The 144,179-nt window shown below is 36.7% G+C and overlaps 4 protein-coding genes and 1 long non-coding RNA gene across 7 annotated transcripts in view; 4 read left to right on the top strand and 1 right to left on the bottom strand.

Moving 5' to 3' along the window:
• lama1 (laminin, alpha 1) overlaps positions 1–22,927 on the top strand; it is a 46,906-nt gene extending 23,979 nt beyond the window's left edge. Inside the window, 42 exon segments of the mRNA XM_048165477.1 lie at positions 271–414; positions 490–672; positions 2,054–2,239; positions 2,320–2,447; positions 2,628–2,748; positions 3,757–3,897; positions 3,990–4,108; positions 4,217–4,303; positions 4,378–4,571; positions 6,244–6,386; positions 6,469–6,567; positions 6,661–6,772; positions 6,876–7,032; positions 7,128–7,338; positions 7,623–7,739; positions 8,741–8,753; positions 8,756–8,903; positions 8,985–9,123; positions 9,429–9,531; positions 10,445–10,561; positions 10,989–11,171; positions 11,258–11,412; positions 11,485–11,628; positions 11,831–11,964; positions 12,045–12,192; positions 13,431–13,555; positions 13,699–13,849; positions 13,927–14,019; positions 14,021–14,072; positions 14,152–14,293; positions 14,381–14,495; positions 16,259–16,426; positions 16,503–16,654; positions 16,726–16,908; positions 17,063–17,246; positions 17,747–17,853; positions 19,289–19,478; positions 19,586–19,738; positions 19,818–19,971; positions 21,966–22,099; positions 22,169–22,385; positions 22,477–22,927. Coding sequence (XP_048021434.1) covers positions 271–414; positions 490–672; positions 2,054–2,239; positions 2,320–2,447; positions 2,628–2,748; positions 3,757–3,897; positions 3,990–4,108; positions 4,217–4,303; positions 4,378–4,571; positions 6,244–6,386; positions 6,469–6,567; positions 6,661–6,772; positions 6,876–7,032; positions 7,128–7,338; positions 7,623–7,739; positions 8,741–8,753; positions 8,756–8,903; positions 8,985–9,123; positions 9,429–9,531; positions 10,445–10,561; positions 10,989–11,171; positions 11,258–11,412; positions 11,485–11,628; positions 11,831–11,964; positions 12,045–12,192; positions 13,431–13,555; positions 13,699–13,849; positions 13,927–14,019; positions 14,021–14,072; positions 14,152–14,293; positions 14,381–14,495; positions 16,259–16,426; positions 16,503–16,654; positions 16,726–16,908; positions 17,063–17,246; positions 17,747–17,853; positions 19,289–19,478; positions 19,586–19,738; positions 19,818–19,971; positions 21,966–22,099; positions 22,169–22,385; positions 22,477–22,637 — 5,907 coding nt within the window. The 3' untranslated portion in view covers positions 22,638–22,927.
• A 2,177-nt stretch (positions 22,928–25,104) lies between these two features.
• Positions 25,105–54,428, bottom strand: arhgap28 (Rho GTPase activating protein 28). The gene is made up of 15 exons (XM_048165671.1): positions 54,171–54,428; positions 39,266–39,441; positions 37,205–37,425; positions 34,821–34,893; positions 34,456–34,628; positions 33,915–34,081; positions 33,751–33,838; positions 31,050–31,127; positions 30,684–30,843; positions 30,528–30,610; positions 27,835–28,032; positions 27,591–27,725; positions 25,771–25,898; positions 25,630–25,694; positions 25,105–25,554 (listed from the first exon to the last, which is right to left on the bottom strand). Exons 1-15 carry the CDS (start codon positions 54,260–54,262, stop codon positions 25,463–25,465), a joined length of 1,929 nt encoding a protein of 642 aa, XP_048021628.1. The 5' UTR covers positions 54,263–54,428; the 3' UTR covers positions 25,105–25,462.
• Positions 26,373–49,421, top strand: LOC125252407. Its single transcript, XR_007181218.1, has 3 exons — positions 26,373–26,578; positions 34,827–34,940; positions 49,301–49,421. It is a non-coding gene; the product is annotated as an uncharacterized LOC125252407 (long non-coding RNA).
• A 10,036-nt stretch (positions 54,429–64,464) lies between the features above and the next one.
• Positions 64,465–122,728, top strand: LOC125252387 (lethal(3)malignant brain tumor-like protein 4). The gene is given in 21 exon segments (XM_048165633.1): positions 64,465–64,556; positions 74,156–74,235; positions 79,031–79,120; positions 79,193–79,244; positions 79,613–79,698; positions 82,258–82,362; positions 85,368–85,409; positions 85,411–85,504; positions 85,656–85,747; positions 85,851–86,002; positions 89,511–89,587; positions 90,570–90,655; positions 90,728–90,838; positions 91,068–91,182; positions 91,513–91,624; positions 96,363–96,554; positions 98,062–98,205; positions 101,876–101,949; positions 115,692–115,861; positions 120,568–120,630; positions 121,212–122,728. Coding segments are annotated over 21 exon segments (2,148 nt in total). The 5' UTR covers positions 64,465–64,501; the 3' UTR covers positions 121,368–122,728.
• A 6,461-nt stretch (positions 122,729–129,189) lies between these two features.
• Positions 129,190–144,179, top strand: part of tmem200ca (transmembrane protein 200C, genome duplicate a) — a 17,652-nt gene continuing 2,662 nt past the window's right edge. Inside the window, exons 1-3 of one of the 3 annotated variants that reach the window (XM_048166218.1) lie at positions 129,191–129,868; positions 136,937–137,062; positions 138,085–144,179. The exon at positions 138,085–144,179 is cut by the window's right edge and continues 2,662 nt beyond it. In XM_048166218.1, coding sequence (XP_048022175.1) covers positions 138,106–139,674 — 1,569 coding nt within the window. In that variant the 5' untranslated portion in view covers positions 129,191–129,868; positions 136,937–137,062; positions 138,085–138,105 and the 3' untranslated portion in view covers positions 139,675–144,179. Of the gene's footprint in view, positions 129,869–136,936; positions 137,119–138,084 lie in introns of all 3 variants that reach the window. The other 2 variants (XM_048166217.1, XM_048166219.1) reach the window with 2 other exon arrangements.

The raw sequence follows: 144,179 nt of genomic DNA, 5'->3' as shown, positions 1-144,179 counted from the left end.
AGCGATATTACAGGCCCATATTACGCCCTCAAAGTCCTGATGTTGTTTTTGGGCTCTACTAGATATTCTCTCCTCATATTCTCCATTGTTGCAGCTCCTCTCTTCCCAGTCTGTCAGTAACGCTCTGTTTAGTTCCTGTCTCTTTGAAGCCCCTCCCTCTGAAAAGCACAATGTGCTCTGATTGGACAGCTGGAGCAGTGTGTTGTGATTGGTGTTTGGGAAATGGAGGTGTTTCAGGTACACTGACGCTGAAACCTCTTCTGTTTTCAGGAGAATGTTGGCGGCAGCGGCTGTGACGAGTGTAAGAGCGGGACGTTTGGTCTGACGGCTCAGAATCCGTCCGGCTGCAGTCCGTGCTTCTGTTTCGGTGTTTCCAGCGTGTGTGAGGAGCTGAGCGGCCTGATCCGAGTGCCGGTGAGCGGCGACACTGATGAACACATGTTGAATATTCATGAATCGCTCTATAACACGTCTCTCTGTGTGATTCAGATCACTCTGGGTTCTGCTCCGGCTCTGCTGCGTGTCGTGTCTCAGAGTGACCTGCAGGGGACGCTGGAGGGCGTTTATTACACCGATCAAGAGATGCTGTTGGACGCGGCTCACCTGCACAGTCTGTCTGTCCTCACCGCACCGTATTACTGGAGACTTCCTCAGAAATACCACGGTAACAAGGTACAAACGCCACGGTTCGTTGTTAGTTCAATAGGTTGTTTGCACATGACGTCACAGCAGCAGCGCGAATGAGTCTGGAGGGCAGGGAGTGATGTTTCTATATAGGAATCCTATCAAAAACTCAAAATTCGCATGTTTTGCGTCGTATATGGTTGCTCAAATCGATAAAATCGAGAACCCAGAAGGTGTTTATATCGTTTACATAACTTATACCGTTTTTTTATAACTTATTTCGTTTTTTAACTTTAAAAGTTGTCGCCTTTTATAGCGTTTTGCGTCTGCTGATACTTAAATGAATATGGATACTTGCTTACCTTTTTGACTTGGTTAAATATTCACATTCTTCATGCTATCGTTTGCAGGGAGGAGAAGATATTTTATCCTATTTAATTATAATTTTGTATTTTCACTTCAGTTTTGTAGTATTCTGTTCACAATGTTGATCTGGTTACCATGACAACAGTGTCATGCGCTGCTGCTTCAGGCATCGTATGGTAGAAAATGTCCAAATAAAATAAATGTGTTCAACAAGCTGACTTTAGTCGATCCATTTATTTGTTGGAAGCGTGTAAATGTAACTAGTTTTAATGTTGTTTTTGTAAATATTCACTTTCCCATATGACCACGGAGGAGAATCGGAGGGTCACGTTCAGAACACAGACACGCTGTATTTTTGTATTTATTTCAACAAATGACAACCAAAATCAAACCCATAGAAGCTCGTGAACAGTTTTGAAGTGGCTGTGTGCAAAATTAGACATAAAAACCAAATACAAAACTCAGCAAAGTATGTGATTATTTTGAGTGAAAGGCAGTGGCTTTATTTAGTGACATTATTACATTTGCTAGTCGTCTTCCCTCACCTTTTAAGGCGAAAATTGTATTATCGTCCTTTTTTTTTTTAAACGATATCGTGAGTTCCTATTACAATTCTCGATTCAGCATAAATGACCTACAATGGCGACATTTTTCACAATCACGACAGAAAATCAAAATACTGCTCTAACTTCACTAGTAGAAAGGCAGCGCGATATAAACAAACCTAGACTAGAACTGAACACGGCGTGACGGCAGCTTCACATCCTCTATATCTGCCTCCTTGATGGCAGGAAAGTATTTTAATTCAGCGGAAAAGTCGCTCCTCTTCATAACATAAGGATCGCGTCCAACATATGTTGTGATTTTCTGTTTATACCTTTCTAAACCAGCAAAGAAAGGACTTTTCCCCATCTCTTCCATTCTAATTTTCACTGCTTGCCCTCCACCGGAATTTCGCACGTCACCAAAACCACGTGATTGCAAACAACCTATTTTAATAATGCATTAGTAAGTATTTTTCATTGATGTGTTGTTTTGATGAATGTTTCCTCGTGTCTCGCAGCTGCTGTCGTACGGAGGAAGACTCTCCTACACGCTCGCGTTCTTCGCTCTCGATGGCGTCGGACTGGTCAATCACGAGCCGCAGGTTCTGATGAGGGGCGGACACCTCCGCAAGCTGGTCATCTACACCGACGCTCCCGCACCTGAAAACGGAGTGCGCACGGCACAGGAAGTTCCTCTGACCGAGGTGAGTGTGCTTACATCGGCTCTGGACCGTGTTTGTGTCATAAAGCCGGATCTCTGACCGTTCCTCTTGTCTGTTTGCAGCACGAGTGGAAGTATTTCAACTCCGTGTCTGATGAGGCCGTGAGTCACGCCGACTTCATGTCTGTGCTGAGTAACGTGGAGTACATCATCATCAAAGCCTCGTACGGCTCCGGACTGCAGCAGAGCCGGTCAGTGTGTGTCTGGATATATTCCTGAATCATTCATCACGTCACATGTTTCAGAGCTGATTTTATCCAACAGGATGAACTGTGATGTTATTGATTAATAGATGGAGCAACTACATCTAGATTCAAAGACAAACATGAATAACATCACAGATGAATGTGATTTTTGTCGTCTCTCTCCAGGATCTCTAATATCTCCATGGAAACGGCGCTGGAGGCGGACGAGGTTCCTGCGGGTGGAAAAGTGGCGCGGCTAGTGGAGATGTGCGAGTGTCCGCTGGGATACGCTGGACTCTCATGTCAGGTCAGATAAACTTTAATAGTCGAATCCTGTCAATTATCTTAATGTACAAACTCTGATAAATACCTTGTTAAACTATAAAAATAAAATAAAACGCATAAATAATATAAAATTAATCATTAATTATAGAGGATAAGACAATATATGTGTGTGTATATATATATATATATATATATATATATATATATATATATATATATATATATATATATATATATATAATAATACATTTAGTCTTATACTATATGATTTTATAAGATAATATACATTTAATATATCAATATAAAATGTATCATTAATAATATAATATAATATAATAGATATAAATTAAAATATATAAATGTATATCTAATAATTAAGTATATTATAATTATTATATTATTAATTTTATACTATTTATATTCTATTTATATTTTATATATTGTATTATATTAGACGACAATATAATATAAAAAAATAAAATTAATCATATTTTTAATGATTCATTTTATTACTGATTTTATTTCTTGTATATTATATTGTCCCCTAATATAATATAAGGCAATAAAATATTTAAAGAATATATAATTAGTAATTGAGATTATATTATTGATTTTATATTATTTGTATGCTTTTTATATTTTATATATTGTCATATATTTTATTATATTATATAATAAAGCAATATAATATAAAAAAATTAAATATACATAATATTAAGTTAATCAATAATAATATAATAATAAGATAATATAATATCTAAAATATAAATAAAGGCCGTTCAGCTACAACGATAACGATAAAGATATGTTAAAGTTCAGGATGTAGTTCTCGAGCATTTAAAGTGACAGACGACAAAACTGGAGCGCTTATAATAAACAGAACAATATTGTGTGGACGCTGATACAGTTATCGTTATAGTTATCATTATTGGTGTGATGTTTCCACATCACTTACAGTTCCGTTCTGTTGTTTTAAGAGGTGTTCTGATGAATGATTTGATGTTTTTACCCATCATGCTCTGTGTTGCAGGAGTGTGCTCCGGGTTATTACCGCCAGGCCGTGTCTGAGCTCAACATGAAGGGCAGAAACCGGCCGCTCATTCAGCCCTGCGTCCCGTGCCGGTGCAACAACCACAGTCTGTCATGTGACCTGGAGACGGGCGAGTGTCTGGTGAGAAAATCCAGATTGATGAACCTGCTTTATCCACATCAAACTGATGATGAAATCAGCTGCTTGAGATGCTTAAATAATTGTGTGTTCAGGGATGCCAGCACAACACCGCAGGAGAGCACTGCCACGTGTGCGCCGCAGGGCATTATGGGAAGGTGCAGGGCTCCATCAGTGACTGCTCGCTGTGTGCCTGTCCGCTGCGGGGTCAGAGGTGAGGTCACATGACACAGTACGGCTGTGTTTAGGTCCTTCTGGAAACGTTTATTTGATTAAATTGCAGGATTATTTTGGTCCTAGCTGATGTTTTGCGTGTCTTTAGTTTCAGCGCGACGTGTGTGCTAGAGGGCGCTGGAGATTTCCGCTGCGACCACTGTGAGGAGGGATACGAGGGCCGTTACTGTGAGAGGTGAGGTCATGTGACATTACGGGACACGCACAAACACACACTCGTACGCTAACGCTCTCTCCCGCATCTCTCAGGTGTTCGGTCGGTTACTATGGTAACCCGTCTGAGCCGGGTGGGCGGTGCCAGGCGTGCCAGTGCAGCGGGGCGGGGTCAGTGCACAGCATCTGTGACGGACGCACGGGGCGGTGCGAGTGCAAGGTTGGGGTCAGAGGTCACCTGTGTGACCAGTGTGAGGAGAGACACGTGCTGGTCAGCGAGCAGTGTGTGTGTAAGTCAACTTCATTTCTATAGATTGCTTCAAAGCAGCTTCACAGTGACAAAAATTAAATAATAACAGTGTCGATGTTGCAAAATTCATCAATTATCAGTTCATGAACAGTGTTGATTCAGTTCAGTGACGGTGTTGATTCAGTTCAGTGACAGTGTTGATTCAGTTCAGTGACGGTGTTGATTCAGTTCAGTGATGGTGTTGATTCAGGTCAGTGACTGTGTTGATTCAGTTTGGTTTAGTGTTGGTTTAGTTCAGTGTTGATTCAGTTCAGTGACGGTGTTGATTCAGTTCAGTGACGGTGTTGATTCAGTTCAGTGACGGTGTTGATTCAGTTCAGTGACAGTGTTGACTCAGTTCAGTGACGGTGTTGATTCAGTTCAGTGACAGTGTTGATTCAGTTCAGTGACGGTGTTGATTCAGTTCAGTGATGGTGTTGATTCAGGTCAGTGACTGTGTTGATTCAGTTTGGTTTAGTGTTGGTTTAGTTCAGTGTTGATTCAGTTCAGTGACGGTGTTGATTCAGTTCAGTGACGGTGTTGATTCAGTTCAGTGACGGTGTTGATTCAGTTCAGTGACAGTGTTGACTCAGTTCAGTGACGGTGTTGATTCAGTTCAGTGACAGTGTTGATTCAGTTCAGTGACGGTGTTGATTCAGTTCAGTGATGGTGTTGATTCAGGTCAGTGACTGTGTTGATTCAGTTTGGTTTAGTGTTGGTTTAGTTCAGTGTTGATTCAGTTCAGTGACGGTGTTGATTCAGTTCAGTGACGGTGTTGATTCAGTTCAGTGACTGTGTTGATTCAGTTCAGTGTTGATTCAGTTCAGTGACAGTGTTGATTCAGTTCAGTGATGGTGTTGATTCAGGTCAGTTCAGTGTTGATTCAGGTCAGTGACAGTGTTGATTCAGTTTGGTTTAGTGTTGGTTCAGTTCAGTGACGGTGTTGATTCAGTTCAGTGACAGTGTTGATTCAGTTCAGTGACTGTGTTGATTCAGGTCAGTTCAGTGTTGATTCAGGTCAGTTCAGTGTTGATTCAGGTCAGTGTCAGTGTTGATTCAGTTCAGTTTAGTGTTGGTTCAGTTCAGTGTTGATTCAGTTCAGTGACAGTGTTGATTCAGTTCAATTCAGTGACAGTTGATTCAGTTCAGTGACAGTGTTGATTCAGTTTAGTGACAGTGTTGACTCAGTTCAGTGACGGTGTTGATTCAGTTCAGTGACAGTGTTGATTCAGTTCAGTGATGGTGTTGATTCAGGTCAGTGACAGTGTTGATTCAGTTCAGTGACGGTGTTGATTCAGTTCAGTGACTGTGTTGATTCAGTTCAGTGTTGATTCAGTTCAGTTCAGTGTTGATTCGATTCAGTTCAGTGACAGTGTTGATTCAGTTCAGTGATGGTGTTGATTCAGGTCAGTGACAGTGTTGATTCAGTTTGGTTTAGTGTTGGTTTAGTTCAGTGTTGATTCAGTTCAGTGACGGTGTTGATTCAGTTCAGTGACGGTGTTGATTCAGTTCAGTGACTGTGTTGATTCAGTTCAGTGTTGATTCAGTTCAGTTCAGTGTTGATTCGATTCAGTTCAGTTCAGTGTTGATTCAGTTCAGTTCAGTGTTGATTCAGTTCAGTTCAGTGCTGATGCTGCGCGGTCAGTCTGATTCTCCAGCTCATGTTTCTGCAGCGTGTGATGACGGCTGCACCGGAGTGCTGTTGGACGATCTGGATGCTTTGGACGGGTCCGTCGCGTCTCTGAACCTGTCGGCTGTCGTTATCGCCCCCTACAGCCAACTGATGACCCTTGAGAACCAGACCCGAGAGGTCAAGGTCAGTCACATGACCTAGTCTGCAGGTAACTTTGTATGCATGAATACTTCATATGTAAATTTGCATGTGTTTCATCGTTCAGAGTTTGATGTCGTGGGAGCAGAGCCCAGATCATCAGCTGACCGCAGGAGAACGACGCTTGCGCAACCTGAACAATCACATCACTGACCTGCAGCATCAGGTACGGCTCACATCCCGCCTCATGGTATCCATGGCGACCAGCAGACTGATGCTGTGACTCAATGTGTGTGTGTGTGTGTTTCTTCATCTGCAGGTGCAGAGTGTGTTTGAAGGCAGTGAGGATGTGCTGCTGACCTCTGAGGAGAGATTCACACAGGGCAAACAGCTGCTGGACCTCATCACTAACATTCATTCTGCCATCCACGGTAACTCTGGCTTCGTCTCAGAGAGTAATCCACCATTGTTAATGTTATCAGTTAAAATAAGAACGTGATTTGATTGGCTGCTGTTGGTTTGTGATTGGTTCAGGCCTGATGGAGAAGGTGCGTTCTGTGAATGTGACGATGGACGACGCTCTGGATGAAGTGAACGGCACGTACCTGCTGGAGGAGACGAACACGGTGCTAAAGAAGATCAGGACCTTCAATCTGACGCACTGCAGCACGACTGCGCAGAACGAGCTCAGGCACGAAACACGACATCCAACACTCATCTGCACAAACACGTGTGTGTCCGGCCCAGTTTCTAATGTAGTCCGTGTGTGTGTGTGTGTGTGTTCAGTTCTGCAGTGTCTGTGCTGCTGAAGGTTCAGGATGAGATGTCACAGCCGCTTGGTCACAACCAGTTCAGACTGGAGAACATCTCCACAACAGTCAGCAGATACAAGCAGCAGCTCCTGCAGGTCCAGGAGGCCCTGAACACGGCCGAGAGCCACAACAACCACAGCAAACGTCTGCTCGAGGACATCCAGATCAACCTACGGCAGCTCGCAGTGAGTCTTCATCAGAGGCGATTGAGAAACGGCAAAATAACTGTAGATCTTCTGCTCACCAAAGCTGCATTTATTTGATCAAAAATGCAGGAAAAATGTGAAATATTTTTGTCATTTAGAATATCTGTTTTCTATGTGAATATATAGTAAAGTGTAATTTATTCCTGTGATCAAAGCTGAATTTTCAGCATCATTACTCCAGTCTTCAGTGTCACATGATCCTTCAGAAATCATTCAAATATGATGATTTGCTGCTCAAGAAACATTAAAATCTCTTTCTTCAGATCTCCAGAAACAATGTCAGCAGTTTGAACCAGGAAGTAGAAACACAAGTACAGGAAGCTCAAGACCTGCTGACTGATGCCCTCAATATAGCTGTAGACATGGACAACGGGACAGCTGTGAGTGACGTTTCTACATCATATAACTCTGTTTAGACGTATATGACACAGTGAATGTTAGGGCTGGGTATTGAAACAATTTTCACGATTCGATTTGATTCGATATCGATTATTCTGGATGTAGTATTTCAGTTTCAGCACATGGCAAATTTTCTAGAGGAAAAAAATCTCAGCTAATGCTGTAAACTACACATGAGAGTCAGCTGGTACTACTATAATAATACTGAAGGTTAAATTAACTTATTTATATACAAACACTTAAATTACACTCAATTGATGTTTTTATTATAAATAAAGTTTAGAATTACATAATCATATTTCTACTCCAATTCGTTTTTTTTTTTTAATATAATCATTTAAATTGTGTCTGATTTATTCAAACATGCATTAAATATTGAAGAACATATAAATTATAATGAATATGTAACGGTGCATAGCTATATTTATCTTTCTAGAGTCACTTTTCTAGCTGACTAATGAGTTTATGGTCACTGAATATGTTTTTCTGAGGTAAATGTGACGTCACGTGACATTAAGTTTTATTGACGTCTTTCCGAGGTTGAAACACTGAGCGATTACACGAGACATGATACGGATTTCAGTAAGTTGTACTGTATATTTTAAAGTAACTGGTATTAAAGCAGAGGAGAGGATGATCACATGCTTCTCTTTAACTGAGGCGCTAAAGCGATCTGTCACGCCACATTAAACAGCGCCAAAACGGCTATTTATTTTTTGAATCTCATAATAAGATGGACGTCATTTGAAATCTGAGACTTTGCTTCATATCAAAAGTAACAAAGATTATTGTGATTTATTGGATGGGAGGAGCTACATATTCTGCTCATTCATCAACTGAAAACAGACTAGACTAATCGATTCTTGGGATTTAAGAATCAATATCGGTTCGTAAAAATGAGAATCGATTAAAATCAAGAAATCAATATTTTTTTACCCAGCCCTAGTGAATGTAATTCCAGATGATGCGTTTGTCGTTCCAGACTCTGGATGAGATGAGAACGATCTGGAAGGGTGGAGTCCAAATCTCAGGACGCATGTGGACGATTTAGTGATGGATTTGACCAAAAGAGACGCCCTACAGATGGTGTACAGGGCCGAGGATCACGCGCAAGCCCTCAGCAAACAGGCACAAGCCCTTAACAGGTGCGTCACCCTATAAAAATCTCACAGAACGTGTCATAAATGTTGTTCGGATTGTAATGAGACTCGATGTCTTGCGTTCAGTTCTCTATCCGAGGTCAGATCTGCATCAGTAAATGCAACCAGCGCCACTCAGACCAACAGCAACATCACAGGAAACATACAGCTGGCGGAAGATCTGGCTCACGCCGCCAATCAGAATGCAAGCTCCGCCCTCAATCTGGTATGTCGACCAATCAGAGCTTGAGAATACTATACAATATGGTGTTTTTGGCCTATATGTATATACATTATTTTAAGCAGAATAAAATGCTTACTAAAAATGATTAGATATTTTATCTATTTAATTGCATGCCATCTAAGTGTATAATTTGTTGTTAAATTATTGAAATATTAACTTAATCTCATAAATATTTTACGTTGATTGAAGAAAAAACTGCTATACATCATCAAATGTTATTCAAAATGCAGGAAGATATTATAATAAAGTCACTAGTCATTAATGCTGATTTGTCCATTTCCTGTAAGACGTCAGATTCAGAGGACTCGCTGACTGAGCAGGGGACGAGAACGCTTCAGACGAGCGCAGAGATTCTGGACGCCAGCGGAACCCTGAAGAACCTCAATGAAGGTAAAACACGCACCACATGACAGATCAATATGATCATACAGATAATAATAATCCCCTGATACAGCACGTCTATGACCAAACATAAAAAACTAAAACCATAAAAAACTTGAAATTAAATAATTTTTAAATAAAAAGTCGAAGTACTAAAATAACTAACACTAAATAAATTAACTAAAATAATAAAAGCTATATAGACATATTTATAATAAAACAAAGACTAATAAAAATGACAAAAACATTATACAATTAACTCAGAAAATCTAAAAATAAAAACGTAAATGTAATAAAATAAAATAAAATAAAATGTAAAAGCCCTTTCACAACTTACTTATTTGAAAAAGTAACTTAGATATTTTTATTTGTGAATTTAAAAGTAATCTGTTATGTAATCAGATTACTTTTCCAAGTAACTAGTAAAGTAACTTGTGATGTCATTGATATACTATTATAGTTTTTATTAATATTTTGAATGTTTTTATTTTTGTATTTTCCGTTTTGATTTTAGTTACATTTTTAGTGTTTTTAGTCTTTTTTAAATATATATATATATATATATATATATATATATATATATATTAAATATATCTGTATAGTTTTTATTCATTTTATTTAAGTTTTAGTTATTTTACTACTTAAACTGAAAGAAAATTATGCCTTTGCAACTAGCTGAAATATTTTTTTTTCATATTTTATTTCATTTTAATTCAAGTAACAAAAATGTTTTTCATGGTTTTAGTTAACGATGTAGAACACTTTTTTTGGCTCACAGTCTTCCATAAACGACAGAACAAGACGACATGAAGAAAAGACAACAACATACACTAGTTTATCTTAACATGTACGTAACAGATGTCTGTAGAGCAAAGCTGTCGACTCTCACTGATATATTCGTGTTTCTGTCCGTGTGTTTCAGGGCTGGTGTTTAACGTCAGTGAAGTTACCAGCAGATTGAGTCTAGTTAGAGCGAATGTTCAGAACTTCACTCAGCTGCTCCCAGAAGCCCTCAGCATCCTGAGAAACCTTCCCAACGGTACGTTCAAAAGATCAATCAATGCATTCTTCTGTCTGTGATCCCAGCTAACAAAAAAATACTCAAAGAACGTTTTGCCAATGTTACTTTTTAAGAATGTTCTCAGAATGTTTTAAAAACGTTTTTTTTCTTGGTTATGTGAACGTTAAAGGAACATTCCATTTGATCATTCTTCAAATATTATTGAATGTTACTTTTAAATGTTCTCTGAACGTTCTGAAACAAGTAACATTTAAACATTTAAAAGTTATTTTTCTGAAACAAGTAGTAACATTTAAAGAACGTTCCATAAATGATGTATAAATAGTGTTTTTGTGCAAACATTTAGAGAACATTATTAAAGACCAGATAACTTTGAACAAACGTTCTATTAACGTTACTGGAAGAACTTTGAGAGAACGTTCCCTGTTTTCCGTCTCTCTCTCAGGCAGCAGAGATGCGATTCTCGAGGCGAAGCAGCAGGCGGAAGCGGCGAATGCGTCTTTACAGAAAGCGCTGGAACGTTTGCAGGATTATCGTATGAAGCTGGACGAGTCTTTGTCTGTCGTCGGCGCGGTTAACACCAGCAGCCGGAGCGCCAACCAGCTGGTCAGAGACTCCGAGGAGACCGGTGAGTGATTTCAGTCGACACTCTCTCTCTCTCTCTCATGTGCGTGTCACGAGCGTCTCACGAGCGTCTCCATCTCGCCCCCTCAGCCAACGCAGCCAAATCCACTCTGAACGAGGCTCATCTGAAGGCCGAGCGGCTGTTCGACCGCCTGAAGCCTCTGCAGATGCTGGGAGAGAACCTGAGCAGAAACCTGTCCGAAATCAGAGAGCTGATCAATCAGGCCCGCAAACAGGCAGCTTCGGTGAGTCTCGCGTCATGTGACCTCTCACAATAACACACGGCATTGCAAATGCTCACGCTCTGATCTCTGTAGATTAAAGTGGCCGTTTCGGCCGACCGGGATTGTGTCCGAGCGTACAGACCGGAGGTGACGTCCAGTAACTTCAACACCCTCACGCTGACCATGAAGACCACTGAACCCGACAACCTGCTCTTCTACTTGGGCAGCAGCGCCAGCGTACGTCACATGATCAACAGTGTCATTTTAGTATGGGAAAATGGCCACATATGAATCTCTGTGTATTTATTGCTTTTGCACGACATTAGGATGATTTTGTGTTACGTTACGCCAACATCGCAACTGATAAAAATGGCTGCAGAGTTGTTTTTCATTCCTGCCGTATGTTTCAGTGTTTAAAGTCTGTTTAAATTCACATCAGGAGGATTTTATGGCTTTGGAAATGCGTCATGGGAAGGTGTCTTTCCTATGGGATACTGGCTCTGGACACACCAAACTGGAGTATCCCAACGTTCAGATCAACAACGACAAGTGGCACAGGATCAATGCGACGCGGTGCGTGACTCTCTGTGCTGATGTCACGTTCACTTCTTCTCTTTGAATGATAAACACTGACGTCTGTCATGTTGACGCAGGTTTGGGAGACACGGCACCCTGACCGTTCAGCAGACGGACTCTGAGCCGCTGCCCGCCGTGAAGACCACAGCGTCCGGCTCCTCCACCGTCATGGACGTCAACAGATCCACCTGGGTGTTTGTCGGAGGACTCGGCGGTCAGGTGAAGGTGAGACCAACATCCTCAGAGTTCAGATCAAACCTGATCAGTGCAGACAGTCAGAATGAGGGATGAAAATAAGCTTTTAAGTTCATAACTTCATGAAAAATGCACAGATCATAGAAAATGCACATCATTATTTAAAGATTCTCACGATTAAAATGAATATAATATATTGCGTTTATCAGAAGATATTACTCACAGAATGATTTAACATACTTGGCTAAAAACATGCGAAAGATGCAGTGTGTATCAAATGATCCCGGACACATCCATGTTCGTTTTCCAATGTGGAATAACACAAAATAGGTATCATATCAAAGCTTAGTATGTCATCTTTTTAATGCATCTAAAAACTCTTAACGAGTGCTGAGAAGTGCCTCTAAACCGGAGTTTGCCGCCCGTGGGCGCCACCTGGCTGCGAAAAAATGAATAACAATTTATTCAACTATACTTTAGGCTATCACCACAAAATTTGAACCAGATGCAGCTCAAATGTAGAAGAGCATCACCAAAAAATCCGATCTTATTGCCTTCCTGAGTTATTCCATGTCAAAAAATAAATAAATAAATAATTATAAAAAAATTTTGTCTCTAATTTTTTGTCTTTTATCAGCAGTTTCTCAGCATTTTTCAAAATTTCTCAAAATTTAAAAAGTGTTTTATCAAATGATACCTATCTTTTGACAGTTTTGGAGTTATTACTTGTTGCTCAGAAAAAAAAACTCTAAAAAAGCCTTCAGGTCTTAAAGGGTTAACATTTGTTGCGTTTTTTAAAACAAATGTAATTTTACTTTGTTTATTAATGTTTTTGCTCCACATTTGTGCAGTTTTTGGAGGATTCTTCATATTTTTTAAATTTATATAAATAAATTAAAAAATATTTTTTTAAATAGGTTTTTATACAAAAACAGCTTTTTATGTCAAATTCATTTTATAAAGACCCACATTTCTAACTTTCATTCATGGGGATAACATGGATAATTTGACATGGTTTAGTGTGAGATTTTTGCCCATCTTTTGGAAAATGCAGTTTTAAAAGTAAAAAATGATCACTTTATCCAGTACATGCTGCAGAGCTCCACTATTTGATGTTTGACTGACTGTATTTTTCATATCTAAATATCATGAAATCACAATTATGACAATAAAAGCTACTTTTTGTCAAAGTTTAGTATTTTTTGCAATTAAAAAAATCAGTTTTTGTCATGTCATGACCCCTTTAACATTTGTTGTGTTTTTCCCAGAAATCCCCAGCGGTGAAAATGACTCATTTCAAGGGCTGCATGGGCGAAGCTTCGCTCAACGAGAACAACATCGGATTATGGAACTACGCGGAGCGGCAGGGCGAGTGTGGCGGCTGCTTCATGAGGTGAAACGCCCTTCATCTGTCTCAAAAACACATCAATGACATTCAGATCAGACGGTCGTTTGACTCCACACGTCATCTAGACCCCTCCTTCACTCGGGTCTTCAGGTGTGTTTTTGACGCTCTTCTTTCCTCTGTTTCATCAGTCTGCGCACAGAAGACACCTCGTTCCACTTCGACGGCAGCGGGTTCTCTGTGGTGGAGAAGTCTCTTCGCTCCATGTCCACCAGCGTCATCATGTTCTTCAAAACTCTGTCTCCGAACGGCCTGCTGCTGTATCTGGCCTCCAACGGCACGGTACGTTCCCGCTAGCGCTCGTGATCCTCACTGATCCATGTGTGCAGATCCCTCATGCTTGTCTTCTGTACTTATAGAGAGACTTCCTGTCCATCGAGCTGGTGGAAGGGAAGGTTCACCTGACCTTCGAACTGGGCTCCGGCGTGCTCACCCTGACCTCTAGCAAGAACGTACAACACGGGCACCTGGTACAGAATCGCCCTGCAGAGGAACAAGCGCAAAGGTGCGTCTTTATTCTCGATTCTTATTGGTTAGTTGTTGAAGGGTTTGTTAACATGAGACGACATCTGTTCTGTCCGCAGGCCATTTATCAGTGATGGCCGCTGATAACCCGTCCGAGAGAGAGGTCATGGAGGCGGAGTCACCGGGTTCAGCCTCTGACCTCAATCGCTCCGACCTCGACCCCATTTACATCGGTGGATTGCCAGCCTCTCGACCAATCAGGTGAGACCGGCGTCTCAAGGATTCATCGCATTGTTTAAATACTTCCTTTTTTGTCTTTAAATGCATGGTTCTTCTGGATCTTTGCAGGAGGCAGGTTGTCGCTCGCTCTTTTGTCGGCTGTATGAAGAACGTTGAAATCGCTCGCACAAACTTCGACCTGCTCAGAGAGGCGTATGGAGTGAAGAAAGGCTGCGTCCTCAAGGTACAGAATCACAGGGTTAAAAACAGGGTTATTATAGTTAACTAAACCATAAAAAAATCATTTTCATTACTTGAAATAACATAAACGTTAACTGAAAAAAAAAAAAAAAGTATTTAATTTTATTTCAGCTAGTGGCCAAAGCAACATTTCTCATTTTTATTCAGTTTAACTTGATGAACTAAAATAACTAAAACTGAAATAAATATTAACAAAAACTAGACAAAATAGACATATTTAAAAAAAAAATGCTGAAATTAAACTGAAAATAGAAAATGCAAAAATAAAAAAGTAATTCAAAATATTTTAAAAAGTACAGTATTTTTTCCATCCCACCCCATCCCACATTAAAATAATACATTAAATAAAATCACTTTAAAAATTATAAAATAATATTTAAGAAATGATTGAAATAATATTAATAACTACTACAATATTACTATAATAATTGCTATAGTAAGATAATATATTATATAAATATTTATATTAAATTATATTAATATTTATTTATATTTATTATTACCAAAGATCATTTTTAAAGAATCTTAATTATTATATTCTTTGACCACCACTATTATTTTCTTTTTTTTGTGTGTTTTACTTTAATAATTACTATAATGATATAATACATTATATTAATAATTATATTATATTATTATTTAATATTTATTATTACTAAAGATTATTTTTAAATTCCCTTAATTATTTTATTCTTTGACCACCCCTTTTATTTTTTTCTTTACAGATTACAGATTATATATATATAATAATATTATTATATTATTATTATTATAAATATTATAATCAATGGAAAATATTATTACTATAATAATTTTATATTCATATTTTGAATATGTTATATAAATATTTATAAAGATTATTTTAAACTAAATTATTTTATACTATGACCTTCTTTCATTTTCTGTATCTAAAACTCTGAATTATTAAAATATTATAATCAATAGAAAATATTATTACTATAATAGTTATATATTCATAATTAGAATTATTAGTTATTATATTAATATTTATGTATATTTATTACTAAAGATTTATTTAAACTCATATAATTATTTTCTTTATTTTCTAAAGATTATTTTAAACTCCATTAATTATTATAAGGGAGACTTTGACCTTCTATAAATTAAAAAAAACCTCTAAATTATTAAAATGTTGTAATTAATAGAAAATAATATTACTATAATAGTTATATATTCATAATTAGAATAAATTATATTAATATTTATGTATATTTATTATTACTAAATATTTATTTAAACTCACATAATGATTTTCTTTGACCCCCCCCCCAATTTTCCTTATCTGAAACTTTGAATTATTATAAATATTATAATCAATAGAACATATTATTTCTTTAATAATTGTATATTCATATTCAGAATGTATTAAATAAATATATATTATTACTGAAGATTATTTTAAACTCCCGTGATTATTATATTCTTTGACCTTTGTTCATTTTCTGTATCTAAAACTCTAAATATTATAATCCATAGAAAATATTATTACTATAATAATTTTTATAATTTATCATTATTATTTATTATTGCTAAAGATTATTTTAAACTCCCGTGATTATTATTCTTCTTTAACCCACGTTCATTTTCTTTATATTACACTCTTATAATACAAACACAAAACATAGAAATATAAAGTGATGATTATCCCCCAGAACGAATATTTCTTCTTTGGATTTGTAGTGTTTGTAAAGGCAGATGAATGTTCATGTTCCCGTGTGTTTCCAGCCCATCCGCAGCGTGTCCGTGTTCGGCAGCGGTTTTCTGGAGATGCCCGCCGTCCTCTTGGGTTCCCACACGGAGATCATGACCACCTTCTCCAGCAGACGGGACGGCGGCGTCATCCTGGCGGGATTCAGCGGGGCCGCGGGCCGCTCGCGCCGACAGACGTCACAGGTCAGGACGCGATCATCAGTGCGTCTGTACACGTGTCAGGTGGTGCGTGTGTGTTTACCTGTCGCTCTCCTCTCAGTCGTTCCTGCTCGTGATGCTCGTGTCCGGAGCGGTGGAGGTCCGTGTGGCCGTGGCAGAGGGCGGGGCCGTGCACAAAGCCGTCGTCAAATCACAAAACGGCTCCTTCAGTGACGGACAGGAGCATTCGCTCGTCCTGCAGAGGAACAAACGGTGTGTAGCAGAATGTTTCCAGTGAGAACACGCTTGAGTTTAGTTTCTTCATCTCCATGTTTGTGCTTCAGGTCCATCTCAGTGTTTGTGGACGAGCAGAACCAGGCGGCGGTGAAGCTGGGCTCGTCTGCTGATAGAGCTCTGGCGCTGGGCCGGCTCTTCATCGGCGGCGTTCCTCCAGGAGAGGGCGCTGCTGTGCCGGGATCTGCCGGCTCCTTCTACGGCTGCATCAGGAACACTGCAGTGGACGGCATGTGAGTGACACACATCCACAGATCACACATAAAATATAAAAAAACTGATTTCAACTTATTAGTATCTCAATGGTACTAATGTTTATATATAATATTTATATTATATAATGACATATAATCAGCTGCAGAGACTGAATGAGAAGGTCTAATGCAGGTTGTTGGATCTGTCCGGCGCGCTGCACTACGAGGACGTGGACATGGACAGCTGTTTACTGGAGGAGAGACCCAAACGTGTGCTTCTACCCGACGACGTGGAGGTGGAGCCGACCTCTGACCCCTCCGCACGACCCCTGTCGCCCGCGGCGGAGCTGAGCGCGCTCACACCGGGCAGCACCAGCGTGAGTCGCACACACGTTCACTCTGAGACACACCTGCAGATGCGTGAAGCGATCGGGAATGTGTAAATGTTTATAAATATTTAGTGCAGCATTTTTATAACAAATATATTTAGATTCAAACATCACCTGAAACAACATGAAGACACATTTTGGTTATGAAAGGCATGATAACTATATTAGATGATGTTTATTCCAAGCGCGCGATAAACTTCATAAAGGTCATTTGGAAGCTCAGTCTCAATCCTATGGATTTTATTTTATTTCATGTATTTTATTGTTTTAGAACTAAAATATTTTATAGCGACTCATTGTGACAGGTGTGTTTGACCCCTGTGTCACACATGTGACATTCTTCAGATAGTTTCTGTAAACACAGAACATGTTACTCACATCTGTAACATCATAAGAATGTCATACCTGTCTCTGTCTCACACCCTTATATATGGTCACATGATCACACTGAAACAAGCATTGTGAACAACTGAACTTCACTTCCTCAGTGTGCGGCCACGGACCAAACAGACAGCATCCCAGAATCCCACCAGTTCGGACTGTCCCGACACAGTCACATGATCATGGGCTTCAAGAATAAGACTGTCAGAACCAGGTAAACGAATCGATCACATTAACCATCAGTCTCCAGTCAGAGACCCTCATAGTGCCGTTACAGATATCAGTCCTTCATTTACTAAAAAATAAAAGCAAAAATCACATATTAATGTGCTTATGATGGAAGAGCATCACAATAAACATTAATATACACCGTGATTGGACACTTGTGTACCTGGCCACTCTTGAAAGCACAAAATACACTTTTATATTACAAATTCAACAATAAAATAACCTTTACAGACACATTATTATGAGCAAAAATATAAGAAAAAAGAAAAACAGTTTAATAAAAGAATAATTTTAAACATAAATAAATATTAAAACATATAAACATTTTATTTATATATATACTTATTATTTATTTTAATATTTTAATATTATTTTAAATTAAATATTTTAGATTTTTTATTATATTTGTTATTTATTTATTATATATATAAAAGTTTATTTATATATGTAATTATTTATTTAAAATATATAACTAATAAAATATATCAACATTATATATTTTATTAAATGTATATATATACTTATTTAAAAAATATGTAATTTTAAAAAAATATATAATTATTTATTTAAAATATATATAAATATTCAAATATATCAACAGTATATATTTTATTAAAATATGTAATGTTTATATATTTTAATATTTATAAATAATAAAAATAAATAATTTTATGTGTGTATTACACACACACACACACACACACACACATATATATATATATATATATATATATATATATATATATATATATATATACAAGATAAATAATATATAACATTATAAAACTAAATGGGATAAAATATATACAGTAAATATTATAAAATATATCAAATTAAATATTTCGTGCCCAGTACATGATGAACTTTCTACAGTTGTGTCCAAGAGTGATTTCTGGAGGGGTTATTTGTTTTTAATGACCCTACAGTTCAATTAAACCATCAAAATATATTCAAACAATATAAAATATTTTCCTCATGACAGAAGAACAAACACTAAACTTGGTGAAGGTGTTTATCTGACTGAATTATTTGGCAAAAAAGGCAAACTACAGCTACAGGTTTTATTTTACCATGCAAAAAAATGCACAGAAAAACATGAAGCTGACAGGAAAAAGAAACATTGACGACAACTTGTTCAGTTATTAATATTTCATTGGATCTCTCTTGTTTGTGCATGTTCATAATTTCTTTTATGTAGCACAATTTGTCATGTTTCATTGCATTATTATCACAAATAAAACAATCAAAATCTTCAATAATATTTGAATAAAGGGTGAAGATGTCAATTTTCATGACTTTTGCGCACTAATATATGGTGTATATTTGTGTATGTATTTTAACTAGTCACATGTGCATGACTTCACAGCTGACAGTGACGCAGACGCTCTGTAACGTGTGATTGTGTGTGTTTGTCGTCTCAGTTTCGCGGTGAAGCTGTCCGTGCGGACGTTCGCTCACAGCGGCCTTCTGTTCTACATGGCCAACGCCAACCAGCAGGATTACGCAGTTCTGCAGCTGCAGGCCGGCCGTCTGCTGCTGTCATGTGACCTGGGCAGAGGACCCGCCAGCGCCACGCTGCCCGCCGCCATCAGTGACGGCCTCTGGCACACCGTGAGTTCTGCTCCAGCCGCCTCAGATAACGGGCAGAAAGATCTACGTTTGGAAATTGATATAAATATATGAAATATTTTCTATAATAAAGTATAATCTGTGTGCAGGTGAAGGCCGAGTTCGGTAAGAAGTCTGTGATGGTCAGTGTGGACGGGAGCGAGTCCGACCGCATCGCCACTAAAGGACACACGCTAGACGTGGAGGGGAAGTTGTACCTCGGCGGACTTCCTGCCACATATACAGCCAAGAGAATCGGAAACGTAACGGATGTTTTTCAGTCTGAAATGATTTAATATGAACTCGTTTGCAGTGATAACAGGACTGTGTTTTGTTCCTCAGGTGACCCACAGTCTGGCGGCGTGTCTGCAGGACGTGACGCTCAACGGCGTCCCGATGAACCTCAACAGTCCGCTGGGGGCTCATGGGACGGGCTCCTGCTTCAGCAGCGCTCAGGATGGCACCTTCTTCAACGGCAGTGGATACGCAGCTTTCAGTGAGCGGCCTTCCTGTTTAACACTGACATCACACACACACACACACACTGACGGCCCAGATATGGGACATCACTCTATTTCATTTAAACAACATATATAACGCATGCGTAACTGTGGAAGCCCATTTCTGCCACATAAGAAAAAATCATGCTTCTAATCTTATCATAATTATGGCATAAAAAGTCATAATTATAAGATTAAAGACTAAATTATGACATACTTAGTCATCTTTTTTACTTTTTGTGCCATTTTCTTTTGTCATAATTATGACTTTCTACTTATAATTTTAACTTTTTATATCAATTGACTGTCATAATTTTGTCTTTTATGTTTTTTGACTTTTTATCTCTTATAAATGACTGTCATAATTTCAACATTTCTTATACTTGACTTTTTTTTCATAATTTTAATTTTTTTTATCATAATTCACTTTGTCATAATTTTGTCTTGTCATAATTGACTTTTTTCATATCAACTTTTTGTCATTTTTTTCTGTCATAATTATAACTTATCTCATCATTTACTTATGTCGTACTTTTATCTTTTATGTCATAATTATGACTCATTATTTCAGCTTTTTGTCAATTTTGACTATCATAATTGACTTTTTGTCATATCAACGTTTTGTAGTAATTTCAATTTTGTCAATTTTGAATGTCATCATAATTTACTTGTTGCCATAATTCCAACTTTTTGTCAGTTTTGACTTTTATAATTGACTATCATAATTTCAACTTTGTCAATTTTGAATTTTTATCAATTCTCATAATTTCAACTTTTTGTCAGTTTTGACTTTATAATAATTGACTTTTTGTCATAATTTCTGTTTTGTAATTTTTGACTTTTTTTATAATTGACTTTTTGTCATAATTTCAACGTTTTGTCAATTTTGAATTTTTATCAATTGACTCATAATTTCAACTTTTTGTCAGTTTTGACTATAATAATTGACTTTTTGTCATAATTTCAACTTTTTGTCAGTTTTAACTATAATAATTGACTTTTTGTCATAAAAATTCAAAATTGACAGTTGAAATTATCAATTGACTCATAATTTCAACTTTTTGTCAGTTTTGACTTTATAATAATTGACTGTCATAATTTCTGTTTTGTAATTTTTTACTTTTTTTATAATTGACTTTTTGTCAATTTCAACTTTTTGTCAATTTTGAATTTTTATCAATTGACTCATAATTTCAACTTTTTGTCAGTTTTGACTATAATTATTGACTTTTTGTCTTAAATTCAAAATTGACAAAAAGTTGAAATTATCAATTGACTCATAATTTCAACTTTTTGTCAGTTTTGACTATAATAATTGACTTTTTGTCATAATTTCAACTTTTTGTCAGTTTTGACTTTATAATAATTGACTTTGTCATAATTTCTGTTTTGTAATTTTTGACTTTTTTATAATTGACTTTTTGTCATAATTTCAACATTGTCAATTTTTACTTTTTTTATAATTGACTTTTTGTCATAATTTCAACTTTTTGTCAATTTTGAATTTTTATCAATTGACTCATAATTTCAACTTTTTGTCAGTTTTGACTATCATAATTGACTTTTATCATAATTTTGTTATAATTTCAACATTTTGTAATTTAAATTTGTCAATTCTGACTTTTTATCATAGTTGACAAAAAGTTGAAATTATGGCAAAAAGTCAATTATGATAAAAAGTTAAAATTGATAAATTTTAATTATTATAAAATGTTGAAATTGACAAAAAGTTGAAATTATGGCAAAAAGTCAATTTCAGCGTTTTGTAATAATTTCAGTTTTTGTCAATTTTGACTTTTTATCATAATTTCAACTTTTTGTCAATTTTGAATTTGTCATAATTGACTTTCTGCCATAATTTCATCTTTTTGTCAATTTTGACTTTTTATGAATTTATTTACCATCATTTAAATTCCATGTCATAATTTCAGCATCTTTTTATATCAGTATTTTGGCTTGTGTTAATGCTGACCCGTCTCTGTTCCTGCAGTGAAGGAGGGTTATAACGTGGGCTCGGACGTGACGGTGAGTCTGGACTTCCGCTCCACGGCGCCGGACGGAGTTCTGTTGGGAATCAGCAGCACTAAGGTGGACGCCATCGGCCTGGAGCTGCTCAACGGACAGGTCAGTACCGTTAGATTTCCACTGACTCCGCGGCACGGTGACCGTTACTGACGCTCTGACCCGTCGCAGGTGGTGTTTAACGTTAATAACGGCGCGGGCCGGATCACGGCGAGCAGCAGGAGCGGCGTGTCCATGTGTGACGGCCGCTGGCGCACCCTGGTGGCCAAGAAGCAGAAGCACAGCTTGAGTCTGACCGTCGACGGCGTGACGGTGACCACGGAGAACCCGTACTCTTCATCCACCTCCGCCGAGACCAAAAACCCCATCTATGTGGGCGGACATCCAGGTACTGACAGTTCATTGGCTGTGGTGAGGTCAGTCATGACGATGTTCTGCTGGAGCTGTTGACGTTGATCATGTGTGTTTGTGTCTCACAGCTGACGTGAAGCAGAACTGTCTCAGCACCAGAGAGCCGTTCCGCGGCTGCATGCGGAACCTGCGGGTGTTCAAGGGTCACGTGACGGACGTTCTGGACTTCAGCGCCGCGTTCGCGCACCCGCACGTCTTTCCTCATTCCTGCCCTGCGAGCGCCGCATAAACCTTCTGCTTTACTCAATCACTGCGTACCGAGAATAATTCTAGAGATTTTAATCACGATTGTTTGTGATCAACATGCAGATGTCAGTAACTCTTTACAGCAAGGTCTCATTTGTTAACATGACTTTATTTTAAGGTTTTTTTATGTTAGTTCACACTGATGATATCAAATACATTTGATTTTAAAAATATTGTTTTTCATTGCTCATGTTAACTGAAATCTTATTTGTAAAGTTTTACCAGATGTTGTTTAGATTTGATACTTGTTAATAAAATTCAGCTCGTTTCTTAGTCGAGTGTTTGTTGTTTTACTGATGATGAAACTCCAACATTCCTTCACTATCCGGAACATTCCGGAACGCTGATAGTGAAACTCATTCCAACAAAGAGCTTTACACACACACACTCGGTCTTACACAACACTGAGGTTTCATGTGTTTTAATTGGATTAGTTCATAATGACCGGTCATTTCACCCAAATATTACAGCATGACTAGTCAAACTTCAGTACATATTCAACATCTGTCTATGATATGAAATATGGCTACATGTTCTTCTTCATAATACTCACGTTTGGCCGACGCGTTTTGATGAAACGAGGCAACAGAAAAATGGCTTTGCTGTAAAACGGTCAATATGACAAAACACTTCAACTAAACGATCAGAACACAAACTCGGTTGGCGACATCGAGAAAATCAAAACAGGTGCACATTTCAGTACATCATTCATAAAAAATAGCTTTTAGATAAAAAACAAACAAACAAACAAACACATCTTCAACAAAGATGATGACGTATTATTGGCTGACCCTTTCCAGTCCTCATCAGGGTTCAAAGGTCATTTGTCCTCTGATTCATCTTCCTTGTCTTTGCAAAGTTTCAGTTCTCTCACTCAATTCCTTCATCAGTCCAGCTTGTGTTTGATGACATTGGCATTAATATTCATCTGGTTTAATTTGAGGTCATATTTTCCTGCGCAGCTCATATTCACACCAAAATCAAAAGGCAAAATTAGTCTATTGCATTTTTTTTTTTGTATTGTGACATTATTTTAAAGGAGAAAGCATTTTTTGATTCATATTCTTAATGTTGATTCTCATTACTGTAACAGTATTTTTCACAGTAAATGTAATGTATTAATTAAAGGCACTACTACAACGATTAAACATTTCCCTCATTTTAGTAATTCATCAACAATGAGAATTTGACATAAAATGTGTTTTTGTTCAAGAAAATGTCAACGAGGTTCTCAGGACGGATTTATTAAAGGGTTAATTCACCCAAAAATGTCATTAATTACTCTCCCTCACGTCGTTCCACAACTTCGTTCATCTTCAGAACACAACTTAAGATATTTTTGATGAAATCCAAGATGTATATGATATAATATAATCAACACTTTCAAGGTCCAGAAAGGTACTAAAGACATCGTTAAAACAGTCATGTGATCATAATAAAAAAAAAAATCCGATTTTTTTTCTCACAATTGACTTTTAATGTCATAATTTTGTCTTTTGTCATTATTGACTTTTTTCATATCAACTTTGTCATTTTTTCTGTCATAATTATAACTAATTTCAGCTTTTTGTCAATTTTGACCATCATAATTAACTTTTTTGTCATAATTTCAGTGTTTTGTAGTAATTTAAATTTGTCAATTTTGACTTTTTCATAATTAACTGTCAATTTCAACTTTTTGTCATAATTTCAACGTTCTGTAATAATTTCAATTTGTTGTCAATTTTGACCTTTTTTTCATAATTAACTCATAATTTCAACTTTTTGTCAATTTTGACTTATCATAATTTACTTTTTGCAATAATTTAAACTTTGTCAATTTTGAATTTGTCATTGACTAATAATTTCGTCTTTTTGTGAATTTTGAATTTAATCAATTGTCATAATTTCAACGTTCTGTAATAATTTCAATTTTTTTGTCAATTTTGACTTTTTTTCATAATTTACTTTTTGCCATAATTTCAACTTTTTGTCAATTTTGAATGTCGGCATAATTGACTTTTTGCAATAATTTAAACTTTGTCAATTTTGAATTTGTCATAATTGACTGTAATAATTTCATCTTTTTGTGAATTTTGAATTTATCAATTGTCATAATTTCAACTTTGTCAGTTTTGGCTATCATAATTGACTATTTGTCATAATTCCAACAAAAGATTCGTAAAGTTAATGAAAGTGTTTGAAATCACTAGAGATTGTTGAATAAAGTCATTATTTTTGTTTTGTTTTTGCGCACAAAAAGTATTCTCGTCTCTTCATGACATTAAGGTTGAACCACTGCAGTCACTTGACTGTTTTAACAATGTCTTTAGTACCTTTCTGGACCTTGATAGTGTTGATTATATTATTATATGAGTCATAAACCTCTCGGATTTCATCAAAAACATCTTAATTTGTGTTCTGAAGGTCTTACGGACATGAGGGTGAGTAATTAACGACTGAATTCTCTTAATAACCCTTTAATTCCAGTGATTTGGGGTGAGTATGAGCCGCTCAGATTCAGGGTTTGTAGTGTTTCAGTTCACATGGCTTCATCACAAACATGCAGCGTATATAAACAATACAAAATTATCATACAGCAGGATAAATTAGTGGTATAAATACTTTATGTACATGCTCTTTTTTACACTCTCGAGTGGTATGATGAAACATGCTTCCACACACACCGGGACGGTCACAGTTTTGGCACCAAGCAAACTCAATGACCAGCATTGAAGCGCGCCACAAAGGTCAACGTCAGCGTTTGACCCTTGACCTCCGTCAGCAGCTGACGGTCTCTGCAGTAAACACACGTGTGTCCGGCTGGTCTCAGGTCAGCCGTGACTTTAAGACCCATTCGCAGTGAGGGTTAGCTCGGTAAACGTCCATTAAATGTGCGTCTGGATCCAGGCAGCGCTCGCCTGCGGAGAACCAATCGATTAATGGCTTCAGTCTGAGCAGAACATTAATATTATCGGCCGATGAATTTAACTCACCGATGTTTCCTCCCACCTCGAACAGAAACTGTCTCTGGCGGCGACTGGCGCTGCGCGACCCGCGCCTGCAATCGGACAGGGATTGGTTAGAATCGTTTGGTTCGGTCACGTGACCGGTGTGCGTTTAAGTCGCTCACTTACCCGTTCTCGATATCGAAGCGCGCCATGATGTCTCTGGCCTTCATCTCGCCGTTCAGCTGAATCGCCATGGAAACCTTGGCTTGAAGCGGCGCGTGAACTCTGATGACACCTTCACGAAGGTCAGTGACCTGAGAAACATTATTATGTTATTATTATTGATATTTTAGGAGTATCAGAACTGGGAATTTTCAGTTTGTTTACAGTCAGTGCAGTTTTGTTTTGCGCCAGTAGGTGGCGCCAAATGACATCTTTGTGACATTAATTCAGCTTATTTGTTAAAACAACCGATTCAATTAGGAACTAAACAAGGTGTTGAAATTATTTTAATAGTTTTTAATAATTATTATATTTATATCTTTCTAGGGATTTTTTATTATTATCTAATTATTACCGCCTTAAAAGGCTCAACTGTCAAGCAACGCGTTGCCGTGGAAACGGTCAATCTGAGGCGCCATTTTATATCATCGACGCGCGCAGACGCTCATCAAGTGAAATCCGCGTTACGTTATTAAAAGGATGTTCCTCAGCGGTCATGACGTATTATTTTATGAATTTATGACTGGACCCTGGAGATTAAAAGCTCTTAACAGATGAAGGTAATCGCACACGCTCCGGCCGTGGAATCCACGCGTTTTTGGATTCCACTAGACCATGAGGCGCTATAAAACCAAGCGCTCAAGTTAAAATGTGTTAGATAACGTTTAAAATGCGTTTAATACAAGTAAAGGTAATAAATAAACACATAAGATGCCAAATGGATGCCACATTCCAGACACGTCCGCCATCTTGGAACGGTCAACATTTCACAGTAAGTCGTTTTTTTCCACTGACCGTTCAGCTGACATGCAGAAATTTCATATTGAGATCAAATATGAGATTTAAGTTAATATTTCAATACATTCACGTTCACATCAGTGTTATTTTAGCATAATTTAGATACTATTCCAGTTTTTATTATTAGTTTTTATTTTTATACTTTCCATTTTCTTTTATTAGTTAAGGTTAGTGCTGTATTTGCCATTTTTATTAGCGTTTTAATTATCTAAATAGTTTTATTCATTTTATTTCAATGTTAGTTTTAGTTATTTTAATACTTAAAGGGTTTGTTCACCCAAAAATGAAAATAATGTCATTAATTACTCACTCTCATGTCGTTCCACACCCGTAAGACCTTCATTCATCTTCAGAACACAAATTAAGATATTTTTGATGAAATCAGATGGCTCAGTGAGGCCTGCATAGCCAGCAATGACATTTCCTCTCTCAAGATCCATTAATATACTAAAAACATATTTAAATCAGTTCATGTGAGTACAGTGGTTCAATATTAATATTATAAAGCCACGAGAATATTTCTGGTACAGCAGTTTGGCGGTTTGACACGTGATCTGAATCATGATTCGACACACTGATTCATAACACTCCGAAGCTTCCTGAAGCAGTGTTTTAATATCGGCCATCACTATACAAGTCATTATTTTGTTTTTTTGCCGCACCAAAAATATTCTCGTGGCTTTATAATATTAATATTGAGAGAAAATGTCATTGCTGGCTATGCAGGCCTCACTGAGCCATCGGATTTCATCAAAAATATCTTAATTTGTGTTCTGAAGATGAATGAAGGTCTTACGGGTGTGGAACGGCATGAGGGTGAGTAATTAATGACATTATTTTCATTATCCTTTAAAGTAAAAGTAAATGAAAATTGTCTAATATTTTATTTCAGTTAACTATATTTATTGTTTTAGTTGGCTATAATAATAACCCTGATTCATGTTTCTCCCATATCTTTATCCAAACTCAATCCCATGAGCACTCACTTCGCTGCGGTCTCGGTCCTTCTCCACGTTCCATCTCTTCAGAAGTCTGCATTTGCTTTTCTCTGAGGTCGGCGTTTTCTTGCCCATGGCGGCCTCGTTCATTTTTCTGACATGTGAGATCAGGAAACACGGGACCTGCGGATGCAAATAACGGACAAAGACACGGAAAACAATGACTGTGAATGTCATTTCATCACCTCATTAATATTCATTTCTGCATATCATGTGGTTAATGTATGCTCACTGTCCACAGCAGGTCCTGATGGGTAATGAGGAGACGCACGAGCTGGGCGGCAGCGACGGCGCCCTGCATCTCCTCCTGTTTGGCGTTCTTCCCGCGGAAGGTGAAGAGATTGGGCGCGACGATCATGGAGACGTTCCACAGGCTCATGCGGTTCTTGTCCTCGTACGCCACCACCTTTCGCAGGAACTCCAGAAGAGCCTGTCAACAAACATCATCAGATTACTAGAGAAGAAATTCTGACAAACTCCAAACAGGAAGTTTCACTGGAAGCCTCTGCATTTACATGCATTCATTTTACTCCCACTGCATTCAAGGTGCATTCCCCGTGACCTTGGCGTCACGCTCTGCTGGGTAAATACGCCTGTACTGCATCTGCACGGCGCTTTCAGCTGATTTCAGCAGGAACAGAATCAGCGCTGAATCTCCACATGAGAATATGGGCACAAACATGACGTCAAACAGGCCTGATTCTCTCTCATGTCTCTGTGTGTGTGTGTGTGTGTGACAAATTCATGCCGCTCGTCCAACCGGTTCATCCACTTCACCTGAGAACACCATCATTTAAATACTTCACAGTTCTCTAAACAGGGACATTCCACAGACTCCTGCTGTTTTATATACTCAAACACACTGAAAACTTTTAAGAGTTTTATAGATCATATATAGATCCATTTTTAATAAATGCCAGAAGCTCATTATGGAGGTTTTGTCAGATTCAGCTCATGTCGAGACAAATCCGACCTTGAAGCAGCAGTTCTCAAGCTTTAAAATAAGATAAAAATTAAGCTGTGAGCTGAAATCTCATTTTAACAGCCTTGATCCAGGATATATACACTACCAATCAAAAGTTTGGAAACATTACTATTTTTAATGTTTTCAAAAGAATCTTATGCTCATCAAGCCTGCATTTATTTAATCAAAAATACAGAAAAAAAAAAACATTAATATTGTAAAATATTATTAGAATTTAAAACAGCTGTTTTCGATGTGAATATATAGTAAAGTGTAATTTATTTCTGTGATCAAAGCTGAATTTGTATGATTAAAAATACAGTAAAAATCACAAAATATTATTAGAATTTAAAACAGCTGTTTTTGATGTGAATATATAGTAAAGTGTAATTTATTTCTGTGATCAAAGCTGAATTTATATGATTAAAAGTACAGTAAAAATCACAAAATATTAGAATTTAAAACAGCTGTTTTCGATGTGAATATATAGTAAAGTGTAATTTATTTCTGTGATCAAAGCTGAATTTATATGATTAAAAATACAGTAAAAATCACAAAATATTAGAATTTAAAACAGCTGTTTTCGATGTGAATATATAGTAAAGTATAATTTATTTCTGTGATCAAAGCTGAATTTATATGATTAAAAATACAGTAAAAATCACAAAATATTAGAATTTAAAACAGCTGTTTTTGATGTGAATATATAAAGTATAATTTATTTCTGTGATCAAAGCTGCATTTATATGATTAAAAATACAGTAAAAATCACAAAATATTATTAGAATTTAAAACAGCTGTTTTCGATGTGAATATATAGTAAAGTGTAATTTATTTCTGTGATCAAAGCTGAATTTATATGATTAAAAATACAGTAAAAATCACAAAATATTAGAATTTAAAACAGCTGTTTTCGATGTGAATATATAAAGTATAATTTATTTCTGTGATCAAAGCTGCATTTATATGATTAAAAATACAGTAAAAATCACAAAATATTATTACAATTTAAAACAGCTGTTTTCTATGTGAATATATAGTAAAGTGTAATTTATTTCTGTGATCAAAGCTGAATTTATATGATTAAAAATACAGTAAAAATCACAAAATATTATTACAATTTAAAACAGATGTTTTCTATGTGAATATACAGTAAAGTGTAATTTATTTCTGTGATCAAAGCTGAATTTTCAGCATCATTACTCCAGTCTTCAGTGTCACATGATCCTTCAGAAATCATTCTGATATGATGATTTATTACAAATGTTGTGCTGCTTAATATTTTTTTATAACATGATACTTTTTTCAGGATTCTTTGATGAATTAAAAGGTTAAAAAAAGCAGCATTTATTTAAATGAAATCTTTTGTAACAATATACACTACCGTTCAAAAGTTTGGGGTCAGTATTTTGTTCTTTCTTTCTTTTTTTTTGGAAGAAATTAATACTATTTTTAAGCAAGGATGTGTTAAATTGATAAAAAGTGATAGTAAAGATTTATATTGTTAGAAAATATTTCTATTTTGAATAAATGCTGTTCTTTTTAACCTTTTATTCATCAATGAATCCTGAAAAAAGTATCACAGTTTCCAAAAAATATTAAGCAACACAACTGTTCAACATTGATAATAACTGAGAATCAAATCATCATATTAGAATGATTTCTGAAGGATCATGTGACACTGAAGACTGGAGTAATGATGCTGAAAATTCAGCTTTGATCAAAGAATAAAAAAAAAAAAAAAAGTATTTTGAAATAGAAAACCATTATTTTAAATTGTAATAATATTTCACAATATTACCGTTTAAAACATTAATATTACGTTAATATTACGTTCAAAAACATTAAAAATAGTAATGTTTCCAAACTTTTGAGCGGTTGTGCATATGAGGCCTTAAATTATAGCTGATGGTTTTTGCGCATGCATCATCTTCAGAAAGCGTGAGAGGAGATAAACAGACCTTCAGCGTGTCTCTGTTGGCTTCAGGAAGCAGCATGATGAGCAGATGAAGAGCCTGGATCTGATGTTTGGGCGATGAGATACCTGACAGACGGAGAGAGAGATGAGTGACGCTGAACACTCAGTGGTGGACACGCGTGTGGATGTTCAGACTCACAGTGAGCGGCCGTGAACGCCGGCAGGTGCTGTTGGGTCAGCAGAGGATACGGCAGCTCGCGGATGAACATCTTCAACAAACCCGCCGCGTCGTTCTGACGCACCTGATCCCAGTCGAAGCGATCCTCGTAGAACTTCAGCTCCAGCTCCTGACGCAGATGCTGTGGAGGAACAACACGTGAAACATCCATCAGTAAGCAGTCAGGAGCTTCGGTCGTGGCTAAATAACACTGAGCTCTGTGGAACTACAGCTGGAATCAGTGGGAGAAATCCAGGTCAGATGCTTTACGGATGTGTCACTGACCACATGAGTCAGAACAAGCCAACAACGCAGATACTGGACCAGGCTGTGTTCATCTGGATTTACCTTCACTCTGGATGCTGATCCCGGAACCCTGAGGATTCCCTCCGTCTGTAACCCCGTCTGCTCCAGTTTAGACAACAACTGAAAACAGAAACGCAAACATCATCACATGAGATACGCAAACACGCACGTGCTGGTATTAACACGTCTTACTGCAGCAACACCATGGTTTCCAGACTTTTACTACATTAACACCATGTTTTCCGGACTTTTACTACAGTAACACAATGTTTTCTGGACATTTACTACTGTAAAAACATATTTTTCAGACTTTTACTACAGTAACGCATTTTCCAGACATTTACTACAGTAACACCATGTTTTCCAGACATTTACTACGGTAACACCATGTTTTCTGGACTTTTACTATGGCAACACCATGTTTTCCAGACATTTACTACGATAACACCATGTTTTCTGGACTTTTTCTACAGTAACAACATGTTTTCCAGACATTTACTACGGTAACACCATGTTTTCTGGACTTTTACTATGGCAACAACATGTTTTCAGACATTTACTACGGTAACACCATGTTTTCTGGACTTTTTCTACAGTAACATGTTTTCCAGACATTTACTACAGTAACACCATGTTTTCCAGACATTTACTACGGTAACACCATGTTTTCTGGACTTTTTCTACAGTAACAACATGTTTTCCAGACATTTACTACGGTAACACCATGTTTTCTGGACTTTTACTATGGCAACACCATGTTTTCCAGACATTTACTACGATAACACCATGTTTTCTGGACTTTTTCTACAGTAACAACATGTTTTCCAGACATTTACTACGGTAACACCATGTTTTCTGGACTTTTACTATGGCAACAACATGTTTTCAGACATTTACTACGGTAACACCATGTTTTCTGGACTTTTTCTACAGTAACATGTTTTCCAGACATTTACTACAGTAACACCATGTTTTCCAGACATTTACTACGGTAACACCATGTTTTCTGGACTTTTTCTACAGTAACACCATGTTTTCTGGACTTTTACTATGGCAACAACATGTTTTCCACACATTTACTACGGTAACACCATGTTTTCCAGACATTTACTATGGTAACACCATGTTTTCTGGACTTTTTCTACAGTAACATGTTTTCCAGACATTTACTACAGTAACATGTTTTCCAGACATTTACTATGGTAACACCATGTTTTCTGGACTTTTTCTACAGTAACATGTTTTCCAGACATTTACTACAGTAACACCATGTTTTCCAGACATTTACTACGGTAACACCATGTTTTCTGGACTTTTACTATGGCAACAACATGTTTTCCACACATTTACTACGGTAAACCATGTTTTCTGGACTTTTTCTACAGTAACATGTTTTCCAGACATTTACTATGGTAACACCATGTTTTCTGTACTTTTACTATGGTAACACCATGTTTTCCAGACATTTACTACAGTAACACCATGTTTTCTGGACTTTTACTATGGCAACACCATGTTTTCCAGACATTTACTACGGTAACACCATGTTTTCTGGACTTTTTCTACAGTAACAACATGTTTTCCAGACATTTACTACGGTAACACCATGTTTTCTGGACTTTTACTATGGCAACACCATGTTTTCAGACATTTACTACGGTAACACCATGTTTTCTGGACTTTTTCTACAGTAACAACATGTTTTCCAGACATTTACTACGGTAACACCATGTTTTCTGGACTTTTACTATGGCAACACCATGTTTTCCACACATTTACTATGGTAACACCATGTTTTCTGGACTTTTTCTACAGTAACACCATGTTTTCCAAACATTTACTACGGTAACACCATGTTTTCTGGACTTTTTCTACAGTAACATGTTTTCCAGACATTTACTATGGTAACACCATGTTTTCTGGACTTTTACTATGGTAACACCATGTTTTCTGGACTTTTTCTACAGTAACATGTTTTCCAGACATTTACTATGGTAACACCATGTTTTCTGGACTTTTTCTACAGTAACATGTTTTCTGGACATGTTTTCTACAATAAGACCATGTTTTGGGCCTGTACCATGGTAACAGCACAGTACTCAGTTTGGAGTAGCGTGTAAACAGCATCTATGAGCTGTTGTTTTCTGACAGATGACTGAGATTCCAGCTCACTCAGACACACAGAGTCTTTATCAGTCACTGATAAGAGCGTTCAGGACGGTCACAGACGCAGCTGTCCACCAGCCGAGGGTCTCCGTCCGCATCTTCCCGTCAGGTCTCGAGTTACCCAACACAAATACTGACGGTGTTGCAATGCGGGAAGAATCTCGGAGCGAGCAGATTCACAGCTGAGCGTTTATTAAAGTGTCTATTTTAATCCTCCGTCTCTGTGATTCTAAGCGTTTCCTCAGTAAATCTCTGAAGGGGATTCCTGTGAAACAATAAACGGCCTCCCTCATTCCACTTAAAAACAGAAACATCGAGGTCAAGACAGCCGTGTAAAACAAACCAGAGCACTTCTGGCCACCGCCTTTGTTTTTAGGAAAAGCGAGACGAGCGTGGGCCGGCAGGTCAGGATAGAGCGAGATAGTGAGCCTCGGATCTGTCCAAGGATGCGGGAGGGACGAGTATCCGAACCCCGAGAAGTGCTGACCGGGAACTTTCCGCTCACAATCTCCATCACAACATTCCAGTGTTTCAGCCTCGTTTCTAACAACCCAAGAGGGAAAGAAGAGCCACGTACCTTCCTGAAGACCAGAGGAACTCTAGAGCCGGGGTATTTCTTCTGGTCGTTCTCCAGCAGCGTAGCGAGAGGAACGCCGAATATCCCGCTGTCTGTGGAAACAAACGACAGCATTAGCAGCCAGTTTTACCCGGTTTCTGACTCTCAATACGACTGAGACGCACCTCTTCGCTCTGCTGCGCACCACACGGTTCCTCTTCATCTCGATGCCCAGGGTGTCGTAGAAGGTGGTCAGCTCGATCAGAGAGATGTAGCCGATCTTCCTGATGTCCTCAGACGACAGATCGTTCACTCGCGTCACGCCCTGTCTGGGCTTCACTATCTGGAAACTCTGAGACCACAAACCTCATTAGACCGCAGCATCTGATCTGATGCTTTCAGTTCATGTTTCAGGCAACAGAACGGTAAACACTGCCGGTAAAAGATGCATTATAGAGACCCCATGAGATGCTGTGTTGACAAGAAGGTCAGGGTTCGGCCGGTTTTATTTAGACCTGATATACACACGTTTGAGCTCAGTAAGAATTTAATACTTTTATTCAGGAAGGACGCATTAAATTGGTCAAAAGTGACATTCATAACATTACATTCTATTCATCAATGGATCCTGGAAAATAAAATGTTTCTTGAGCAGCAAATCAGCATATTAGAATGATTTCTGAAGGATCATGTGATCAAACGGATCTGGATCAGGATGAGACGCACCGGTAAATCCCTGTCGTCTTTACGGATCCTCCTGCAGTCTTGGCATTCGCGGCCTTTCCGATGAGCTCGTGCTGCTTCTGAATACGGCACGTCGAGCGATAATACGATGGTCTCCGAACCGCTGCTGGAGCCGTTACTGTCCGCCGGAGTGAAGACGGGACACGGCGGAGAGACTGGACACACAAAACCAAACAACATTAAGCTCATTTAATCACAAATGTTCATAATATATCCATGAGCTCTTAACTAAATAAGAACCATAAACACTGGCACTCCAGCTTCTGCTTCCCATCATCTACTGTAAATATTATGTGCTGCTCGTGATGTTCTGCATTTGTGAATCACGTCTAAAAATGTTGTCCAACCTTTAGGAGGATTCCACTGGGGCAGTTTGGGAGCGATCTGTCCGTTTGGAGAAATGGGAGGCGTCAGTTCTGACTGTAAGAGAACACAATGATATCATCATCATCACACGGATCCGACAGGTAAACATGTTCTGATAACCCATAATCAATAATAGCAACAGTCCTTTCTACAGTATATTGTAAGTGAAAGGAAAGCAGTTTAGAAAGTGTCACACATACATCATTTCAGCATGTGTATATAATGTCTGCAAAGATGATGTCCTGCTGAACACTGGACTTTTGTTGGACTATTTCGGTCCAATGAATCTGTCCTTCATATCCAATCAGAGAATGAGATATTTCAGCTGTCGGAGCAGCTGACCGTGACTCACGACTGATTCATCCTCTGTCTGACTGACCGTTTACTGACCACACATCCTCTAAATCTAACAGAAACCACAGTATATGAAACAGCACCATATATTAATTATTATTAAATGCATCTATGCATGCTGTTATTCAAAGTGGCTCACGTTGCATTCAATTATACAGTTTTGCATTCACTGGGAATCAAACCCATGAGCTTGTCGTTGCGAGCGCCCTGATCTAGTATCTGAACTACAGGAATGAAACACCACAAACCATTTGAACATCAACTTTAAAACCAGCATGAAATGCAAATTCACTCCATCTATTTTATAAATGCATGTTATTGTGAACAATTCACCCATGCATGTTTCATTAAAAAAAAATGTAATTTTAATCAATTTTTAATGAAAAGATTATATATAGCTACACGATTCTGGATTAAAAAACGATTCTCCCACGGTTCTGAATAGACAAATAAAAAAAAATAATTTACAAAATGTTAATTTGCTGCAGTCTGTTAAAAATATATATTTAATTAATTTGAATTTATTATTTTTTAAAAATCGGTTTGCGTGAATGATTCAATGACTCACTCATCAAGACTTAATCTCTGAATGAATCAGTGTTTTTGAACGAATCTCTTGAATGATTAACTAGTCACTTGTCGCCACCTACTGGTTAGCAATATTTATTTGAAGCGTCAAGAAGCCTCTGGTGATGTATGCAGGATTGTCCAATCATTTAGTGCGCATAAACCCCGCCCCTGCAAGCACACGCTCAGCCCCGCCTCCACTTTTAAAAGCCACGCCCACATCTCAACATCCAATCAACAACCGATGCACAGAACCAAGTCCCGCCCTACATTTTCTCTTTTCCGATACACATTCAGCTCAAAATTCAGATGTATGTCAATTCAGTAGGAATGTGGAAGGTTTGTCATTTTCTGGATACTTACTACGTTAACACCTTGTTTTCCAGACATTTACTACAGTAACACCATGTTTTCTGGAAATTTACTACAGTAACAACATATTTTTTAGACTACAGTAACACGTTTTCCAGACATTTACTACCAAAACACCATGTTTTCTGGACATTTACTACAGTAACACCACAAACCATTTGAACATCAACTTTAAAACCGGCATGAAATGCAAATTCACTCCATCTATTTTATAAATGTGTTATTGTGAACAATTCACCCATGCATGTTTCATAAAAAAAAAAAAAAATGAAATTTTAATACATTTTTAATGAAAATATCATATATAGCTACACGATTCTAGATAATAAAAAAAAATCATGATTCTCCCACGATTCTGAATTAGCAACTAATAACATGTAATTTACAAAATGTTAATTTGCTGCAGTCTGTTAAAAAAATATTTAATTAATTTGAATTAATTATTTTTTAAAAATCATTTTGAGTGAATGATTCAATGACTCACTCATAAAGACTTCATCTCTGGACAATTCAGCATTTTTGAATGAATCTCTTGAATGATTCAATGACAAATACAAGTTTTTAACAGTCTCTTGTCGCCACCTACTGGTGTATAAACCCACGCTCAGCTCCGCCTCCACTTTTAAAGGCCACGCCCACATCTCAACATCCAATCAACAACCAATGCACAGACCCAAGTCCTGTCCTACATTTTTCTTTTCCGATAAACCATAACACTTGGATGTACAAAAAAAATCTGTCACTACTTCTGTTTCAACAGCTCCTCAAACCTTAATGACATTTTTCCAACATGTATTCATGTCATCTTGTCAATTCAGCAGGAATGTGGAAGGTTTGTCATCTCATCTGCTGTCATGAGGCTAATTTTAACCACGTCTGGGGTTTCCTCATGTGTTGCTGCTCATTCCAGTCTCGGTTATTTTGAGACACATTCACACGCCGAACAAACGGCCACAGCAGCTGCAGCGACAAATGACCATAGGAAGTGCCAAACTGTGAAAATCAGACGACACCTGCAAACCTGCCTGAGTGGACTGAAACTTCTACTGAATGTTAGGAAACCGACGCTCACCGACGCATCTGGCATGGAGAACACGTCTCGCACGTGTCTCATGGGCTGTCTGTTCCTCTTGCGCAGCGTCTGCGTGTAGTTGTCCAGGCGCTTCTTCACCATGGCGGTCTGCGAGCGCGTGAGCGTGGAGAGAAGAGCCTCGGCCGGCCCGTCGCTCTGAGTGCCCGTCACCAGCGTGGAGAGACCCGCCTCCTGGAGCCACGCCTCCTCAAGCTCCGCCTCTGAACCAATCAAACACACACTAATTAGACTGCAGAATCACATGACACAAAACAGAGATTATGACAAACAAGAAATGACACTCATAACTGATGAACATTGCAACATTAACAGTATTATTTTCGGTTTATTACGGTAAAGATGCTTTGAAACAATCTGAATTGTATAAAGCGCTATAGAAAAATGGAGAAGGAAAGTAATATCAGAGGTGGAGCAAGTTATAAGATTAAAAAGAAATGTTTTTTGTTAACAAAAGTAAACGGACTCAGTGCTGATTTCATGCTGACTTTAACAGGGTTTGTTCACTTAAAATCATCATATACTTGCGTTCAAAACACTGATGATGTTTTAGTTCTTTCTCATATGATGAAAGTGTTTGTGCCTCCATAAAAGGACCAAAAATTACCATAAAAATACAATATGAAACAAATGTCCATATGACTCCACCATATTCTTAATCATATGATTGACTTTATATTGATTTTCTGGTACACTGTAACAAATTCCACCTACTTCAACTTAAAAAGTTTAAAACAGTAAGTTAGGTTGCTGCCATACATTTTTAAGGTAAAATCAAATTGTCTGTAAACCTCATTTCCACTCATTTTTTAAACTCTTGTCTAGTTGAATCTCAAATAAATGACGAAATTGGTTAAATTATTACGATAACGATACCGATAATGATACCGATAACGATACCTATAACGATACCGATAACGATACCAATAACGATAATGATAACGATACCGATAATGATACCAATAACGATAATGATACCGATAACGATACCGATAATGATAACGATACCGATAATGATACCAATAACAATAATGATACCGATATCGATAACGATACCGATAACGATACCGATAACGATACCAATAACGATACCGATAACGATACCGATAACGATACCAATAACGATAATGATACCGATAACGATACCGATAACGCTACCGATAGTTTGGGGGTTCTGCCTTTTATACCTTCTTTTAAATTAATGATAATTTCATTATAATTAATAATTAATCATTATATTTTGAAATATATGCAAATAAAAACTTTATTCTCTCCATTTCAACTGGTATCCGTTTATAAACAAACATATTACTCAAATTAATATTAACACACATTAACAAAATTCTGAAGAGTAAATTAATATTTCTTAAATTTCTGAATGTTATTAATTCATATAATTACTATTAATATTGAACATCAAACGGGTTTCTTAGCATTTTCTTTACACAAAACACAAATTCAGTGTTCAGTGCATTTTCCTGCCCTCTTTTGATTGACAGGATACATCGGCCCTGACTATCGGCTGTTTTAAACTATCGATATATCGGTGCATCTCTAATTTTGAAGATTTTGAGTTAAATAATGTAAAAACTAGTGCTGTCAAATTGATTAATCACAATTAAATCGCATCCAACATAAAAGTTTGTAAATATATATGTATATAAAAAATATAAAATATATAACACACTCATATATACATATATAAACTCTTATGTTAGATGTGATTAATCACGATTAATCGATTTGACAGCACTAGTAAAAACACATGCTGCAATGAAATTTCCTATTTTTATAGTGGTTTTTTTTGTCCTTTCTGGGAATTACACCAGTCCCGTCCATTATCACTGTATCAAAACGAGTCACATGATCAATTTGCTAAACATCACCTTTTGCATTTCATGGAGGAAAGTCATTCATACGGGTTTGAGAGACATGATGGTGAGTGAATAGCCACTTTTCCACCATTTTCTTTGCTTAACTGTTCCGTACAGCCCGATGGTGGAAAAGCGGCTCATGATGACAGAACAGACCGTCGGTACGCACCGTCCGCACTGGCCCGCTCCGTCAGCTCCTCGTGTCGTTCCTGACAGTCCTCCTGGATGTTCTTCATCTCGCTCCAGTAGTCCTCCATGGAGTCACGGGAGACGGAGCGCTCCGGAGAGGACGGAGACACGGCGCCGGGCAAACTCATGCTGCCTATCCTCCGGTACTGCGCTTTCCTGCGGAAACACAGAGGAACGAGCCGTGAATCCATGCGCGTCTTCATCAGGGATTCATTAACAATCAAAGCAGGCTAATATACCGTACAAACCACACGCCAGCAGAGGAAAATCAAGAATTCTTCATCTCATCATCTTCATGTTTAAACTGCAACAACTCTTACAGATGTGTCAGATCATAATTCATACGCATGTTCAGTGATGGAGACACTACAGCAAACGAGCGAGTTTCAAGTTCATACGAGCTTCTATCAAATATTGATAAGGCTACAGGAGCTGATGATGGTCTGTCGGCGTCAGGAAGTGAACCGGCGTCATTTAGAGGAAGTTATCGATCATGATGGAGCCTGAATTGTGTTACACGAAGAACTTAATTGCCTTCAAATGTTCCTGCCTCAGTTTACACACATCAGCCTTCAATGGAAACACATTTTCCCTGCAATTTTCACACAAAGCTTTAGCTGGAAAAACGCAGTGTGTGTGGCTCAGGCTCACGTCAGTGAAAACCACTTCCTCCACACATTCCATCAGCGAGAGGAACGTCAGGATCGCGGTCGAGCAGGTTCACAACTGAACACTGAGTCTGTGCGTCTTGCTTCAATTTCAGCATCTCACTGCGAGATTTGAGCCAATCTGAACACACTTCATTGATATTATTAGACAGTCCTGACATTACAGGAACATTCCAGGTGAAATGCAGCTTTTTAACTAATAAATTCAATTAATTAAATGCTTGACAAACTCCACAAACAATATAAGATTTCCAGATAAGAGCTCATACATGCACTACCATTCAAAAGTTTGGGGGTGGTAAGATTTTATAATGTTTCTGAAGTCTCTTCTGCTCAGCAAAACTGCATTTATTTGACCAAAACTACAGGAAAAATTCTTAAATATTTTTAGAATGTAAAACAGCGGTTTTCTATGTGAATATATAGTAAAGTGTAATTTATTCCTGTGATCAAAGCTGAATTTATTTGATTAAAAATACAGTAAAAATCACAAAATATTATAAGAATTTAAAACAGATGTTTTCTATGTGAATATATAGTAAAATATAATTTATTCTTGTGATCAAAGCTGAATTTATTTGATATAAAATACAGTAAAAATCACAAAATATTATTAGAATTTAAAACAGCTGTTTTCTATGTGAATATATAGTAAAGTGTAATTTATTCCTGTGATCAAAGCTGAATTTATTTGATTAAAAATACAGTAAAAATCACAAAATATTATTAGAATTTAAAACAGCTGTTTTCTATGTGAATATATAGTAAAGTGTAATTTATTCCTGTGATCAAAGCTGAATTTATTTGATTAAAAATACAGTAAAAAATCACAAAATATTATTAGAATTTAAAACAGCTGTTTTCTATGTGAATATATAGTAAAGTGTAATTTATTCCTGTGATCAAAGCTGAATTTATTTGATTAAAAATACAGTAAAAATCACAAAATATTATTAGAATTTAAAACAGCTGTTTTCTATGTGAATATATAGTAAAGTGTAATTTATTCCTGTGATCAAAGCTGAATTTATATGATTAAAAATACAGTAAAAATCACAAAATATTATTAGAATTTAAAACAGATGTTTTCTATGTGAATATATAGTAAAATATAATTTATTCTTGTGATCAAAGCTGAATTTATTTGATATAAAATACAGTAAAAATCACAAAATAGTATTAGAATGTAAATCAGCTGTTTTCTATGTGAATATATAGTAAAGTATAATTTATTCCTGTGATCAAAACTGAATTTTCAGCATCATTACTCCAGTCTTCAGTGTCACATGATGCTTCAGAAATCATTCTAATATGATGATTTGCTGCTCAAGAAACATTTATGATTATTATCAATGTTGAATACAGTCATATTTTAGCAGAAACTGTGATGCATTTAATTTTTCAGGATTCTTTGATGAATAGAAAGCATGAAATATAATCTTTTGTAACATCTTTACTGTCACTTTTGATCAATTTAATGCATCTTTGCTGAATAAAAAAAAATCTTTTGAATGGTATGATATGTACCATATACCTTTTTGTTATCATCAGACTTAAGAGAGTCAATAAACACAAGAAGTTCAACACAAAGACCTTAAAGTATGGTTCAGAATTGCTCCTTTTGCTTTTTCATGTATGAAAAGGTGAAATAAGACTGAAGTTCTACTGGACAGCTAAACATTTATCAGCACTGAATATAACCTTGAGTCAAAATCAGGTGTAAACTCAAAGAAAACAATGTGTTTAACATGAAGAACCTTTGCAAGAACATGGAAAAGATCTTTATAGTGGAAAAAGGTTATGAAAATGTTCTTCAAACTAAGAAAAAATGGTTGTTTTAAGAGCTGATCACTGAAAGGTTCTTTAGGGAATCTTTATTTTAAGAGTGCTCAACGAATCACTAGAGTTAAAACGTAATCTGTGTTTAACCCTGAATATTCCTTCAAACAGAGTGTTTAACTCACAGGTGACCAAACGCACGGCATGATGGGTCACCGGCTCGTGCCAAACAAAACACACAAGAGAATCACGACACCAGAAGGAAAACACAAACTCAGAGCTGTCATGTGTGTGTTAGTCAGCCACCGATTCTCATTTCCACAGTATCCACACAGATATTCACACACACCAGACACGGAGATATTCTCATATCATTATTCTGAGACATGAACATCTTCAGACTCACTGTTTGTGTTCAGACTGAAATCAGGATTCAGAAACCCAAACTATGAATCAAACTAGAACCGAACAAAGAATCCACGAATCCAGCTGACGGCGTCAATCAGGTCCTGTATAAACTCCATAAATCCACAGCGTTTGAGGATCTCCAGAGAACCGAGTCTGATATAAAGCCTCTCTGTGGGTGTTCTCCATCAGGTCCTGTTCAGAATCGATTCACGTACCTCTCAGCGCTGCGCTGAACTCCAGAGCGGACGGAGAGACATCAGACAGCTGTGGAGAACGAGACCACACTACAGACGGAGAGAGAGAGAGAGACGCGGTGAGGGTTTCCTCCGGGAGTGTGTGTGTGTGTGTGTGTCTCCACCCACCGCTCTGACCTCTCTCTCTCTCTCGTGTCATTTGTGTCCATTGTCTTCTCCGTTTACAGCTCTTCCTAAAGCTCATCTCTGACTTTCAGACACACAGAATCGAGTGTGATTTAGGAAAACCGCTTCCAGATGTGGCTAATGACCACAACAACATTCCCAACACCGCTTAAACAAACATCTCACTCAGTTCAGAGCCGAATTATGGACGTTTGTTTCTGCCACGGAATAAAACAACTTTTTTTTTTTAAATATAAAATCTCAATCCTGACTTTTTCTCTCACTGAATTGTGAGAAATAAAACTCTGAATGGTGAGGAATAAAGTCAGAATTGCTAGTTTATATTATTTATATATATTTATGTGACTTTTTCTCAGAATTGCGAGATATAAACTTGCAATTGCAGGAAAAAAAAGCCAGAATTGTGAGTTTATACATATTTATTTGACTTTTTACCTCACAGAATTGAGATGTAAACTCAAAATGGTGAGAATAAAGTCAGAATTTCGAGTTTATATTATTGATAAATATTTATGTGACTTTTTCTCAGAATTGCGAGATATAAACTCATATAAAGTCATAATTGTGAGAAAAGTCAATTGTGAGTTTATAAAAAAAAATTTCTCAGAATTGTGAGATATAAACTTGCAATTGCAAGAAAAAAAAGCCAGAATTGTGAGTTTATATTTATTATATATTTTTATATGACATTTTATCTCACAGAACTGAGATATAAACTCATATAAAATGGTGAAAATTAAGTCAGAATTTCGAGTTTATATTATTTATAAATATTTATGTGACTTTTTCTCCGAATTATGAGATATAAAATGCAAGTTCTAAAGTCATAATTGTGAGGAAAAAAAAGTAAATTGTGAGTTTATAATTGTGAGAAATAAAACTTGGAATGGTGAGGGAAAAAGTCAGAAGTGCAAGTTTATATACAGGGAGTGCAGAATTATTAGGCAAGTTGATTTTCTGATCATATTTTTTTCCCAAGCACATTTTACCAATTCCAATCCACATCAATCTTAATAACTACTATTAATATTGTTTTTAATCATTTATAAGTGATATATAATTGTTCATGAAGGCTGGAAATGAAAAATGCCTTATATTCAGGTGTGCAGAATTATTAGGCAAGTTTTCTTTTACAGGCAAAATGAGCCAAAAAAGAGATTTAACTCAGACTGAAAAGTCAAAAATTATGAAATACTCATGAGAAGGACGCAATACTAATGCAATACTAGAAATTGCAAAGTTAAAGCATGACCAAGGGACAGCAAAATGCTCATTGGGTCAGCGGGGTCAGACAAAAACAGGTGGAAAAGAAAAGACACATGTTAACTGCAAAATAATTAAGAATTAAGGTGAAGAATTAAGTGTGAAACCATCAGGAACCCTTTAGTCTCCAGCGCCACCATTTTCCAGAGCTGCAACCTACCTGGAGTCTCCAGAAGTGCAAGGTGTCAGGATCTCAGAGACTTAGGTTAGCTAAAGAATCCTAAAAAATGACCCTGCACTTGATAAGAATCACAAGCTGAAGTGTTATAAAATACATGAAGACTGGGTTTTAATAGGGCTTATAGACAGACAGCTTGAGAGTGACTCCTGATGGACCAGCACCACATCCTCTTGTACCACTGTTTGAAGAATTTATCTTCCAGAATCTGGCAGTAAGGTGTTTGAGTTCACTTTTAGTCCCTCTCTTATCCTGAAATGTCTGTCTTGCAGAGATGGACTAAAAATGATCTTCCAAAACTGACTGCCAGATTCTGGATAAATTCTTCAAACAGTGGTACAAGAGGATGTGGTGCTGGTCCTTCAGGAGTCACTCTCAAGCTGTCTGTTTATAAGGCCTATAAAAACCCAGTCTTCATGTATTTTATAACACTTCAGCTTGTGATTCTTATCAAGTGCGGGTCATTTTTTAGGATTCTTTAGCTAACCTAAGTCTCTGAGATCCTGACACCTTGCACTTCTGGAGACTCCAGGTAGGTTGCAGCTCTGGAAAATGGTGGCGCTGGAGACTAAAGGGTTCCTGATGGTTTCACACTTAATTCTTCACCTTAATTCTTAATTATTTTGCAGTTAACATGTGTCTTTTCTTTTCCACCTGTTTTTGTCTGACCCCGCTGACCCAATGAGCATTTTGCTGTCCCTTGGTCATGCTTTAACTTTGCAATTTCTAGTATTGCATTAGTATTGCGTCCTTCTCATGAGTATTTCATAATTTTTGACTTTTCAGTCTGAGTTAAATCTCTTTTTTGGCTCATTTTGCCTGTAAAAGAAAACTTGCCTAATAATTCTGCACACCTGAATATAAGGCATTTTTCATTTCCAGCCTTCATGAACAATTATATATCACTTATAAATGATTAAAAACAATATTAATAGTAGTTATTAAGATTGATGTGGATTGGAATTGGTAAAATGTGCTTGGGAAAAAAATATGATCAGAAAATCAACTTGCCTAATAATTCTGCACTCCCTGTGTATATATATATATATATATATATATATATATATATATATATATATATATATATATATATATATATACACTTTATCTCACATAATTGACATTTAAACTCAGAATAGAGTGAAAAAAGTCAGAATTCCGAGTTTATATTATATATTTTTATATGACATTTTATCTCACAGAACTGAGATATAAACTCATAAAATGGTGAGAATTAAGTCAGAATTGCGAGTTTATATTATATATTTTTATATGACATTTTATCTCACAGAACTGAGATATAAACTCATATAAAATGGTGAGAATTAAGTCAGAATTTCGAGTTTATATTATTTATAAATATTTATGTGAATTTTTTCTCAGAATTGCGAGATATAAACTCACAAAGGCAAGTTATAAAGTCATAATTGTGAGAAAAAAAGTAAATTGTGAGTTTATAAAAACGTTTTTATCTCAGAATTGTGAGAAATAAGACTTGGAATGGCGAGGGAAAAAGTCAGAATTGCGAGTTTATATTTTATATATATATGACTTTTTCTCAGAATTGTGAGATATAAACTTGCAATTTCAAGAAAAAACGTCAGAATTGTGAGATAAAGGCACAATTACCTTTATATTTTTGATTCTGTGGCTTCCGTACGTAACACATGACCCGAGACACGATCTTTCTGATGGCTTTAATCTTCACAAACAACCGTTTTCAAGGTTTTGATTGTCTCAAGCACAAAATGACTGGTTAAAAAGTTATTGTTTGCCTTTTTATTGCAGTGGATTATTGATATTCCTTCTTCACCACATTATTATACAGAAGGGAAAATGCTTGTCCTCATAAATCTGATGTTTCAGTCAATCGCTTGTTAAAGTCACAGATTAAAGTCTCTACATGTTTCCTCACTGAATAATCTGCTTCTCTCAGAAATACATTATTGTGAAGATTGCTTCATATTAACTAGTTATTCATTATCAAATAAAAAAATCATGTTCGGGAAAACATGATGAGATGCTGACGAGGAACATTTTTGCAATGCATATTTGACACAGATGACATTCATGATGACTCTGTAAGGGTCTGGACGTCCGCGGCCCCCCGTGATGAATGTAGGTCAGTGTTGAGAGAAACTAAACTCAAAACATGTGTCACGATCCCTGTGCGACTCCGAAATCATGATCTCATTCCTTCAGGAACGCAAACAGCTGAACCAGAGACTCAGAAACGAGATGTTACAGAGCTCAGAGTTTTCTTAATGGAGCAACTCTTGAAGGGCGTTCATTTAATCAAATAAAGCCTGATGAAAACAGCCGTCCATTTCATCAGAATAACGGTGCCAAGCATCTGAATCTGGCACGTCCTCGTGAAATATGGGCTCTCAGGTTTGTTTTCACTCTCCAGGCCGCATAAACTATCATGAATCCATCAGCCTTTCCTCCCAAAAGTCTTAAAGAGAAACATCTGGCGTCTAAAAATACCTTTAAAATCCAACAGGACCAAACCTTGAGGAGGAACTCGAACTGACTGAAGTGATGAAGGGGCTTCCTTACTAATAACAGAGATGCTTGACTAACTTACTCCAAATATACACCGACACTAGTCGCAGCTCTACTTTTGATGTATTCATCCAAAATGTGTTTAAAACACACTCCACAGCTGGAATCTGACCCCTAAACGCCCCACACACTAGATTTAATCAGCGCGGCCCAACTTACCCCGAGCACTTCACCACCGTCAGCAGATCGCAGCACTTCAGCCGGTTAAAAGCCGGAGCATTAGCCAGAGGACGTGCTGGGAAACAGATCAATAGAGCGGCTCTGGAGCGTTTGAGACGTTGGCATCAGTGAATTATGGGCCGGTTCATGCGCTAATGGAGCAGTAATGACTAAGAGCGTTAGTGTCCAGTCGTCTCGGTCACACTGAACCGGCACAAACCACAAACACTCGTTCTTTATCAAGAGCTTCGCTCACAGAACAGCCGGATTTATCAGATCAATATAAGATGAAATCAGAGCGAAACACCGAAAATCAAGCGAGATTTATGACGAGGAGTTCGACTGCGGCTTTACCGTGGTATCAGATGGTACTGAATCTATACTGTGTTTTTGTTTACAAGAAAATATACATTTCACATTGTGTCACTTGCCATTTCTTTGTAATTATTTGTGAAATTTAATAGAGATTTGAGTCAAAAGAAGTAAATTCACACACCAATTTTTTTTTTTCCCAGTGTAGAAAACAATTTCTTTTGATATTACCATATTCAAATAACTTGCGATTTACATAACAGAAGCAGGGTTATTATTATAACTGAAACTAAAACCATAAAAAACATTTCAGTACTGAAAATAAAATAAAATATTAAAAAAATGTGGCCGATGCACATTTCTCATTTTCATTTAGTTTATCTTGATGTTTTAAAATGACTAAAACTAAAACTGAAATAAAATTAGAACTGTATAGACATTAAAAAAAAAGCAAAAACAACTAAATTACTTTAACTGAAATTAATGAACATGGAAAATATAAACAAAAATCTCATTCAACAGTATCTCAATAATACTAAAATAACCCTGGATAGGTCAAAAAAATCATATTATTACTGTAAAAATTGTGTAATATCTGTTTCTATAACAAACAATGTGATATAATTTTTCATCTACCGTTCTGTAAAATTTTTTAATGTTTCTGAAAGAGTCTCTTTGGCTGCGTTTATTTGATCAAAAATACAGTAAAAATCACTAAATATTATTAGAATTTAAAACAGCTGTCTTATATGTGAATATATAGTAAAGTGTAATTTATTCCTGTGATCAAAGCTGAATTTATTTGATTAAAAATACAATAAAAATCACTAAATATTATTAGAATTTAAAACAGATGTTTTCTATGTGAATATATAGTAAAGTGTAATTTATTCCTGTGATCAAAGCTGAATTTATTTGATTAAAAATACAATAAAAATCATTAATATTATTAGAATTTAAAATAGCTGTTTTCTATGTGAATATATAGTAAAGTGTAATTTATTCCTGTGATCAAAGCTGAATTTATTTGATTAAAAATACAATTTGTAAAAATCACTAATATTATTAGAATTTTAAAACAGCTGTTTTCTATGTGAATATATAGTAAAGTGTAATTTATTCCTGTGATCAAAGCTGAATTTATTTGATTAAAAATACAATAAAAATCTAAATATTATTAGAATTTAAAATAGCTGTTTTCTATGTGAATATATAGTAAAGTGTAATTTATTCCTGTGATCAAAGCTGAATTTATTTGATTAAAAATACAATAAAAATCACTAAATATTATTAGAATTTAAAATAGCTGTTTTCTATGTGAATATATAGTAAAGTGTAATTTATTCCTGTGATCAAAGCTGAATTTTTTTGATTAAAAATAATAAAAATCACTAAATATTATTAGAATTTAAAATAGCTGTTTTCTATGTGAATATATAGTAAAGTGTAATTTATTCCTGTGATCAAAGCTGAATTTATTTGATTAAAAATACAATAAAAATCATTAATATTATTAGAATTTAAAATAGCTGTTTTCTATGTGAATATATAGTAAAGTGTAATTTATTCCTGTGATCAAAGCTGAATTTATTTGATTAAAAATACAGTAAAAATCACTAAATATTATTAGAATTTAAAACAGCTGTCTTATATGTGAATATATAGTAAAGTGTAATTTATTCCTGTGATCAAAGCTAATTTGATTAAAAATACAATAAAAATCACTAAATATTATTAGAATTTAAAACAGATGTTTTCTATGTGAATATAGTAAAGCTGTAATTTATTTTTCTAAAAATGTAAAAATCACTAAATATTATTGAATTTAAAAATATATAGTATAAGTAAAGTGTAATTTATTCCTGTGATCAAAGCTGAATTTATTTGATTAAAAATACAATAAAAATCATTAATATTATTAGAATTTAAAATAGCTGTTTTCTATGTGAATATATAGTAAAGTGTAATTTATTCCTGTGATCAAAGCTGAATTTATTTGATTAAAAATACAGTAAAAATCACTAAATATTATTAGAATTTAAATCAGCTGTTTTCTATGTGAATATATAGTAAAGTGTAATTTATTCCTGTGATCAAAGCTGAATATTCAGCATCATTACTCCAGTCTTCAGTGTCACATGATCCTTCAGAAATCATTCTAATATGATGATTTGCTGCTCAAAATCAACATTTAATTTTGCATTTATGTGAAATTAGTCTTTACTGTCTCTTTTGACTAATTGAATGCATCCTTGCTGAATAAAAGTATTATTTTCTTTCTTTTTTGTACCTTTATTAAGCAGAAACTGGAGTACGAGTGTGTTCCCTAAGTGTGCTCTCAGAACTCCACAGACAGGAAGTCCAGTGCCACTGAAACTTCCTGTTTTGGCTGAAGCGATTGGAAAGTCTGTGCTGTATAATCAGGCATGTGCTATATAATGCTCTATATTACCCTGAACACACCCACAGAAATCAATAAACCAACATTAACTTCCTATTATCCTCAGTGAGGACGCTCTCAGACCGAACGGAAGAGCAGAGAGGACATGATGAGCTGTCGAACCTTCACCTGATGAACGGCTGACCACACAACACTCACAACAAGATGTGAAATTACAGTAATCCAGTGTCACACGCAGGATCAGATTACACGAGCACAGTCTTCATCGCACGTCTAACCAATCCAGACACAAAACACATGATTTAGATTCATTCAGGGGAAAAAAACTCCCAACAAAACAGCTCGAGTCTTTTGTTTCCAACGGTACCAATTTACCATTCAAATGATGGCAGCTCACGTTCATGCAAAGCAGCTCGTGACTGAGGTAAAGTCACACGAACACAACAAACACACACATTCAGCAGGATTTCAACACCTCGTTTACACAGAAACGCGCCCTCTGATCCGCCACTGGAGGTTTGTTCATTCTTCTGCTCTGTTTTGAGTCTCAAAGTGAGAAAAATGAGGCAAAACAACCAACAGCTTCTCAACAGATCTCTCAAAATGGGGTTTTGATGAAATAGAAGAAGCATTTCTGGTTCCCCAAAGAACATTTCATAAAAACAGAACCATTTTTTCTCAGTGTAAACAATATTTAAACAATCTTAAAGATTCTGCTGATGTTAAATGTTTTCAGTGAACCATCAATGCCAATTTGACAAACTGCTCGTTTTGGATGAAAATATGTTTAAACACGTCCGAGAAATCACAGAACCGGTTCAGAGTTTGATCTGATCTAAGATCTCTCAAACACACCAGCTTTGAGTTTAAATATTAATCATCTTCTCTTCTGACACAAACAAAGTTTATGATGATGATAATATCACTTCAGACTATTTCAGCAAAGCATGAATAAATAATCCACTGCATTAGTAAACGCTCCTATCTGCATCAGTCAAACTCCTCGTTTGACCCACAAACAGCATCATTTACACCAATTTACCGTAGTAAAGCTCCAGGGATTACCTGTGCATGACGGCGTGTGTGTTTCAGCGCGAGCGGCTGCTCTCGTGGCCGTCCTGGACGCGACTGGAAGAGTTAGTGACGGGAATTCTGCTGCTCTTCCGTCCTCATTCCTCTGGGCTGGAATGCGGTCCGGCAGCATTGATGTCACCGCGCTCACGGATCACTCGGATCTTTATGAGTTCATGTGTGACTTATGAAGAAACAGCAATCGAGTTCAGAGATTCTACAGAATTAAAATGTTCTGAGATGAAGAACATCTGAGCGTTTGTACTAATAATCCACAACCTGAGAGATTTTATGTCATAACGTGGCTAACGAAATCTATATCTTGCTTAAAAATCTAGATTTTCATATTCATGCATCATAACCACCAAAAAACACAGCACTTCTTTGTAAAGTGACTTCATATTCCTTGCTCTTTACTCTTAAAAATAAAGGTTTCAAACGCTTTTTCTTCAAAGAAGAACCATTTTTGGTTTCAGAAAGAACCGTTCTTAAAGGATTTGTTCAGTTCAGAATTAAAATTTCCTAATAATTTACTCTCCTCCATGTCATCCAAGATGTTCATGTCTTTCTTTCTTCAGTGGAAAAGAAATGAAGGAAATCATTTCCTTCATACAGTAAAAATCACTAAATATTATTAGAATTTAAAACAGCCGTCTTCTATGTGAATATATAATAAAGTGTAATTTATTCCTGTGATCAAAGCTGAATTTATTTGATTAAAAATACAGTAGAAATCACAAAATATTATTAGAATTTAAAACTGATGTTTTCTATGTGAATATATAGTTATAGTTATTTGATATAAAATACAGTAAAAATCACAAAATATTATTATAATGTAAATCAGCTGTTTTCTATGTGAATATATAGTAAAGTCAAATTTATTCCTGTGATCAAAGCTGAATATTCAGCATCATTACTCAGTGGAAAAGAAATGAAGGAAAACGTTCCAGGATTTTTCTCCATATAGTGGACTTCACTGGGGTTCAACGGGTTGAAGGTCCAAATGTCAGTTTCAGTGCAGCTTCAAAGAGCTCTACATGATCCCAGACGAGGAATAAGAGTCTTATCTAGAGAAACCATCAGACATTTAATAAAAAAATAAACATTATATACTTTTTAACCACAAATGCTCGTCTTGCACTGCTCTGTGATGCTCCACGCATGACGTAATCATGTTGGAAAGATCACGCGTGACGTAGGAGGAAGTACCGATCCAGTGTTTACAAAGCGGACGTACAAAGACTAATGGGGCGTTCACACCAGACGTGATTTGCGCGAATAAATAATGCTATTCGTGCGTAGTTGGACGCTTGAACGTTTTAAGTTTACTCGCTTGTGAAATTAACTTAATGAATTCGCGTCATGAGAGGCGCTTCGTCTCGTTTCTGCACACTTCCTCTGAATAAACACATCAACTCGTCAGCGGGAAAGTAGTTGTAAAATACGGCGAATAAGCTCAATTTGCTGGCTTTAGCTAGCTTGTCTCAATATGTGTATATATATATAGTTCAAATTGAGTAAAGAGCGTTTTTTACAACTTTTGATTGTAACATCAGATTGTCTGACCTCCTGACTCACTCTCTTCCAAGCAAGATCCTTTTTATTCCTGTTTCTATAAAAGTATGAAGATGTTTCATACAGCGACGATGATTTTGTCCTCCATTGTTGTTTCGGATTTCTGCCTCCGCTCGTAATCACGTCACTACTAGAGCAAGCTCCTGATTGGTTAACGCGGCACAAATATTAGAGCAAAACTTGCTCGAATCGCGCATCAAATACCCAAAACGCGCAATTTGCGCCGCGGGATTTCTATTCGCGTCTTTGCATTGACTTAACATGTAAATCTCTCGCGCTTAACGCTTAATTCGCGTCTGGTGTGAACGCAGCACGAGTCAAACGGCCTTTACAAAAAAAAAAGACCATTTTAAAGTTGGAGCAGAAAATGAGATGGAGTTTTACCGCGGTACTTCCTCTTACGTCACGCGTGACCTTTCCAACATGATTACGTCATGCGTGGAGCATCACAGAGCAGTGCAAGACGAGCATTTGTGGTTAAAAACTATATAATGTTTATTTTTTTAGTAAATGTCCTGATGGTTTCTCTAGATGAGACTCTTATTCCTCGTCTGGGATCATGTAGAGCTCTTTGAAGCTGCACTGAAACTGACATTTGGACCTTCAACCCGTTGAACCCCAGTGAAGTCCACTATATGGAGAAAAATCCTGGAACGTTTTCCTTCATTTCTGAAGAAAGAAACACATGAACATCTTGGATGACATGGAGGAGAGTGAATTATCAGGATATTTTCATTCTGACGTGAACTAAGTGAACATTTTAATAATCCAAAGAATCGTGGATGTTAAACGTTCTTCACGGAACGATCGATGCCAATAAAGAAGCGTGAGCTCTGATGTCAAATTCCCGTCAGAAGACAATGTCAAAGCCTCTGGATTAGAGATGAATAGAAATTCAATTTACATTTAGTTCTAGTTTACAGTCACTGAACGAAGCGACTACTTCCTCTGATACTGACTGTTCCAGAATCACATTCGTCTGAATCAGACTCGAGTCAAAACTGCTGAAAACATCTTCATGCAAAATATCTGTTCTTATTTCTCTTTTGATTTGGAACACAAACACGTCCTGGAGATTCTCCTGTCGGAGTGATTTCAGTTTCAGGATGATAGTGTGGAATCATCCAGCACTCACTGAAAGCATTCAATCACACACACACACACAACAGCACCAGCTTCCTTTTGTGCTCAATACAAAACACTGACAAACCGGCTTTCAGCACAAACCTCTCATGAGACAAACACACACACGTGCCGTCAGCACACACAACACAACAGCGCTTTCAGCCTGTGAGAATTATGTCACTTATGAGGAGGATACGACACGACACTGACCTCTGGACAACAGCTCTGTGTGTGTGTGTGTGTGTGTGTGTGTGTGTGTGTGTGTAATGCTGCAGTTAAACACTACTCTCAGCAGAATGTGGAGCAGTAATCAGACACACACACTGATATTAAAGCTGCTCATCATGTCATTAACTCCATCAGACTCTGTCTGTGTTTATGTTTCCTGAAGCTGCAGCATAAATCATCCGGACATCACGCCTGATCCGTCAGGACGCTCTCTGGCTCTGATCTAATGTAAATATTTTAAGACTCGAGAGAGGAGAGCGTCCCGTCGCTGCCTGACTCTGACCCGTCCTGATCATGACATCATCCTCTGAAGAGATGCATGCTGGGTACATCAGAAAACACACTGAGCAACTTTACAAACACTTTTACTGACATGCAACAAGTGATTTCTGCATGTTCAGATAAACTGCAGCATTGATGATCAATGAAACAGCTGAGACGGATGAGGATTATGGGACAGGGTGGAATATGATCATGTGTTTACTCAGCAAATATTTGAACATTTATCAAACATGTTCATGATGAGAAGAACAGCATTAGTGTGCTTCAGTCTCTAAATAAAGATGCAAAATTCATTTAGTGCTGATATTAATACATAAAAGCATATTAAAGACCTGAAACACTGATAATAAATCATTCAAAACATGTGAAATGGAACCGAATGAGAGTGAAATTATCATCTCAAGTTTAAAAACAAAACATAAAAACCCAAATAAAACATCAGAGGCGAGAGAGAGAGTTTAAAGTGTGTGTGTGTGTGTGTGTCTGACCTGTTGTCTGTTGCGTGTTTCTGCTCATCTGACTGAATCCTGAATGAATGAAACGCGGTCAGAATCACTCCGCCACAGTCCTTCACATCCATCCTCCATCAGATCCGCGGAGATCACTGCACGCGTGTGTGTTTCTGTAATTCACGCGAGCGTGTGTGAGATTCGCCTGCCATGGAACGCGACGGGGGGCGGGGCTACAGCCACCCGCGTCCAATCAGCGCACAGGGGGCGTGCATACATTAACACATCAAATATCTCCTCTGGTTAAACATTCTCAAAGCACAATAATACTGTTTTTATGTGATCTTTTATGCTGGTGGTTTGTTACAAATGGATTAGTTAAAGGATTAGTTCACTTTCAAATAAAATTTTTCCTGATAATTTATTCACCCCCATGTCATCCAAGATGTTCATGTCTTTCTTTCTTCAGTCGAAAAGAAATGAAGGTTTTTGATGAAAACATTCCAGGATTTTTCTCCTTATAGTGGACTTCAATGGACTCCAAACGGTCAAAATTACAGTTTCAGTGCAGCTTCAAAGAGCTTTAAACAATACCAGACGAGGAATAAGAGTCTTATCTAGAGAAACCATCGCTCATTTTTAAAAAAAAATACAAATATATATGCTTTATAAACACAAAATATCACCTTGCATGTACTTCCGCTTTCAGTATTCTTCGTCCCTATTCTACTTATGGAAAAAAAACAAAAAAATGGCGCCGCGGTCGTTCTGTAAGTTGCTTTTTGAAGAATAAGGAATGCTGAATCATGTGCAAGGCGATCATTTGTGTTTATAAAGCATATACAGTTGTATTATTTACAAAAATGAGTGATGGTTTCTCTAGATAAGACTCTTATTCCTCGTCTGGGATTGTTTAAAGCTCTTTGAAGCTGCACTGAAACTGTAATTTTGACCTTCAAACGTTTGGTGTCCAGTGAAGTCCACTATAAGGAGAAAAATCCTGGAATGTTTTCATCAAAAACCTTCATTTCTTTTCGACTGACGAAAGAAAGACATGAACATCTTGGATGACATGGGGGTGAGTAAATTATCAGGAAATTTTAATTGAAAGTGAACTAATCCTTTAAGAATTTTACATTTTCCACATAATGATGAAAACTGTGAAATAACACAAATGGACATCATGAAATGAAATTGTCTGGATTCCAGCTCTAAGAAACGACGTTCCAACACAGACAAACGAGATGTTAATGAAACATCTGATGGATCTTATGTAACTTCTTCAAACATTAGTTCTTCATCCGGGCGTCATGATAAATTCACCTGACATTGATCTAGTTCCTCTGTGGTCACATCGATCCGCTTCTGTCAGACTGTGATTTACAGTATAATGATGAACTTTTATAGACCGACTGTCACAGCAGGTTTTGTTCATCTAGAGATAACCAGATGATGTTCATCATAATTCATTTTCTCGCTTCATTGCACTGACAGATCAAGACAAATCAAACACCTTATGAGAGTCGACAACACGACACTACTATATCCATCTGAAGAACAGAGGAGGCATCAGTGTTACTGATAGATAGATAGATAGATAGATAGATAGATAGATAGATAGATAGATAGATAGATAGATAGATAGATAGATAGATAGATAGATAGATAGATAGATAGATAGATAGATGTGTGTTTGCTGCACAATAATCAGAGCATGAGGTCATCGATGTATGATTTATTCAGTACATGAGGATTGATTTCTCTCAGCGTCTGCCGTGAGCCACTTCCTGTTTCAGGGCTGCTGCTTCTCCTCAAAGGGCTGAATAACTGATGACTGACGGGGTTTATTGGACGGGCTGCGGCCCCAGAGTGGATGAGACGGGGTATCTGATTCCACTGCATGTCAACACATTATAGATCCTTCCCGAACCATCTGGAGCGATTCTGGAGTGTTGTGCCATCCTTCAGGAATCACAGAAACACACAAACCCTGCTCATCCTGAGCTTCATTTCACCTTTAAAGTCGGCATGAAACAGAAGTTCCTTTTTCCTTATTGATTGATTTTGTCCATTGGGGAATTGATTGGATGCTTTTTTATTGTCCAGCAAAAAATGACTATCATCAGCATCAAAAAATGCAAAGAAACATTATAATTCTTCCAAGGGGAAGCATATATAAGTTAAAAAGAAGCGGGCCCAGTACAGAGCCCTGAGGTACCCCACTAATAATAGGTATAATAATAGCTCACCTTTCCCAGGCATATAATCTCCAGAGATTCAATTGTGCACATATAGTGAAAGGATACTGTCTTTTTTATGTCCTCAATACAGTCCAGCAAATGCTGAATAAAATGGCCAGTTTTAAACGGCAAATAAAGCTGACTATAATAAGCATAAAAATGCAAAGAAACATTATTATACTCCCAAGCAGAAGCATATATAAGTTAAAAAAGAAGTGGGCCCAGTACAGAACCCTGAGGTACCCCACTAATAATAAGAGCTGAGGATGAGGAAAACTTACCCAAAGCTACAGAGAAAGTGTTATCTTTAAGATAAGAGCTAAACTTGTGTGTCTCTCAGTAGCATCTGCTCACAAATGAGCCGTAAACGAGCGCTAAACGAGCTCAGGCGGGATGTGGAATAGAGTGTGACCCCAGCGACACACAAAAGATAACGGACCCTCCGATCTCTCCTGCACATTCTGCTCGCGATGCAATCAACAGCGCTGCTATTCCTGTAGCTCACCTTTCCCAGACATATAATCACCAGAGAATCAATTTGATAAATACTGCAATTTCATGGTGCAATTTAAAGATCTCACGTATATTTCTCAACAGGACTGTTGTTTGTTCAGGTGCAGCATGCGATCGGTTCAGATCTGGCTCATGATATGCTGAAGAATATCTGCTGTTCCTCTAATGACTCTGATTTTGCTCTCAGGAAGAGTTTGTCTTGTAAGAGCATGTCTGTATTTAGCTCCCACTATCAGATTTCCGGAACTCACCTGGCTGCCAAATTTCCATGCTGAATTTATCAAGCACATACAGTGAACTGAGTTAGAGTAGAAATTCCATTGTAATGAACTCAAAACATCTTATACGCAATGAGCTTAACCTAAAATAGTGAAAACAGCAGCAACAACTACACAGTAAGTGACAGAATGAGAGGTTTTCGGTCACTGATGTGGGATCAGTGCTGGACGCTGCAGTGGAAACAGTGTGCGTCTCCATTTCACTGGATCTCTGGGAAACTCTAGCAGACGCTGGTGCCACACGGCCCCTGGAGGATCTCGCTTATATCTCTTCTCGCTGTCTGCTGCTTCCTGCGACCTCCGAACTTTCCCTTTCCTTTCAGAGCGAGGACAAAACAGCGGTCGCGTAGCAGGCCTGAGTAAACACACAATAACCTGAGGTTAGCCAGCGCTGCGCTCATATAACAAGAAGACACCTGTACTGACCCACGGCATGACGCCATACATGACTGAACGAATGATGAAATATAATATATCACAGACTAGTGTGTGTGCGGAGCCATTAACGGGATCATCTGCATTATTAATGAGGATGGCATCTGTGGCACAGAAAGACAGCAGTACAATTACGTCTTCTTGGAAAAATGCATTTTGACAGACGGTTTTATCCACAATGATTTACGCTGCATTCAAGGTATGCGTGTTTATGCATTCAATGAGAGTCGAACCCATGACCCTGCTGTTGCGAGCACTGAGCTCTACTGTTAGGGAGATATGTTTGAGATTCGCTCCGGGAGTATAAGACAGGAGAAATCAACACAGCCCTGGAATGTTCCGAGATATTCTGACCCCTGATCCCTCATTCCTGCCGGAGATAACGGCTCTGCCTCATCCACACATCTCTCTTCCTCTGTAATCTTTAGTTTTTTACAATCGCTACACATTTCTCAATATTTAGGTCACTTTTTCAAAACTCTTCACACAGTTCTTCTGAACAACTTGTGTAACAAATGTAATGTAATGTGATATAATATAATGTAATGCAATGTAATATAACGTAATGTAATGTGATATAATATTATATAATGTAATGTGATATAATATAACGTAATGTAATGTGATATAATATAATATAATGTAATGTGATATAATATAATATAATGTAATGTGATATAATATAACGTAATGTAATGTGATATAACGTAATGTAATTTGATATAATATAACGTGATGTGATATAATATAACGTGATGTAATGTGATATAATATTATATAATGTAATGTGATATAATATAACGTAATGTAATGTGATATAATATAATATAATGTAATGTGATATAATATAATATAATGTAATGTGATATAATATAACGTAATGTAATGTGATATAACATAATATAATGTAATGTGATATAATATAACGTAATGTAATGTGATATAATATAACGTGATGTAATGTGATATAATATAATATAACGTAATTTAATGTGATATAATATAATATAACGTAATGTAATGTGATATAACGTAATGTAATTTGATATAATATAACGTGATGTGATATAATATAACGTGATGTTATGTGATATAATATAACGTGATGTTATGTGATATAATATAACGTGATGTAATGTGATATAATATAATGTAATGTAATGTGATATAATATAATGTAATGTTATATTATATAATATAATGTAATGTAATGTCATATAATATAATGTAATGTTATATAATATAATATAATGTAATGTGATATAATATAGCGTGATGTAATGTGATATAATATAGCGTGATGTAATGTGATATAATATAACGTGATGTAATGTGATATAATATAACGTGATGTAATGTGATATAATATAACGTAATGTAATGTGATATAATATAATATAACGTAATGTAATGTGATATAATATAACATAATGTAATGTGATATAATATAACATAATGTAATGTGATATAATATAATATAACGTAATGTGATATAATGTAATGTATAATGTAATGTGATATAATATAATGTAATATAATGTGATGTAATGTAATGTGATATAATATAATATAATGTAATGTGATATATAATATAATAGTGTGATGTAATGTAATGTGATATAATATATATATAATATAATATAATATAATATAATGTGATATAATGTAATATAATATAATATAATATAATATAATATAATATAATATAATATAATGTGATATAATGTAATATAATATAATATAATATAACTAAAACCACTAAAATACTTAAATTTATGAGACGATTCACTCAACAAAGACAATAGTTTGGATGATGTTTGAGTCAAAGTGAGAAATGTGTTCATGTATTTGTGTGTGACAGAGTGTGTGTGTGTGTGTGTGTGTGTGTGTGTGTGTGTGTGTGTGTGTGCGTGCCATAAATGAGATAAGAAATCCATTACACCATCTGTCAAGGTTTATAATGTGAAAGTAAAACTGTGTCATGGTTTTTTAAAGGAACAACAGATGATATGGATTATTATATTCCACGTGTGTTTGTGTTTGTGTTTGTAAACAGATATTTGACGAATGAGATCCAGATCAAACACTGAGATCTTGTAGAATGCGGGAGTGAAACGTCCCCGTGTTTCCCAGAATCAGGAGTGTTTTGCATCAAGTGAATTCCCAGCTGACAGAAACTACGTCTGTACAGCTTTAATTAGGTTTCAGGTTTTAGTTCTAGTTTATTTAGTTTTCATTCATTTAGTACTTCAATTTAAAGTAAATGAAATTGAGAAAGTCTTGGCAACTTGCTGAAATAAAATATGTTTTTAATGTTTATTAATTATTTATTCTAAGGTAATGAAAATGCTTGTTTTATGGTTTTAGTTTTAGTTTTAGTTAGTGTGTGTATGTGTGGTCGTGATGTACTCATAATGAATGTGTATTTTACATCAAGGTGAAATTCCTGCTTGAAAGAAACTTCCCCGTCATGAATGAGGCCGAGAATGTGAAGCACGAGACTCACGTCCAGATCCTCTGAACAGGAAGTGTGTTCTACATGTTTTACGTTGTGTGAAGGAATGTTTATGAGTGTTATAAAAACACACACACACACAGTGAGTCAACAACACAATCTCTGAGCTAGTTTACTCGAGTTAACCAGAGATCTGATCTGTCACTCCTGAGGCGTCTCAGGCATGCACAGGTTTCCAAACACTGACCTCTGACCTCACAGTATCTGATCCTGATGAATGACAGAACTATTGTTGTGATTACAGGAATGTCTTTACTGTTTGAAGTCTATTTTTCGTCACTGAACTCGTCATCATCAGAGCGGTTGTGCTCAAATCTCTGCTGCGCTGTGACGGCTACATGAATTACAACAGATTACGTTCAGATGAATTATGAGCTGGATAAGAATCATCACGGTCAGTGACTGTGAGAATGGCTCTTCACGGTCTGTGCATTAAGATACTGCTGTCAGATGAGCTCATATAGATCCATATGGTTCTAATCAACAAACAAAATAAATAAATGAGCAGCTCTCACAGTAGTGTGAACATAACATTTCACGTCATGATCAGCTCTGTGACTCTACTGCCCTCTACTGGAGCTCAGGATGAACTGCACTTCTGAGACAAAGCAAATATAATACACATAATGTATTGTAATATAATGTAATGTGATATAATATAATGTAATGTAATTTAATATAATGTAATATAATGTAATGCAATGTGATAATGTAATATATAATGCAGTGTGATATAATGCAATATAATATAATGTAATGTGACATAATGCAATATATAATGTAATGTAATTGTCACAGTTCCCTCATCTCCTGAACTCCATTTCCCATAATCCTCCTGTTCTCCACACCTGCACTCACTTCCCTCGTCATCTCCCCATCATCACAGATCATCCTCACCTGGACCTCCTCGTCAGCACTCCCTATATATATGGACTCACTCCCTTCACTCCTTGTCCATTCTCTGTTGTGTTTATGGTGTATTATGTGTTACGCTGTTCTATATTCATTAAAGTCTATTGTTTGTGGATCTCCGTGAATGCTTCATCTCTCCAGCACATACCCACCGTAACAGTAATGTGATATAATGTCATTATAATATAATATAATGTAATGTGACAATGTAATGTAATATAATATAATATAGTGTAATTGTCACGGATCCCTTGTCCCCAGAACTCCATTTCCCATGATCCTTGTGTTTCTTCACCTGCACTCACTTCCCTCCTCAGCTCCTCATCATCACTCATCACCTGCACCTGGACTCCATCATCAGCACTGCCTTTATCATGGACTCACTCCCTTCACTCCCTGTCCGATCTTGTTGTGTGTTAGATTTGTGTTGCTTGTAATCTCCTGTGTTCTTTATTAAAATCCCGCTATTGTGGAAGTCCGTGTTCGCCTCGTCTCTCCTACTACAGCCACACGTAACAGTAATATGATATAATATAATGTAATGTGATATAATATAATATAATGCAATGTAATGTGACAATGTAATATATAATGCAATGTAATGTAATATGATATAATATATAATATAATACAATGTAATGTAATTTAATATAATGTCATATAATGTAATGCAATGTGATAATGTAATATATAGTGCAATGTGATAAAATGCAATATAATGTAATGTGACAATGCAATATGTAATGTAATATGATATTATATAATGTAATGTGATGTAATGTAATATAATATAATGTAATGTGATATGATATAATATAATATAACATAATATAATATAATGCAATGTAATGTGACAATGTAATATATAATGCAATATAATATAATACAATATAATATAATGCAATGTAATGTGACAATGTAATATATAATGCAATATAATATAATATAATATAATGTGATATAATGTAATATAATATAATATAATATAATGTGATACAATGTAATACAATATAATATAATATAATGTAACGTGATATAATGTAATATAATATGATATAATGTAATATAATATAATATAATATAATGTGATATAATGTAATACAATATAATACAATATAATGTAACGTGATATAATATAATATAATATAATATAATGTGATATAATGTAATACAATATAATACAATATAATGTAACGTGATATAATATAATATAATATAATATAATGTGATATAATGTAATACAATATAATATAATATAATATAATATAATATAATGTGATATAATGTAATACAATATAATATAATATAATGTAATGTGATATAATGTAATATACAAACCCGATTCCAAAAAAGTTGGGACACTGTACAAATTGTGAATAAAAACAGAATGCAATGATGTGGAAGTTTCAAATTTCCATATTTTATTCAGAATACAACATAGATGACATATCAAATGTTTAAACTGAGAAAATTTATCATTTTAAGGAAAAAATAGTTGATTTTAAATTTCATGGCATCAGCACATCTCAAAAAAGTTGGGACAGGCCATGTTTACCACTGTGTGGCATCCCCTCTTCTTTATATAACAGTCTGCAAACGTCTGGGGACTGAGGAGACAAGTTGCTCAAGTTTAGGAATAGGAATGTTGTCCCATTCTTGTCTAATACAGGCTTCTAGTTGCTCAACTGTCTTAGGTCTTCTTTGTCGCATCTTCCTCTTTATGATGCACCAAATGTTTTCTATGGGTGAAAGATCTGGACTGCAGGCTGGCCATTTCAGTACCCGGATCCTTCTTCTACGCAGCCATGATGTTGTAATTGATGCAGTATGTAGTCTGGCATTGTCATGTTGGAAAATGCAAGGTCTTCCCTGAAAGAGACGACGTCTGGATGGGAGCATATGTTGTTCTAGAACTTGGATATACCTTTCAGCATTGATGGTGCCTTTCCAGATGTGTAAGCTGCCCATGCCACACGCACTCATGCAACTCCATACCATCAGAGATGCAGGCTTCTGAACTGAGCGCTGATAACAACTTGGGTTGTCCTTGTCCTCTTTAGTCCGGATGACGTGGCATCCCAGTTTTCAAAAAGAACTTCAAATTTTGACTCGTCTGACCACAGAACAGTTTTCCACTTTGCCACAGTCCATTTTAAATGATCCTTGGCCCAGAGAAAACGCCTGCGCTTCTGGATCATGTTTAGATATGGCTTCTTTTTTGACCTATAGAGTTTTAGCTGGCAACGGCGAATGGCACGGTGGATTGTGTTCACCGACAATGTTTTCTGGAAGTATTCCTGAGCCCATGTTGTGATTTCCATTACAGTAGCATTCCTGTATGTGATGCAGTGCAGTCTAAAGATGAATGTTTGGATGATATTATGCACTGTAGATGATGATAACTTCAAACTCTTTGCAATTTTTCTCTGAGAAACTCCTTTCTGATATTGCTCCACTATTTTTGGCCGCAGCATTGGGGAATTGGTGATCCTCTGCCCATCTTGACTTCTGAGAGACACTGCCACTCTGAGAGGCTCTTTTTATACCCAATCATGTTGCCAATCGACCTAATAAGTTGCAAATTGGTCCTCCAGCTGTTCCTTATATGTACATTTAACTTTTCCGGCCTCTTATTGCTACCTGTCCCAACTTTTTTGGAATGTGTAGCTCTCATGAAATCCAAAATGAGCCAAAATTTGGCAAGACATTTCAAAATGTCTCAGTTTCAACATTTGATATGTTATCTATATTCTATTGTGAATAAAATACAAGTTTATGAGATTTGTAAATTATTGCATTCCTTTTTTATTCACAATTTGTACAGTGTCCCAACTTTTTTGGAATTGGGTTTGTATATAATGTTATATAATATGATGTAATGTGATATAATATAATATATAATGTAATGTAATGTAATATATGATGTAATGTGATATAATGATAAAATGTGATATAACATGATGTAATGTAATATAGAATAGTATTGTAAAGTAATAATATAAAATAATATAATATAATTAATATAATAATACATTCATTACATGCACAAGATGAAAAAGATTCTGTGATATCTGTAATATCATTATGGAGAATATGCCACAAACATGAAGATATTTATGATGCACTTATGCATTAACAGATGCCTCAACTGTTTAACATTATCTTCTTATTACTATTATAATAATTCAGAGTAATAGGAATCATGAAGAAATGTTACAATAAATTGTTATATTTAATTGTTAATATTAAGAAAGTTCACAATTTCTGAGGGAAAAACATGTAGTTTGTGGCAAATATAAGCCCTGCTTGACACTGTGACTTCATCATCCATCAGTTTCAGTTCAGAATATTCCAGATTCACTTTATTCATATTGAAACCATAAATAATAGAAATGATGAGTTGTCTTGGTCATGTGGTTCTTGTCTATATGTGACACCTGTCTAGTCCTCCAGCAGAGGGCTGAGGCTCTGCTGCGCATGCGCACTCGTCAGTGCTGTCACCGCGTCTGTCGGATCTCTCAGGCTCGTGCTGGTAAGAAATCTTCATTAAATGAGGCAGAGTTTGTGCTCTTGTGTTTAATTCGCTTCACGGATGTGAGATTGTGTCGTTCAGGACTGTGATGTGTGTGTCGTTTCGGCGCAGCTGCAGTCGTGTGTGTGTGTTTGTGTGTGTTTGTGTTAATGCTGTTCGGCTAATCTGTGTGTTTCTGCTGTTTAAAGCCAGTCCAGATGAACACGTATCGCTCGTGTGTGTTTGATGTGTGTTAGATGTGTTACAGTGTTTCCCGTCAGACGCGCGCGAGTGTTACATTGTAGCAGCAGTTCGAGCTCTCATCTAATTCTCTCCTCTCTCTCTCACTCTGTCATCACGTTTATTTACTTGTTTGTGTGGTGAAGTCGCCATTTTCCTAGTCTCATCATGGATGTTTGACTTTATGAGTTGATACAGAATTAGATGAGATTCATATCAAACACTGATCTGAAGGAATCATTCAGAGCTGCTGCACCTGTTGAATTTCACTTTTACTTCTGTTCTGAACTGCTTACTTGTGTCAGTTTGCTATATGGAGTAATAAAAGAGTTCATTGTACAAAAATTACTTTGCGTAGCTTTAGTTTATTGTTTCCCTCCTGGAGTGTTTGATTCTAAATCGGTGCATGATGCGTTTTGATGCTTTCAGCAGCAAATAATCGAAAAGAAATGAAGGAAAACGTTCCAGGATTTTTCTCCATATAGTGGACTTCACTGGGGTTCAACGGGTTGAAGGTCCAAATGTCAGTTTCAGTGCAGCTTCAAAGAGCTCTACATGATCCCAGACGAGGAATAAGAGTCTTATCTTCTAAAGGAAATAAACATTATACACTTTTTAACCACAAATGCTCGTCTTGCACTGCTCTGTGATGCTCCACACATGACGTAATCATGTTGGAAAGATCACGCGTCACAGGAGGAAGTACCGATCCAGTGTTTACAAAGTGAACGACAAACGGCCTTTACGAAAAAAGGTAAAACAATGATGTTGGACGATTTGGAGGAGAAAATGAGATGTAGTTTTACCGCGGTACTTCCTCCTGTGACGCGTGATCTTTCCAACATGATTACGTCATGCGTGGAGCATCACAGAGCAGTGCAAGATGAGCATTTGTGGTTAAAAAGTGTATAATGTTTATTTCTTTAGAAGATAAGACTCTTATTCCTCGTCTGGGATCATGTAGAGCTCTTTGAAGCTGCACTGAAACTGACATTTGGACCTTCAACCCGTTGAACCTCAGTGAAGTCCACTATATGGAGAAAAATCCTGGAATGTTTTCCTTCATTTCTTTTTCACTGAAGAAAGAAACACATGAACATCTTGGATGACATGGAGGAGAGTGAATTATTAGGGCTGGGTAAAAAAATATCGATTTCTCGATTTTAATCGATTCTCATTTTTACGAACCGATATTGATTCTTAAATCCCAAGAATCGATTAGTCTAGTCTGTTTTCAGTTGATGAATGAGCAGAATATGTAGCTCCTCCCATCCAATAAATCACAATAATCTTTGTTACTTTTGATATGAAGCAAAGTCTCAGATTTCAAATGACGTCCATCTTATTATGAGATTCAAAAATAAATACCGTTTTGGCGCTGTTTAATGTGGCGTGACAGATCGCTTTAGCGCCTCAGTTAAAGAGAAGCATGTGATCATCCTCTCCTCCGCTTTAATACCAGTTACAGCGAAATAAACATGCATGAACATCTGAAGGTATGTTAAAATATACAGTACAACTTACTGAAATCCGTATCATGTCTCGTGTAATCGCTCAATCAGTGCTTCAACCTCGGAAAGACTCAATAAAACTTAAACAATGTCACGTGACGTCACATTTACCTCAGAAAAACATATTCAGTGACCATAAACTCATTAGTCAGCTAGAAAAGTGAACTCTAGAAAGATAAATATAGCTATGCACCGTTACATATTCATTATCATTTATATGTTCTTCAATATTTAATGCATGTTTGAATAAATCAGCTGTGATTTAAATATTTATATTAAAAAAAACGAATTGGAGTAGAAATATGATTATGTAATTCTAAACTTTATTTATAATAAAAACATAGAGTGTAATTTAAGCGTTTGTGTATAAATAAGTTAATTTAACCTTCAGTATTATTATAGTAGCACCAGCTGACTCTCATGTGTAGTTTACAGCATTAGTGGAGAGATTTTTCCTCTAGAAAATTTGCCATGTGCTGAAACTAAAATACTACATCCAAAAGAATCGAATCGAATCGAAAGCATGTGAATAATAATTGAATCGTGAAAACTGTCAATACCCAGCCCTATAAATTATCAGGAAATTTTCATTCAGAAGTGAACTAGTTCATTATAATAATTAAAGAATGATTCAGTAGTTTTAGATGAAGTACATGATGACTGCAGAAACGTCACTTTCTCCAGGGATCCTCTTTAAGCAGATGTCAGTGGTCACAGGAACAGAAAGCTGCTAAAAGTGCATTTAAATAAAACGCCGCAGCTGTGAGGCTTGCTTTAGTTAACTGGTTTGTGGATTGGGTGTAATGGTTATTTATGTAGATCAGCAGCTCTGTGAGGTTTCCCTGTTTCAAGTGTTTTATCATTGGATTTTCCCACTTCACACACACACACACACACACATGATGGCAGATAGCACTGCTGGTCTCTGATGTCTGTCTGGATTTGAGTGCAGGAAGTTGTTTACATGTTTCCTGCTGAATGGCTGTCACACATCACTTCCTGCTCAGCGTTTATAAGCCTGTTCTGTAGAGCAGCAACACTCGCTTGTGTCTCGTTCCGACATCTGCTCATCTCGATATATATATATAAATGTGTTTATATAGTCTTTGCTATACATGTTTAACTTTCTGATGGAGAAAAACGCTGTTGTTGCACTTGTTTTTCTTTTTCTGTAAAGATGAACGCTACACAAATGCTGGGTTAAAAATGGACAAACCCAGCGATTGGGTTAAATGTTTGAGTAACATGCTGGGTAGTTTTATTAAACTCAACTATTGTTTAAAAATTAATGTGTTTCTTGCTTAAAATGAACCCAAAATATGTTGGAAATTAAAAATCAGACACATAATTACTAGAGGCATTTATTGAGAACGTTTATTATTAAGCAATTTAATAAGTGTTTATTGTTTTAATTATTATTCATTAAAATTATTAATGAATGTTCAATTATCAAACAGTAATAAATGATAATTTCCAACCTATTTTGGGTTCATTTTAAGCAAGAAATACAGTAATTTTTAAACAAAACTACCCAGCAGATTATTCAAACATTTAACCCAACTTGGGTTGTTTTTATCCCAGCACTTTTTATTGTGCAAATAACCGTGAATTGAAAAGTTTAACGTTTTGGTGACACTTTATATTAAGGTTTCACAATGAAAAATACTTCTGCCACATTTATTAATCTTAGTTTGAACATTTATTAATGCATTATTAAAATCAAACATTGTCTGCTAATATTATTTAATGAACTTCAGCTGATATTAACTAACAGTTGCATTTTTATTAATTAACATTAACAAAGATTAATTAATGCAGTGTAAAGTGTCACCAAATTTTTATTATTATTAAGTAAAAATCTTTTAGGTTTTATGTTCCATAAAAACTGTTAATAATGATTGTTTTTAAGTAAGAAACATAAATCCAAGGCTGAGATGAAGTTCATGCAGGATTATATGAGACACAAAACTAAAAGAATCACACATTAAAAAAGGATTTAGTTTGTGTTTTAAATCTTGCATGAGTTACAGTAGAGTTTGATTGACACACAGACTTTGTTTCTGCTTATCAAAGCTGATAATCAGTTTATTTGAAGTGCTCTTCTGAATGCGTTCGGTTATTTATCATTGATCGTTATGCAGCCGAATGTTGTAAAGGTTTATTTGTTGATATGAACAGAGATTCATGTTAATCTTGAGTTGTTTGTTTTCATTTTTCTCTTGTTTCAGACCTTCATAAATGCTCGAATGTGTTTTTATGTTTTGCAGATTCGCGTGTGATCTGTGGTTTGTGCTTTGCTTCATTTTGTAGGTTAAATCTGAATTAATTTCTTCCGTTTCATCTGAAGATAAGAGCTTGTTTTTTCTGCCTCGTCAGTACTTTAGTGTGTTTATTACGATCATCATTGTGTGTTTAAATAGTTCTGCAGGTGTAGAAAGTCATTAAAATCACATAAAAGCAGACCGGAGCTGTTCTGATGATTCTAACGCTCGTGTCTAGACGTGTGCTTAAACCTTTACCTACAGACAGAAAACACCTGAAGGGCTTTCCTTAGAAGAATCGTTCGGTCAGAAGTTAAAAAATATGCCATTTCCTGTCTCTCTCGTCGCTCCAAACTGTTTAAAGAAGAAAGATTAATAACGGCAGTCCATATCTTTATTTTAAGCATTAGAGTTCATTAAACAGTGAGTTGAATGTGTGAGTGAATCAACCAATTCAGAAAGGTCTGAATCCAAAGATTGTTTTGTTCATAAATCAGACAAACTGACTCTGTTTTTCACATAAAGTGTCACATGATCTTGAAATGAGTCATTTGGACTTCTGTTATGGTGTTTTTCTGGAGCTTATTGTAATTTTTTGGGAGTTTATTGTATTTGTGTGACCGGCACGTTCTTTAAAACTTCTCCTTTCCTCTGAAGAAAGTCAGAATGACATGAAGACGAGTAAATGATGATGATTTTTGAGCGAACAGACTCTTTGATCTCAGTCAGATCTGTTGTTTTGTTGAGTCAGAATGTGCTTTCGTTCGTGTGTTTGAGCGTCTGTCAGAGAAACGCGCTCGTCTGAAGGGCGAAGGCTCGGAGAATGACTGATTCACACCACAGCGTTTCCATTGTTTGAGATTTCAATGGGAGGAAAGCAAAGCATAGACTGTGTGTGACAGAAATATCAGAGAAGCCGTCCAGCTCTGTGTTTCCCTGAAGGGACTTTTGCTGTGAGAGTGAAGGATGCTGGGAGATTCTCTGTTAGACAGGGATTATATCAGATTCTGGGAAGATGGTGGTCACTGTTTCCATGCAGAGGAAGTTAGATGTTCAAGCTTTGGGATGTTATTTTAGTTTTATTATAGTTTTGTTTAGAGATGCATGATTAAAAGATTTCTATCGTGTCAAACACACAGTATCATTATTTCTTTCTTGCAATAATTCATGTTATTACAAAAGTACTGGGATGAAAGTTTATAGTTTAGATATAAACACTGATGTCTACGGTAGCGACCGAAATAGAGTAAATCACTTTTATCCAGTAATGAAACGAGTGAAGTCTTTATGAGTGAGTCACTGAATCATTCGTTCAAGATATTCGTTCAGAAATGGCGATTCATCCAGTAATGAAACGAGTGAAGTCTTTATGAGTGAGTCATTGAATCATTCGTTCAAGATATTCGTTCAGAAATGGCGATTCATCCAGTAATGAAACGAGTGAAGTCTTTATGAGTGAGTCACTGAATCATTCGTTCAAGAGATTTATTCAAAAACGGCGATTCATCCAGTAATGAAACGAGTGAAGTCTTTATGAGTGAGTCATTGAATCATTCATTCAGGAGATTTGTTCAGAAACGGCGGTTCATCCAGTAATGAAACGAGTGAAGACTTTATGAGTGAGTCATTGAATCATTCATTCAAGAGATTTCTTCAGAAACGCTGATTCATCTAGTAATGAAACAAGTGAAGTCTTTATGAGTGAGTCACTGAATCATTCGTTCAAGAGATTTGTTCAGAAACGCTGATTCATCCAGTAATGAAACGAGTGAAGTCTTTATGAGTGAGTCATTGAATCATTAATTCAAGAGATTTGTTCAGAAATGCTGATTCATCTAGTAATGAAACAAGTGAAATCTTTGAGTGAGTCATTGAATCATTCGTTCAAGAGATTTGTTCAGAAACGCTGATTCATCCAGTAATGAAACGAGTGAAGTCTTTATGAGTGAGTCATTGAATCATTAATTCAAGAGATTTGTTCAGAAATGCTGATTCATCTAGTAATGAAACAAGTGAAATCTTTGAGTGAGTCATTGAATCATTCGTTCAAGAGATTTGTTCAGAAACGGCGATTCATCCAGTAATGAAACGAGTGAAGTCTTTATGAGTGAGTCATTGAATCATTCGTTCAAGAGATTTGTTCAGAAACGCTGATTCATCCAGTAATGAAACGAGTGAAGTCTTTATGAGTGAGTCATTGAATCATTAATTCAAGAGATTTGTTCAGAAATGCTGATTCATCTAGTAATGAAACAAGTGAAATCTTTGAGTGAGTCACTGAATCATTCGTTCAAGAGATTCGTTCAGAAACGGCGATTCGTCCAGTAATGAAACGAGTGAAGTCTTTATGAGTGAGTCATTGAATCATTCATTCAAGAGATTTGTTCAGAAATGCTGATTCATCTAGTAATGAAACAAGTGAAATCTTTGAGTGAGTCATTGAATCATTCGTTCAAGAGATTTGTTCAGAAACGGCGATTCATCCAGTAATGAAACGAGTGAAGTCTTTATGAGTGAGTCATTGAATCATTCGTTCAAGAGATTTGTTCAGAAACGCTGATTCATCCAGTAATGAAACGAGTGAAGTCTTTATGAGTGAGTCATTGAATCATTAATTCAAGAGATTTGTTCAGAAATGCTGATTCATCTAGTAATGAAACAAGTGAAATCTTTGAGTGAGTCACTGAATCATTCGTTCAAGAGATTTGTTCAGAAACGGCGATTCGTCCAGTAATGAAACGAGTGAAGTCTTTATGAGTGAGTCATTGAATCATTCATTCAAGAGATTTGTTCAGAAACGGCGATTCGTCCAGTAATGAAACGAGTGAAGTCTTTATGAGTGAGTCATTGAATCATTCATTCAAGAGATTTGTTCAGAAACGGCGATTCATTCAGTAATGAAATGAGTGAAGTCTTTATGAGTGAGTCATTGAATCATTCATTCAAGAGATTTGTTCAGAAACACTGATTCATCTAGTAATGAAACAAGTGAAATCTTTATGAGTGAATCACTGAATCATTCGTTCAAGAGATTTGCTCAGAAACGGCGATTCATCCAGTAATGAAACGAGTGAAGTCTTTATGCGTGAGTCATTGAATCATTCATTCAAGAGATTTGTTCAGAAATGGTGATTCATCCAGTAATGAAACGAGTGAAGTCTTTATGCGTGAGTCATTGAATCATTCATTCAAGAGATTTGTTCAAAAGCACTTAATTTTGTTTTTGATGACTAACTTTTTACAAATTTTTTGTCATTTTGTTATGTGCTTTTGTCATTTTATTAGTTTTTTTTATTTTAAATATTAGTATTTAAGTTATTTCAGTTTTAGTTTTATTTATTTCCAGCTAATAATTTTAATGCTTCAATTTAAACTTATTTAATTTCAGGCAACATTTCTAATTGTTTTTCAACTAATATTTATATTTTATTTTATTTCTGCTATATTTTAGTTTGCGGTGCATCAGATTTAATGCTGGCTTTATTCGTCTTAGTTTATTGTTTTATTGATGTCCGCTCCTCATGGGTGTTTACTGATTTATTTATTCATGATTTATTTTTTAAAGCCCCTCTGCCTTTGCGTTTTTGTGCAGTAACATTTTGACGCTGAATAATTCATGTTTCTCTCTGCGGTCTCGACACACACTAAAACACATCGGTTTAGTAATTGAAGTTTCTGCAGGAAATAATAACAGCTGAAATAAAAAACTGTCCAGAAGTCTTTGTGATCTGGACATGAACGTGAGAATCAGAAGCTGAACTGATGCTGCGTTACATCATGTGATCTGTCAGCGGATTCACGCGGCCTGTCAGTCATGTGATCTGATCTGTGAAGAACACTCGTCAGGTGACAGATTCACCACTGTTACTGTCATGTTGATGTTAGCAGATATCAGTCAGATGATTGTTTATGTCCGCAGGGGTCCGGCCTCCACTAGGGGGCCTCAGCACCCTTCCTCAAAATGAATTAAAATGAACTTAAAATGACAAAACAAGACATAAACATATACAGCAGCAGTCAAAAGTGACGTCCGGCCTAAGAAAATTGACATCTTCACCTTTTATCCAAATATTATTAAAGATTTTGTAGTCATATTGCGTAGTCAAATAATGTTATTTATGATTATGCAATGAAACATGACAAATTGTACGACATAAATTTTGTCCAGACTGTCATACAAAGAAATTCTGAACATGCAAAAACAAGAGAGAAGCAAAGAAATATTAATAACTGATTATTATTTGCTTTTTTTCTGTCAGCTTTTAGTTTTTCTGTGCATTATTTTGCATAGTAAAATAAAACCTGTATCTGTACTTTGACTTTTTTTTTTTTTGCCAAAACTCGAACCAAGTTTAGTCTTTGTTCTTCCTTCAAATTTAAAATATTTTTAAAAATATAAAATATTTTCCTTCTATTTTGCTGGTTTAATCAAACTTGTAAGGTCAAAAAAAAAAAAAAAAAAAAAAAAATATATATATATATATATATATATATATATATATATATATATATATATATATATATATATATATATATATATATATATATATATATATATATTTTTTTTTTTTTTTTTTTTTTTTTTTTTGACCTTACAAGTTTGATATATATATATAAAAGTATAATATTATTATACTATATTTATGTATAGTTCTTTATATAGTATATTTGTTTATAATATATTATATTTAAAAGTTTTTATATATTAATTATACTTGTTACATTATATTTAAAAGCGTTTTTATATTAAATTTTAAAAGTGTGTTTTATAGACCTTTAAAATCAAAAAATTATTTTTAATAATTATATGCAGAAAATCTGGCACATCAAGTAAATTCAGTGGTTAAAAAGAGCAGAAAATTAAAACAAACCACAGTGAATCAGACTAACGATCCGCTCTTGGTTTGGTGTGTTTCGTCAGCTTGTTAATCATAATCAGTGCGTTTAAACCGGCTGGATCTGTTCATAGCCGCAGTGATTCATTATCTCATCAATCCGTGTGAATCACCTCGTGTTTTTATTCTCCAAAATCTCCCGTTCCTCATCAGGGACTTTCTGAAGCGCTTCGATAACATCCTCAATCTCCTCTGAACACTTTCCCTCTCATTCGGTCTTCAGTGTTTGTAGGGCTGAGCGTGTTTCTCTATTCCATTTGATTTCGATTCAGTTCTGATTCGATGTTGATTCATTTGGAGATATATCAGGTACGGTACATGTCCATTTTTCTCTCTGAAGTTCTGAACTAATGCTGTAAACCTGTTAAAACGAACGACTGATTTGTACAAACATTTAATTAATGACACAAAAGGCAGTTTTAAGAGACACAAAAACACATTTATTGACTGAATTTTGTGATAAATCTGACAGAATCTGAAAGCTGACACTGTTTCATATCAGAAGTATCAAAGAGTATTATTGGATGGCAGAAGTTTAAAAGATCAGATTTGCGTGTTTTGTCACAGCGTGTGGTTCTTCTGGATGTGAGAGATTGAGACGGTTATTTCCACAGATGTCAGAATCGTCTGTTTATGATCCGCTCGTGTTTCATTGCTCTGATGGAAGGATGAGTCTGAAACTGCAGTAATCTGATGTTGATGGTCTCTTTCAGGTCCTGTGAATGTGTGGACAGATGAAGCATGTGTTTGTGTCGGACGCTCGCGGGATGAAACCCTGACCGGATATCAGCCGGTCAGTTGAACTGTTCATTCTGTTAAATGTCATAGTTTTTAACTGAGAGATTCAGCAGCTGTGAAGATGATGAAGATGATGATGATGATGCTCTTTTATATGTTATGAAATATTAACAGCTGTCAGAAGTGATTCATCACAGCCAGAGATCATGTTTATGATGTCACTTCATCAGTCGTGGGTTAAAAAGTCAAGCTGAAATTATGAAATGTCTCAGTGCAGTTATCAGATCACAGGCTGTGATTTATCAGAGTAAATAATAAATGCACAAAGTGTTTTATGTTGTAACATGGGTTGATAAAACATTAATATAAATGTTTAACATAAATTATGTGTAGAAATTTGTTGTCAACAAAAGAAACTTGAAGGTCTGATTTCTGGCTGATTTCTGACACAATACATGGTTTAATGTTTGAAAATAAAAAATTAAAGACATAAATATTAGTAGATGTACTGTAAAATAAATGAATATATAAATATGAATATATAAATATATATATTTGATAAAAGTTTAATAATTAACATCACTGTATCTCACTGTTAGTCATTTCTAACGTAAAACAGTTACGTTATATATATATATATATACACAGTACAGTCCAAAAGTTTGGAACCACTAAGATTTTTAATGTTTTTAAAAGAAGTTTCGTCTGCTCACCAAGGCTACATTTATTTAATTAAAAATACAGTAAAAACAGTAATATTGTGAAATATTATTACAATGTAAAATAACTGTGTACTATTTAAATATATTTGACAAAGTAATTTATTCTTGTGATCAAAGCTGAATTTTCAGCATCATTACTCCAGTCTTCAGTGTCACATGATCCTTCAGAAATCATTGTAATATGCTGATCTGCTGCTCAATAAACATTTATGATTATTTTCAATGTTGAAAACAGTTGTGTACTTTTTTTTCAGGATTCCTTGATGAATAGAAAGTTCAAAAGAACAGCATTTATCTGAAATACAAAGCTTCTGTAGCATTATACACTACCGTTCAAAAGTTTGGGGTCAGTAAGAATTTTTATTTTTATTTTTTTTGAAAAGAAATTAAAGAAATGAATACTTTTATTCAGCAAGGATGCATTAAATCAATCAAAAGTGGCAGTAAAGACATTTATAATGTTACAAAAGATTAGATTTCAGATAAACACTGTTCTTTTGAACTTTCTATTCATCAAATAATCCTGAAAAAAAATATTGTACACAAATATTTTGTACAATTGTACACATTAAATGTTTCTTGAGCAGCAGATCAGCATATTAGAATGATTTCTGAAGGATCATGTGACACTGAAGACTGGAGTAATGATGCTGAAAATTCAGCTTTGCATCACAGGAATAAATTACTTTGTCAAATATATTTAAATAGTACACAGTTATTTTAAATTGTAATAATATTTCACAATATTACTGTTTTTACTGTATTTTTAATTAAATGTAGCCTTGGTGAGCAGACGAAACTTCTTTTAAAAACATTAAAAATCTTTAACTGTACTGTGTGTATATATATATATATATATATATATATATATATATATATATATATATATATATATATATATATATATATATATATATATATATATATATATATATATATATATATATATATATAATATAGCATACATATATTACATACTCCGTTATATACTTTATATTACTATAGTAATATTTCTTATCTTGTTTAATATTTTATTTAGTAATAGTAATAATTACAAAAAAATGAGTCATGTGGTTTAACATATGGTTTAATGTTTGAAAATAAAAGAAAGACAGAAATATTAGATGTACTGTTAAAAAAAAAAAAAAAAAATATATATATATATATATATATATATATATAATTTTTTAAAAGTACATCTACTAATATTTGTCCTATTTTTTTAATTTCCATTTAATTTTTTAAATACTCATTTATATTACATTATAGCATTGATTTATCTTTTTGTTTATATATATATACTCAATTATTTATTTTATTTTACATTATAGTAATTTATTTTGTTTAATATTTTATTTATTTTTAATAATAAATAAAATATAAAAAAACAAATATAAAAAAAATCAATATGACTATCATTTTTATTAATGATATATAATCACAATATTATATATAATCAAATATAAAGCATATATATATATATATATATATATATATATATATATATATATATATAATATATATAATTAAATATTAAAATACATTTTATATATATATATATATATATATATATATATATATATATATTTTTTTTTTTTAATATTTAATAATATAATAATAATTAATTATATATAAATTAATATTAACATATAATATATATAAGTTTTTTGCAGTACATCTACTAATATTTGCCCTATTTTATTTTATTTCATTCATTTTTAAATACTCTATTTATATTACATTATAGCAGTAATATTTCTTATTTTGTCTTATATATTTATTTTTTATAATACCAAATTATTTATTCTATTTTACGTTACAATAGTAATTTATTTCAATATTTTATCTATTAATAACAGCACTAATAGTTAGAGTCATGTTGATTTTATAATCACAATATTAATCACATATAATCACAATTGCAATCGATGCTTTAGTTTTAATGTTGTGAGATAGTCAATGTCTAAACATTTAATATTTGACAACTGTTTTACATTAGAAATGACTAACAGTGATATAAAGTGATGTTAATTATTAAACTTTTATCAAATTTCACAGTTTTTATTAGAAATATGCTGTCATTTACACGAATCATAACTGAATGTGACAAGAAACGTTTTGAGTTTTCAGCATATTAGACATACGATAAGAGTGAATGTGTGCGTATTTTAAATTAAAATATTATTTGCAATTGCATCCAACCATAACCTAGACTCAGGCCTTGAGTTCAGCCCAAAAACAACCATCCAGCTGACCTCTTGTGTGTTGGATGTGACCTTAAACCATCTGATGTAAGATCAGGTCGTCCTCCAGGTGATAGTTGTGCGTCTCATGTGATCTTCAGTCAGCAGCAGCTCTTGATTCAGACTCACTGAGACTCTCTTTAGTGCTGGAAACTGTGTAATCCATCGCCGTCAGTCTGAACGGCCTCCTGGGAGATCCAGATCACTGCAGGCCAGCCGTAATGAGGAGTGAGACTGTTGAGTTAAATACAGCATACTGTTTCTGATCTTTAAAGGAGCCAAACAAGAACATTCTGTCCTGCAGCTCAAACCGTTCACACGTTTATTTCTTTAAAGAAATTAATACTTTTATTCATCAAGGACGCATTAAATTGATCAAAAGTGACAGTAGAAACATTTATAGTGTTTCTTGAGCAGCAAATCATCATATCAGAATGATTTCTGAAGGATCATGTGACTGAAGTCTGGAGTAATGATGCTGTAAATTCAGCTTTGATCACAGCAATAAATTACACTTTACTATATATTCACATAGAAAACAGCTATTATAAATTCTAATATTTTGTGATTTTTACTGTATTTTTAATCAAATAAATTCAGCTTTGATCACAGAAATAAATTACACTTTACTATATATTCACATAGAAAACAGCTGTTTTAAATTCTAATAATATTTAGTGATTTTTACTGTATTTATAATCATAAATTCAGCTTTGATCACAGCAATAAATTACACTTTACTATATATTCACATAGAAAACATCTGTTTTAAATTCTAATAATATTGTGTGATTTTTACTCTATTTTTAATCATAAATTCAGCTTTGATCACAGGAATAAATTACACTTTACTATTTATTCACATAGAAAACAGATATTTTAAATTCTAATAATATTTAGTGATTTTTGCTGTATTTTTTATCAAATAAATTCAGCTTTGATCACAGAAATAAATTACACTTTACTATATATTCACATAGAAAACATCTGTTTTAAATTCTAATAATATTTAGTGATTTTTACTGTATTTTTAATCAAATAAATTCAGCTTTGATCACAGGAATAAATTACACTTTACTATATATTCACATAGAAAACATCTGTTTTAAATTCTAATAATATTTAGTGATTTTTGCTGTATTTTTTATCAAATAAATTCAGCTTTGATCACAGAAATAAATTACACTTTACTATATATTCACATAGAAAACATCTGTTTTAAATTCTAATAATATTTAGTGATTTTTACTGTATTTTTAATCAAATAAATTCAGCTTTGATCACAGAAATAAATTACACTTTACTATATATTCACATAGAAAACAGCTGTTTTAAATTCTAATAATATTTAGTGATTTTTACTGTATTTATAATCATAAATTCAGCTTTGATCACAGCAATAAATTACACTTTACTATATATTCACATAGAAAACATCTGTTTTAAATTCTAATAATATTGTGTGATTTTTACTCTATTTTTAATCATAAATTCAGCTTTGATCACAGGAATAAATTACACTTTACTATTTATTCACATAGAAAACAGATATTTTAAATTCTAATAATATTTAGTGATTTTTGCTGTATTTTTTATCAAATAAATTCAGCTTTGATCACAGAAATAAATTACACTTTACTATATATTCACATAGAAAACATCTGTTTTAAATTCTAATAATATTTAGTGATTTTTACTGTATTTTTAATCAAATAAATTCAGCTTTGATCACAGGAATAAATTACACTTTACTATATATTCACATAGAAAACAGCTATTATAAATTGTAAAAATATTTCACATTTTTAGAGTATTTTGGATCAAATAAACGCAGAAGAGACTCTGAGTTCAATGCTCTGATCGTGAGGTTTGTTTGTGTCCGTAGAGTCGATCTCTAATGATGCAGAGTGACGACCGCAAGAGGAAGAAACACAGTTTGAACCCCAGAAGCGTATCAGACGAGTACAGCCTGCGTGTGAGTACCGTGACCTCTGACCTCAGCTCAGTTCCAGTGAATCAGTGACCAGACTTTCTGCTTCCTTCTCAGGAGCGACCGAAAGAAGACGCCGCGAAGATGAAGAATAAAGTCACTTCACAAGGTATACATACACACATTTAAGTATTTTGAGAGTGTAGGGATTGTGATTGGTGTGTTTTGCTTGTTTCAACTCTCTGATTGGTGGGATTTTCTGTACAGCATCATGGGTAATGTAGTTTTTCACTACAAATTGAACATGATTATTTGACAAAATCAGTTGAAATAATGTGTGATGATGGTTTCAAATAACATCGACTAACAGCCTCACAGTAGGATTGTCTTTAACAGTTTATAAGTTATCGTTAAATTCATTTCTCTGTGGAGAAAATGAATGAGTTTCGCTCTATTGCGGTCCATCACACACCACTGACAGCGTCGGTGTTTGTTTTGTGGAGCAGAAGCTGAATAACTGAGTGTGTTTGTCAGCAGTGAGCGGAAAGAAGAAGCCGTGGTCCTGGGATCAGTATCTGGAGGACGAGAGAGCAGAAGCCGCACCTCTGCAGCTCTTCACTGAGGTACAGCGTCTGATCTGGGGTCAGCTCTGATGATGATGATGAAGGTGTCATTAGACTGTGTTCACTCTTCAGTCTGAAACAATAATGTGTCTGTTAGAATATACTATTAAATTCAGATATGAAGGGCCTTATGATTTCTGGACGGGATCACAGATTTTAAATTACATAAAGTTATTAAATTGTTAAGGTTTTATGAATTCAATTGATTAGACATGCTTTTTGAGTATTAATATTTAATTAAGCCATTCAGAAAAACTTAAAATGGAAAGCACAGAATTTGGTAAAAATGTAACTGAATTTTGGGAAAAAATTAAATGGATTTCATAGAGTGCCAAAATAATTTTTTTTTATAAATTGTTGTTAAATATATATATAAAGCCTTAAAATTTAATTTTAGTTAAACTTTTAATAAATTGTTGTTAAATTGTATAATTTTTATGATTTCACTTAATTACACAAGCTTTTCAATTACTAAAATTTAATTTAAACATTAAAACACAATCCAAAAAAAATAAAACAGAGAATATGAAATTTTCGGAAAAAATAAAACCGATTTCGTAAAGTCATATAAATTTTTTTTTTTTGTTAACCTTTTAGTGAAATGTTGTTAAATTGTATAATTTTTATGATTTCAGTTAATTAGACAAGCTTTTTGATTACTAAAATTAATTTAAACATTAAAACACAATCCAGAAAAAAATGTAATGGAAAAAGCGAAATTTGGACAAAAATAAATAGAAAGGTTTTCAAAGGGCCCTAAAATGTTATTTTTATTAAACTTTCAATGAATTGTTGTTAAATTGTACAAGGTTCATGATTTCAATTAATTAGACATGCATTTTTATGACTAAAATTTCATTTAACCATTAAAACAATCCAGAAACAATAAAACAGATTTCATAAAGTCATATAAATTTTATTTTTGTTAAACTTTTAATAAATTGTTGTTAAATTGTATAATTTTTATGATTTCAGTTAATTAGACATGCTTTTTGATTACTAAAATTAATTTAAACATTAAAACACAATCCAGAAAAAAATGAAATGGAAAAAGCGGAATTTGGACAAAAATAAATAAAAAGGTTTTCAAAGGGCCCTAAAATGTTATTTTTATTAAACTTTTAATGAATTGTTGTTAAATTGTACAAGGTTCATGATTTCAATTAATTAGACATGCTTTTTGATTACTAAAATTCAGAAGAATTAACTGAAATAACTGAATTTGGGGAAAAAATTAAAACAGTTTGTAAAGCTCTAAAAATTTAATTTTTGTTAAACTTTTAATACATTGTTGTTCAGTTGTATAAGTTTCATGATTTAAATTATCTAGACATGCATTTTTATGACTAAAATTTCATTTAACCATTAAAACAATCCAGAAACAATAAAACAGATTTCATAAAGTCATATAAATTTTATTTTTGTTAAACTTTTAATAAATTGTTGTTAAATTCTATCATTTTTTTTATGATTTCAGTTGATTAGACATGCTTTTTGATTACTGAAATTTAATTTAAGCATTAAATTGCTTTCATAAGGCCCTAAAATGTTACTTTTATTAAACTTTAAATGAATTGTTGTTAAATTGTATAAGATTCATGATTTCAGTTAATGAGACATGCTTTATGATTACTAAAATGTAACTTTACAATTTTAAATACAATCCAGAAAAATTCAAAACAGAGTTTGGGGAAAAAGTAAAACAGTTCGTAAAGCTCTAAAAATGTAATTTTTGTTCAACTTTTAATATATTTTTGTTCAGCTGTATGCGATTTAAATGAATTAGACATGCTTTTTGATTACTAAAACACAATCCAGAAGCAATGACAGTTTTTATAGTGATGAACCAGCGGCTCGATATCAAGAACGCATTAAAGATTGAGCAGAATCAGTTTGTGTTAAATGTGTTCCTTTAGCGCATCACTTACTGTCCTGTGCTGGATCAAGAGCTAAAAATAACCCAACCTGTATGAACGCCTCCGCATGCGCTGATCACGTGACGCCAGAGCTGCATTGTTACACACTCACTCCAGATCCGGCAGGTCAGCAGGATTCTGTGATTAATGTTCGTGGAGCGACGCTGACTGCAGACGCTCCTGTGTGTGTGAAACAGCACTTCCAAACCTTTAACAGATTATTTCATCATGTTTCCTCACTTATGATGCTGAAGTTCTTGATTTGATTCGCAGTGATAAAAGTTTATACCTTGAATGGATAAAAGCATCTGCCAAATGCATTTAAATGTTATGGCTTTTTTATGATGTATTCCAAGTTAATTTCACAACTTTGTATGAAAACACAGCGAGACAGTCAGAAGAGAAACAGATCCAGGTCTCTCCGTCACACAGACGTGATTTACTCCAGCAGCTGGCAGCGTTCGTGTCTCCTGACTTTGAGCTCATAAAGCGCTGGTGTCCTCGTCTCTCGGCCCGTTTTGTTCCTGAAGGGATGCGACAGGAAATCTGCTCCCCTCGGAAACACACCAGACTGAAGACGTTCAGTGGTGTTGAAGCGTCAGGTTCTTCATGTCTCTGAACTCTTTGATTTGTGTTCTTCTAGTTCCAGGCGTTTCCGAACAGCAGGAGCGGATTTAAGGTCGGAATGAGGCTGGAAGGGATCGACCCGCTGCATCCGTCCATGTTCTGTGTGCTGTCTGTGGCCGAGGTCAGAAATACTCACTTTACTACACATGATACTTCAGAGTGCATGCATGAAATAAAAATTGCATGTCCTTTTTAATCATAAAATCACTTCATTTTTATACATTTTTCATGAAATAAGACAAGCATGACCTGAGGTCACATGCCGCGTTTCGGCACAGCGCCACCTAGTGGCTCAGAGATACAAAAAAATGTGTACTTTTGCTTATAACTTCTGAACAGTTTGTCCAAAAATCGCATGGATGGACCATTAAGTTTTTACTAGTGACTGTGTTGATGGTTTAGGATGGTTAGGGTTAGGATGGATGGATGTTTGGATGGATGGATGGATGTTTGGAAGGATGGATGGATGTTTGTTTGGATGGATGGATGTTTGAATGGATAGATGGATGTTTGGATGGATGGATGGATGGATGTTTGGATGGATGTTTGAATGGATGGACAGATGGATGTTTGATTGTTTGTTTGGATAAATGGATGTTTGAATGGATGGACGGATGGATGTTTGATTGTTTGTTTGGATAAATGGATGTTTGGATGGATGGATGGATGGATGTTTGAATGGATGGATGGATGATGGATGGATGTTTGGATGGATGGATGTTTGGATGGATGTTTGTTTGGATGGATGTTTGTTTGGATGGATGTTTGGATGGATGTTTGTTTGGATGGATGGATGTTTGAATGGATAGATGGATGTTTGGATGGATGTTTGTTTGAATGGATGTTTGTTTGGATGGATGTTTGTTTGAATGGATGGACGGATGGATGTTTGATTGTTTGTTTGGATAAATGGATGTTTGGATGGATGGATGGATGGATGTTTGAATGGATGGACGGATGGATGTTTGATTGTTTGTTTGGATAAATGGATGTTTGGATGGATGGATGGATGGATGTTTGAATGGATGGATGGATGATGGATGGATGTTTGGATGGATGGATGTTTGGATGGATGTTTGTTTGGATGGATGGATGATGGATGGATGTTTGGATGGATGTTTGTTTGGATGGATGGATGGATGTTTGGATGGATGTTTGGATGGATGTTTGTTTGGATGGATGGATGTTTGAATGGATAGATGGATGTTTGGATGGATGTTTGTTTGAATGGATGTTTTTTTGGATGGATGTTTGTTTGTTTGGATGGATGTTTGGATGGATGTTTGAATGGATGTTTGTTTGGATGGATGTTTGTTTGGATGGATGGATGATGGATGGATGTTTGGATGGATGTTTGTTTGGATGGATGGATGGATGTTTGGATGGATGTTTGGATGGATGTTTGGATGGATGTTTGTTTGGATGGATGGATGTTTGAATGGATGGACGGATGGATGTTTGATTGTTTGTTTGGATAAATGGATGTTTGGATGGATGGATGGATGGATGTTTGAATGGATGGATGGATGATGGATGGATGTTTGGATGGATGGATGTTTGGATGGATGTTTGTTTGGATGGATGGATGATGGATGGATGTTTGGATGGATGTTTGTTTGGATGGATGGATGGATGTTTGGATGGATGTTGATGGATGGATGTTTGTTTGGATGGATGGATGTTTGAATGGATAGATGGATGTTTGGATGGATGTTTGTTTGAATGGATGTTTTTTTGGATGGATGTTTGTTTGTTTGGATGGATGTTTGGATGGATGTTTGAATGGATGTTTGTTTGGATGGATGTTTGTTTGGATGGATGGATGATGGATGGATGTTTGGATGGATGTTTGTTTGGATGGATGGATGGATGTTTGGATGGATGTTTGGATGGATGTTTGGATGGATGTTTGTTTGGATGGATGGATGTTTGAATGGATAGATGGATGTTTGGATGGATGTTTGTTTGAATGGATGTTTGTTTGGATGGATGGATGTTTGTTTGTTTGGATGGATGTTTGGATGGATGTTTGTTTGGATGGATGTTTGTTTGAATGGATGTTTGTTTGGATGGATGTTTGTTTGGATGGATGTTTGGATGGATGTTTGTTTGGATGGATGTTTGAATGGATGTTTGTTTGGATGGATGTTTGGATGGATGTTTGAATGGATGGATGTTTGTTTGGATGGATGGATGTTTGAATGGATAAATGGATGTTTGAATGGATGTTTGTTTGAATGGATGGACGGATGGATGTTTGAATGGATGTTTGTTTGGATGGACGGATGGATGTTTGATTGTTTGTTTGGATAAATGGATGTTTGGATGGATGGATGGATGTTTGAATGGATAAATGGATGTTTGGATGGATGGATGGATGTTTGGATGGATGTTTGAATGGATGTTTGTTTGAATGGACGGATGGATGTTTGATTGTTTGTTTGGATAAATGGATGTTTGGATGGATGGATGGATGGATGGATGTATGTTTGTTTGGATATAGGTATTTTTGCTTATAACTTCTGAACGGTTTGTCCAAAAATCGGCACGTCATTCCTGAGTCGTATAATATCCAATTTTCCCATATCGGCTTCAGCCATTTTCAATTTAATAGTAAAAATGCTGTATTTAATGCCAAACTTCCTGTCCGCCATTTAGATTTTCTTTCGAAACCTATGTTTTCGAGCTCCTCTTAGACTGTTCATCCGATTTTCACCGCCGTATCATATTTAGACAGTGCCAACAAAAAATTATGCTTTTTTTTTTTTTCGATAGATGAAACCATTTTCGTATGCCGCAGCAAAATATTTGATGCCAAAATGACTCTTGAGGCTCCATATCTGCAATGTTTTGGCATATTGACACCAAAGTCATTGTCACCTCACTCTGACCATACCACATCAATTTTGTCACAGCGCCATCTATTGGTCAAAAATGATAAACCATTAAGTCTTTATTAGTGACTGTGTTTATGCTTTTTCAGTCATTTTGCTTAAATTCAACTTAATATGCTTTAATTTGCTCTTTGTTGCTGTCATTGTGATTCTAGCCATGTTTGGCCCCTTAACTGGTGCATGCAGCTATATTTTTAAGTTGAGATTACTGTTGATTTGCTTGTTGTTGAAGGTGATTGGCTTCCGTCTGCGTCTCCGTATCGACGGTTACTCCAGAGTGCTATGACTTCTGGGTAAACGCCGACTCTCCTGACATCAAACCAGCCGGATGGTGCGAGTCCACGGGACACAAACTTCATCCACCCAAAGGTTCGTTTAGAGTTTGATCTCCATCCTAAACACACCTGCTGAGATGTTTATTCAAAACATGTCATGTGTCTGATTTAACTTTTGTCCTGTGTAATAAATAAAGGATAGCTTTTTTCTCTTGATTAATTCATTTTATTTTTCATGCTGTCAGGTTACAAGCCAAACGAGTTTGACTGGGAGAAATATCTGGAAGCCTGTAACGCTCAAGCTGCACCAAAGAATCTCTTCAAATCCCAAAGCAGCGTAAATCCACCGACCTTCTCTTGATTGTGTTTTTCACGGCTCATGTAAACGTCTGAAACTGAAGGAGATCAGATGGAGTTAACCCGCTCTTTTCTCTTCACAGACTTCAAGCGCCGCGATGTTTGAAGTGGGCATGAAGCTGGAGGCGGTGGACCGGAAGAACCCGTGTCTGGTGTGTGTGGCCACCGTGGCGGACATCGTGGACAACCGATTCCTCGTTCATTTCGACAACTGGGACGACACGTATGACTACTGGTGAGTCGAGTCGGCTTTATTTCTATAAGGCTTTATACAATACAGATTGTTTCAAAGCAGCTTCACAGGAAAAATAACAGCGTTAATGTGTCAAAATTCATTAATTATGAAACAACATCAATTTAAGCTGTAAAGCAGCTTCAAAAAGACAGTAGTTTCATAATTCAGATCAATTCAGTTCAGGTCAATAACAGAATTGTTGTGAGAAATCATTAATAAAACTAAAGGCGGATGGATGGATGGATGGATGGATGGATGGATGGATGTTTGGATGGATGTTTGGATAGATGGATGTTTGGATGGATGTTTGGATGGATGTTTGTTTGGATGGATGGATGTTTGTTTGGATGGATGGATGTTTGGATGGATGGATGTTTGTTTGGATGGATGGATGTTTGGAGGATGTTTGTTTGGATGGATGTTTGGATGGATGGATGTATGGATGGATGTAGTGTTGTCAAAAGTACCGGTACTTCGATACCAAGTCGGTACTGAAATTTTGAAAATGTGACGATACCAGCATTTCTGTAGTACCGGTAGTACCGAGATTCCGGGTATATTCGGTACCCACTGATAGGGCTGTTGGCAGTATTTACTTGAATGTGACACGACTGAAGCACAAAGCTTTGTTTACAAAAGAAATAATAGGTTAGTAATTAAATGTGACATCGCAGCCATGGAAACATATTGGTTCGCGCCGAATGAGAGAGGTGCGTGAGTCCATAAATTTAAGCTTTGTATTCTGTTTTGAATCGCGATCCTTCACCTGATTTAATTCTGAGCAGAGAATTTAACAATATTCCATTAGTTATTCCACATGGAATCTCTGTTTCTTTTCCCAAATCTTCACTCATGCAGGGGATTATAAACGTTCTTTCGTTCGCATTTAGGCCTATTATAGGCTATTCACATTCTTTACTGTGGTAAAGTAGAAAAAACACCGTAGGACAGAAACCTTTTTGCTTGCACGTCAATTTTATTTAACACAGTTTGCGCTTATTATTAGACTTTATAAGGCGCGTCAAGTTTATTTGTATATATTGTGTTTCATACGCTGGTGATTTTTACTTTCGTTTTCTCTGACAGCGCAAAATCAAACATAGCCTGAATGTCTTGCCCCTGCGGAGGATAAAACTCGCTCTTCAGACCTTTTACAACAAGTGTCAGTTGCTTGTAACATCAGGAGTAATTGGATATTATAAAGGATGGTCTCTTTCCTGCTCTTGTCCCTATCCCTCTCAAAGCGCAGAGCGGTAGGCTATATCAAAGACTAAAATAACGGGACATTGCCTATATGACGCATCTTTGTTTGGAAATAAAAAACGATTTTTTTTAAAATAATATTTAACTTTCTTATTATTTAGGTTACCATTATTTACCGATATTTATTTCATAGATTTACAGGCTAGTATGTTGTTCACTGAGGAATAGCTAAAATAAACACGCACGTCTGTTACCCCTGTTGAAAAACGGATGCTGGTAAGGTAGGTTTTGAAGCTGGATGCTGTTTGATGGATTATGTGGTCCAGGACCAGCCAGCATGGACCAGCACTTGACCAGCACACACCAGCTCAAACCAGCATACCAGCATCATAACTTACCAGCATATGCTGTTTTTTCAACAGTCCAAAATGGATGTTTAAGCATTTATTTATTTTATATTTCAAAATTTCAAAAACGCTCCAAATCATATTTAATGTTTTTAAAATAGGCTATGTAAAATAGTTCCAACAGATTTTGCTGTGGTACCGAAATTGGTATCGAGAACCGTAAAATTTTCATGGTATGTACCGACTATGGAATTTTGGTACCGTGACAACACTAGATGGATGGATGGATGTTTGATGGATGTTTGGATGGTTTGGATGTTTTGATGGATGTTTGTTTGGATGTTTGGATGGATGGATGGATGTTTGGATGGATGGATGATGTTTGGATGGATGGATGTTTGGAGGATGTTTGTTTGGATGGATGTTTGGATGGATGGATGTTTGTTTGGATGGATGTATGGATGGATGGATGGATGTTTGTATGGATGGATGTTTGTTTGGATCTTTGTTTGTTTGGATGGATGGATGTTTGTTTGGATGGATGTTTGTTTGGATGGATGGATGTTTTGATGGATGTTTGTTTGGATGGATGGATGTATGGATGGATGGATGTATGGATGGATGATGTTTGGATGGATGGATGTTTGGATGGATGGATGTATGGATGGATGGATGTATGGATGGATGATGTTGGATGGATGGATGGATGTTTGGATGGATGGATGTTTGGATGGATGGATGGATGTTTGTTTGGTAGATAGATGGATGGATGGATGTTTGGATGGATGGATGGATGGATGGATGGATGTTTGTTTGGATGGATGGATGTTTGTTTGGATAGATGGATGTTTGGATGGATGGATGTTTGTTTGGATGGATGTTTGTTTGGATGGATGTTTGGATAGATGGATGTTTGTTTGGATGGATGGATGGATGGATGTTTGGATGGATGGATGGATGTTTGGATGGATGGATGTTTGTTTGGATGGATGTTTGGATGGATGGATGGATGTTTGTTTGGATAGATGGATGTTTGGATGGATGGATGTTTGTTTGGATGGATGTTTGTTTGGATGGATGGATGTTTGTGTTGGATGGATGGATTTGTTTGGATGTTTGTTTGGATAGATGGACGTTTGGATGTTTGGATGGATGTATGGATGGACAGATGGATGGATGATAGACTGATAGATTGATTTCCATCACATAACCATAACTATACTTTTTGTAATATTCTTTATTTTGTTATTTGTGTGAAATATTAATATACATTAACAATATGAAAAGTGGCCAAACAGGGCTGAATATGCAAAAACCCTAATGAAAATGAACATTCAATACATAAGAAGGGAAGAGATGAAAGAATGTAGAAAATGGTAGAAATAAATCATTTGCATAATGATGATTATTCATAGGAGGTGCAGGTTTGATGTACAGACGATTAATTAAAGCGTCTCTGATGTTCTGTGGATGTTTACTGGAGGTTGTGAATGTATTAGTGTAGTAACACATTAATATGCACTTCTGCTTATGTAACGTGTGTTTATAATGACTGATTGATTCCAGTCCAGTGATGCACGTCTGTGTTTTATATAATGCGCCACAATACTGCTGGGATTTGCTCATGAAAAGCCCTGGAGAGGAAGAGGAGGTAAAATTAGAGTCCATCCCACACAGTGAGACGCGTCCGTTCACAGAGCCGCTATAAATGGATTAGTGCAGAAACAACATGGAGTCTGTTCTGTGTGTTATTACTGTCTGTATCCAGCAGGAGAAGCTCTGACACAGATGCTGCACATTGAGCCAAGACCATTCAGGATGATTTAATGTATTGTTTGTCTTCTTATATCCGTGAAACAAGAAGCAAAGCCTCTGTTTTCACACACGCCTCGCATTATTGGTTGCACTGCAGAAGGTGATGTTGCTCCTCGGTGATGGATAATGTTTTATTTCCTCAGGTGTGATGCGAGCAGCCCTCATATTCACCCGGTGGGCTGGTGTCAGGATCACGGCCGGCCGCTCACTGCACCTCAGGGTGGGTATCAACCCCTACAGTGACCCCTAGAGGACGGGTGTGACACAATATTCCTCATTTAAATAATTCATACGCAGAATTAAGGGGCGGGGCCTGGTTGAGTTAGTAGTGAGTTGAAACTGGCGGTTATGGTTAAGGGGCGGGACATCACTGCTCCAGCTGACCAATCAGAGCACATTGTGCTTTTCAGAAGGAACATGACGGCACGTGCAACATCTGCAAAGTTACGACGCTCAAAGTTCAATGCAAAGAGAGATATTTTCTTTTACAGAAATCGCTTTTTAAGGATGGTAGGGACTACAACGCGCTTCTTTGCGGGTTGTGACATCACAAACCCTAAAATTTACATAAACCCCGCCCCCGAGAACACACAACAAAGGGGGCGGGGCCATGTTGGGCTGCTTTAGAGAAGAGGAAGAGTTGTTGTAGTAGAGTGTTGTTGACATGCCGTCATTTTACGCCAAACGAGGGTCAATTCAACACAAAAGATGAACATGACGGCACATGCTAGTGGATGAGTTGAATCAACTCCACAGCAACTACATCAATTTATCCACTAACCATTCAGAAACGTCTAAAAGTTGTAACTTCTTCCTGAGTCTCTCCATCAGTGTCGACTCCGGTTTGAACAATGTAAGGCTGAACACCGTCATCATTTTGGCTGCGTGAGATTCTCCAGCTTTGTTGTTGTTGAGCTGTTAAAGCTCCGCCCTCTTCTGGAAAGGGGGCAGGAGCAGCAGCTCATTTGCATTTAAAGGGACACACACAAAAACGGTGTGTTTTTGCTCACACCCAAATAGGAGCAAATTTGACAAGCTATAATAAATGATCTGTGGGGGATTTTGAGCTGAAACTTCACACACACATTCTGCAGACACCAGAGACTTATAATGCCCCTTTCACAAGATGTAATATAGGTCCCCTTTAAATGCACGCCATTAGGTGTCACTACAGGTGTGATTTGTGAGTATTTGTCTTTTAGGACACCCCAATCCAGAGCACTTCATCTGGGAGGATTACATGGAAGATACAGGCGCGTCTGCCGCTCCGAGTCAAGCCTTCTGTGTGGTGAGAGCGTGTTTCATAACCGTGTGACTGAAGAGTTGTGACTGCGTTCTGACCACCGTCGTGTTCCCGTAGAGACCGGCACACGGCTTCCAGCTGCACATGAAGTTGGAGGCGGTGGACAGACGGAACCCGATGCTGATCCGCGTGGCCACCATCACCGACACCGAAGACTACAGAGTCAAAGTGAGGAAGATCACTGAAGTCAGATATGTGTTGATTTATGAAACTTTTGATCAGTTTAATGTGTCCTTGATGAATAAAAGTATTCATTTCTTTTTTATGACCCCAAACAATCTATATTTATTACTTTTGGACTCATATTATCTACTAGTTTCTTTGTTGAAACTAAATAAGGTTTAAGAGAAACTCTTTATCGTGCTGGTGGTGGAATAAGGATCTCTCTCTTCCTTAGGTGCATTTTGACGGCTGGCATGAGAAGTTTGATTTCTGGGTGGATTCAGACCTGCCAGATCTTCATCCGGTGGGCTGGTGCTCCAGGACGGGTCACCCGCTAGAACCGCCGCTCGGTGAATTACTAGTTACACACTTTTGTTGCTTTAGCTGAAATCAGGCTTGTTTAGATTGTTTCAGCTAATGCACTCACACACACAGTGTGTGTGTGTGTGTGTGTGTGTGTGAGTGAGTCTGTTCCCATTATGCCACACAGATAGATCACATGATGAATTACTCGGCTGACCTGAGATGTGAAGTTTTACTGTGTTTAGTATGATATATGAAGCGTTATTATCATCCGTGTGTGTGTGTGAGGAACTGAAATAGCTGCTGGTTACTAGAATAACTCTGTAAAACATCATTTATTGCGTGTTTTGAGCATGTGTGGTGTTGTTGTTTTGAAGCATATGCAGGGCTTTCAGACGTAAAGAGCTCCGTGACGCAGGGCGTGTGTCCGACTCCGGGCTGCAGAGGAATCGGACACATCAAAGGAGCGAAATACACCGGACACCACAGGTGAGACTGACACCCAAAACAGTCATTCACATCAACATTTACTCACTCTCGTTCTGCGACTTACATTGCTTTCAAGCTATATACTTTATCAGTTCATGCATTTCCTGGGAATCGAACCTTGTGCCGTTGCAAGCACTATGATCTACTGTTAGAGAGCTACAGGAAGGCAGAATATTCATTTCTGGGTGAACTAAAGCTTTACTCAAGGCGAGTATGATTGTGTTATTGTCTGTGATCTCGGGGTTTGTGAGGACTGGTTTCTCCTGGACTCTGTTCAGAGACAAACGCATCTGCTGAGACTCTCAGCCAACAGGCTGTCTGTCTCAATCCCAGCATGCCTCTGTTCTCTCTGATGAAAGTCACGGCTGGAACAAATCCTTCATTTCTCCTGTTAAACCTGCTGCCGTGTGCCAGAGCTCAATGTGTTCTCGGGGTTTTGATCTAATCTGTTCAGAGTTTAGTGCTGTTGTAAGGAAAAATACAATAAAAAAATACATTAAAATGCCTGGGAGTAAAGATTTGTTTTCGGCATAATTTTAAAAACGGCAATGGAAGGTGCAAAGCGGATGTCAGAAGATCTTAAAAGTCTATTAGTTGTATACTGTAGGGGATAAGAAGGTCTTTAAGATAAGATGGAGCTTGGTCATTAAGAGCTTTAAAAACAAACAACAAAATCTTGAACTGGATCTTAAAATGGACACTTTTTTATGTCCTCTAGACAGTCCAGCAAAGGCTGAATAGAATCGCCAGTTTTAAACAGCAAATAAAGCTGACTATAATAAGCATAAAAATGCAAAGAAACATTATAATTCTTCCAAGGGGAAGCATATATAAGTTAAAAAGAAGCGGGCCCAGTACAGAGCCCTGAGGTACCCCACTAATAATAGGTATAATAATAGCTCACCTTTCCCAGGCATATAATCTCCGGTGAATCAATTGTGCACATATAGTGAAAGGATACTGTCTTTTTTATGTCCTCAATACAGTCCAGCAAATGCTGAATAAAATGGCCAGTTTTCAATGGCAAATAAAGCTGACTATAATAAGCATAAAAATGCAAAGAAACATTATTATACTCCTAAGCGGAAGCATATATAAATTAAAAAGAAGCGGGCCCAGTACAGAGCCCTGAGGTACCCCACTAATAATAAGAGCTGAGGATGAGGAAAACTTACCCAAAGCTAGAGAGAATGTGTTATCTTTAAGATAAGAGCTAAACTTGTGTGTCTCTCAGTAGCATCTGCTCACAAATGAGCCGTAAACGAGCGCTAAACGAGCTCAGGCGGGATGTGGAATAGAGCGCACACAATATAACGGACCGTCCGATCTCTCCTTCACATTCTGCCCGGAGCGTCTGGGATGCAATCAGCAGTGCTGCTATTCCTGTAGCTCACCTTTCCCGGGCATATAATCACCGGTGAATCAATTGTGCACATATAGTGAAAGGATACTGTCTTTTTTTAGAAAGCCACTTCTGATTACACAGACAGCATAAGAAAGGAACCACTTTAAAGCTGCGCTTCAGCAAAATCCTCTCTGCTTAGAAATGTAATTTTGAACTGGGTTTCATTAAAACCTCATTTACATCCTATTTGCATGTATTTGCATACAGTTTATCTCAAAACTAGCAGTTTAAGCAGAACGTTGCAGTATTATTAGGCTGTGGTTTGCATCACTTTAATAAACATCCTCTTGAGTTAAATGAGTTTGACGCTCACACTGTTTATACGAGACGCCCAAAGCCATTATTACAGTAAACAAGAGCTATGTGAGCTGAAATATATTGCAATAGATACATAATTTAACATGCATATTGTAATGAGTAATCAAAGCAACTTCATAATCTTCTACTGCCTCGTCTGTTGGAGTTTCTTAATTCAATCTTTATTATAGATGAACTCATTATTTGTTACTGTGTTTTGGCCGGATGAATGTTTGGCACCCTGACTTTGAGCTCATGCTGCAATGAATAAATAAATAATATTATAATATATTAAGTGCAAGATGTACTGGTTGTTCTTTTTCAGTGCAGTCCATTTGTGTTATTTTTATAAATCACACAGGTAGTGAAGTGTTTTTTAGTGTAACGTGGTTTCTCGCAGTGCAGTGAGCGGATCTCTATTCTTAGATCCATACGCTGAATGTGACCTGAGAATCTCCTGCTGCTCTTAAACAAGTTTCCGCTTCACCTCAGAAAAGACGCAGTGAGTTTCCTTCAATGTTTATGAAGCAGAACCGAGTGTTTGTGTCCCAGCGCTCACGGTTCCTTAGTTTCAGGTGTTTTTCCTCGCTCTGAGAGGAGGATCGGTGTCTGGCAGCTGTGAGAGAGATGGACGCTGGAAATGAAAAATGTCCCATCGGCAGCGACACGATGGCAGATGAATAGTGCAGATCAGAAAAGTGCATTAGATTTAGATCAGAACTCAATGGGTCGGCGCTCATAAACTATAATAGTAATCAATAATGCTAAAATATCACTGGAGCACTGCACGTGAAAAAAATATTGATCGAACTCTAATTCATTAGCATTAATATTTTTGTTCATAACATATGTATTTATTGTATAAAACATGTTTTAAACTTGGTTAGTAATTTTAGTGATTAGGTGTTCAAGCGTGTAGCTCTGAAACTCTATTGTAATTGGTCAAATTTCCAAGGATCAGCATTCTCTCCTAAAAGTGATCGACCAAACCGTAAGTCTTAATCGCAAAGGCAAAAATTTCAGGTATTTTGGAATTTTTTTAAAAAACCTACTTTTGTGAACTAGCCCGATGTTTTTGACCTGATCAGAACCAAACCAGTGTAGTGAGATTCTCTAGAGTCTGATTGTCAATAATTATCAAAAAAAAGTTTAAATTTCGATTCACGGTCTCTAAGGGCCGCCAGAACGTTTGAAGTGGGCGGAGACACTTTTACTAAAATGGCTAAAACTCATGAACGGAAAGAGATAATTTCACCAAACTTGGTACACCTATGTAAGAGCTCATTCTGTGGTCACGTGAAAAAGGATACGGCAACTGGCCACTTGGTGGCGCTATAACATGAAAAAAACTTGAAAATGGCTATAACTACTTCACTGTTATGCTGCGTTCACACCAGACGTGACTTGCGTGAATAAATCGCACTATTCGCGCGTAGTTGGACGCTTGAACATTCTGAGTTTACTCGCTTCATTGGCGCATGAAAATCCCTTCACAACAGACGCGAATTCGCGTCATGAGAGGGGCTCTCCCGCTCCATTATGTGTCCCAGACTCTCCCACTGCTTTCTGCACACTTCCTCTGAATAAACACAACTTGTCAGTGGGGAAATAATTGTAAATTACAGCGAATAAGCTCAATTGGTCGTCTTCAGTTGGCTTGTAGTCTTAATATGTATATATATATATATATATATATAGCTCAAATTGAGTAAAGACCGTTTTTTACAACTTATCAGATTGTCCGACCTCCTCACTCACTTTCTTTCAAACACGATCCTTTTTATTTCTGTTTCTATAAATGTATGAAGATGTACAGCGACGATGATTTTGTCCTCCATTGTTGTTTCGAATTTCTGCCTCAGCTCGCTACGTCACGTCACTACTAGAGCAAGCTCCTGATTGGTTAACGCGGCGCGGAAATTCGGCAAAGTTCAGATTTTTCAACTTTGCGCGAATCGCACAATTCGCGCCGCTTCATTCGCGCGAATCGCACCGCAGGATGTCAATTCGCGTCTTTGCATTGACTTAACATGTAAATCACTCGCGCTTACCGCTTCATTCGCGTCCGGTGTGAACGCACCATTAGTCCGATCGACTTGAAAATTGGCATGCATTTTCTTTGTCTGAGGTGCCATGACTGTCTATGAGGACATTGACGCATCTTGAGAAACATGTCCGCCATCGGCCAACGAAATTTGAGCAGTTATCAGAAAAGACTAACGCAGGCTGATCAGAACGAAACTGGCTGGGCCTGTTTGACTCACGACCCTAGAGGCCTGTGAGAAATTTTAAAGAAATCGGCCACCAGGGGGCGCCTTCACGGTTTTCACATGTGTAAAGTATTGTGCATCACGTGATTTTTCACGCACGCCCACATAGTAGAACTCCTCATTCTGAGCAGCTTTGCCTCTAGGACTGCCGCTCTCCATCGAAACGTTCGTTAAATATTGGAGATTATTTCAAAAAACAACAAAAACGAACTAGTCCTAGGTTTTTGGCTCGACCTCTAACTGTTAAAAAGCTTTATAAACCATATATTTCCTTTAGTAAATTAATAAAAAATTAAATTAATTAATTAATTAAAACATTATACCTTTTTACGCATGTGCTTAAAGGCCTTAAAGAGCTTGAACCCCAATATTTGCTGCTCGCAGCTATATTTTGACTCATTTCAGTTTTCTGCCAAGGCAACATTTCTAATTTCCGTTTATATTATATTTTATTTCAGCATTATTTCAACAAAAATGCTAACAAAGGTAACAAAAGCTAACAAAAATATTTTAAATAGTTTTAGTTAACGATAATAACCTTGATTCGTGTGAGATGTTAAAGTCGGCATTAAATGGAAGTCGTGCTTGTCTTTTCTTCTCTATTGTGTTGTATATCCGAGTGAAGCAGCTTCAGAAACAAGAACAAATGTATCAAATGTACAAATGTATCTCATGTGAGTGACAGGTTGCCCCGCCCTCGTGCCACTAAACGCATCATCAGAAAAGTTCTACAGTGGAATCATGTCTCTCTCTCCGTCTCTCTCAGTGCCTTCGGTTGCCCGTATTCTGACATGAACATGAAGAAAGAAGTGGTGCTGCCCGACCGGCTCGGAGGAGAGAAGCAGATCACCTTCGTCCCTGTGCACTTTGTGCAGAAGACCAAACGCCTGTGTCCAGATGAAGAGGAGGAGGAGGAGGAGGAGGATGGGAAGGTTGAGCTCAGCCATGTGGAGAACAGGTTTGTGAATAACCAGATGATCATCTACAATCCAGAATGTTCTCTGCACAACTAGTGCACTCAGTGTTCCCTTTCTGCAGTGAACAATATCCACTTCTTCACTCAATATTTGATCAATCTGATCAGAGTTACTACATTTTTGACAACCGAGTTAATCATGCGACTGTTTGAAATGTTTATACAATACTGTAATTGAAAATAGTATGTGCAAATGAAGCATTAGTGAGTTTTCTGAGCACATGAAACATCATTTAATTGTCACTCAGTGGATGGAAACGAGTCAAACGCCGCATCAGGGCTGATTTTTGGCCTCAGAACAGCTTTCCTCTCTAGCGCGTCCTCACATCCGTACAGTGAAGCGTCGACTCATCGCTGCAGATTCTCTGACCGAGAGAGAGAGAGAGAGAGAAACTGCATTATCTGTGCGCAGTGAGAGCAATGCTGTGGCGTCCGTCCAGAGCTGTGAGAGGATTCCTGTCAAACGCTGCGGCCCCGAGTGTTTTTCATCCACAATAAAGTGCGTCAGCAGCTCCAGGTTTAATTTTCAAAGCAGCAGTGTTTCAGTTCAGTCAATAAACAGACGTGTTACACTGCTAATTCTATGTAGACTTTTGAAAGAGGCGAAAATCGCAGAGCGCTGATTTGTTCAGAGGTTTGGAGTCGTGACAAACCCCGTCTGCTGCCAAGAGACGAATCCGGCCGACTGCAGAAAACCAGCAAACAAACATGTGCTGCTTAATGTAGAAACGACTCACGGGTTTACATATTATTATTTATGACTATTTTAAATGAGTTTTATATATTTATACAGTTTTCATTTAAATATTTGTTTAATTTTGTTACATGCTTTTTTGTTTTATTTTGTTGCTGTTTGATCATAAACAACATCTGCAAAGTTACGACACTCAAAGTTCAATGCAAAGGAGATATTTTCTTTTACAGAAATCACTTTTTAAGGCTGGTAGGGACTACAACGATCTTCTTCCCGGGTTGTGACATCACAAACCCTAAAATTTACATAAACCCCGCCCCAGAGAACACACAACAAAGGGGGCGGGGCCATGTTGGGCTGCTTTGGAGAAGAGGAAGAGTTGTTGTAGTAGAGTGTTGTTGTCATGCCGTCATTTTACGCCAAACGAGGGTCAATTCAACACAAAAGATGAACATGACGGCACATGCTAGTGGATGAGTTGAATCAACTCCACAGCAACTACATCAATTTATCCACTAACCATTCAGAAACGTCTAAAAGTTGTAACTTCTTCCTGAGTCTCTCCATCAGTGTCGACTCCGGTTTGAACAATGTAAGGCTGAACACTTTCGTCATTTTGGCTGCGTGAGATTCTCCAGCTTTGTTGTTGTTGAGCTGTTAAAGCTCCGCCCTCTTCTGGAAAAGGGGCGGGAGCAGCAGCTCATTTGCATTTAAAGGGACACACACATTTTGATTTCATGGTGAATTTAAAGACTTAAAGTCTGTTCATGTGCACTGATTGAGCGTCTCTCTCAGGGTGGAGATGGCGGCGTATGAAGGCGGCGCTCCTCGTCTGCGCGGGCGGCCGGCGGTGGTGAAGAGAGAGCTGAAGGAAGAGCCTTTGACTCCGGGAGCGAAGCCGCTGTCGCCCCTCGGGAAGAGAGGACGCTTGCCCAGCAGGTGATGACCGAACTATTAACTCCTGACATATGATTATTAACTCCCTGAGGTCTGAAAACGCGCCGGGGCGTTTTGAATTTTTTTTTCACATTGCAGCAAAACAGACTTAAAATACTCCGTCATTTTTTGTCATAGAGACATAAGTAATATATCAATTGAAACTATAGAATATCTTCTTTTATTTGTATACACTCAGAGTAAAAACACAATGTTGTGCTTTTTGTAAAATAAAGGAAACTAAAATGATGCATGATCTGTCCTCTCCCTCTGAACAAACTATAACTTAGTGAATACTAATGACAAAAAAAATTACACTTATGTCTAAAGACACGTTGAAATGTCAGGTTTTAAATCGTGCAAGTCATATCGAAAACAAAAATTCTGTGTTTATGTAATCTGTATGAAAAGAGACACATGTCAGAAGTCTGTGATTCAGCTCATTATCCGCTAATGCGGCCACGCCCACGGAGCCAGCGCTATTCACAGGCAAATTATGAGTCAATACAGGCATTCATCATCTCAATCGTGTATTTATTGTCTTGAAAAGTGTTTATTTGGATGTAAAAGCCATGGTTAATGACCTTTGGAAGACATGCCGTTAGTTCCTGATATGTCCTCTTCTTCTGTAGAATAATTTGTGGCCTAAAGGTGTACAGAGAGCGCCCTCCGGCTGCAAGTATGAATTAAAAACACCATTCCTGAAATGTCCTCTTCTTCTTTAGAATAATTTGTGGACTAAAGGTGTACAGAGCGCCCTCCGGCTGCAAGTATCACCTGAAAACACCAGCGCTCATAGTTATGACAATGAATATAGAATAAATATAACTCCTCTGTATAGAAAATTGACATAAACATATGAGAATCCATCAATATTTCTCCAAATGTGCATGCTTTTAAACTAAAAGCCTATATTCAGACTCTTTGCATCACAGAAATACATTATATTTTAAAGAATATAATAGAATACCATTATTTTCAATTGAGCTGAGACATGATTACAGAGGGTTTTTTCACAGCCTACCTGACTGAAAGGCCTCATTAATATGCAAGTCATTTCAGATCATTACTATGTGATTCCTTTGTCTTCTCAGGTGTAAATGGCCCATTATTCATGATCATTCACGCCTCTATGCATACTGTGTTTCTTGACAAAAAGTGTCTTGCAAAAACTAAATCAATATATTGTTTTATATGAACAAGTAGGCATTATAATTTTTACATAATTTTGAAGCAAAAACTCTAGTCTACAACCTCCAATACCCAGAAGTCTTGTGAACACAGATTTAATATATATTTTTGGCCTTATTTCAGTGACTTAATTTTTTTGTTTTTTCAATAACCACGCATAAACGTTATTCCTTCAAAAATACAAACATGTGCATACATGTTCCTCACATATTATTGTAGCCTAGTTTGTGCTGAATACAGTGTAATGACACTTTTGTAATTTATATGTTTATGAACAACTGAAAAAAGCACAAATGTCAGGGCATGTCAAAACTTCTCCAGGCCCCAAATCAGCCTCAGACTCCAGAGGGTTAATCACTGCTGCAGATGTCAGCCCTTAAAGAGCACCTGTGATGTGTTTCACATCTTCATGTTTCTTTAGTGTTGCTGTTTGAGCATGAAAAAGCTCTGCAAACTTCCAGTTCTTCTCTTTATCAGTGTCTCTGTTTATCGTAAATGAGAGATTTGAACAGCAGTCTGTTGAGTTGAAGTTCTGTTTTGCTGTTTTTACCTCATCAGAGAGAGTTTCTTTATCCGTTTCCAGCCATTAATCATTCATGTTTCGTTTACTCTTAATTGCAGAATGTTTGGGAGGCTTTTAACGTTAAGAGATAAAAGAGAGACGCTTGTGTGTTCAGTCTCTCCGGCGTTTGGAGTCAGACTGTCTGTTTGTGTTTTTGTTCTCATTATGCATGTTTCCATCCAAAGTTGTGAATTTAAGTTATGCTCAAAATTGGAATATGGCATAAAACATTTGCGAATAAAGCAGTGTTTTTTATCTCATGTGTTCCTGGGAAACTGGTGCAAAATATCAGTAATAAAAGTGTGAGTTTCTTCAATCGGGCTCTTTCTCCTCCATCATAAATGAGTTGGTCTCAAAACACAATAAACGCTGTCATGTGATCTTGCGTTCGGATGCTGGTGTTCGGGAACACAATCGTGTGAGACGCTTCTGGAGGAATTAAACCAAATCATTCTGATGACAGACTTTGACTCGGACGTTTCAGAACCACCAAACCAACATTTGAGATGCCGCGATGCGATTGGTCCGCTGGTTAGTCCAGTTATCCAATGTACAAAGTCACATGAGGTTTTAAGGGTAATTTTACAGTAAATGTGTTTCCATCCTTCTTCTTATCAGAAAAAAATGATCTGCCTCAATGTTTTTAGAATTTATGGTGTTTCCATCCAACGCTTTTTATGCAATATCTCAAAATTTGCATAGAAATATATGGGTTGAAGCGCAGCTATGCATGTGTGAGTTTGAAAGCGTCATTAACAGTCTGGTTTAAAGCAGCGCTGTGAGCTGGAGCAGATGAAGCGTTTATTGCTGTCGGTGCCAGAGGAGATTTCAGATCAATCCTCTCTGTTTCTACAGCAGGATCGTTTAAAGCTTTCATTACACTTTTAATACACTTCCTACAGCCTGGGAACGTTTTGCCAGAGATTTGGTGTAAAAGCTTGATTTGACAGACACTGGTCCTGCTGGGAGAATGATCAGATGTCGGGTCTCACCGCTGATCAGATGATTATTCAGAGCAAATGATCAGATCTGCATGGGTTACTGTAATAACAGAGATACAGTAGGAGGAAATCTGTGCGCAAAAACTAAAGTATTGAACTGTGTTTATGTTTGATTGATTTCTGTTTGATTTTTATTTATTTTGTAATTTTAATTTTTTTTATTTTTTAACTATTTTTGTAATTTATATTTTACTTGCATTTTAAATTTTGCTAATTATTTTATAATTATTTTTTTATAATATTATTATTGTATAATTTTTATATAGTTTATTATATATATATATTTTTAGCATGCATCTTAAATTTTGCTTGTTTGTTTATTTTTTATTTATTTTGAAATTTTTATTTATATATTTTTATATGTATATTTTGTATATTTTGCATGCATCTTAAATTTAGCTTTTCCAGTTAATTTTGTATTTGTATTCATTTTTTTCATATATATATATATATATATATATATATATATTTATTTATTTTCTATTTTTATTTATTTATTTTTTAGCATGCATATTCAATTTTGCTTGTTTATTTACTATGTATTTATACATTTTTATTCTTTTTTTATTTTTAATTATTTTGTCATTTTTATTTTGTAATTTTATTTGTATTCAGTTTTTCTGCATTTTTTTTTTTGTCATTTTTATTTTATATTTATATGTATTGTTTTTTTTTTTCATGTTAGTTTCATTTTATTTTTTTTATTACTATTTAATTTAATTTATTTTTATTTATTTGTTATTGTGTAAAAAATATTGTAATTTAAGATTTTGGTCATATCTGATTTATATGGATGAAGCATCTGATTGTGGTGAAATGATCCTTAATCTTGTCTAATTATTCATGGCTGATCTGATGTTGTTAATAAGCAGTTTTGCTCATCTCTCGTCACTCATCCGTCTCTCTCTCTCTCATTCAGACTCTCTCAGTCATCGAAGTTTCTGCGCATCAAGGACGAGGAGGACGACATTGATGTGAACAGTGTCATTTCAGGTGAGAGTCTGTGTGTTTTTAAACATTCTGCTGGTGTTTCTTCAGCATTTCTAAAGCGTGTCACACCTTTCAGCCAATCACATTCACTCTTGAGTAGAAAAACTTGAGTGTTTGTAAATATTGTTCTTGTGAATTTTGTACTTTTAATCGCATTTTAAACCACATTTTTCTAAGAAAAACAACAGTTAGACTTCTTTCCCCAAATCATGCAGATGGACTGATATAAACTAGTGCGCACTGATCAGCCAATCAGATTGCAGCTTGAGGTTTTAAAAAAGCAGATATATTTGTGTAATCAGGACTGTGCCGATAGCCTCGTGGGCAGCGCCGACATGTCGCGCCGTTGTGCTTCGGGCGACCCGAGTTCAAGTCCCGGCTCACGGACCTTAGGAGTTAGTTCTGAATGAGCTCATGTAACGCGTGTTAAAGGTGATGATGCTGCTGGACATGGCTAATAATATGATTTCCAGCATTTTCACAGCAGTTTCATTGATTGCCATAATTTTCTGATTGTTTCCATGGAGACACGAGAGCCCTCCAGTCCGGAATGTTTCATTACAGTCAGCAGGAGATGGTGTGTGTGTGTGTGTCTGTGAGAGTGTGTGTCAGTCACATGATGTTAAAGGGTCATGAAACCCCAAAACACTTTTTTTGAGATGTAAACAGATTGTATAGGCATTGAAAACATTAAAGGTACTCATTAATGTTATTCATAAGTGAAAAATAGTTATTTTTGCATTTTTCAGAGCGATTTCTGTCTTCTGGTTTGAAAAGCTGAGTCGGAGCAACATCACAAAATCTGACGTCATCGTGTGTTTTCGGCTGACGTAGACCGTTTCGAGCGGTTCTCGACATATATTCATGACATAAAGCTCATTTAATCCAATCACTGCGCTGTAGTATGCATAAGATTATAATTGCGGTATTATGCATGAGGAAGTATCACTTCTCTCGCCTCGGTCTGTTGTCATTCATTGGTGTTTGTTTCCTCAGTGCTACAACACAATGTGTTTTCCTGAGACGCGACCAGAGCAGAGGTTTGTGTGCATGTGGATTGTTTTGCTGTAATCTACCAGCACAAATGGAAAATATGTTCACGTGAGATCGCATTACAGCGGAGAATTCAAATGTCACAAAAGTGCGGCTCGTTCACCTCTGCATTCAAACACGCGAGCCGTAGGCTGTTTCCCTCAGCACAGCAGCACATGAGTGTTGTTTGTATTTTGCTCGCGATGCGGTCAGAACTGGAGTTTGAATACAAACACATAAAAAATACGACTGTTATGATATGCGCGCTCCGCGTGTATCGGTTTCAGCGCGGAGCTTCGCGTTTAACAACACTAGCCACGTGGATCCTATAGCTCATACAGAATAAAGTATCCGTGTTTAAAGTTTTTATTTCACACATTCTCCTGCACCAAACATTAACCAGCACGCTGTAGTTATGCACACATATTTCATCAAGTCTTCTTCAAATGAATTATATGTGCAAACTGGACACGGATACAGTGGTGTAGCTTATCTGAACGCGACGACACGATTATTCTGATAGACAAAAGACAGATTTTGAGACTGCAGTGCTCGTAAACGTAATCAAAGTAGCCTATTATTAGCCCTATTAAATATTCTTTCGCATTTCTCCCTTCTGCTTGGGAGTTTGTTGTCATTTTCTCCGTGCTCATATATTAATATTCATTATTCTGTATAATGAGTGTGTTGTATGTCTGTGTTTCATTGGTTGTTCTCTCCCCTCTACACTCCCACTTTTCCAGAGCTTTACATGCCCATTTTTACAGGGTTTTCTGAACTTTGAGGTGTGATCGACCAGGGTAAAATGCAGGTGTGTGTGAGTCGTGTTCGGTCACACATGTTGATGGTTCAGTCAGTTTGAAGGATGAGTAACTGTGAGTTTATCCTGATCTCAGGTCAGTCGTGTCCTGACACAAACGCTGGAGTGTAATCAGCTGCAGCGTATTCCTAAATGATGCGAAATGTCTTATTTTTAGAACGCTGCAGGATTATGCTGCGATTTTCATGAAGAAACCTGCCGTGAGCCTCTGGAGGCGTTTGGTGAATCAGCGATTTCTCTAGACGAGCAGTTTGAGCTGTTCAGGTTTATTCTCACTGCTGGTGTTTTGAAACTTTTGGTGTGGAAATAATTTTCACTTACACATCAAATTAAACTTGAAGTATAAAGACAGAAATAGCACTGATGTGAAGAGGGTGGTTTTGATCTGTGTTTCCTCTCAGCGGTTGTCCACTCCTCGTTTGTCTCCAGAGATCTTCTCCATTAGACAATTACGTTGTCATGTGAAGTTGATTTTGTGGGATAGATCAGATAGTCGTCAGATGCTCAGATTTCATTAGAGACGATCGAACCTCAGACGATGAAGAGTCATCTTCACGCCATCACCCTGCTCTCAGATCCGTCAGGTCATGTGATCAACGCTGCGTCTGTGTCGAGAGATCAAGAGATTCGATTCGTTTAGACGCAGGCAGTGTTATTTTACTATCACTGAGATACTATTATAGTTTTTTTATAGTTATATATTATATTATTAATATTACATTATTTTAATGTTTAGTTTTTATTAATATTTTAATTATATTTTCAGTTTTTATTCATCATTTTTATTAGTATTTTATTAGTAAATTTTTATGTCTATAATTTTTTAATTAGTTTTATTTTTATATTTTCAGTTTTTGTTTTAATTTTAAATCATTTTGATTTAGTTTTTAGTTTTTTTATTATTTTGAATTAGTTTTGATTTTTATATTTTAATGTTTTAATTTTAATACATTTTAATTTAATAAAGTTTTAGTATTTTTCTTTGTATTGTTTTGTAGTATTGTAGATGTTTGTTTTTTAAACGCATCTATATAGTGTTTTTAAATATTTTGAATTAGATTTTATTTTTATATTTACATTTTCATTTTAAATACATTTGTTTTAGTTTTTTGTCATTTTTTTTATATTTTAATTATTTTTTATGTATATATTTTCAGTTTTTATTCATTTTTTTAAGGTTTTAGTATTTGTCATTTTTATTATTATTTTATTTTAATAGTACATTTTCATGTCTATAAACATTTTTAATTAGTTTTGTTTTTATATTTTCAGTTTTTTTTTTATTATTAGTTTAAGTATGTCTTTATACATTTTAAATATTTTTGAATTAGTTTTGATTTTTATATTTTAATGTTTTAATTTTAATAGATTTTAATTTAATAAAGTTTTTGTATTTTTCTTTGTTTTTTTTTTTTCATTTTTTTAAAAATGTCCATGTAGTTTTTTAAATATTTTGAATTAGATTTTATTTTTATATTTACATTTTCATTTTAAATACATTTTTAGTTTTAAAAATGTAATGTAATGTTACTAATATAATTGTTTTTAAATATTTTGAATTATTGTTATATATTTCCAGTGGTAATTTTAATTTTAAAGTGTAAAAATGTAATTATTTTGTTTTAATAATGTTATGGTTATTTTTATTTTTTAAATAGGTCTATATAGTTTTCATTAGTATTTTGAATTAGTTTTTATATTTTCAGTTTTTATTTAAATTTTAGTTAAAGTTTTAGGATTTTGTTTTTATTTTTTATTTTTTTTATCATATTTAGTGATTTTTTTTTTTTTTTTTTTTAATAACTGTCTATATAACTGTAAATCTAATTATTTATAAAATTATGTAATTCTATAATTTTTTCTCAGTGTAAGTTATATTAGTACATCAGGTTAAAGTATATGAGAAATGTTTGCCTTTGCAACTAGCTGAAATAAAATGTTTAATTTGGTTAATGTTTTTTATTTCGAGTAACAGAAATGTGAGACAGACAGAGCTGTGAGTGACACACTTCCTCTCAGTTAAAGCGGCCTCAGTCGCAGCGCTGCTCTCGTCTCTCAGGCTGGATTTCGGAGGGTTCTGGTCTTGTTTTGCGGCTGAAGAGCAGCGGATCTGTTTTTAGAGCAGGAGTGAAGCAGACGTGTCGTTCTCGGCGCTCATTAGAGCCGGAGCTCAGCGTGGGCCAGAAAACACTGACAGTCTGACAGCAGCGACTCGTGATTCATGAGCTGACCGTGTCAAACCCCACACAACTGACAGATCAGATCACATGACCCTGCCGATGATCCGCTCTCCCTCTGTGATTCACGTTGTCCTGTAACATCCATCTGTGCTCTCACGTATGACGGACGCCACCTGATTTCGGCTCAGGTCAGGCTTAAGTCGAGCAGATTCTGCTGCTGATCTGTTGTGTTTATCATCTGTGATGATGCTTTCAGAAAGAGTCGTTTTCCTTGAGAAGACAAAATACAGATGTTGAGTCCCATACACACGTTACAGTAAGTAACAGTAAGCAGTAGATTATAGTATTTGTTCATCTTTAACGTTAATAAAAGCACAACTGTTCACTGTTAGTTCATGTTAGCTGAGGTTCTTCAGTAATATCTGAGAACTGGCTGGTTTTGGCTGCTTCTGTCCGTCATGTCCTTGAGGATCTCACCAGGGTTTGGAGCAGATGGTCCGTATCTGATGGAGTCGAGGGACGTCTGATCTTCCTCTTCACTCTAAATATTTACAGTAACAGTCGTGATTCTGCAGTTGAACATCAGCGATCTATCTAATGTTTTATTGTTCCATCATCGTGATGTTTCATGCTTGAAAAGCTGTTGTTAGTTTGTCTTAACTGAGAAATCTGAATTGAATAGTGAAATGATGGTGTAATAATCTGTGAGGTTTGATTGATGTCGTGACTGTACGGACACGCGTGAAGCGGTTTCTGGTGTCGTCTGAAGGTCAAAGTCTCCAGGTTCTCGTCTCCTCTCGTGTGTTCAGAAACTGGAGCCGTTGATTGATCGGATGCTCTGGCTGCTCTCAGTCTATGAATCATTCCTGACAAGAGCATCAGAAGACATTAGATGATAAATAATGAGCTCTTCTCTCTCCTCACTTACAGAGAGCAGGTGTCTCTGTTCATTCATAGACGTGTGTGTCTACATCAGTGAGGAATGAGTTTACTCCGTTGTAAATTAATGTAATCATCTGACCAAATAGTCAGGGTTTTTTCTTAAAAATTTCATTGTTTCTTTTTTCCCTTTATTTTTTCTTTTCTTTTTTCTAAAAACTCTTGAGCTCTGTACCTCAGCTGCCTGAGATTGATGGTGATTATGATACTGGTGATGCTGGAGTTGATGAAAATGATGCTGATGCTGATGCTGATGGTGATGATGATGATGATGATGCTGGTGATGATGCTGGTGATGATGATGATGATGATGGTAGTGATGATGATGATGATGTGATACTGGTGATGATGAGGCTGGTGATGGTAGTGATGATGGTGATGATGTGATACTGGTGATGATGATGATGATGGTAGTGATGATGGTGATGATGTGATACTGGTGATGATGATGATGATGGTAGTGATGATGATGATGATGTGATACTGGTGATGATGATGATGATGATGATGATGGTAGTGATGATGATGATGGTAGTGATGATGGTGATGATGTGATACTGGTGATGATGATGATGATGATGATGATGATGATGATGATGATGATGATGATGGTAGTGATGATGGTGATGATGTGATACTGGTGATGATGATGATGATGATGATGTGATACTGGTGATGATGATGATGATGGTAGTGATGATGGTGATGATGTGATACTGGTGATGATGATGATGATGGTAGTGATGATGGTGATGATGTGATACTGGTGATGATGATGATGATGGTAGTGATGATGATGATGATGTGATACTGGTGATGATGATGCTGGTGGTGATGATGATGATGATGATGATGATGATGGTAGTGATGATGATGATGGTAGTGATGATGGTGATGATGTGATACTGGTGATGATGATGATGATGATGATGATGGTAGTGATGATGGTGATGATGATGATGATGGTAGTGATGATGATGATGGTAGTGATGATGGTGATGATGTGATACTGGTGATGATGATGATGATGATGATGATGGTAGTGATGATGGTGATGATGTGATACTGGTGATGATGAGGCTGGTGATGATGATGATGATGGTAGTGATGATGATGATGGTAGTGATGATGATGATGGTAGTGATGATGATGGTGATGATGTGATACTGGTGATGATGATGATGATGATGATGGTAGTGATAATGGTGATGATGTGATACTGGTGATGATGAGGCTGGTGATGATGATGATGATGGTAGTGATGATGATGATGGTAGTGATGATGGTGATGATGTGATACTGGTGATGATGATGATGATGATGATGGTAGTGATAATGGTGATGATGTGATACTGGTGATGATGAGGCTGGTGATGATGATGATGATGGTAGTGATGATGATGATGGTAGTGATGATGATGATGGTGATGATGTGATACTGGTGATGATGATGATGATGGTAGTGATGATGATGATGGTGATGATGTGATACTGGTGATGATGATGATGATGGTAGTGATGATGGTGATGATGTGATACTGGTGATGATGATGATGATGGTAGTGATGATGGTGATGTGATACTGGTGATGATGATGATGATGATGGTAGTGATGATGGTGATGATGGTGATGTGATACTGGTGATGATGATGATGATGGTAGTGATGATGGTGATGATGGTGATGATGGTGATGTGATACTGGTGATGATGATGATGATGGTAGTGATGATGGTGATGATGGTGATGTGATACTGGTGATGATGATGATGATGGTAGTGATGATGGTGATGATGATGATGATCGTGATGCTGGAAATGATGATGATGATGATGATGATGATGATGATGATGATGATGATGATGATGATGAAGTGATACTGGTGATGATGATGGTGGTGATGATGATGATGATGATGATGATGATGAAGTGATACTGGTGATGATGATGGTGGTGATGATGATGATGATGATGATGATGATGATGATGATGATGAAGTGATACTGGTGATGATGATGGTGGTGATGATGATGCTGGTGATGATGATGATGATGATGATGATGATGGTAGTGATGATGATGATGGTAGTGATGATGGTGATGATGTGATACTGGTGATGATGATGATGATGATGATGATGATGAAGTGATACTGGTGATGATGATGGTGGTGATGATGATGATGATGATGATGATGATGATGATGATGATGATGATGAAGTGATACTGGTGATGATGATGGTGGTGATGATGATGCTGGTGATGATGATGATGATGATGATGATGGTAGTGATGATGATGATGGTAGTGATGATGGTGATGATGTGATACTGGTGATGATGAGGCTGGTGATGGTAGTGATGATGGTGATGATGTGATACTGGTGATGATGATGATGATGGTAGTGATGATGGTGATGATGTGATACTGGTGATGATGATGATGATGGTAGTGATGATGATGATGATGTGATACTGGTGATGATGATGCTGGTGATGATGATGATGATGATGATGATGATGATGGTAGTGATGATGATGATGGTAGTGATGATGGTGATGATGTGATACTGGTGATGATGATGATGATGATGATGATGGTAGTGATGATGGTGATGATGTGATACTGGTGATGATGATGATGATGATGATGATGGTAGTGATGATGGTGATGATGTGATACTGGTGATGATGATGATGATGATGATGGTAGTGATAATGGTGATGATGTGATACTGGTGATGATGAGGCTGGTGATGATGATGATGATGGTAGTGATGATGGTGATGATGTGATACTGGTGATGATGATGATGGTAGTGATGATGGTGATGATGATGATGATGATGATGATGGTAGTGATAATGGTGATGATGTGATACTGGTGATGATGAGGCTGGTGATGATGATGATGATGGTAGTGATGATGATGATGGTAGTGATGATGATGATGGTAGTGATGATGGTGATGATGTGATACTGGTGATGATGATGATGATGATGATGATGATGGTAGTGATGATGTGATACTGGTGATGATGATGATGATGATGATGGTAGTGATAATGGTGATGATGTGATACTGGTGATGATGGTGATGATGATGATGATGGTAGTGATGATGGTGATGATGTGATACTGGTGATGATGATGATGATGATGATGATGATGGTAGTGATAATGGTGATGATGTGATACTGGTGATGATGAGGCTGGTGATGATGATGATGATGGTAGTGATGATGATGATGGTGATGATGTGATACTGGTGATGATGATGATGATGGTAGTGATGATGGTGATGTGATACTGGTGATGATGATGATGATGGTAGTGATGATGGTGATGATGGTGATGATGGTGATGTGATACTGGTGATGATGATGATGATGGTAGTGATGATGATGATGGTAGTGATGATGGTGATGATGATGATGATCGTGATGCTGGAAATGATGATGATGATGATGATGATGATGAAGTGATACTGGTGATGATGATGATGGTGGTGATGATGATGGTGATGATGTGATACTGGTGATGATGATGATGATGATGATGATGGTAGTGATAATGGTGATGATGTGATACTGGTGATGATGAGGCTGGTGATGATGATGATGATGGTAGTGATGATGATGATGGTAGTGATGATGATGATGGTAGTGATGATGGTGATGATGTGATACTGGTGATGATGATGATGATGATGATGATGATGGTAGTGATGATGGTGATGATGTGATACTGGTGATGATGATGATGATGATGATGGTAGTGATAATGGTGATGATGTGATACTGGTGATGATGGTGATGATGATGATGATGGTAGTGATGATGGTGATGATGTGATACTGGTGATGATGATGATGATGATGATGATGATGGTAGTGATAATGGTGATGATGTGATACTGGTGATGATGATGATGATGGTAGTGATGATGATGATGGTGATGATGTGATACTGGTGATGATGATGATGATGGTAGTGATGATGGTGATGTGATACTGGTGATGATGATGATGATGGTAGTGATGATGGTGATGATGGTGATGATGGTGATGTGATACTGGTGATGATGATGATGATGGTAGTGATGATGATGATGGTAGTGATGATGGTGATGATGATGATGATCGTGATGCTGGAAATGATGATGATGATGATGATGATGATGATGATGATGATGATGATGAAGTGATACTGGTGATGATGATGATGGTGGTGATGATGATGGTGATGATGTGATACTGGTGATGATGATGATGATTGTGATAATGATGTGGTGATGATGATATGAGACTGGTGATGGTGGTGATGATGATTATGGTGGTGATAAAGATGATGATGATGATGGTGATGGTGATGATGGCCAAACATGCTGCTTACCAGTGTTTGAACCTGTGTGTCTGAGTCTCTGTCCATGATGCTGTTGAGTGTGTACAGTATACGGTTGCGTCTCAAACCCTCGTGTTCTGCCTTACTGCACTTTTAAAGGCACTATATAAAATTAAGGTATTATTATTATTATTATTATTATTATTATTACTAGATCATAGACAGCTGACTGAAGTGCTGCAAACATGCCTTAAAACTTATGATGTCCAAAATACTGGAGCAGAAGATGATTCAGTCGGTTTTCACCATAACACTGTGATTGAGCGCTTCACGTCTGTAGCTGAAGGAACGTAGACCTTTAACCCTGGAGTGTGATTTAACAGCGTCATTAACCTCAGCGAGAGAGAGAGTTGTTTATCTGGGGTGTTTCCTCAGCTCGACACTAAACGCTCTCGAAGGTTTTTAAACGAGTATTTGTGACATTAAGTGTGAAGGTCACTCATCTAATGACTGAAGCTGCCATTGATTTACTCTCAGCCGCCCGTATCGGCCTCATTTGATCTCCTTCACTGACATGAGCACAAGACACTTCTCTGACAGGAAGTGACACGCTGAGCTTCCTGTGACCTTAAGCGCTGCCTTTAGAGGCTTCTCGGCATTGGGGAAGAAGCTTTTATTTGTCAAGTGAAATAATGAGTGTCTGTAGTGTTTTGTGATGTGAGGATAAAAACGCTTTCGCTCGCCGGATCTTTATAATGAGACTCCAGCTCAGCGTTAAACACCGCGGCCCTTCAGCGGGGGAAACACTTCTGTTTGCCTCCCGACGCTGAAGAGCAGAAAGCATTTCTTCTGTTTAAAGTAAGTCGTTCTCACACTGGCATGTTTAATGATGCTAAAGGTGTCACGAATAAATGAACTTTCTTCCCAAATCATCATTTTAACTGAACATACATGAGGTGTGATGTGCTGATGGTCATTATCTCAAAACAAACATGCTTTATTGCCTATTGAAGGGTTTTTAGTAATAATGAGCCGCTGGCTGACATTATTCTGCTTATTCACCTTATTTTGACTTTTTAAGTCATATTTTATTTTTACAGCTGACATAACTGGACGTGACTGAGAGTGATAGCCAAACACATTCAAGTTCCTAATGCACGTTCTTGCATTAAAAATAAGGTGGATATGTGATGATCACATGTTTTCCGAGTGGGTCTGAGATGGATTGTGATGTAATAATATTGCTGAAGGAAGATGCATGTCTAGATCGTTCAATATCATGATGTTCTTGTGGAAATGTCGCAGTATGCAGCTATTCCTGGTTGAACAGTAGCTTAAACTTCCGGCTTTGGGATTTGAAGGTTCCTCGGGAAGAACCGGAGTGATCAGAGCGTCTCACTGCAGGACCGTCTCTTTCTGAGACAGTTAGACAGCTTCCCTGAGGTGTGAGACGGACGGATGTGAGGGAGAAGCTGACGGGGAATGATGATTTCTCAGCGTTTGAGGTCTCGCTGTGAACATCGCTGTCAAACGCAGACGTTTAGTGTTCAGTTTTTTAATACAGTTTGTATACAAAAAGTCTGAGACTTCACGGTTTATTTTACTTTAGATTTATGTATTTATTTATGTGAATATGTATTTTAATGGCAATTACATTTGATATTTACTCACTCTTAGAAGAAACTGATCTATATAGGTTCTATATGGGTCATGTTCTTCATATATAGAACCTTTTTTGGATTTTTATGGATTAATTAATTTTGTTCTAATTAATTTTTTATTTTAATTAAGTTGCATGAATTAAATACCTCGTAAACATACTTAATCACTAGAAAAACTGAAATAATCCATTAAACATGAAAGTATTAAGATGTTTTTCCTCATTATAACTTTTTTGGCATAAAGAGAACTTTAGGTCGAATAACTTTTTTTCTCAACTTAACCAGCCTTTAATTTTTGCAAATTTAAGTTAAAACATAACTTTATTATAGATAATCTATTGAGGATCATTATTCAGAGATGATTTTAGATGGGTTATCTATTAAAAATGTTATAATCAAACAGAATCATTATTGAACTCAAACTTCCACCTGCTTTACATTACATGAGATTTATTTTGCATGAGAATTTAAAAAATGTTTGTCATGAAAATAATCCTTCCTCAGCTTTTTGTTTTTTCATTTACATTTAAATCCAAATCCAAAGTGACTTACAAGAGAGGAACGAAAGCAATTCGTCAAGAAGCAAAAAATATTTGTAATATACAATGCCAAGTTTATTTGATACGTTGATTAGGAAGCATCATCATCATCATCATCATCATCATCATCTTCCTCTTGTGATGTAATATAACCTGGACATGTTGTTGAGAGATTCAATGCATCATTTCTGATGGATCAGACACTTTTTTTTCTTTTTTTTTTTGAGCTCAGTGTTGTATGTTTGTGTGTGTGTGAGAGTGTGTGTGTGTGTGAGAGTGCTGCTCTTTTGTGTCCTGTGGCGAATCGAGCGCTGCGAGACTTTAATCCTTCCCGACGCCGTCCGCTCGCGTCCTCGTCTCCAGACCCGATCTCATCTGATCATGTGACACAACAGATTGCAAACAGTTGCTCAGACGACGATGCAGTGTGACAATCGCCGTGGCAACGGCTTGTGTAACGGGACACAGGTGGCAGTGCGGATCCGAGTGAATGTCAAGACGAACGCAGTGATGACGTCCTCGTACGAGTTATTTCAGAAAACATCATCACGAGATTTATTGATTTGCAGTGATGATATCAGGTGCTGGTTCTGTTGTCATTCGTTCCTTCATTCCTTTATTTGTAAAGCACTCAAAGGAGGCCAAAAAATACAAATGCAAGATTTAAAACACTAATGGCAACTGAAATTTCATCTGTAAAGTCAACTTAATTGCCTTTTGTGTTGATTGTTTAGTATAGTATTCACATAATTCTCCAGGATTCTGGATCTGCCGTCCGTTTAGCAGCTCTTTTGGTCTCTTAGGAGCCGGTCAGATCGTCCTCTGCGGAGCGTGAAAGGGCAGCGTTCTGCTAAACCCTCACGGGCGTCTTAAACGCTGCCAGGAACATTTGAGCGAGACGCTGGTGAGAGTCCATGTTTGTGTGCACAGAATCACTGACCGCGAGAAATAAACATGCTGAATCTGTGTCATTAAACATGAAAGTGCTTCTGAACTCCATAATCAAACAGAATTTGTTTATTTTTGAATGTAGAAATGACCTTTAGAGTCAAATGACCCAAAACACAAGCTGCAGACGTTTATCCATTTACTGCCGCTGGTTTCATCTGAACGCAGCAGGAGACGCGGTTGCGGTGTGATCGTGATGCGAGTGTCTGACAGGCAGTTAATGTGTGGCGAATGGAACATTTTCACAGAGTGTTTTAGCAAAAGGAGGTTTTATCCGAATTTTCTGTTTAAGGACTACAACAAAATGGCTGGTAGGGACTACAACGAGCTTCTTCTCGGGTTGTGACATCACAAACCCTAAAATTTACATAAACCCCGCCCCCGAGAACACACAACAAAGGGGGCGGGGCCATGTTGGGCTGCTTTAGAGAAGAGGAAGAGATGTTGTAGTAGAGTGTTGTTGACATGCCGTCATTTTACGCCAAACGAGGGTCAATTCAACACAAAAGATGAACATGACGGCACATGCTAGTGGATGAGTTGAATCAACTCCACAGCAACTACATCAATTTATCCACTAACCATTCAGAAACGTCTAAAAGTTGTAACTTCTTCCTGAGTCTCTCCATCAGTGTCGACTCCGGTTTGAACAATGTAAGGCTGAACACTTTCGTCATTTTGTCTGCGTGAGATTCTCCAGCTTTGTTGTTGTTGAGCTGTTAAAGCTCCGCCCTCTTCTGGAAAGCGGAGCTCATTTGCATTTAAAGGGACACACACAAAAACGGCGTGTTTTTGCTCACATCCAAATAGAGGCAAATTTGTCAAGCTATAATAAATGATCTGTGGGGGATTTTGAGCTGAAACTTCACAGACACATTCTGGAGACACCAGAGACTGATATTACATCTTGTGAAAGGGGCATTATAGTTCCACTATAAACACACTTTATCACTAGAAAAAATGAAATAACCCATTAAAAATGAAAACATTATACAATAATTTTTAGACATTTCTCCTTATATAGAACCTTTATGGCATAAGGAGTCTTTAAAATTGAGTCAAGAACTTTTGTTAAAAGAATGTACAATGGAAGCCAAACTGTTTAGTTCCCAACATTCTTCAGAATATCTTCTTATGTTTTCCATTGACAAAAGAATGTCATACATGTTTGTAACAAGTAAATTTTCACTTTTGGGTGAACTATCCCTTAAAGTCCTTGTGTTTTGTTCAGCAGATCCAAACGGTTCTGTTTTTCCCACTGTAAATGCCTGATGTGTGTTTTCTCAGAGCGGAACATGGACAGTCTCCAGCAGGCCCTGCATCAGTCCGTCTTCCTGTCCGCCATGTCGGCTCACCCGAGCCGCGACCTGCCGCTGTGTTGGGAGCAGCACTGTAAGCTCTTGCCCGGGGTGGCCGGCGTCCAGGCCAGTCGCGTCGCACACTGGACCGTAGAGGAGGTAAGAAACGCCGCATATCACGTCCTGTCAGGAGTTTTGTGTCTATGTCTCATTCAGGAGATCGTTTAAAGCCCCAATGTACTCATGGCAAAGTTCTTTTTTATTCTTCGATAAGAAGAATATAATAACCCATATTATAACATCCTGACTTCGTCCACATTTAGATGAAAATGTAAATATGTGCTGCGCGCTTTCCTCTCAATAACAAAATAATCATGACAGCAGTGAGAAAACAGCAGTTCAGAAAGCATCTGATCGTAGCGATGTGTAAATGTTTGCACCAGCAAACATTGTAAATTAAGCAATCACGTCACGTTTATTTATACAATAGATTGCTTTAAAGCAGCAGCTTTACAGTATTAAACATGAAAATCAGTGTCAGTGTCACTTTTAATTAAAATTACAGCTTCACGTTCATGTTTTTACTCACATCTGACCTTGATGGACTGAACAGAAGAAATGAACCAGTTGACCAGCCGGAGTGAACATTTCCAGAAAGTTCGAACTTTGTTTTGGCTTGATTTCGTTCGAAATGACGCCACACTAGTTTGATTTCGCTTGTGCTTTTATTTCTCAAAAGTTCAGTGATTTTGTGCAATTTTAGCAGGAACTTTCCAGTTTAGTTTCACTATGTATTTTAGTGAACTGACAAATTGCTTTTGTTCCTCTTTTGTCAGTCTCTACACGCATAAATGTGAATAAATTGCTGACAGTCAGTGTTAGTGTCTGAACGCAGGTCATATTATGGTTTATTTGTTACTGTTCGAACCGTATAATCTCAATTATTATGTTTCCAAGAAAGTCATCCATCTTTGCGTCTGCGTTTATACAAAATGCAATATTCATACAACAGTGTCGATTTATAATATCAGCCATCGCCACAGTAATTCTCTATACTGACAGCGATTTGTAGCGTAAAATCTGTCAGAAATCATTTCGAGTTGATTTACTGGCTTCATGAGCTGCAGCTGTCACACTTGACCAGACTTTATGCAAATGACGTGGAATTAACCAATGGGAGTGCAGGACCGATCAGCTGACCGAGTATAAACACTTTCAGAGGTTTACAGGCTGTCACTGTGCAGTAGTTTCAGGCTGTTTGTCATGGTAATGTTGGGTTGCAGAGGTGAAATCGAGCCTCTTCATGCCGCCGGGCACATGATGGGATGGTTGTCATGGTAACCAGGTGCGGCTGAAACTCTGACCCCGGGCTGTGAGGATGAACAGAGCGCAGAGATAAACACACAACGTGCGTGTTGAACTACAGGCTGTGTAAATATCAGCCGCACGGCCCTCAAGGACCCGCCGGTAAACAGGCTGCTGTCGCACCGAGGGATTGTGGGATAGCGTGTGAGATCTGATTGATTATGTCACTCGTTAAAGCAGGGCTTTGTCTGGTGGCTTTATCGTTACCTTAAGCTAATGTCCAGAGATTTCGTGACGGAAGTCTCTTCTGCTCACCAAAGCTGCATTTATTTGATCAAAAATACAGCAAAAATGTGAAATATTTTTACAATGTAAATCAGCTGTTTTCTATGTGAATATATAGTAAAGTGTAATTTATTCCTGTGATCATAGCTGAATTTTCAGCATCATTACTCCAGTCTTCAGTGTCACATGATCCTTGTACTCTGATACATTTGTGATACATTTTATTTCTCAGGATTCTCTGATGAATAGAATGTTCAAAAGTAACAATATAACTGCTTTACTGTCACTTTTGATCAATTTACTGCATATTTTGAGCTCTTTTAACTGCGGAAAAGCATTAGCATATCAGACAAACACAAGCGCTCTAAATGAATGTGACCTAAACACCGCAAATAATTTGGCAGCGGTCAGAACATCTAATGGATCTTGCCAGGAGTTCTTGTTCTGTTCCTATGAAAGCCGGATCGATCCTAGGCATTCATTTGAAGCCTTTTATAAGAGTGTGATGGTAATAAGGAGTCCAAACATGCAGCCGTACAGTAACGATGCTTCTGCTGTCCCTGCAGGATTGACTCTTAATCTGCGGCCAGTACTGCGGTTCATTAGAGACGCACATGTGTCTTCATTACCAGGAACCAACAGGCCTGAATGCTGCTGAGACATTAGAAATACACAATGCTTATTAATGTCTGACGGCAGCATTTGAATAACTGTAATACAATCAACTGCATAGCAACATGCTGAAAGCAAGCATTATGATGTAGTTGTTTTTGCTGGGAAATCAATGCGATGTTCTGCATAATAGCTGAGAGGACTGTAGAAGGTCGATCTGTTGTATCTTGGCACTCGGTGGTGTTTTATAATAAATGGAGTTTGTCTGTTTAATTAAAGTCCGGCGCGGCTCCAGAGACGCTTTTCTTGTGATTGTGTGGTAAGGGGTTTTGGGTCAAACGGGCTGGAAACTCAATGTCATGAAGCACATCAGCAGTGTTCTTCAGAGAGGCCCGTTTCAACGAAAGACAGATGAAAATATTGCATGCAATGCGACTGCAATGACTTTATGTCTGTCATATTTACAATGTTATCTCATATTTCGCTCTTAATAGTTTATTTATAAACGCATTCTATCTCTTTAACCAGAACTATTGTTACGATCATGACCGAAAAGAACAGCATTCAATCTCCGTCACTCAGCTAAAATGAAATTACACTAAAACCACCAGTAGGTGGCGGCAAATCAATGTCTTAACTAGTGAGTCATTGAATCATTCACTCCAACCATTCGTTCAAAAACTCTGATTCATTCAGTAATGAAACTGAAACTGTTGCTCGGAGATGCATGATAGCTCTACTGTTATTTCTGTTATATTTACAGTGTTATCTCGTATTTCGCTCTTAATAGTTTATTTATAAACACATTCTATCTCTTTAACCAGAACTATTGTTAAAATCATGATTCATGACCGAAAACAAAAACAGCATTTGAACTTCATCCCTCAGCTAAAATGAAATTACAATAAATCCACAAGTAGGTGGCGGCAAATCAATGTCTTAACTAGTGAGTCATTGAATCATTCACTCCAACCATTCATTCAAAAACTCAGATTCATTCAGTAATGAAACTGAAACTGTTGCTCAGAGATGCACGATAGCTCTATTGTTATTTCTGTTATATTTACAGTGTTATCTCGTATTTCGCTCTTAATAGTCTATTTATAAACACATTCTATCTCTTTAACCAGAACTATTGTTAAAATATTGACTGAAAACAAAAATGCATTTGAACTTCATCCCTCGGCTAAAATTAAATTACACTAAAACACCCAGTAGGTGGCAGAAAATCTTTCTTTATGAGTGAGTCATTGAATCATTCACTCAACAATTCTTTCAGATCGGCTGATTCATTCAGGAACAAAGCAAAAGAGTGATTCGTCGAGTCATTCATTAGAACGATTTGTTCAAAAATTCGGATTCATTCAGTAATCAAACTGAAACTGTTGCTCGGAGATGCACGATAGCTCTACTGTTATTTCTGTTATATTTACAGTGTTATCTCATATTTCTCTCTTAATAGTTTATTTATAAACACATTCTATCTCTTTAACCAGAACTATTGTTAAATTCATGATTCATGACTGAAAACAAAAACGGCATTTGAACTTCATCCCTCAGCTAAAATGAAATTGCAATAAATCCGCCAGTAGGTGGCGGCAAATCAATGTCTTAATGTGTGAGTCATTGAATCATTCACTCAAACGATTTGTTCAGATCGGCTGATTCATTCAGACACAAAGCAAAAGAGTGAGTCGTCGAGTCATTCATTAGAACGATTCATTCAAAAACGCAGTAATAAAACTGAAACTGTGTTGCTCAGAGATGCGTGATTATTTTCATTGGCAAAATAGAGGAAAAACTGACAATAACAAAAACTGTAAGTCACCTAATTTCCTGTTAACTTAGTGTTTATTAAATTGTTGTATAAAATCACATTTGCAAACATGCTGATATTCGGGAAAACGGCACTTTTGCTCGTATAATATAACTTATAAATATTAAAAACAAGAACTCATACGGAGAGCTTTTTTGCACCATATCTTGGCATTTGGAAGCATTTTTATTAATTTTGATGACATTTTTGCCCCAAGCCCCCGTTAATTTCCGCCCCTGGTGTGTGTGTGTGGTGTGATGGCGGAAGCGGAGCTCTTTTTCGAGCGCAAGCGGAGGCCGTTTCAAGTGAAACAGGTGAAACTTAGCAAAGGCTGCTACTGATTTTCTTCATAGATCGCCCACCTCACTCCTCTGATCGTTCAGACGGGCTATTCTTAGCAGCAGCTGTTTGTTGGATATCCCTGAGCGTAGTAGATGTTTCTGAGTGTTTCTCTGTAAATGCTCTGCTGACGCTGCAGAAGGTTCTGAATCTCTGGCACAAACCTGAGCTGAGACGAACACTGCCGCGGGAGGAGTGACCCGACACGTTCACCATTCAGCTCATGATGGAATATCTCTTCTTACATCACTAATTCAACTCTTTACCAGTACATTGATTTGACTCTTGATTGAGACTCTAAATTTGTGTCTAAAACATATAGCAGATCATTCATTTGTTCATTATTAATACATTATCAGATTTGCGATGTTGATATCTAATCTGTGAAAACGCATCATCACAGTCTGTGAAAGGTCCATGTATTTCATTTGTGTAACTTCAACTGCAGTTCATTCTTGATTTTATCTGTTGAAGATGAAACTCTTCTGTGTGTGTGTGTGTGTTTCAGGTGGCTGATTTCATCCATTCTTTACCCGGCTGTGAGGAACAGGCCAAGCAGTTCAGAGAGGAGGTACGTGTGGAGTTTCAAATGTGCCTTGATTTTTTTTTTTTTTTTTTTTTTTTTTTTTTTTTAGTTTTTGAAAGATTCTCTTCTGCTCACCAATGCATTTATTTGATAAAAAATACAGTAAAAATTGTGAAATATTTTTACAATGTAAATCAGCTGTTTTCAATGTGAATATATAGTAAAGTATAATTTATTTCCTGTGATCAAAGCTGAATTTTCAGCATCATTACTCCAGTCTTCCGTGTCACATGATCCTTCAGAAATCATTCTACATTCAAGTCATTCAAAGAAACATTTTAATTGAATTAATGAATTAATTCTAAATGTCTTTACTTGTCAATTTTTATCAATTTAATGAATAAAGTATCAATTACTTTTGAAAAAAGCTTATAAATGCATGTAGTTTTCAGAGAATATTATTGATTTTTCTTGCCGACTGTAAACTTCTCCAAGCGCGATCACATCATCAATATTTGAGTCTGTTTTCCATGAAGTGAGACTGCCATATTTAAGATATGACCATCACATTATATCACAGCTGTATTCTGACTTCATCTGTGATGTTTTCTTCATTCCCTCACTAGCAAATCGACGGGAAGGCCTTCCTTCTGTTGACGCAGCGAGATATCGTTAAGATAATGAGCGTGAAGCTCGGCCCCGCCCTCAAGATCTACAACTCCATCCTGATGTTCAGACACGCCGAGGACGACCAATCAGCAGCCGGCGACAGCAACACATGAAGCCAGAGCGACCAATCGCAGCCGATATCCCTCCCCCTGCGACTATGTATGTGAAACAGATTTATATCTGCTGTATCGATGCATTCCGACACCTCTCGTGCCCCAAACGCCCTCCGTTAGTGCTTCTCACCCGTACGGCCTCTCCGTCTCCGTCAGGTTCCTGTGCATTTCGTTTTAGCGACCCGGTTCTGCCTTTAAACAGACGTAGTGGACCGTCTGCACGTGTGCGAACTCCTCTGCGCTCTTACTTAAGCTCAACGACATGACAATCAATCAAACGCAGTCAACGGCGTATAATCAGGGGTTTCTCGGTCACGGTGCTATTTCTATTCAAAACACAAACAGGCGAACAGCGACTACAGGATTTGCTCTCGAATGAGTGTGTGTGTGTGTGTGTGTGTGTGTGTGATGACTTTAAACGAATAGTTCATCCAGTAATGATCGTTCTGTCATCATTTACTCACCTTCGTGTCCAAACCCGTTGATGTTCATTCCCAACACTCTCGTATAACCTCAGAAAGCCTTGATTCAGTAGTGCTTCTTCTTTCATTTAAACAGTCAAAATCAGGAATACTATTTGTGTTCCACAGAAGAGAGTAAATGATGACAGAATGATGATTTGTGTCTGAACTCTTCATTAATACTCAGAGATTTGTGCCCTTTCTGTTACTTCCTCTAATTTTATTCTATTTTGTACAGTTCTGTATGATTTTGCTGTACCTGATGAATCACCTTTTATTTATTGTGCAAAATCACCGTGTGTTTGCACAGTGAAGGATAATAATATATTGTATATGATCAATTTCAAATGCCAAAAGGATTTGTTTTAAATTGAAGAGTGTTTATTTTTGTGATGTATCGAGAGCCCGGAATTAGACGAATCCCTGTTTATGTTTAATGAAATATTATAAAAATAAGTGAAATACTTTATTGGAGTGTGAATGCTGCGCTCTCATTGGCTCTGTGAGGATGAAGCAGAATTCTCATTTCGCATCAGGGGATTTTCTGATGATTATTTAAACACTTGCTATAATGCACAAAGCAAACGATATATATATTTGCTATGAATTTTGACATTGGTGTGATTTCATTGGAGAATCCGTCTTATTTTGAACGTTTATTTAATTTAGCCAAACGTCAGGAATGTAAGTCCATCTTGTGTGTTCTAGTTCAGTTTTACACCCCAGAATGAAGTCGATCAGTTGTATTAGTTACTGCATTCATCCAGATATGATGATTGATTTATTGATCAGATGTTCTGAACATATTTATAAACCCTGTTTCTTACACTCACTCACACTTTGTACAACAGAATTCATTCAGTCACATCAGCACCCTAATAAACAGTGCAAATCTCCTCAGCGAACTGTCGTCTTTCTTCTTCAAATACAATTTATAGGTGGAAAAACATGTGCTTTTTCTCAGTGTGGTTCTTCAGGACACGAGAAATGTCTGTCTATCTTCACGGTAAACGGATCTTCTCTCCGGCAGCAGGATTAGTGGAAGAACACATTGATTTATCCACGTTTATTAATAGAGTTCAGCTCAAGCGGAGCAAAGCAGAAGAATCAGCTGACCTGAAGAAGCCGAACGCTTGATCTGATGCATCTGGATCAGTGTCTGAATATGAATGTAAAATCAGTGAGTGTTGTTCTGTTTGAGTTTGTTTACTCGTGCCAGCAGCTCAACAACCTTCAGACGTACCTTATTAACCATCTGGACGAGCGGTCATGGGTAAACCAACCAATCATGTTAACCCTATTTATATACTGATTTATAAACCACTTTCATTTATTTTGTGCCAGGCTGTTTATTATAAAGAAAATGCTTTTCAATACACTATTAGAAATAAAGGTTTGGTGGGGTTCTATATGGAACTTTAGGGTTCTTCAAATTTAAAGAACACTTTATATGTAAAAAGGTTCTATATAGAACCCTAGGGTTCTTGACTCAATTTTAAAGAGCGATTAATGCCAAAAAGGTTCTATATAGAACTCTAGGGTTCTTGACTCAATTTTAAAGAACACTTTATATGTAAAAAGGTTCTATATAGAACTCTAGGGTTCTTGACTCAATTTTAAAGAGCGATTAATGCCAAAAAGGTTCTATATAGAACTCTAGGGTTCTTGACTCAATTTTAAAGAACGCTTTATACAAAAAAAGGTTCTATATAGAACTCTAGGTTCTTGACTCAATTTTAAAGAGCGATTAATGCCAAAAAGGTTCTATATAGAACTCTAGGGTTCTTGACTCAATTTTAAAGAACACTTTATATGTAAAAAGGTTCTATATAGAACTCTAGGTTCTTGACTCAATTTTAAAGAGCGATTAATGCCAAAAAGGTTCTATATAGAACTATAGGTTCTTGACTCAGTTTTAAAGAATGCTTTATTCCAAAAAGGTTCTATATAGAACTCTATGGTTCTGGACTCAATTTTAAAGAACACTTTATTCCAAAAAGGTTCTATATTGAACTCTAGGGTTCTTGACTCAATTTTAAAGAGCGATTAATGCCAAAAAGGTTCTATATAGAACTCTAGGGTTCTGGACTCAATTTTAAAGAACACTTTATTCCAAAAAGGTTCTATATAGAACTATAGGTTCTTGACTCAGTTTTAAAGAATGCTTTATTCCAAAAAGGTTCTATATAGAACTCTATGGTTCTGGACTCAATTTTAAAGAACACTTTATTCCAAAAAGGTTCTATATAGAACTCTAGGTTCTTGACTCAATTTTAAAGAGCGATTAATGCCAAAAAGGTTCTATATAGAACTCTAGGGTTCTTGACTCAGTTTTAAAGAATGCTTTATTCCAAAAAGGTTCTATATAGAACTCTAGGGTTCTTGACTCAATTTTAAAGAACGGTTTATACTAAAAGGTTCTATATAGAACCCTAGGGTTCTTGACTCAATTTTAAAGAACACTTTATATGTAAAAAGGTTCTATATAGAACCCTAGGGTTCTTGACTCAATTTTAAAGAGCGATTAATGCCAAAAAGGTTCTATACAGAACTCTAGGGTTCTTGACTCAATTTTAAAGAGCGATTAATGCCAAAAAGGTTCTATATAGAACTCTAGGGTTCTTGACTCAATTTTAAAGAACGCTTTTATACTAAAAGGTTCTATATAGAACTCTAGGGTTCTTGACTCAATTTTAAAGAGCGATTAATGCCAAAAAGGTTCTATATAGAACTCTAGGGTTCTTGACTCAATTTTAAAGAACACTTTATACAAAAAAAGGTTCTATATAGAACCCTAGGGTTCTTGACTCAATTTTAAAGAACACTTTATATGTAAAAAGGTTCTATATAGAACCCTAGGGTTCTTGACTCAATTTTAAAGAGCGATTAATGCCAAAAAGGTTCTATACAGAACTCTAGGGTTCTTGACTCAATTTTAAAGAGCGATTAATGCCAAAAAGGTTCTATATAGAACTCTAGGGTTCTTGACTCAATTTTAAAGAACGCTTTTATACTAAAAGGTTCTATATAGAACTCTAGGGTTCTTGACTCAATTTTAAAGAGCTATTAATGCCAAAAAGGTTCTATATAGAACTCTAGGGTTCTTGACTCAATTTTAAAGAACGCTTTATTCCAAAAAGGTTCTATATAGAACTCTAGGGTTCTTGACTCAATTTTAAAGAGCGATTAATGCCAAAAAGGTTCTATACAGAACTCTAGGGTTCTTGACTCAATTTTAAAGAGCGATTAATGCCAAAAAGGTTCTATATAGAACTCTAGGGTTCTTGACTCAATTTTAAAGAACGCTTTTATACTAAAAGGTTCTATATAGAACTCTAGGGTTCTTGACTCAATTTTAAAGAGCTATTAATGCCAAAAAGGTTCTATATAGAACTCTAGGGTTCTTGACTCAATTTTAAAGAACGCTTTATTCCAAAAAGGTTCTATATAGAACTCTAGGGTTCTTGACTCAATTTTAAAGAGCGATTAATGCCAAAAAGGTTCTATACAGAACTCTAGGGTTCTTGACTCAATTTTAAAGAGCGATTAATGCCAAAAAGGTTCTATATAGAACTCTAGGGTTCTTGACTCAATTTTAAAGAACACTTTATACTAAAAGGTTCTATATAGAACTCTAGGGTTCTTGACTCAATTTTAAAGAGCGATTAATGCCAAAAAGGTTCTATATAGAACTCTAGGGTTCTTGACTCAATTTTAAAGAACGCTTTATTCCAAAAAGGTTCTATATAGAACTCTAGGTTCTTGACTCAGTTTTAAAGAGCGATTTATACTAAAAGGTTCTATATAGAACTCTAGGGTTCTTGACTCAATTTTAAAGAACGCTTTATACTAAAAGGTTCTATATAGAACTCTAGGGTTCTTGACTCAATTTTAAAGAACGCTTTATACTAAAAGATTCTATATAGAACTCTAGGGTTCTTGACTCAATTTTAAAGAATGCTTTATACAAAAAAGTTTCTATATAGAACCCTAGTTGTTCTAAAACAAGTGCCTGACAGAACCCTTTAAGGTTCTATATAGAACTTTTTCTTCTAAGAGGGAGTACATCAGGTTTAAGTCTATTGTGACTAATTATGCTGTGTAATTGTTAACAGTGTGTTTGATGTTTGTTTTTGGCTCGCTGTGATTGGCCACTCGCTGAGGAAACACCCAAAGGCTCTACATGCAAATGTGACAGAAACATGGTAACTTTAAAAGCGCCCGCTGTAATAGCAGATGTTCAGTAAGAGGGAATAATAATGCAGCTGTTTCAGGATATGTGAATTTAATTATTAGGGTGTGAAGCTCAGACAGACAAAACAATATATAAACACACTGGAACATCAACACTAACAACAGGCATAAATACCATCAGAATATCACAGCCGTTGAATTACACGTTTGTAGCATCCTGACAGTGGTTTTGGTGCAGTCTAATGGCATTTTGTGATTGACAGTGTCCTTCATTGTTCATCCCTCATGATTAACCTCTGGATGTAGATGAAGATGTGAGTAGATCTGACAGGAAAACACTCTGGTTTGGTTGTGGTTTAACTGTAAAAAGAACTGCACAATATTATAAATCACCTTTTATTTCATTTGCTGTCTCTGGGAAACTCTTCTGAAAGACTCAAGTTATCAGAATTATATCGCACATTATCATTTACTTGTTGTTCAACACTAAACAAGACCAAAATGTCTGTCTTTTCCTCAGAGTCATTGGGGATCAGTGCTGTTTTGGACCCCACTGACTTTCATTACATGGACTAAAACATACACATTCTTGAAAATATATTTTGTGGTGCTTCAGAATGTTGTAAACATCCCTGAGTTTTATTTTCCATTTGAGCAGTAAACAAATGCCTTGTTCTGAGAATAACCCTCAGGTCAGATTTGGCCCATCCCATGAGGCGTCACTGGAACGCAGTGAGGATTATGGGAGAATTTGATGACGCAGGTCTTTCCTTAAATGCTGTGGGAATAAGATGTTCTGCGGACACGTGATTGTGCTGTTGGACACGTTTGGGTGCGATAAGATCCTTTCACTGTAGTGGGAGAGGGAACATGTTTCCTGACAGATCCCAGTGGAGAGCTGGAGCTTGTTAAATGCACTCGGCCATCGGCGAGCATTTCCGAAGACAGCGTTCCTTGATTGTGTCTTGAGGCGAGATGTAGCAGAAAGGAACTTCAAAGGCCGCGGAGGTTTGGCTTAATAAGCATCTCTCTGAGGTGCGGCGGGATCTCAGCCGCCTGAACCTTGTTATTTTGCAGCGTTTCATCTTTATCCTCAGCTCAGCATCTGGAAGTGCTTTGGGTGCGTTTGTTATGGATCATGTGAAGAGTTACCAATCAAATATGCTGGTGATATTGCAATCCACACCCATCCATAAACCTCATTTCTACACTCTTAAAAATAAAGTTTACAAAAGAGAGAGTGATGCCATTGAAAAACCATTTCTGGTTCCCCAAAGAATCATCTTTTCTTAGTGTGAAGAACATTTTACTAATCTAAAGAACCCTTTTCCACCCTAAAAAACCTTTTGTGCAATGGATTAAGGTTCTTCATGGAACCAAAGATGGCAATAAAAGAGTGTAAAGCACTTTGTTAGCAGGAAAATAAAGGTGTTAAAGTTGCAAAATTCATCAATTATGAAGCAAATTCAATTTAATCTGTAAAGCAGCTCTACAGATCAATTCAGTTCAATGTAAATCAATTATGAAAAGATACAGATCTCTACAGATAATCATAATTCAGATCTAGTCTTTTTAATTAATTATGGTTTTATTATAGTAAAAGTGTAGTAACCATGGTTTTTTGGCATATTGACATTTATTACCACTTTTTCTACACTCTAAAAAATCCTTTTAAAAACAACCCAGTTTTGCATGCATAAATCTCCTGATTTTCCAGTTTTTGTTCAATTTTAAATTCATTTTGAAAACCAGGCTGTTTTAAATCACTTTTATCCATTATTTCGTTTAATTCCTTCGTCAAAAATCCCTTTAATAGAGGCATTTACTGTTCATCCGAGCTGCTGCTCATTTTCACAATCCCCATTTTACGTGCTGCACATTTTATTCCAAAACTCTAATATTTACATTTAAATCCGCCTCTTTTCATGATCTCAGTGTCTGTATTGAGATCAGAAACCTTTGAATTTGTGGTAACATCACAGAAAACTGTTAAATACGTATATTCAGCTATGAATCTTCTCATTATTGAATATCTCCGACCTGTTAGAATACACTGAAGAGTAGGTGGGTTATTCAATATTGATTATTATTGATTTGAAGAATACTGTAGTAACACTGAGGTGAACCTGTCCATGTTTCAGGTCATATATGATCAATGTTAGGTTATTTGGGTTGAAAATGGACAAACCCAGCAGTTGGGTTAAATGTTTGCCCAACATGTTTGGTAGTTTTATTTAACCCAAATATTGTTTAAAAATGACTATATGGCTGGCTTAAAGCGAACCCAAAATAGGTTGGAAATATTATATACCATTTTTAAACTATGGTTGAGCTAAATTGTCATATACAATATGCTAGTGCAAGTATATAACAATTAGTTCAAACTTTGACCTGTGGAGGGCAGTAATACACTTAGCAGCGTCTTCACTGCCGGAATTCTAATAAAGAAGAAGAAGAAGAAGAAGAAGAAGAAGAGAGATAGTTCAAGATGAGCATTTGTGGTTAAAATGTATAAAATTTTACTTTTTTTTTTTTTAGAAAATGTCCGATGGTTTCTCTAGATGAGACTCTTATTCCTCGTCTGGGATCATGTAGAGCTCTTTGAAGCTGCACTGAAACTGACATTTGGACCTTCAACCCGTTGAACCCCAGTGAAGTCCACTATATGGAGAACAATCCTTGAATGTTTTCATCAAAAACCTTCATTTCTTTTCGACTGCAGAAAGTGAACTAATCCTTTAACTACCATAACCATGGTTTATTTATGGTAAAACCATGGTAAATTTTCATAAGGACTAACATGACTGACGTTATAACCAGGAACATTAATCTAGTTTTAGTCTGAAATTGGATTTTGAATGTTTGTTTATTAAATTGTTTCTGTATTTGTTGCTTTTCTCAACATTCACCAATTGCTGGTTTACCTTCGTTAAGCTGATTATTGATCTTTGGCTTGATCTCTGACCTCTGCAATGATATTGATCATAATGATATTGATTTAACCCTATACGCTCCTCTTCCAATAGATGCTTACAGACAATTAGCTGGTTTTTAATGAGTTGATCAGTCAACATTATTTATCATGCATTAAAGGTCACTTATTCTTGCTACAGAGACTACAATCATGATGTTTTGAATATGGCTACAGTGTTTTGGAGATGGGGTTGGTCGGAAAACCCTTACAAAAAAAGTACCTCATGTGTTTCTTTATCATTGTAGTTTTTGTTTTCACTAGTGAATTTCATGTGTTAATGTTGTTTTAATAACGTGTTCCAAATGCCGCATGAATATTTTTTTCCTTGCATATATATATTTGACCAACAGGAAGTGGAACGACGAGACAAAACGCCCCCCCCCTCCAGCGAACGCATCTGAATTCGTCGCTCGCCCAGGTAAGTGCGCGTCACCATCGCGCGCTCTCTCTCTCTCCGCTGACCGGCTCTGATGGCTTTTAACGCGCGTTTGAGCATCACAAGCGCCGTCGATCATGGGGTTAAACAGTTTAGAAGGCAATTATTCAAATCCTGCAGCACTTCCACTGGATTCGGGCTGCGGTATCATAGCAACAACACCCGAGAAGAAGCAGCGTAACATCAGCAGCATCACCCGAACCTGAAGCACCAAAACTCTGGATCAGAAACCCGGCGCGCGCGACACTCCCCACAGAAGAGCGCGAGACGAGCGCGCACGATTAACGGCTGAGAGAGGAGCGCGGGAATATATTCCTGACTGGAAATACTGGAAATAACGAACTTATTTTTTTATCTCAGCACAAAATGTTCTCTTCTGAAGGGAGAAAGTTTTCGTGTTATTGCCCGAATGCGAATTTATCAGTCATATTTCACGGTAAGCGATCGTTTATTGTTCCTTCACCGTGTGTCGATGGATTTATCGATGAATGATAAAATGATAAATATATCAACGCTGTCTCGTGTGTTTTTGTGTATTTTTAGGGCTCGTTAAATGTACCGAATGTCACGAGCTGTTACGCACGTTATTTTCCACGCATAAACCTTGTTCAGTTTTACGTTCATTTTGAAAATCAGGCTGTTTTAAATCACCTTTATCCGTTATTTCGTTTAATTCCTTCGTCAAAAATCCCTTTAATAGAGGCATTTACTGTTCATCCGAGCTGCTGCTCATTTTCACAATCCCCATTTTATGTGCTGCACATTTTATTCCAAAACTCTAATATTTACATTTAAATCCGCCTCTTTTCATGATCTCAGTGTCTGTATTGAGATCAGAAACCTTTGAATTTGTGGTAACATCACAGAAAACTGTTAAATACGTATATTCAGCTATGAATCTTCTCATTATTGAATATCTCCGACCTGTTAGAAGACACCGAAGAGTAGGTGGGTTATTCAATATTGATTATTATTGATTTGAAGAATACTGTAGTAACACTGAGGTGAACCTGTCCATGTTTCAGGTCATGTATGATCAATGTTAGGTACATTTTACTGTTAAAATATTTCTTTTAAGGGTCTTCTAGGATCATGATGCCACATGTCTCTAAAATATGAAACATAAATTCCTTTCAATAATTGGTTATTAAAAACCTTGAAGAGCTTCCAGTGGCAGGTATACAGTTCTGAACACGAGAATGAGAGTAATTAGTCAAACATCTGAATGAGGATGGTGTATTCTGTTTATGATGTGGTTAGTCATGTAAGATATTGTTTCAAGTCAGTGCAATAATTAATGCCGAAATGCATGAGATGTTTGTGCTATCAGAGCTCATTAATGCATCCATTGTGCGGATGAGAATCTGCTCAAGTTGACCAATCTCCCGTGACCAAAAATCTGGAATAACTAGTGCAGCGTAAAGAGATTGACATGCATTAATTGCAGATGCAACAGAACTGGAGTATCTGCTGTAAAAAGTGGTTCTTGGCTTACATTAGAAACCTGCAGCCGGTTGAAACAAACCATTTCAGTTAAGAAAACCTTTATAACTAAGGGTTTCCTTCACTTAAGGGGTTTGAAACTGGACTCGCATTAAAGCGCAGTTGAATCCAAATCCCGCATTAGAGACCAGATCCCTCAATCAACTTTAGTCAGGGTCAATGAGAATGAGACTGTGAGGGGTTGATCGATCCAAAGTCGGAGTCAAAACTCTTTGTCCTGTTTGAAAAGACATATTTTCAATGAACAATTAAAGAACCCAACATTGAATAAACTGAGCATCTGTCCTTCACAGTCATTAGTTTCAATTAAACAGCATTGAGTTCAGTAATGGATGTGTTGTTCAACAATCTCGTTTGTAGTTTCTTGGTGCTTTATTGATCATAAGTAGTTAGATACATCACACATCGTATAAACCAAATCTAGAGAAGGAGAAGCAGCCGAGCTGGCTTCAGATCAGTGAAACGCAGCACATCCTTGCCTTTGTGAACAGCATATCATTCATTTTCCGCCCACGAATGAATGTCAGCAGCATAATTGTTTATTTGTTTGTGCAGTATTATTTGTTGACTCGTGCGCCCTGCGTAATAGCCGTCATTCTCAGCTCCATTACCTTTATGTTTCCCTGCACTGACTGCGTGATGATGGAGCGGCCGGGAAATCATATTTCTGCTTTGTCTCTTTACTGCAGCTATAGTTTTACGAGCAAATTCGTTCTGGCAGCCTTGCGCGATCGCTGTCATTTTGTGTTTTGTCCTCATGATGTGTTTATTTTCATCTCTGCCCTTCATCCAGCCCTTCAGATATGAATGCAAAGGTCATTGTGATCCATAAATCCTTCTCGCCCGTGTTTGAGATGTCAATTCATGTGTGAAGTCTCTGTGGATTCTCCGTTCGCACAGATCCTCTGCTGTTTGCTTTGATGTGGAAGGATCCGCACACACCTTTGAACTCCGCGGCCTGCGTGATCGTCTGTTTGTCTGCGCTGTCAGAGCGTTTTCAGCTTTATTTGATTAAATGTGGAATCCTTCATTGCCAAACACTCTCAGGAATTCATCAAACCTATAAATCTTTGTGGTTGGAAATATAGAAGCAGAGCCAACACAGAAGTAGGAGCATTGTTTCTTAAAAGCAGTTTGTTTTGTTACATCAGCATCTTGATGTTGTTTTTGGGCTCTACTAGATTGAATGTTGATTATTTTCCTCATATTTTCCATTGTTGCAGCTCCTCTCTTCCCAGTCTGTCAGTAACGCTCTGTTTAGTTCCTGTCTCTATGAAGCCCCTCCTTCTGAAAAGCACACTGTGCTCTGATTGGTCGGCTGGAGCAGTGTGTTGTGATTGGTGTTTGGGAAATGTCCCGCCCCTTACCATAACCCCCAGTTTCAACACACTACTAACTAACTCAACCAGGCCCCGCCCCTTTATTATTTAAATGAGGAATATTGTGAAGAAAACTCTACAGTGCTTTTTCATGCTCAAACACCAACATTACACACTAAAGAAAGATGAACATGAAAGAAACAGCCATTTTTTGGTATCTGAGCAGTATGAGATGTAACATTAGAGATGTTGTTCAAATAATGACTCAAGCACTCTCAAGCTCCATGTAATGCACTTACACTAGTTGAAATCTTTTAAATCCAATTATCAATTGGTTTTGCATTATTATTACTGACTTGTGGTGATAAAGGTTTTCAGTGAAATAATGCAGAGCTAGAATATTCAGGCGCAAACAACCAATCTGAATGTTTATGTCATTAAATATTCATGAGCTTTGTACAGCCATATGAACTGTACCATTATGTTTTGTCTCTATGTCCAATGAAAATGATTAAAGTGATGAAGAGATGCTATTATTGTGCTTTCTGTATGTTTCAGACGACTTACAGTATACTCACATAAAGCAATATATAGCAAATATTGGCTGTGTGATTGATTATACTGTCGCAAAATTGTAAACAGTAATATATTATTGCATAGCGCTATATAATCCAACTTTATTCATATTTACATACTCATATAAAGCTATATATTGAATCTTAACTGCCTGATTTTTTTTGTTTCATCATAAAATGTGACTACAGTATATAATCAGTCAGTTCTTCTATATAAAGTTGCATATATAATTATGTCCAACATTATTCACATACATACAGCACACACATGTAAAGCGATATATACTATTTAGCAAATCTCAACTGATTGATTGTTTGGATAAACCCCAAAAAAAAAACAATCGCTGGGTTAAAACAACCCATTCACGGGGTTAAAACAACCCAATCGCTGGGTTAAAACAACCCAATCGCTGGGTTAAAACAACTCATTCACGGGGTTAAAACAACCCATTCACGGGGTTAAAACAACTCATTCACGGGGTTAAAAACAACCCAATCGCTGGGTTAAAACAACCCAATCGCTGGGTTAAAACAACTCATTCACGGGGTTAAAACAACCCATTCACGGGGTTAAAACAACCCATTCACGGGGTTAAAACAACCCAATCGCTGGGTTAAAACAACCCAATCGCTGGGTTAAAACAACTCATTCGCGGGGTTAAAACAACCCAATCACTGGGTTAAAACAACCCAGTCGCTGGGTTAAAACAACCAAATCGCTGGGTTAAAACAACTCATTCGCTGGGTTAAAACAACCCAATCACTGGGTTAAAACAACCCAGTCGCTGAGTTAAAACAGCCCAATCGCTGGGTTAAAACAACCAAATCCCTGTGTTAAAACAACCCAATTGCTGGGTTAAAACAGCCCATTCGCTGGGTTAAATCGACACAATCGCTGGATTAAAACAACCCAATCGCTGGGTTAAAACAACTCATTCGTGGGGTTAAAACAACCCAATTGCTGGGTTAAAACTACACGATCGCTGGGTTAAAACAATCCATTTGCTGAGTTTAAACAACTCATTCGCTGGGTTAAAACAACCCATTCGCTGGGTTTGTTTTGTTTTTAACCCAGCATTTTTTAGAGTGTAAGGCATGAAGATATTAAGATATTATAAACATTAACAACATGATTTTCTGTAAAGCTGCCTTGAAACAATGTGTATTGTGAAATGCACTAGACATGTACATTTGTCTTGATTTAAAGACAAGCAGATTGATCAGCTATAAAGTTTAAGTAGTGCACTATTAAGTAAGTTTAGGGCAGGTCCATAAACGCTTATTACTGACACATTTGCTTGCTGACAGGAGGGAAAGTGAATATTTCTCTCATAATTTCTCTGATCTAGTGGGACATCAGATGCCATATACTGATGCCATAAAAGTGCACCATCATTCACCCGACGTTAGTGCTGTTCAAGAGAAAAGTAAGAGTTAAATCACACGTCCTCTAGAATCGTAGCTGTATGAAAGTCAGTTGATCACTGTTATTCTGTTTACTGGCTGATACATTCATGACTGACGAGAACATGTAATTATATGTTTCCTCTCATCGGGTTTATGAAGCCTTGGAGGGTCATTATCATCATGTCATATCTGCTGATTCATGTTAAATCAATGTCCATCTAATGTGTTGAGAGACCCTAATGAGCACGGCGGCACAATGCGGCGAAGAGAAATGGACACTCAGTGAGTTGCAGCGAGAAACTAATTCACTTTTCTCTTCTTTTCTCCCCTGATGATTCAGAACTAATGAACTCTGGTGCTGGAAACTCAAATATGTATTTTCCTCTGGAAGTCCCTTTTGGAAGACAACATAAAGATTTAATTGGTGCCATAAATTATTAGTACTGTGGAAAAGTAGACGGGTTCACAAAGGCCACTGCAAAGTCTGTTTTGTTTAAGAAAACGAAGTAAACACACAGTGTGTCACATATATTGGTGTTCTACTGGACTGAGAAGAGTTTCTACAAACTTTAATGAGGCTGTGTTTGGGTGAGACCCTTGAGAAAGACTAATAAATCTGAATCTTTGGGAGTTCATTTAGAACGACACCATGAACATAAAGTCGGCATGAAAGGGAAGTCGCGATTAGTCTCGCGAAGCCAAACCTTGCAGCTTTCATTGGTCATGGACCACCCAGAGGCCGTCTGACTGACAAGCAACCAATCACAGTTTGTCTTGTTCCACGTCATGTTTAGTGGCATGTCCCTACGATAATAGACCAGTGTGCAAAACTCTGCGACGTATTTTTAAGAGTCTATGCCGCAAACATTAAACGTTCATTGTCACAGAAGTAAACATGACGACTTTCTTTTTCCATAAGGGGGTTTGGCATCACGGAATATTTGTTTCCAGGTGGACCTGGAAACAAATTAAGAGTTTGGTTCCAAAACACGATAAACGCCATTTTTAAAAAAAAAATTAATTTCCGTCAAAATCAGTATTGTATCTGGTCAGTATTGAAAAGTCATTTATTGATATTGAGCAAAATGCCATATCCGTTGTGTTATTCTGTCATGTTTTCACACTTTCTTTCCAAAACGTGACAAACGCCAGTCTCCTTTCTCTGCAGAACACGATATATCCGCTCAACCAATCACAGCGCTCTATTCACGCACTGTAAACAGTAATGGTGGCGCTCTGAATACACCCGGCCGGCCTCCTAGTTTTCCTTATCTGCTTTGTACTTTGAGATCAACAAAAACAGAAAAATGAATAATTCTGACAGCATTGATGAACCTGCGGTGGGGAAGAAACGTAATTCATCGAAATGTAATCATTAACGTGAGGAGATTAAGAAGACATGCCGGCTGTTGCTTTGTTCCCCAAAACTGAATCATGAACCGTTTTTAAAAGCCGTTTTTACTACCAATGTACTCTGCAAATGTGCTTCTTTTAACCATGCAGTGGCGCCAGATACTCTTTAATCAGTAATGACAAACGGAGACGTAATTCATTTATAACATTAACAAGATGACCCTTTGAATTCATTTTGGGAGAGACGGCTGAATGTATTTTTAGTCAAATGCCTGTATATAAGATTAGTATTGGCAAAGTTTAGACTCATATATGTGGATCAACTTACTTTGTTGTGTATTTTCAATATGAAAAATAACTTTTATATTAATTGCATTTTGAAAAAAAAAAACGTGTCTTGGATTTATTGCATTTTGGGGGGAAATAATCCGTTTTTATAATAAACCTTTTAAAAACAAAATGTAGTTTTGAATTTTTAATGTTTTTATGACCAAAAGATGCTATGTGAAAGTTTGAAATAGAAAATAGTGGTTTTCATTTTGCCACTTTCTTGGTAAAGAAAACACCTTTTTACTCAAATTAATCAAAATGGAGTTACTGCGTTTTGGAACCAAACTCTTCAAATATTCCAGGTGTACCTCGACACACACGTCACCTGGAAATCCTGTAGAATTCAACCAATCAGATGATGACTTCGAAACTCCTGAAGTGTTTCCAATTTTGTGTCCAAAAAGCATTGGACGTTCAGCCAATAGTCCCTGACGTCTAAGACTAAGTCGCGATAGTCTTTTCTTTCCTATTGTGCTGTATATCCGAGTGAAACTGCTTCTCAAACAAGAACAAATGTAGGGCGGGGCTTGATTTTGTCTGTTGGGAATTGATTGGATTGCTGTGGTTTGCTATTGGTTGATTTCATGTGAGTGACAGGTTGCCCCGGCCTTACGCTAGTAAACACGTAAACAACTCAAAAGCCTACAGATCATGTTTACCTGCTGACATTAGTAAGTGAATCATCCCTCAATGATACATTGATGTTCATGTTCTCGTGGATTCATATTTTCAGCAGTAATAATATGTGAACCAAGCAACAAGATGTTTTTTACCTGTTAGCCTGTTGCTCACTCATGTTTCTCACAGTTTGTGATAGAATCAGCTTTTATGTCAAATCAACACCAAACAGAACAAACAGATGCTTTTCGTCTTTCTGTTTGGAGTCTGAAGTGAATCATGTCATCTGTCTCTGTCACACACTGCTTCTGTTCTTCTTTCACTCATGTGACTGTGATCGCTGATCACTGCTGTGTGTTTGTGCTGCATTAACCCACACCATCCATATGCTGTTCACAGGAAGCAGCATCTCGCTCCCACTCAGTGTGCTGGAGAGTCCAGTGAACACTCGCCTGAGACGGAGCTTTGTGTTCATCCTCTCTCATGTTCAGCCTTCCAGATTTTACAGAGCTTTCATCAAGATAAGTGAGCTTCTGGAACGTCCCTCTAATGAAGAACCAATAGGAGCACAGCAAATGCTGGTGTGTGACATTCATTGAAAAAGGATGTTACAAGCAAAAAGAAGTCTCTTCTGCTCACCAAGGCTGATTAAAAATGCAGTACAAAATTGTGAATTATTATTATTACTATTTAAAGTAGCCATTTTCTATGTGAATATATAGTAAAGTATAATTTATTCCAGTGATCAAAGCTGAATTTTCAGCATCATTACTCCAGTCTTCAGTGTCACATGATCCTTCAGAAATCATTCTAATATGATGATTTGCTGCTCAAGAAACATTTATGATCATTATCAATGTTTAAAATGTTGATTATTATCAAGGTTGGAGCTAAACTCTGCAGGACAGCGGCTCTCTAGGACCGAACTTGCCTACCCCTGCCCTTACGCTACACTAAATTAATACTTATTAAACTGATCAAAAGTGACTGTAAAGACATAATGTTTCAAAAGATTCTGAACTGATGTTCTTTTTTGAACTTTCTATTCATGAAAGAATCCTGCAAAATAAAATGCATGATGGTTTCCATAAACATATGAAGCAGCACAACTGTTTTTAACATATAATAATGATCATAAATGTTTATTGAACAGCAAATCATCATATTAGAATGATTTCTGAAGGATCATGTGACACTGAAAACTGGAGTAATGATGCTGAAAATTCAGCTTTGATCACAGGAATAAATTACACTTTACTATATATTCACATAGAAAACCGCAATTTTAAATTGCAAAAATATTTAACATTTTTACTGTATTTTTGATTTAATATTTGCAGCCTTGGTGAGCAGAAGAGACTCTTTCAAAAACATTCTAAAAATTCTTAATTCCTAACTTTTGACTGGTAGAGTGTATGTGTGTGTTTGTGTTTTTATTATTATTACTTGTTGTTGCTTATGTATGCACATGCTATATGTCAGATTTAGTGAGTATGTGTCTAGATCTCTTTTCCAGCCCACACTAATGTACTTTCTATCTTTTCCAGGATGATTAATTGAGCGCCATCATGATTGCCACAGGGGGTCTACTGCGGATATCTGCCAGGCGACAGGACTCCCTCCGCGCTAAGAACCGTGCCGAAAACAAGCGTAAGAGGAAAGCAAAGAAAAAGAGGAAGAACGAAGTGGTTGTGGTTAAAGGAAAGCTGAAGCTGTGTTCCGTATCTGGACTGGTCGCTGCCATTGGGATTCTGGTGCTGCTGGTTGGCGTCGCCATGGCTGTGTTGGGCTACTGGCCCAAAGAGAGTCCGCAGTATCCGGGATTGATGAACACACAGAACGCTCAGAGGACTTACGAGAGCCGAGGACGTGAATTAGTCAATGTGACCGTCAGATGGGATCTACTAGATAAAGACTTCAGGAGCTTTAATGGCTCCAGTGGGACTCCTGAGCTGGATTCGCCTAAGCTGGGAGCATTTGCTACGTTTATTAACAGATACTTGTATTCAGACAAGCTGAAGGTGTTCGGACCTTTAATTATGGGCATCGGGATCTTCCTATTCATTTGTGCTAATGCAGTGCTTCACGAAAACAGAGACAAAAAGACCAAAATCATTAACCTTAGAGACATCTACTCAACAGTGATTGACATTCATAGTTTGCGGACCAAGGAATCCACGCCGCTGAATGGTTTCGTGAACTACTGCCAATCGAAAGAGACCAAATCCTACGGAGCCCCTCATAAAGACTCCTGGCCTTCTCCAGGCTCCGGTCGACACGACGCAAGTAGCATGATCTCGTCCCGACGTCTGTCTACCACCATCCCACGAGTCTCGTCTTTGGAGAAACAGAGCTTTGCGGACACCGTCTACAGTATCTATCAAGATCAGAACCGAATCCCACCTGAGCTAAGGCAATGGGAAACCAGAACCATCGTGTCCACCTCAGTCAACGCTTTCACTCTGCCAATGATGAAGCTCAACAACCGAGGAGCGTCCGAAAGAAGGGGTTCGGACAAAACTGGAGAAGCCAAGAGAGAGTTTTTGGACGCCGAGGCCATTTGCAGACGTTTGGAGGATCTGGTAGCGTCTAGGACCATCACAAAGGCCAAAGTGGAACCTGCTCAAAATCATCCAGAGCTTCCGCAGGACTCGGTGGAGGTTTACAGGAGTAGTGGCAGTTTGCAAGGAGTGCCTCGAGTTTCTCTGCAAGGATCCCAGGTTCAGCTGCTTCCGCCGTGTTCGCCGGGCCGCAAGGCCACAGGATCTCACCTGTCTTTAAGCGCTTTGTCTGACTACTCCAGGTCTATTGATCTGGATATCTGTACGTCGTCTACCCCTGCGGACCGGCAGGTGCGATCGAGACGTCTCAGCTGCCCTCGACTGGAGGGCCTCGGCAGCGGAGGCTACACCAAACTCGAGGGTCTTGGCGGCGAGTCCTTCGAGTCCACGGACAATGCAATGTTTAGTCATGGGAGTTCTGTTGAGGTTTTGGAAAAGGACCAAGAGCATCACAATCAGACGGACCAAGAGGAGAGCGGCGTGGTCAGACAATTTTCAAAGAAACAAAAACTCATAATGGTTTCTCAATCAGACACTACTTTAGAGGATGTGGAAATGGACAGTGTAGAAATTTAACTAGGTGATTCACTCATGACTCTTGGATGATGTGAAACTAAAGGTACGGTCACATTGGCAAAGTTTGTTCAGCGAATTTTCACAAGCAAAATCCAATCATTTCAATAGGAATGGATGTCTAGGACTATCACAAAGGCCAAAGAGGAACCCTCATAAAGGCTAGTTAAATTTCTACTCTGCCCATTTGATGGTCCTCAGAAAGTAATTTCAGCACATTTTCACGAGCGAAATCCTGTCATTTCAATAGGAAATGGGAATTTCCCCACTTTCCCACATTTCAATGGGAATTTCCCCACATGGAGTTCACAATGGTAGAGTCTAGGACTATCACAAAAGCCAAAGTGGAACCCTCATAAAGGCTAGTTGAATTTCTAAAGTTAAATTCTAGTTAAATTTCTACTCTGTCTATCTGATGGTCCTCAGAAAGTAATTTCAGTGCATTTTCACAGCCGAAATCCAGACATTTCAATAGGAATCTACATGTTTGGGAATTTCCTCACATGGATTTCGCATTGGTAGAGTCTAGGACCAACACAAAGGCCAAAGTGGAACCCTCATCAAAGGCTAGTTAAATTTCTAAAGTTAAATTTCTACTCAGTCCATTTGATGATTCTCAGAAAGTAACTTCAGCTAAGCTAATTTTCACAAGCAAAATCCAATAATTTCAATAGGAATCCATATGGATTTCGCACTGGTAGAGTCTAGGACCATCACAAAGGCCAAAGTGGAACCCTCATCAAAGGCTAGTTAAATTTCTACTCTGTCCATTTGATGGTCCTCAGAAAGTAATTTCAGCGCATTTTCACAAGCGAAATCCAGACATTTCAATAGGAATCTACATGTTTGGGAATTTCCTCACATGGATTTCGCATTGGTAGAGTCTAGGACCAACACAAAGGCCAAAGTGGAACCCTCATCAAAGGCTAGTTAAATTTCTAAAGTTAAATTTCTACTCAGTCCATTTGATGATTCTCAGAAAGTAACTTCAGCTAAGCTAATTTTCACAAGCAAAATCCAATAATTTCAATAGGAATCCATATGGATTTCGCACTGGTAGAGTCTAGGACCATCACAAAGGCCAAAGTGGAACCCTCATAAAGGCTAGTTGAATTTCAACTCTGTCTATCTTATGGTCCTCAGAAAGTAATTTCAATAGGAATCCATGTGTTTGGGAATTTCCTCACATGGAATTCGCATTGGTAGAGTCTTGGACCATCATGAAGGCCAAAGTGGAACCCTCATAAAGGCAAGTTAAATTGTCCATTTGATGGTCCTCAGAAAGTAATTTCAGCACATTTTCACGAGCGAAATCCTGTCATTTCAATAGGAAATGTGAATTTCCCCACTTTCCCACATTTCAATGGGAATTTCCCCACATGGATTTCACAATGGTAGAGCCTAGGACTATCACAAAAGCCAAAGTGGAACCCTCATCAAAGGCTAGTTAAATTTCTAAAGTTAAATTCTAGTTAAATTTCTACTCTGTCCATCTGATGGTCATCAAAAAAATAATTTCAGCGCATTTTCACAGCCGAAATCCAGACATTTCAATAGGAATCTACATGTTTGGGAATTTCCTCACATGGATTTCGCATTGGTAGAGTCTAGGACTATCACAAAAGCCAAAGTGGAACCCTCATAAAGGCTAGTTGAATTTCTAAAGTTAAATTCTAGTTAAATTTCTACTCTATCTATCTGATGGTCCTCAGAAAGTAATTTCAGCACATTTTCATGAGCGAAATCCTGTCATTTCAATAGGAAATGGGAATTTCCCTACATGGATTTCACAATGGTAGAGTCTAGGACTATCACAAAAGCCAAAGTGGAACCCTCATAAAGGCTAGTTGAATTTCTAAAGTTAAATTCTAGTTAAATTTCTACTCTATCTATCTGATGGTCCTCAGAAAGTAATTTCAGTGCATTTTCACAGCCGAAATCCAGACATTTCAATAGGAATCTACATGTTTGGGAATTTCCTCACATGGATTTCGCATTGGTAGAATCTAGGACCATCACAAAGGCCAAAGTGGAACCCTCATCAAAGGCTAGTTAAATTTCTAAAGTTAAATTTCTACTCAGTCCATTTGATGATTCTCAGAAAGTAACTTCAGCTAAGCTAATTTTCACAAGCAAAATCCAATAATTTCAATAGGAATCCATATGGATTTCGCACTGGTAGAGTCTAGGACCATCACAAAGGCCAAAGTGGAACCCTCATAAAGGCTAGTTGAACTTCTAAAGTTAAATTCTAGTCAACTCTGTCTATCTGATGGTCCTCAGAAAGTAATTTCAGCGCATTTTCACAAACGAAATCCAGACATTTCAATAGGAATCTACATGTTTGGGAATTTCCTCACATGGATTTCGCATTGGTAGAGTCTTGGACCATCACAAAGGCCAAAGTGGAACCCTCATAAAGGCTAGTTGAACTTCTAAAGTTAAATTCTAGTCAACTCTGTCTATCTGATGGTCCTCAGAAAGTAATTTCAGCGCATTTTCACAAACGAAATCCAGACATTTCAATAGGAATCTACATGTTTGGGAATTTCCTCACATGGATTTCGCATTGGTAGAGTCTTGGACCATCACAAAGGCCAAAGTGGAACCCTCATAAAGGCTAGTTGAATTTCTAAAGTTAAATTCTAGTCAACTCTGTCTATCTGATGGTCCTCAGAAAGTAATTTCAGCGCATTTTCACAAACGAAATCCAGACATTTCAATAGGAATCTACATGTTTGGGAATTTTCTCACATGGATTTCGCATTGGTAGAGTCTAGGACCATCACAAAGGCCAAAGTGGAACCCTCATAAAGGCTAGTTGAACTTCTAAAGTTAAATTCTAGTCAACTCTGTCTATCTGATGGTCCTCAGAAAGTAATTTCAGCGCATTTTCACAAACGAAATCCAGACATTTCAATAGGAATCTACATGTTTGGGAATTTCCTCACATGGATTTCGCATTGGTAGAGTCTTGGACCATCACAAAGGCCAAAGTGGAACCCTCATAAAGGCTAGTTGAACTTCTAAAGTTAAATTCTAGTCAACTCTGTCTATCTGATGGTCCTCAGAAAGTAATTTCAGCGCATTTTCACAAACGAAATCCAGACATTTCAATAGGAATCTACATGTTTGGGAATTTCCTCACATGGATTTCGCATTGGTAGAGTCTTGGACCATCACAAAGGCCAAAGTGGAACCCTCATAAAGGCTAGTTGAACTTCTAAAGTTAAATTCTAGTCAACTCTGTCTATCTGATGGTCCTCAGAAAGTAATTTCAGCGCATTTTCACAAACGAAATCCAGACATTTCAATAGGAATCTACATGTTTGGGAATTTCCTCACATGGATTTCGCATTGGTAGAGTCTTGGACCATCACAAAGGCCAAAGTGGAACCCTCATAAAGGCTAGTTGAACTTCTAAAGTTAAATTCTAGTCAACTCTGTCTATCTGATGGTCCTCAGAAAGTAATTTCAGCGCATTTTCACAAACGAAATCCAGACATTTCAATAGGAATCTACATGTTTGGGAATTTCCTCACATGGATTTCGCATTGGTAGAGTCTTGGACCATCACAAAGGCCAAAGTGGAACCCTCATAAAGGCTAGTTGAATTTCTAAAGTTAAATTCTAGTCAACTCTGTCTATCTGATGGTCCTCAGAAAGTAATTTCAGCGCATTTTCACAAACGAAATCCAGACATTTCAATAGGAATCTACATGTTTGGGAATTTCCTCACATGGATTTCGCATTGGTAGAGTCTAGGACCATCACAAAGGCCAAAGTGGAACCCTCATAAAGGCTAGTTGAATTTCTAAAGTTAAATTCTAGTCAACTCTGTCTATCTGATGGTCCTCAGAAAGTAATTTCAGCGCATTTTCACAAACGAAATCCAGACATTTCAATAGGAATCTACATGTTTGGGAATTTCCTCACATGGATTTCGCATTGGTAGAGTCTTGGACCATCACAAAGGCCAAAGTGGAACCCTCATAAAGGCTAGTTGAATTTCTAAAGTTAAATTCTAGTCAACTCTGTCTATCTGATGGTCCTCAGAAAGTAATTTCAGCGCATTTTCACAAACGAAATCCAGACATTTCAATAGGAATCTACATGTTTGGGAATTTCCTCACATGGATTTCGCATTGGTAGAGTCTTGGACCATCACAAAGGCCAAAGTGGAACCCTCATAAAGGCTAGTTGAATTTCTAAAGTTAAATTCTAGTCAACTCTGTCTATCTGATGGTCCTCAGAAAGTAATTTCAGCGCATTTTCACAAACGAAATCCAGACATTTCAATAGGAATCTACATGTTTGGGAATTTTCTCACATGGATTTCGCATTGGTAGAGTCTAGGACCATCACAAAGGCCAAAGTGGAACCCTCATAAAGGCTAGTTGAATTTCTAAAGTTAAATTCTAGTCAACTCTGTCTATCTGATGGTCCTCAGAAAGTAATTTCAGCGCATTTTCACAAACGAAATCCAGACATTTCAATAGGAATCTACA

The sequence above is a fragment of the Megalobrama amblycephala genome, linkage group LG18 (assembly GCF_018812025.1).
Source record: "Megalobrama amblycephala isolate DHTTF-2021 linkage group LG18, ASM1881202v1, whole genome shotgun sequence".
In the NCBI taxonomy this organism is placed as follows: Eukaryota; Metazoa; Chordata; class Actinopteri; order Cypriniformes; family Xenocyprididae; genus Megalobrama; species Megalobrama amblycephala.
This window is presented reverse-complemented; position numbering and strand designations above follow the sequence as displayed.

What these genes read in the sequence shown, in the direction of transcription:
- arhgap28 (XM_048165671.1), bottom strand. Translation starts at nt 54,262, where the DNA reads ATGGATGTGAAGGACTGTGGCGGAGTGATTCTGACCGCGTTTCATTCA. An exon ending in TCTCCATGCCAGATGCGTCG is followed by an intron (nt 34,894 to 37,204) that starts GTGAGCGTCGGT and finishes GTTCTCTTACAG; the next exon opens with TCAGAACTGACGCCTCCCAT. An exon ending in GATCAGCATCCAGAGTGAAG is followed by an intron (nt 30,844 to 31,049) that starts GTAAATCCAGAT and finishes GTTCCTCCACAG; the next exon opens with CATCTGCGTCAGGAGCTGGA.